Source organism: Salarias fasciatus, chromosome 19, assembly GCF_902148845.1.
Source record: "Salarias fasciatus chromosome 19, fSalaFa1.1, whole genome shotgun sequence".
Lineage (NCBI taxonomy): Eukaryota > Metazoa > Chordata > Actinopteri > Blenniiformes > Blenniidae > Salarias > Salarias fasciatus.
In genome coordinates this window covers 17,052,307-17,174,202 of record NC_043763.1, presented here as the reverse complement: position 1 = coordinate 17,174,202, position 121,896 = coordinate 17,052,307, and the positions used below count along the sequence as shown (strand labels likewise).

Below are 121,896 nucleotides of genomic sequence, written 5' to 3'. Positions count from 1 at the left end.
AATTTCTGGTGGACCTGAAGTGTCTTCTGAAGCCTTCAGGCTGAGGAGAGCTCAGCTGTGGTGAGAAAGGGATTGGCTGTAAATAAATCCAGAGTTTTGATGGAGAAAATAACAACTGTTACAATTGTAGGTTATTTATCAGCTTATTTTAAAGGTTCAATGTGAAGTAATTTTTAAATCTCATTGAAGGTCACAATTAGGATGATCTTTGAATTTCCAGTTAACTCTCCGGGATTGTTTTCTTCTTTGATTTTAACCTCACTTTTTGTTTTTTTTTTGTTTTGTTTTTACTTCTAATTTTTACACTAATGGTGAAGATGAACTCTGTTTGGTAAAAGTGAAGTTGTTGAACTTTTGGCTGTTTTCATTTTGTCTGGAAATTGTCCTGTTTGAAATGACAAATTAAAAATGTCGGCTTGTGACTTGGAAATCCCCAAAAATTACTTCTTTTTTTTTTAACTACAGGTCAATATAATCACAACCTGTGGATGTTTTGTTATTATAATTATTCAGTTTCTATTATTTCTTTTTCGTCAGTGGCCTGGAGAAGCATAGAATTTGGGTTCTTATCTATTAATATGCCATCACCATCTATTTTAACAGGATTTTTTTTCTGCCAGGTCTGGTCCAACATCAACAAAAAATTAACTGAACATATTGACTTTTATGTCATTTTTAATAAAATGATTTGGAAAAATATCCTTACTGGAAGCATTTCAAATCATACTATTTAATCCATTCCTTTACTATAATTTATTTATTTATTTTTTTTTTACTATTTTATTTTCATACATGTGCTCATTATATATTTTTTGCTATATATTTCTTGTATTTATTTTCTGCCTCAGTGGTTCTTTGTTTTATAAATTCTCTATATAATGTATTTTTCTTTTTACTCGCATTTCTCAATCTCTTTGTGATTGATGTCTTCCTGCCCTGCTGTATTGTTTGGAGTGTTTTTCATATAGTAGTTTGAAAATATTCAAAAAAGTATAAGCCTTATCAACATACTTTTCTTTATAAAGTGCTTCCCAGTTATTTGACTCGATTTTCAGTTTCTCCAGAGACTCTTCTGTTCTGACTCGCCTGTAGTGAAGTTTAATTTCCACTTTAGTGTTTCTGTGTTTGTTATAGATGGCGAAAACTGGCAGGTGGTCACGGATATCATGTATTAGTAATCAACTTACTGTTACTGGCTACAACATTAGTAAATATATCATCGATTAACATTGCAGAGTGAGTAGTGATCCTGCTGGGTCTGGTGATTTTTGGAAACAGATTGAGACTGTGGAGCATGTTTTATGAATTCATCCGTCTTCTGGTGTTTCACTGTTTTTCTCACCTTTCTGTCCTGCCAGTTAATTTATTATATTAACATGAATTTTGAAATCCCTTCTTAACTTTTCAAAAAGAATATCTCCATTTTTTTTCTTTGCTAACATTTCCATAAAAATGTGTTGTTTTTTTGGGATTGACTGGTGATGTAAGTGTGAGTGTATAATGTACTGTCCAGGCCCCGTCATGTCTGTCCTTCACTGTGGAGGTGAAGTGGACAAAAAATCCTTTGCTGCACAGCAGGTGAGGTTCAGCTCAGAGAAGCAGGAACGCAGCGCTCCCCAAAGTCAGGGCTCAGTGTGCTGCTGCCTTTTAGTTCAGTTTATGTTTTTATGTACATTACAGATAGTTAGTGTGCACAGTTTAGTTTAGACATGCTAACAATCGTGTGTACTGACACACACTGGATCCCGTTTTCATGCTTGATGACAAACGTAAGCTACATCAACCACAGGGAAGTATTTGAAGAGCATGTACGTGTCCCAGAACGGGGGTCAGTCCCGTCCAGGCGGCGGCGGTGAGACGGGCTGGGAAGCGAACAGACGAGTAACTGTAACTCAAAGTGCTTGTGCGATCTCGTCCCTGCTCACCCCCCCCCCCCCCCCCCCCCCCGCCTCATTAATGCAGCCGCCGAGAAAAAAAGACGTGACGAGAAAATACAAGGTAAAGTGAGAATAGACTTTTTATTTTACAAATACTGTTTGCTTTCTCCCCCCCCGCACAACATGTAAATGGATCAGATGAAACCGTTGTGTTGCACACCCACATAACTCAATACACCCTCACAAAAAAAGACGATCACGCGCGTCAGGAAAGTAAAAACTGGGCTCGTGATGCACTTGAAATCCACATCTGAGAGGTGGAATTGTTACAAATGCTGCACAAGCTGTTTGCCTCGAGTTATAAACAAGAAGCTATTTTTGAAGAGGAAATTTAATGAATACTTTGGGAAGACATTTTTTTTTTCTCTCTCTTCACTTCATTTGTGGCAGATATTTCACGCAACCTTGCGCTCGGAGACCACTGCTGCTTTTCAATCACGTGGGGGAAGACGGATCAATGAGACAAGGCCACTGGAGACTCTGCAAAACCACTGTTGTGGACCGCATGCAACTAATTGGATGGTACATGAGTGTTTTACCAAACAGTGGGCCTGTTTTTCCACATGCGCAATAATCAACGTCTAGTTCTCGAGCAAAATCTAATCAGATGCAAACTCCAACGCTGAAAACTTCTGCATGATCATATGTTCCGTGGATTCGGTTAATTCAGGAATCAGTTGGAATGAGCTCCATCTCATGTTCCTCCACAAAAACACTGACGACTGTAGAACACTGGGAGGCTTCTGGAGTCGAGATCGAAGTTGGGAACATGCAGGAAATGGCAAATTTAGAAGATTCACTGGCAGGTTAAACAGGTCAGAATCAATGGGTTCTGGGAATTCAAGGTGAAAATGAGGCAGAATGCAGTCAGATTTATCAATGGGTTGGTTTTAACTGTACCAACAACAGCAAGAGTGGAAGAAAACCCTGCATATGAAGACCTTTTTGAAGCTCCTCTGCTGCCGTTAGGAACATTCCCTCATTGTCTTGGACAGCCATACTTAGCTGCCACGTCTGAAATCGTTTCACTTGGAGGAAAATCCCCACAGGTGTGGTGGAGAGGGTGAAGGAAGTTTGAAGTTTCTCACACTGGCAGCTTTAAAAACCATCTCAGAGCTGGTTGAAATGTAATAACAGTCTTTGCTTAGTCGAAAAAAAAGAATGCTTGACGCAAAATTCTCCAAATGTGAAAAATAATGGCGCGGAAATTGAGGCGTCCTCCATCAAGGGTGTTCCCAGATGAAGTTAATGTGTTTTTGAAGTGAAAATTTAATTTCTCATGAGATGTGACTAAACCTCATCTCTATCCCGACTACAAGCAGGGTCGTTAGCCTCTTGCTACTCGGAAACAGAAGGGCAGACTCCGTCCTTCACCTGCGTTACGAGACAGACGGACAGAAAAGAACAGAACCTCTGCTTGTGTGGCTGTCATACGGCGGAAGTTTAATTAAATCTATCGACCCCCGGCGCTGCTTCATGAAGGAAAATATCTGGTTCTGACGCGGCATCCGTCAAGTCTTCCCACATCTCCTGTGAAATCAATCGCTCGTTTCAAAGTGCTCTTAATTAGTCTCCGCATGCACGCGCCCGTATGCTCATGCACACTTTTGGTTACACGGTATAATGATAGCTTTTAAATTATCTGATAAAAATCTCAGCGGATGTGATCAAACTTCCGACTCCGAGTTTAGAAAATTGGTTTCCAGGTGTGCACGTCCGTTCAGTCCGCTCGTTCTTATTCTAGTCGATCACATCGATGTCTCAACAGTGCAATCAGTTTGGAAGTAGTGCAGAGTTTAATGTCTTATTAAGACCGCTCATTTTAGCAAAAAAAAAAAAAAAAAAAGAAAACTCTTAAGATGTTAGCTCAATAAAGTGCTTTTTGTCACCTATTTATGTCAAAAATTGATGGTTAACCCCCCCCTCGGTCCATTTCTCTGTCTTCTTCAGCTGTTTTCGTTCACCAGGCGCGAGCCGTTGATGCCCCGGTAGGTGACCCGGCTGGGCCGCACCAGCACGCCGTGGCCGGGCCGGCAGCTGAAGTAGCGGCGCCCGCCCACCGAGCCGTCGTTCTTGCCCTTGGGGCTCCGGAGCTCCAGGCCCAGCCAGAGGCCCGGGGCGAACTCCGCCGTGCCCAGGTAGCGGATGGAGGCCATCTCGTTGGCGCTGCTCAGCAGGACCTGCATGCCGACGTGGAGGCGGACCTGGCCCTCGAGGCCGGGCGACGGGCTGGAGTCTCCCGTCCGGCTCCCGCTGAGCGCGCTCCAGCGGCGGCGGTGAGGATTAGAGCGACTCCTTTGTTTGTGGAGGCGCAGGGGAAGACAGAGAGCGGGAGAGATTTATGAGCGAAGATATGCAGAGTGAAGGGAAAACATCAAACGGGAGAAGGAGATTGATGAGAGCTTTGAAGGATTGATCTTCCACTTCCTTATCTCCGCTCTCATTATAGGCACAACCATGCATTGGCCATTGAAATAAATAAAGAAAAGAAAAAAAAAAAAGGAACCTTTTGCTGAGTAATACTGTGACCTCTTATCAGTATTGATTCTGTCACTGCTGCAGGGGATTAGAATGAAAGTGGGAAGCCTGGGGTGGGAGACGTGTGAGGAGGAATAAAGAGACCGGCACCTGGCAGCAGGGCTCCTCCTGCTCGTCTCCTTCGGGGCGGCTATGGCCGACGAGGTGCTGAAGCTGCGGCGAATCGTCCCTGCACGCCAATCACAGGAGTCAAGTGCGGCCGCGCAGACACTCGCACAGAACGGGAACTTTACAAGGCACTTGCAGCAGTAATAAATGCAAAGACACATTTTCAAAGAAATCTCAGTCAAAGCTCGCAATAAAAGCAGGATTTCTCACCGCTGAACGAGTGGCTGAGGCGCGCCGAGGTGAGCTCGGAAAGGCAATCAACAGATCCGTGGATCCTGCGAAGAAACAGAACGAACGGTAACAGTGCAGAACCTCGACGGACGGCGACGCCGAGTTCATTCCAGTCCACAATATTACGACGTCCACTGTGAAATTTCATTGCAGCTCCCCTGATTCTCTCGCTGCTTCTCCAAAATACTGCACCCAGACTTCAGAAACCTTTTTTTTTTTTTGATGCAACGCTCCAAAAATACCTTATTTATTTCATAGCGGCTCTTTCAGCAGTTCGTCCTGTGTTCACGTCTGGCCCTTCCTGCCTTTAAAGACCACTTTCCTCCCATTGATTATCATCAACCACCAAGGCCTCTGGGTGCCAGCACCGAGTGTCTGTCCGCCTCATTATCCGTACAGCCACTGCTGTTATGTTAAAAGTAGATGATAATAAGAAGATATTAGCTGACATCTCAATTAAACTGAGCCTCATCCGATACTTTAACACACTGATCCCCCATCAAAGAACCTTTATTTGGTCGAGAGTGTCAGGTTTATATCCTCTTATCACATATTGGCTCCTCATCTGCACAGAGGGCCGCTTAAACTGAAGATTGTTGTGTATGAATGTGAAAAAAGGCTCCGAAAGCTTCAGTTCCCTCTGGAAGTCTGGACCGTGCAGTCGTAGTTTGACACCAGCATCTGATAAAACACACCTGCCGTGTCAGACTGAACAGGTGCGTCCAGACTCACTGCGACCCAAACAGCCAGTCGGATCATAAACACGGCGGAGGTTTTAAAAACACGTTTAATTCACTGCTCTTCATTTGCATCTTTATTGCGGCGGAATTGCCCAGAAGAGGCGGCGTCATGCTCCAAAACTTATTAGCAGTGTTTCTCCTGCATTTCTGAAATGGGTCGAGTCGACCGGCGGACCCACCGGGGGGATTAAATACCGGCACGTATTGTTGATGACCTCCTATCTGAGAACTCTTTGAATAACAAATTCTGCTCGACTGCGCGCGCCCGGCACCTGTCCTGCATACCGGCCAATCTACAAAACCGACTAATGCACTGGAACGCGAGAAGCCATTAAGAGGCAAACTTCCAATATTGATAAAAGAGGCACAAAAGAGTCGCTTTGTTTTTCTAAGGGATGAGACGAGAACAGTCGAGGCATTAAAAAAAAAAAGAAAAAAAAAAGAAAACACACAGTGGCATGCGTGCGTGTGGAGGGGGCTGAAGGGAGGCTGCGTTTGTTTTTCTAATGGGTTGTGATAGCTGCCGACAGGAAAAGAAAGGAGAAGAGGAAGCCAGCTCCTGGATAGAGAGAATATGATATTCTTCATTAGACAGCAGGAAAGCATGAGTTCACTGTGCGCCCTGAGGTTAATTAGCAAACAAAAAAAAAAAAGAAAGGAGAAAAGGGATGGCAAAGAAATATGGAAGGCGCATGCATAAAAAGCAGCTTTTATCTTATGAATGGCCTAAAAAGTCATCAAAAAAAACAAAAAACAGGAATAAACAGGGGGAAAGGGAATAGCAATTGAGATGTGGGAAGAGAGGAGGAAAACAGCAGCCTGAAAATTGAATAAATATACTGAGAGGACGCCACAGTGGAGGAGGGACGTCTTCACTTCAGGTGAACCTTACTCTGTGTTCTGATGTCAGAATATCCAGCATGATTTACTCCAGGCATAAAAACAAGCTCAACAGTTTCACCCACTTGAAAGAAAATAGTGTGAACGATGGTTTGAACCCTGTCAAGCGGCGAACAGGAATCTTCTTTATGCATGTGCATGTCACACATGCACGCCGTTTCCATATTCCCGGGATTAAATGATCTCCATAAATAACCGTCTTGGCTCTTGATGCGGCTGTTGAGTCGACACTTCGAGCGGGCCGGGTCGATCGGAAACAATCAAGTCTTCGTCCACGTACTACTGTGTTGTGGGTCCAGCGTTTGCTTCACTTAACCCAACAGGAGGTGGAGTGATGTTTGTGTACGTCTGCCTTCCCACTGAGATCCGCCGTGAGGCAGTTTCAGATTACATCTCGTTGCTGAAGCTCCACCACTGAAGTTACAAACAACTAACATCATTTAATGTGCTAAACAATACATTTTAAAGTGAGAAGATGCACATCTTGAAGTATCAAGAGAAGCATTCATCAAAAATCACTGACTGGAGATTATGGTGACTGGTTTTTTTTTTTTTTTGCAGGTTTCCGTCCCCGTATCTCAGCCCTCGTGGAACAAGCCGTTCCCAACGCTCCGACAACTTCAAAAATATCAAATTGGAGATTATATTTTAAAATAATGCCGTTCGCAGCTCCGGCGGAATTCAATAGACTATAGATATTCCTAGCGGCGCTGAAGCTGCTCCATTTACCAGAACAGAGCAGAACCGCCTTCCCTTTGAGTCGTCACCCATCTATATTTCACATGGAGCCGATACAGCTGACAGCGGCTAATGGTGGGCCAAATCTCTGCAACACCGTGAATAATAGGGAAGGAAAGTCGGCACAGGGCCAACTCTTGATTTTTTTTTTTAATCGGCTGTTTTACATTTTGAAAGCGGGCGTTTATTATTGCCCACTGCAGCAGTGAGTGTTTATGAATCTATACAATATGAAAACTTAATGAAACTGCCGAAACTGAAACGAATACAAACGTCTCATTTGCTTCAAGAGCACATCAATGTTTAAAACATTTTTTTTTTTTTTTTTTTTCAGATTTCACCAGATGCAGCGATACAGCGATCGAGCAGTATTGACAGCAGGAGACATGGGATCACTCTGAACCATCAGTCATTTCAATCTCCCCTGAGGCAAATTACTATTTGCACGCATACATCACTATTATTATTATAAACATCGTGGCAGCATTCGGAATCACCCTGAAAGGCTTTCTGCTGAAAAGCTCGCTGCGTTTCGGCTGTGCTTGCCATTAGGTTCACGGTAATTATGTGTCTATTTAGGGAAGACTTGCCTGAATGCGCGGCCCGAGCAGGCCGCATGCATCACGGAGCTCTGTGAGCCTCATTAGACACCTCCAGAGAACAAGTGTACTTCAGCTCCACAAGTCCCACCTGTCTATAAATGGACCAGTGTCCAGCTCATGTCTCTAATGGATGCAAATGCAACAAAAACACTGTTTCAATAACAGTCTCTGACAAGAGGCATCCAGGATTTGGTGGATTATCAATCAAAGTTTTCAGAGCTTGGCTTGAAACTGTGGGTGACACAGAAATAATTAAAAAAAAAAAATAGTTTGAAAAGAAGTTTGATTTGCAAGGAAAAAAAAAAAATAAAAAAAATGAGGAAAACAAATATATGAAACCATTTGAATTCAACCAGAGACATGGAGTTCTTTATTTTGGGTCCCTTCTGTAAGTTACTCCAAGTTCTAGGAGGGGAAAAAACATGTCACATTTCTCTTCCATCACAGTCCACACACCAGGGACTGCTGGCAGGCTTGTGATCTAAGATTAAACAAAAGCAATCAGAGCGTTTTGTTGCCGATCTTTTAACACATTTTAACACAAGAGATGAACAAACCACTGCAAAAGAGCTTTTTTTTTTTTTTTTTTTTTCCTTTAACAGCTTGACAAGCCGTCGCAAAACTAATGACTTCAGAGTTGAGATGAAACGTGTCAAACTGCTCGGCTTGATGGCGGCAATGTGCTTCAGAGCCACAGAGGACGGGCGCTCGGTGCACGCTGCGTGTGTGTGTGTGTATTATGGTGGCCCTCGTATAAACCAGACGGCTGGATTCATGATCTGTGGCTCATCTGATATTCCTGCGGCGTGAGTGAGGACAGTGGAACACAACGCTCCAACGGCAAATAACCGCAGCCTCTCAGGTACTGTCTGATTAGCATATTTCACGCCCCGCTGTGTAAACATGACCCCCCGCTCGTGTTTATCATCCAAAATCCATATTTAAAAAGCAGGGACGATTGCTGTCTGGCTCATTACAAGGTGCCGCGATGAATTGAGGAGTCACGCTGGGTCAGGGGGCCGCGGGCTGAACGTTTGACAACTCGGATTGCAGTTAATCACTAGAACAGAGGCGCGCCGCTCGCCGCACACGGGGCAAAATCAAATATGTCCGCGCTCACCCAAATGGCACTGTCAAAGGAACTCATTAGTGCCATCGGACGTATTGATGAAGGCCATGAAATGCAACCTCGGGCTCTTCAAAGCCCATCGTCACATTCATATTGTCAAATCTGCTCTGAAGTGCGCCGGATTTATTGAAAAGACAAGACCTTTGACAAATCTGTTTCCGCCGCCGCAGATGACCACTGGCAAAAGCGAAAAGTCACCATCAATCATGGGGGGGGAAGAGAACTCTAGCTACCCCAAAGGACCGACACTCACCTTTGAACACGAGACGGAGGAGCAAAGACCCCGTGCTTCGGAGGGCAGGAGAAGTACCTCACGCCCCCCACCGAGCCGTCGTTTTTACCGCTTGGCTTGTCCAGTTCGATTCCCAACCAGAGGCCTGCACACACACAAACACACAGCACAACGCAAACACACAGTCAAGGTTTATGAAATTAACCTCTTTCTAATCCATCTTTATTGCAAGCTCATAGTCAAAACAGTAAGATACAGACGCATGGTCATTAAAATAAAACAGATGTTTGGTACTCGGGGTTGATTCCCCTTTTCAGCCTGTCTCACATGATTTATAATATTTTATGACCAGCAGTTTTAGGTTTTCAGCCCAAACAATGAAGCTTTCATTTCTTTTATTGGCACCTGAACTGTGTCGATAACATAGAAAAGGAGCATTGGATGGATTCTCCCTTCATAAAGCAGCTCGTCCAGAGCTTCCAACAGGTTAGGATCAGACTCTCAGTGCACCTCACACATGTCAGAAGCATTAAAATATCACAAATGTTCTCTGAAAACGTCACTGGCAAAGGTGGGCCCCACAATTTAATGAATACTTTATGTCAAATACTGGTTTTTTCTGGAGTTAGCACCTGAGTATGAGTCACAAATGCCAAAAAATGAATCATGCAGATGTAAAAATATACATATATGAATCACTCTGGTGTAAAAAAGATGATTTCTTGTGTTATTGCATGAGAATAGATTTTATTCACAGCTAACTTTTCAATTGACTGAATAGTTTACTCAATTTTCCAAAATGCATCACGTGCCCTAACACACATCACAAAGGACTTGAGCTCCTTAAGATCCTCACAACATTATGAACATTTAGATATAAAGTTGATCAAAGGTTCCAAATCTCCTCACGTACATTAATAGGTTGTAAAATCAATGCTGTTGCTAGATGAAAAGACTAGAAGATGACAAACATGGATAAGTCTCATCTCAGCTTTGTAATTAATACTATTCAGGAGGAAACTAAGTTCAACAAATTCACCCGCAACACCGAATTAATATTTGGCATGTGCGCTATTCCAACTCTGGTGTTGACAAACAGTTCGGTAGCAAATAAACAAAACCTACAAGTAAAAAAAAAAAAATTGAATGTTTGTGCAATTTAATCCTGGCAACTTTAAATATCAGATGTGTTGGCAAGACAATTATGTTTGCTGGATAAACAAGCCGAGCAACAGCGGCCTTGCTGTTGACAAAACACACGCTGCTGGAAGGGGTGTTTCATTTCTGAAAGAGGGCTCTCCGTGTGAAAATGACATTAAAAACTACTGATCTGACTGCGCCAATACTGACCCAGAGATTCCTTCTACTTCCACTTCAAGATGACCACAAACTCCAAACGGTGCAGGGCCGGAAATAAGTTAGCTGAGAGGTTTTTGGGGGCCAAAAAAAGGAGCAGCTTTGATTCTGGCATGAAGGGTTAGTCCTCTAGTGCACTGATTTAAGAGAATCAAAGGAAGCTGAGGCTTGAGATCCCTTCAAACGGGATCCTCAGCGGTGTGAGATACAGTCGTATTTATTCAAACATGGCGGACGGCTGGCCGGAGCTGCTCCCTCATTACTAACGGCTGCACTGAGCTGTTTTCAGAAAACGTTTCTCAGTACGGCAGTCAATGGAGAGAAAGTTGTTTCTTACTTTAATGCAGATTATTTTTTCCTTTAGAGTTTATTCAGGATTTCGAATATTCAGCCTTGAATATGAACAATGGGTCTTTTTATAAGATGTTAATGCGACAGAAGTCCATTTTAACTTTTTGTTGTTGAACTAACTCAGTACTTTTCTTTTCTTCTTTTAAAGAGTGAATTAAAAAAAAAAAAGAGGTAAAATTGCTGCAGCTGGTTTGGACAGAAACCGTGAGGTCTGCACTTCGCATTAGCAACTCCATTTGTTCACGTCCGCATCAAGAACCGGCGTGATTTATTACAGGACAAAGAATCATTCTGTCATCTTTTTTTCCCCTTCACTTAACGCCAAATCTGAAGTGCCATAAGTACTCACAGAACTAAATCTTTCCTTTTCCGTCCACTTGAAAAACTCTGATACCCTCAAAGTCAGTGAATAATTTTGGTCAGTCCGTTCCCCGAATGGAGGCAGAATCAGTGGCAGGAGCGCTGTGACGGGTCAAAACAGACTGACTGAAACAGTCGGAAGAGTTTGGATTGATTTTAATAACTGACCTGGAGCAAAGCTGGTCTTTCCATAGAACTGGACCACACCGGTCCTCTGACCCACGACCAGTACCCGCTCCCCCAGGCGAACCTCGGAGCCCTCACACAGGGAGCTGCTGCCCGAGGGGGTTCGGCTTCGAGGACCTGACACAGAGGGAGGGAGAGAGAGAGAGAGTGAGAGAGAGAGAGAGAGTGAGAGTGAGAGTGAGAGTGAGAGTGAGAGTGAGAGTGAGAGTGAGAGTGAGAGTGAGAGAGAGAGAGAGAGAGAGAGAGAGAGAGAGAGACTAACAAACCATCTTCTGTCACAACGTGACACAAAGTGAATGATGGAAGCGAGCAGACCTGCAGTGGAGAGTGTCGTGGTCCCAGGGGACGAGCGGAGGGCCGGGGAGGGCGTCGTCCTGGGACTGGGGGACGCCCGCTCCCTCCTCTGCCTGGGGGGCAGCCGCTGCCTCGGGAAGGGGCGGGGCCGGGCGGCCGGTCCGTGCCGAGAATCCAGAGAGGAGGAGGAAGACGAGAGGGAGCGGGAGACTCCTGCAAGTGCAGAACACACCCGGGAGTGAACGGCGGCGGTCAGTGAAGGTACGAAAACAGCTGTGCAAGGCATTAGTGGGAAATGTCATCACTTACACTGCAGCCAAAAGAGTCACACAGCACAAAAAGGTGTGAGTCCCCACTTAATAATGAATCCATCATTCATCTGTTTGAGCCAAAGCCTGGTTTATGATACATGTTCCACTCGTGCAGCATCCGGATACCGACAAGTAATGGGAGTTTCAGGAAGACTTTTTGCTGCATCTACCAAACATTTAGTCAAAGATTAAGTGGTTGTATTTTTTTAGACTTCATAATGACCTCATGTTTTAAAGCTGAATGTCCCAAAGCAGCCCTTTTGAGGACAGCTTCAAATACATAGCACCAACTGTGAAAGCAATATTGCTTTGTATTGGCTATAAATGTTGGTGTATGGACTGTCTGATGAGTTTTTTTCTTCCAATTTCAGGCAAAAATGTTTTTAATTTAAATTATAGATTTAGCCAAACAGTCCCTCAAAAATCTTGTGAATTTTCATATGCCTGATATGGTGAAGCAATGTTCATTTAATTCACTTTGTACAGAATGATTTTAACGATGGATTCAAATATTAAGTTGCGCAGATTGACCACGTCAGAAACTTTGATTCGATCAATCTCTACAATTCTTAACAAGAACTATTCTATAAAAAACACACACACACACACACACATTCCCTGGCTCCACTCAACAGCGTTACCTGTCTTTATGTCGGCTTCTTCACCTTGACTGTGACCAGGTGGGCCGTTTTGCATATCGGGTGTGTTTGTAACAGTGAGAGATAACCCTTTTCACCCACACACAGACAGAAGACACGGTCACTTCATCAGATTAGAAAATTGATTCATAAGAGTCGCTCTGACAACCAGAAACTCTACTAGGACTGTAAATTGTGACAGGTTAAATTAGCAGAATGATGGGAAGCTGTCTGTCATGGCGAGGGTTTTGATTGGTGGCGCGACGCGGCTGTTTATGGCAGCCTGGGCACGCCGATTATGGGGAAAAAAAGCTCTTGGACTGAAGATGTCAGAGGAAATATTATGAAAGAGGGGAGGAACAGTTTGCATATAAAACAGGCATCTGAAGTTGGAACGTCTGTAAGTGTCAATCCAGAGTGTAGAAGTACAGCGTATAGAGCCCATCAAGGCAGGGAGTGATGGGAAAAGAAACCCTCTAAGGTGCACTGAAAAGGCGAAAACAAAAGCCCATGAGAGCAAACAAATGCAAATAAAGGACGACGTGACATTGTAAAGCAGACTTACTGACAGTGATGGTTTCCCTTTCTCTGACACACAAAATGTAGACTGAAATATGCGAAGACACTGGATGACAGTGAACAAAGTCCCTCCAAAAACATCTCAGGAAAAAAAATGCATAAAGCGTTCTTTAACTGGTGCGTAATGAAACTATTTTCACATTTTAAGATTTTTATATTGCTTGTTGATTTGAATCAAATCTAAAATTAAGCAGACAAAAGCTTTTTAGAGTCTGCTTTTTTTATTAGGCGATAAAATCACTGCGCGTGCATTTAAACTGAAAATAATAGTCATCTCTGAGGAGGACGAGCGTTTATAGTCTGATCAGCCGTGCCGATGAGACCACTGGCAAGTCAATAAATAAGTCAATAAAACAGAATATGGATTCCTGCTGCACCTGTTCGTGTCGGTATGTGTGTGTTTGTTTGATAAATAACCAAAAATGCTTCATTATATGTGGCACACAAAGTGCTCAAGCTGCTGACATGGCTTCGAAATCGATCAAATCTCAATCCAATCAAGCATAAGTGGGATGACAAAAAAAATTAAATAAATAAATGAAGGTCTGATTCATCTGATTCATGGAGGCCTCGCTGTTTGGGCACCAGGAAGGGGAACGGGGACGGAATGAGGGAGGCAGTCATAATGTTGCGGCTGTTGGGCGTCACTCTGACAGATTGACCGTCTCTGCTCTGCACTTCATTAATAGGCCGCATTAATTTAAGGTTCATATTGCTGGGATCGGCGTCGGTATCTATCGATCGCCGTTTCACTTCACATTTACGGGGAGCTGCCGGGAAACGCTCCCCTTCAGAGACGCCGCTGTCCTTTCCTCGGCGCTGCGAGCAGGAGACGCCGCTCCAAGCCACAATCCCCAACATTTCTTGTCACATGACCTTTCGCTTGAAGGGGCCTCCTGGCTCCCAACAACCCCTCGCGTCCCGACGCTCATTTTAAGTGACAGTGTGTGGCAGGCTTTATTTATTAAGCGAGTGAGCACACACCCGTCGTTCTGGCAACGCTAAAAGAGAGGCTGGCATTCCGCTGAGTTTCCTAATAAGTGAGAAGGGACGGTTTCGCCGTGATCCATCGATAAAGATGAAGGCTCCGCCTGTAACGCTGCCCAAACGTGAACGGTCAGGGAGTTTGGCCTGTGTGAGTCTCTCAAAAAAAAATCCCATAAAGTCTTTGCTTTTAAATCAATCTAGTTCCTAGGTTGTGTGAAGGTGCGGTCGCACATGCCCCCACAAGCCTTGTACACCACACACAAACACTCACGCACCTTGTGATGAATGGCTGCCAGGATGCTCAGCCTGTCTATGCCCTAGTTATTAAACCCTGCTTAATTGGACTATCAATCACTGGATTCTACAGGCTTCTCTGAGGTCTGCTATTCCGCTCACGCCCAAATCAATGGCCATTCTAAACCCCCACTGCATATTACTACCACGCTGCTGTAAACACTGGAGGAAGGAGGATTGGCAGAAACACGGCAAGACGATGTTCGGAGGTGACCGGAGTCAGGAAATGAGGGTACGGGTGTCCAAGGACTCCGAGAGCGAGGTCCTGTCAGCAGTCTAATTTATGCATTGTCCTTTGGCACCGGTTCAGAGTCCCGCTTTTCAAAGTATTCTGCAGAGATTAATATAAAATCCCAGATGCCATAAATCCTGCCGCGCGGTGACAAGGCTCAAGCAGGACGGGGACGTTGAAAAAGCCTCATTTTGAGCAGAAAATAGAGGCTGGAGTCACGACTTTCGCTGATGACCTGATGTGAACAGTGACTCAGGTCCTCCGCGCTGGGAGAACGGCCCACCGTGCGTCACGCAATAACAATTGTCAGTAGAATCGGCCATTATTTCCAGAATTAGCGCGCTGCCGCCAAAGTTTCCCCTACAACAGAAACTTCAAATTAAAAGCAAACAACTTTCCATGTGATACAGCATGAGGGTATAAATTAATTGGGTGTTTAGGAATATTCAACATGCTTTTTTAAATTGCTAATGATGCGGGTGGTGGCACACGATCGATGTTAAATTATTCACCCCCTCTCACCGGAAACAAAAAAAAAAAAGAAAAGAAAAGAAACACAAGCAATATTGTGACTGTAATAAGTTTCAACAGGAATTCATTAACATTTACAGAGACTTGCAATTCTTCAGTGAGCTGCTGACAGATGTTCTGCTGACAAAAGTGAGCTCAAAGGACTGCATTGAACTATCCTACTGTTTTATACCAAATACCAGGATGACAAGTAACAGGCCTCATTATTCCATCTTGAAATGTAATAAATAGCGTGATCAATACCAATGAGAACCCACAAAATATATATGAGACCTTGAGATTAAAATGACCTAAACTGTGAGATATATGATAAAAGCAGTGGGACACTCTCCATGTGACTGTGAGTGGGAATGCGTTAGTTTAGGGTGAATAATAATAAGAGGATCCTGGTTCAGCAAACAGGAGTTTAGTGGATCAGTAACTGAGTCACTTTCACTGACAGTAATGAATAATGAGTTCAGGCATCGGTATGAGCAGGACGGAGAGACAGCAGTCCTCCAACAGCTCTCAAATAAAAGAAAAACAGTAATTAGAAAACTACTGAAAATTCAGTGACTGTAATCAGTTACTGAGAGAAAGCAGTCTTGTCACAGTTACTTTATATTTCTATGGAAACCAATGATCGCGACACTGTGAGGAAACTAAAGAATAATTCCACATTTTGTCTTGCAGTTTTTGTTTTCACATCACATAAAAAGTCATACTTGAAGGTCAAATAACCGAGTCTCTGTTCAGGTGTTAAAGAGTTCTGTAAAACAGCTCCATTTTTTTTTTTTTTTTAATATGCTTTGTTTCCTGTGCCGAGGTTTCTGGACTTAACTGATAATAGTAAAAAATTTATCCAAACAAAAAGAAGAAATAAATAAAAGAAAATCCCTTTTAGTGCACAAAACTATCCAGTCCTAAGGATGCGACAGTAGCAGCTGGAAGATAGAACTGCTGCTGAATCCATCACGAGCAAAGAAATGAAGCTTACAAACAAAATTCCAATAAATTAACCAAAGTGCACTCGTCTGGTTTTAGACCGGGGCCGATGACCTTCCCTCATCAAGACGACTCCAATGACGGATGAAGTCAAGGCCACAAATAACACTGTGTGATATGAAAGAAACCGGATCTTTTAGAGAATCCTCTCCTATTTTATTGCTTTTAGGAGAGATGTTTGGCCGTAGGGACTGCCTTTCTTCAAAAAGTACAGATAAGTAGTCTACGGTGGGTTGTATTGAGCAATGCTGCGGCACTTGAGAATATTAGTATCTCTCCCTTAAAAAAAAAATTAAACATACTTCTGGGAAAAGAATATGCTTCTGTACACGATGATGACATTAGTTATATAACAAGAGAGAGAGAGAGAGAGACGAAGGCGAAGTTCGCCAGACTATCACACATTATGTGCTGTGATCTAGTTAGTGGAGAACTGGAGGGCAATTATCATCAACCCTTTCTGTCATTTCTCTCTCTGTATTGATACGAGCCCTTTCAGATTCCCCCGAAACCCATTTGAGTTCGGGAGCGGTTCTTAGAAAGACAACACAAGGAATATTTTTGAGACTGTGGCTATGGTTTATATGAGGTCTACGCTCCAGCGATGTACCCGTGGTCGTCTCCGGGGGATTGTACACGAGATTACCCGAGACATGAGCAAACACCTGCCCCTGTGACATCTTTTTCATCTGCGCTCACAAAAGGTTGGTGCACTTCTCTGCCTTCGGGGCGCCACTGGCGATTCTGCTTCCCTGTCTTTGTAGTTTATGTTCTGAACCATCACTTTAGGTATTTCATTTAAGAACAATGTGGCAGAGGACCTTAGGCTGCTCTTTCGCCCTGACCTGCTGTGTTTGGTGAGCCTGCCGGGTCCCGAGCACAGCTTCACTGTCACGAGGTGTGTGTGTGTACGTTTGTGTGTGTGTGTGTTTTTGTTTACCGGTGTTGATCTTCGAGGTGATGCGGGACAGGTCGATGCGGCGAGGGGGGCGGATGGGGGTGGACGTCTTCACTGTGCTGCTTCTGTGTCTTTCTGAAGGCTTGCTTATTTTGGACAACGGAGCAAAAATTCCTGGAAAAAAAGGATTTAAGGAAACAAGTCAGCCGGACGGTTTTTGGCGCGTTTGACATCAGCAGAGATCAATCTAAACACCACAACTGTTTATTTTTTTCTATTTTTGTTTTAACCGATGGGGGCCCCTGTTAATAACTTAAGCCATTAGATTGAGTTGGGACTGCAGATTAATGTCGCGGTTTGCACTTATTGCAAAAAGGTTCCTGTACTGAGCTTAGGAGGCTTTCTGAGTGTAGGTCGTCTCAGGATACACTGATTTCACATGCCACAGTTCCCAAAAATATACATTCGAGATCAATTATCGACTCTAATTTGATCAGCCGGCTTGAATAAGTGGATATAGAAGATGAGTGGATCCATTAGATCCATCGGTCGGGCGGTGATACGCACCGTGTTTGATCCGGCAGGTGAAGTACTGAACCCCTGCTACCGAGCCGTCGTTCTTTCCTTCGGGTTTGTCCAGTTCCACTCCGGCCCAGAGGCCACCGGAGAACTCGGTGCTGCCGCAGAATCTCAGAGTTCCAACCTGCGCGCGCACACACACACACACACACACACACACACACACACACACACACACACGGGCTAAATGAAGAGAAAGCAGGAGAAAAGCCCCGTCATGTGCAGCAAAAGGAGCCGCCCCAGTCGCTTCGTCTTCTTGCGGTGCGTCGTGTCAAGGGCAGAACCCCTATCAGAAACTCAACAGCATTTTAATACATCCGCTCCCACCAAGGCAGCAGAAGCCACAAATAATTAAAAGGGAAAATAGAGATCAAAGCACGAGACTGAGCCAGAAAGTGGAGGGGAGATAATAAGAGTTTTGATTAGCCAATCTCCACAACTTGGCACGCTGCGATTCTGTTCTCAGTGTGGCAAAAAACTCTATTAAAGACTCATTCTTTCAGAGCGCACGTCTGACTGGGCTAGAATTAGAAATTTTGTGTTGTCTGCATGCCTGTGTTTGCAGCAAGGATTTTGATAAAGGAAGCACACATACACACACACACCATAGACCACAACCACATCCAGCACCGAGCGTTACTTTGTTGTGGCAGGATTTCAGAAGGCTTGAACTGCTGGACAAGACGAGCGACTGCCTGGTGGGTTTTCTCCCATTCCATTGAGCAGATTTGCAAAACACGCACTCATCTTTTGGCTCTGTATTAATATGCCCATGGCTTGCACAATAAATGAATAACGGGGTAAAAAGACTGACTGTCGGATCATAGAGACGACTTAAACTATAGGGTGAGCAGGCCATAAAGAATAATGCATGGAAATTTACTCCGATCATGCATGTTTATATAATTAAAGCACGTCTTGGGTCATCCGTGTGTGTGTGTTCGCACGTCTCCCCGATCATCCGAAGTGTTTTTCTGACCACAATGACAGGAAACACGAAGGAAACGCTCCCTCCCACCTGAGCCGGAGGAGCTGGAATCAATCTGTCCTGCTTGAGTTCCTGGTCGAAATATGTTATTTGCATTCTCTGTAGATGTCCGCCCTTATGTTTGACCTGCGGTGGCACGGCCCGCATGAGCCACATCAGATCCACTGATTGCATTGAAAGTATCTTTATGCTTTTTTTTTTTTTTTTTGTGCAGGACTGTCTGCCAGCATCAGAAGTATGGTTATTATGAAAAAAAAGAAGAAAAAGAAAAAAAACAACTCCTACAGATCAAAAATGTTTGAATCCTTGTTTCAACATTTTATAGATTTCCAGAAGTTTCAAAGCCATCAGCGTTCAAAGAAACTTGCCGAATTTTGAGTGGAAAAGAAACTCAAAGAGAGAAGTGTGATTTTATTTACATAATTCACACTATCTCGGTTTGTATTTTGAATTGCAAATTCAGAAATAATACGGCGGCATCGTGAAAAAAAACACACTGAAGTTGTTTCGGAGCTGCATTTCCAGTTATAGATTAAAATAGTTCTTGCAGATCTATGATCTCCCTCATCTTTAGGCAGGACTTCGCAAACCTGACGGTCATGGCAGAAAAGACTCTCGACAACAAATGTGAACATATATTTCAGTTTGCAATGCAAGGTAAAGTTTTGAATATGGAAAATTCAATTTCATGCTACTCTCCATTTCTTTATACGCCGCGAAGAGGCATCCATTCTATATTCCACAATAAACTTGACTCGGCGGGCTCAGTCGGTACACTGAAAGCAAAACTAATGACCAGCTCCACCGCGATGCACTCAATGCAGCAACATCATTTCTGTTAGCAGCACGGCGACTGTCTTCCGATTGCAAGCTGCACTTGGTAAACCTGCAACCTTGAAGCCACTGTTTACCTGGACAGCGAGATGAAATATTCCAGCCAGTGAAACTCCGCACCATTAGCTGCTTAGCACTATTTAAAAAAAATCATTCACTTGCAGCTATCGCTATCACTGTTATCTCCAACAGCCTTAAATTCAATAAAACTGGACAACTTTTAAATTCTAAAAGTAGCAAAGGCGCTCCCTCGTCTAATAACACGATTACAGCGCTTTCTTCGCTCGTCACAGAGGTCAGGGGAATCCAAACTGTGCACTTCCAGCAACCCCAGTGTAAATTTCAGCACATTAGCGCTTCAATGAGGCAATAAAGAGCATGTAGGTTTATTTCCCCCCTTTTAGTGGGTTTATGGAGGGGGCACATTAAAGGTCAAGGGAAAAAAAGGTATTATATGGCGTCAAGACCGTGGAGAACCTTAGAGCTGCATTTGGAACATTGTGTTCTGAAAATAAAACGGACTGATCCATAAGGACTAAGATACACAGATTAGAGTGTTTTTATATTAAAGGGACTTAAGGCAACTTTACAAAATTTACCTCAGTGCTGCCGCGATAGGCGCTGTGGGGAACTGCAGCCACCAGCCAAGGCGGCACGGGAGCGTGCACCGGCTTCGGTCATTTTTTTTTTTTTTTTTTTTTGGACTCACGAGATAACGCTGATAAAGTCCTTTTTTTCTTCGTGGTGACACTTTTTTGTGGGCTTTGAGTGGATGCAGGCCGTTTGATGGTTGCTGAAGAATCCATTTGTATCCCTGCAGCAGGGTTTCCTGCAGGAAAAGTTTGGATGGGGGGAGCGTGTGTTTTTGTTGGGTTTTTTTTTTTGGGTGGTTCGGGGCGTGTGGTGCCGCAGGGAATGCTACTGATGAGCCGTCGGCTCAGGGGTGGGCGGGGGGGTGCTAACGCAGCTGCCGGTGTTTGACCGTCGGTGAGTTGTTTTTTTTCCCCCTCCTCTCCGTTATCCGGGCGCTGCACAATTTCGTGCGGGCGGGGCGCCCGGACCGAAAAGGTCTGGCGGAAACCCTGCCTGCAGTGTTTGAGTCCGTCTCCACGGCGGCCATGTTCTTCCTGTTCCACAACTGTCAGGAATGCGCACATAGCGTCAATTTACGTCACATCCCTACGATTGCGCGGGAAATTCAGACCCCGAACTGCCACAAATTCTGTACAGCCTGTATAAGGCAACAGACAGATACGCGGATTGGCCTGTTATTTTAGGTTTCTAATGCTTCACGGCTAATTAGCATTGAATAAACTAGAAATGCATGGGAGTTTTTCACAAATCTTGCCTTAAGTCCCTTTAAAGCAGAACTATGCAACTTTTTTACCTCAATAAATGTTTTTCCAGAATCCCTGTCGGGGTAAACAAAGACTTGGCACAGTGATTCGCCGGTCCCTCCACTCCCCCGGGGGTCTGTGCCCTGAAAACAGCGCTTGCAATTTCAGAGGAGGGACCCGACGACATCTCGCGAGAACGAACCTGCTTTACGGCACTCATACGGGAGTACAAGGATAAAAGCACGTAAAACCCTTGCTAGCGTTAGCAACGCCAGTAGGGGGAGCGCTAAAGCAAATCTTGCACAGTTCTTTAACTGAGCAATTATTGATTTTTGATCTATAGACTCAAAGCTTATGTTATCGAACAAAAAGCTAAGTAAAAACAGCTGCTGGTTCACATGAACCAGATGAAAATGCATGAAATTTAAATCAAAGTGTGAAATACTAACTTTTTTAATTACAGATTGAGATATTAGTGGATTGCACTGGGGGTGAAGCTAAAACTTTTTAACAAAACAGCGCTTTGCCATTTAAAAAGCTAGAAGCTATCATCCTTGTGTGATTGTTCACAGCGTCCTTCAACTCCTCAGTGAAGCATTAATGTTCAACAAACAACAAATGTGTGCAATACTGTCACTACTTGACCTGGATTTTGTGAAAACTAAAGAGCAATGAAAGGGAAATAGTCAAACCACATTCAACACGTAATCTTAGCAGGCTAAAATTTTATTTCATGGATTTGAAACTTATCTGCAGTTTCCTTTTCCTTTTGTTGGGAGAAATGTGGCTACTGCCTCCTTTTTTCATCACTCTGGCCGTTCTTGTGCAGCTGTGTCATGCTGCACTCTTTCGGCACGGCGCTTCCATGAATTACTGCTGTTGAATTACCTGTGACTGCCATAAAAAGTGACTTTGGCAGAGCGGCTGGATGCTTCTTTCTCCCGCTTTGTTCGCCCCGGCTGAATACACGTGTGGCTTTAGCGCACGCTTTAGAAGAGAGCGCTCAGGTTTCTTGTGGAAGTTTTGAAAGTTTGCTGTGAGCTGCTCCTGCTTCAGAGCGGCGCCGCGCCATGAAACGAGATAGGAAAGTCAATTCTGCAAAACCTTTGGGCCTCGACTGTTCTCAAAGTGTGTTTCATGTCAAGAGGATTTCGCACAGCACCAAAGTGAAGGCAGGGACTTAATGTTGAGTATCTAAAGTAAGTTTTATTTGAAAAACATCTGCTCTTACACCGGTGTCTTTGCAAGAGTTAATAAAATTCGAGTCTACCTGTTTTTAATTTTCACATTTGTGACAGACTGACTTAACGCTGACGAGGCAAAACTTCATTTCACGTATTAGATTTAAAAAAAAATGTGATTGGCATAACAGACCATCGCTACTACAAAGAACCAACACAGTGTAGTGAAGGAGGCCGACGATAATCCCTGATGAAAAAAAAGAGTGAGTTTGAGAATGCGCTCTCTAATATTCAGCAATATAATAACCAGTGTTAGTTAAACGTGCTCTGATCAGATGCTGGTGATTTGCCAGAGTGAGGAGACGGACATAACCCTGGATGCTGGAAGGATGCCAAAAGAGAGTTGCTAAGCAACTGGCAATGACTTTTTTTTTTTTTTTTTGTATTTTCTTGGTGGAGGGCTAAAATAATTGTGAAGGAAAAAAAAAAAGCTTATATCTTTGTTTAGGGTAAGCCACTGCATGGCTCTGATATACGATGCGAATGCAGGCATGGAGCCGACGGTGTAAAAACACATACGTATGGCAGATTATTGTACTGGCAGACAAAAATACATTCAGTCCACACATAATGTGAATGTCCTGAGAAATCAGGAGGCAGGGATTCTGCCTCAACCTGTGTGGAACTCAGCAGGTTATTACTTTCAATGCACAGTTTGTTTGGAGCTTCATACTGACACTGCTTCGGGACCGACCTTCTGGAATATTACAATTTCTTATTAATAGTATCTATAGTACTAAACGGCTCCATACTTGTGATGAAATGCATTTGTGGCATGAGCAGTAGAGTATGTAGAATATAGCAAGAAAAAAAATGTTTTCTGCTGTTGGCATGTTCGGTAAATATCTATATTTAAAGAAAGACGACTGGCGGTATAATCATTAAACAAGTACAATTTTCAGTCGGTTGTGAAAGAACCACTAAAAGCCACAACACCTTGTCGTCATGCTCCTCACACACTGCTGTGGGAAGGCATCAACATCTGGATCAACATCTGTCCAACATGGTTCTGTCGGTCTCTTAGATAGGAGTAGCCAGAACAATCTGACCCAAATGATAGATGCGGTTGAGTTGAGCTCAAAACAAGAGCGAGACCATTTTATTATGACACACACACACACACACACACACACACACACACACACACACACACACACACACACACACACACACACACACACACACACACAACTTTCCAGATCATCCCCCAACACCTGTTCCTTTCAAATATTTAAAGGGGAAATAAACTGTATAAGATTTATTGCCAAAAACAAAGAAACGATGTTGTAAACACAAATTTCTTAACTTCTTGTGCTTCTTGTTTTTGAACATGAGCAGAGCGCATTATCCATGTTCATGACTTCCTGCGCCTCGTCCTGCGATGTGTCTGAGCTGACATGCACACGCCGCTAATGTGAACATTTAAATAACAATATAATCGCTTTCTGCCTTCCGCTGGAGCGCTTCCAGCCTGCTTCCGGCGGCTCCATCAAACACCGATGACTGTTTTAGTGCGATGGGGAGCTGATGAGAGATCTTGTTAATGTCACAGCACGAGTGACTCATACTGAGCGGCGTGGCTCCTGCACGGGGGCTGTGGACATAAAGGCCCCCGCAATTTATTTTTATAGGTTTGGGTGGAGCTTTCTTACAAGTGTGTTGTCCACTGTTAATGTCAGCGTGATGTAATGATGATCGCTGGGGATTTTCTGAGCTGTAAATTTGTATGACCTGAAAAATTAAGTGCGATTCTTCTTCTGCTTTTGCTCGTTTTTCCTTTTACATTAAAGAACAGGCCTGGAGAGTGAATCTCTGGTGTCTGTCGAAATAGTTCAAAAAGACAAAAAAAGTGTTTGTTTTTGACTAAACGAGTGAAAACCGAAGGCCTCTGTGATGTACATCCGAACCACAGTGAGCTGGGCTAATGGGACCGCGGGATTACAGGGATGTTCTCTGTTGTACACTTTGACAATGAAGATCTGCTGCAAGGACGCGGAGGCTTTGTTCGCTCAGACATTCTGCGGCGGCACAGTTCTCCACACCGTCTCGCTGCTAGTTATTAGCGAATTACACAGAGCTGGTCAAAACCACACAGCGTGGTTTCCAGGAGCCGTGGGCTTTTTTTCTGGAATCATCAAATCAAACAGCAGGCAGGTGTCTGACTATAAAGGATGCAATATAAATATCACTGTTTATGTCAAGAGTTTGCAATTTTCAAATACTTTAAATAAAAAACAGAATAGACAAATATATTTTTCAGTGAATGAATGAAAATATGAATACATAAGAATGATACAAATTAGCATTTAGTCAGTTCTTGCATCAAGGAATGCAGCTTCACTGTATAATTACCGGTCAATCGTCAGAAGTTTACAATTTAGTTGGCCGAGATCTCCCTCAACCATTTTCTATGTTAAGCTGCTATAAGTTTAGACTACTGGGAAACTTCATGAAACAAACTGAGCTTCAAGCTTCTCTCCTTTATGTGTCATTATGCACGGAGCTAAAAGTTCTTGACATGTGATTCCTGTTCACATCTACCTGCTTAGTTCATTAGAAGTTCTCTGTCGACTCTTAATTCACTGTTATTTAAAAAAGGTTTCTTGCTGTACAAAAGTAATTATCCACACCTCCCTCTGCCTATCTGAGTGTAAATATTATCACCATGGTGATGTTTGGTATCATTTGTTTCATATGTATAGAATTTAAACAGAACCTGACTAATTTTGTCATCCGGCATCATTTTGAACAGTCTGTAAACATCAGTGAGATGAAAACCTCAAAAGTCTAACTTTCTGTCTGGTTTCCACAGTAACGGTCTGCCGCCGCCGCACCGTTTGGCTTGTGACTGAAGCAGAGCTTATGAAGCATTCTGAAAGCAGCACGAACCAAGACCAGATCAAAGTCACGGAAATTATGAAGCAATAAAAGAAAACTATCATTTCAAATATATAATTACGTGTGACGCAGCCAAACCTGTTTACAGGGCACATCAGCTAATTCTTTCATTAGTGAGTTGATGCGCTTTGTGTGTAGTTTAGCTGAACAGAGGCGGCTCTGACCCAAGTTTTGATCCGTAAGAGTGACCATAGAGCCATGCTGCTCGATGACAAAGGCGAATGAAGCACCATAAAGTTAAAATATAGGGGAAAAAACGGATTTTAAGTCACTAACAGAGGAATAGTTCCCGTTCTGTGACGTACCTTCTGTCCAGCGATCACCACCCTGTCACCCAGCCGGATCCCCATGGAGGCCAGCTGGATCCTGGCCTTGTCGGAGAGCGCCGGCGGGAGCGACTGAGCGAGCAGCGTGAGCGGCAGAGGCGAGCTGGGTCTGGGCAGGGCCTGCCTCAGCAAGGCGTGCAGCTCCTTGGCCGCCGCCGCCGCGTCCGCCATCTCCAGGGGCATGTCGAGGGGGTCGGGCACCACGTCCGCTGGGCACTGTCCTTTCTCGTTCTGTAGAAGATTTCAGAGGGAAGTGTTAAAGCACGCATGCTAAAAGAATACAATACCCTTTTAAATTCAATTCAGAATAATCAATGAGAGATAACGCAACAGCAATGTGTGTGATGTTTGTAAATAAGAAAGAGAAGACTCTTGTGTAAACTGTGTATTTTTCTAAGCCTTTCATTGATTAAACTCGTGCGTAACGGCATCTAAACCAAAGCTTTTATCTGTATAAGCAGGAGAGACTCAGAAGAGAAAATGTTAGCGAGACAAGAGTTAAAGTGCAGGTCATATCTTTTATCTCACTAAACAAAGTGATAGCGTCCTGGTGCAGAAAGGTTCTCCGCTTAGAGACAAGGTACTCAACAATGTGTTCTCAATCAATTAGGGTTGAAAAAAAATGCGAGCCAGACACTCTTATGGATTTTTAAAGTTATGTCCAATAAAACTGCTCCACTTACTGAAACACTCCTCCGATAATAAAAACTGCCCAGAGCACAAATTCAACTTCTTGATGGCCTTCCTCCTGTAAACAACTAAGGAACAAGACTGAGCCGTTTAGGTCTTCTGTGTAAAGCACGAGTCGGCTTTTTCCTCAAGGGAAAGATTAATTGCGAGAGCTAAGGTTTGTCGTTCTGACTTCATAGTACTTCGTGCATCTGGAGTATCTTTGCATGAGGACAAATTGTACACTTAAAGAAAATGAAGGTAAGAAAAGGAGTCCGCCTGATGTTAATGTTGCAGTAAATGAGAGCCTGACAGTGCTTGACTGATCAATGTACATTTAAATCAAAAGAGCTGGAACTCCATCTGGTTTCACATTTGCATTTGCTGTGCGAGAAAGAGGTCTGGTAAGTGAATACTTAAACATAAATGCGTGAGTCAAAGCTCCTTTATCTGTCACAAATTAATCAGAGTTCCCTTTAATATCTACTTCAAAACAATGATGTGACGGCAATGAAAGGTAATTTCATTCCAATACATTTGTCAGTACGATCGCGACTGTGTAATTCACCCAACTATATGCTCAAACTAGTTGTAGTCAAAGCAGGAAAAGTGGATCCGAGTATGGGCGAATGTACCACTGCGATGCGCGTCAAGATCAGTGAAATAAAGTAAATTGTGGATGAGAGTTCTGGGTTAAACGGGGGACTTTAATTTGACTTCTGCTTTCATGACAGAGTCCTCCTTGATGTGTCACAAAGAAGCCCTTTTCGGCAGACGCACAGCATGGCCATTTAGTGGAGCGGCTCAAAGGAGCCTCAGTTAGTGGCAGCTTAGGAGGAGCCAGCTTAAGTCGGTGGAGGTGGGACCGAGGTGGCTGTGGAGGCGTGACGGACGAGGGGAGCTCATCCGCAGCCGCTGCGCCGGAGTAATTGGGGAAACATTCGCCAGCCCCCTCCGGCAACAACGCCGGGCCTTTGATTAATATCAAAAAGGAGCCGGCCTCTCAGTGCCGGGGCGTGCTGGGCGCATGTCGTAGCGCCGTGTTCCTGTGCGCACCGCTCAATCAGCCTTAATGTACATGTGAGCCGAGACACAGAACCGGTCCGAGCGGCGATGACTTTGGGAGAAATTCTGTAAATATTTTATGTAAATACTCTTCTTGGCTATAGCTTTGGTGTCAATATGAATCCAACAAATCTGATTCCCAAACGGTTTGGATAACAGTCTATAAATCTTACTTCTTAGGTGTTTTCCAGATTCTTTCCCAAATTACAACATTCATTCACAAGAAATCATCACTATTTCATCAAAATATACTTGGCCTCTTTAAACTGGAAAAAGTTGGACCGGGGCCACGTTCCTCTTCTGGCAACAACATTCTGCAATTATCTAGTGAATGAAGCAACCAGTTGTTGGAGCTTTACGAGAAAAACGTCTTTCTCGTCTGAAGCACTATTCTAACTCTAATTTGTCGAAGGTTGGGTTTCACAGTGATCCAGTGTTTTTCTCTGCGGGCTGCAGGCCAGCCATTTCAGCACCTGAACTCAATGTCTTATCGAAAATATGCAAGCTTTCCCCTCAAAAAGACATCATCCGGACAGGAGCAGACGCAAACCTCTGTCCACTTCCCAGCACCGATAATGATCTGTTACAGCTTCCCACACCAGAGGCGGCGTTTGAACAGCGTGACCACGCCATATGGTCACTTCTCCTCGTTAGTCTGCAGGAAGCCATGTCTACAGTTTACCATTGTGTTCCTAAACTCAATATTTCTCTGGGTCCAAGCAGGTGTTTCCAGTGCAGAGCTGTGACGGTTCTTCATGCAGTGCTACCCAAGAGACCAAAGATCAATGTAATTTAGTTTTATTCCTTATGCACAGACGTTTCTTCAGAATCTATGAATGGTTTGATGATATCTCACACTGTAGTTGCAGAGTGTTTAAAGCCTCTGCAATGATATTCAGAGCAAAAACTTTCCAATGTTCCACAATCCAGACTTTTTCCACTGATGAGTAAAACTTTGTAATGCCAGTTGAAAAATGTTTATCAAAGTGTATTTTTTTTGTATTTTTACAGATTTTTGGAGCGTTTGTACCAACTTTTTAGTTACAACAATCTCTTCAAAAAAGAAAAAAAGTGCACAAAAGTCTTACTTTTAACGCCTAATAGGTTGTTTGTGCTCAGTTGCAAATTAATTGCTTACGAGAACAGTTGACAAATGTGTTCTGGTTTCATTTCAACACAACAATCTGCAACATAAATCCACCTAAATTTCTCAATAAGGTAACTAATTTGAATCCAGCAATTTTTTGAAAACGAGTTCCACATTCCCATGAGGCTGTGAGCGTAGAGGAGGGTTCATGTCATGATGCAGCTGCTGGAGCACCCTTTAAAAACTCACTTTTGTCGTCCGCAGTGAAAAGCTGGTATCAAATTGCTGTTTTTTTCAGTTTGTCAGCCTCTTTATCTGTCGGCTGCTTGATCGGTCACAGGCTGCTGTCTGCTTGGTTTGGTTATTATACAACCATGTCCTGTCGTGCATGTGCAACGAAACACAAAACAGGTTTTCTTTATGGTAAATGGATCTGAGATTGATGGGGGCTTTTCTGCTGCTTCAGCAGTCCCCAAAGTGTTTTGCATTGATATTCGCATTCACCCATGCACTCTCACACACACATCAGTGGTGACAGCTACCATGCAATAAGTCCAATACTGAACTGAAACACATGGATGAGAAGACATGTGATGTTATACAGTATAAAGCAATCAGGAAGGAACCTCTTCAAACAGTCTTTATATTATAACTTTGTGTAAATTCTCAAGGATTAACATTACTGGGAGACTGGAGTCAAATATCTGGGGAATGTATTTATCTAAACGCCAAAGGGACCTGCCACAGTGTCACATTTTACATTGAAACAAAATTAAGTTAGCGATCCACCGAAAGAAACTCGCCGCCAATAGAAAGCACGAGGAGTTTCCATAGCCGTTATTCCATAAGATACGCGGTAAGAGAAGCATGAAATGCCAGCTATTTGTTTTTTTTTTTTTTTAAAGAAAGGAAGGAAAAACTTTGCGCTGCTCGGACTCAAGGTTTGTTGTGATGAATCTGTGCAGGGTCGGAGAAGAGAAACATCAAATTAAACCACTTCAAAGTTTGACCTTTACAAAAAAAAAAAAAAAAAAAAAAAAAAGGAAAGTGAATTTCTTGGCTCCGCCAGCCGCCGCCACCATTTTTCAAACATGAATGACACAGTTTGGGTTTTTTAAGAACGCTCAAGCGCATGAGAAGTCAATGGCTCCGATCTTCACAGCAGAGCTGGAGAAGGTGATTGATCATGGAGCAAAAACTGAACTACAGTAAGATTACTTTCCACGTATTCTGTTTCAGTTTCTGAGTATTAACGCACTGAGCTGGCAGGAGGCTTCACACAGCACCTAAAATCAGACATTACCGGTGCTTTTGATAATAATCATAATGGTAAGAGTTCTACAAGTTCCTGAACAATAACAACTGAATACAGGTGGAGCAGAAAACTTACACTTTGTCTCATGGCTGAATCACTCAAACTGAGTTGAGATAATGTCAGTCAAGTGGAGGAAGGTGCTCTACAATCTTGGATGCTAGCTCAAGAAATCTATGAGACAATTCCAGATGAAGACACAGCAACAAAAGACCTGGATTAACTAATACACACAGACAGCAGCATGAGCGGATCTATACTTTAAGCTGCAAATGCACCACAGGTACTGTGGATACAGACTAAAGCTGATGTTACACACAGCTTGACATCTTTTGTGTTGAGTTAAGTCAACATTAATGAGGCACAGCCCCTCTGTGTACACAGATTAGTAGATTTGTGCCCTGGAAGAACCGTTAAGTCTCAAATCTGTGAGCAGCTCGTCAACATAAGCAACGAAACTTTGAAAAATTTAAATATACATCAGAAATATATAATCAGTTCATGTTTAAGGGAACATTTTGCGGTGTAACAGTAACATTACATTAAAAAAAAAATTCAGAACTGCTGAAAAGACAGGGTTACTTGAGGAAAGACGAAGAAATGGCAATATGAGAGCTGATAAAAACCCACAGAACGTATAGCTGGGGCTTAGGGGCAGCAGCAAGGACTTGAAGTAATAAAGCACACAAAATATAATCTGCTCTTTGTGGCATTTTTAGCTTTTGCTCTGTTAGATAAGAAGCAAACATCTCTGACCTGGAAATCCTCCAAACACAAGGGTTTAAAAAGAATTAAAAAAAAAAAGCCAGGCTGCATAATACCAACCAGTATCCACACTCTCTCCAAACTTTGCATTCAGTTGAGAGGATATTATTGGATTACAGTGCTCTGGTGACCTCCAGTGGGAAAATGAGTGCATACAGAGAACCGACACAGCAGCTGTTTACAAGCAGCTTTGATGAGGGTATTTAAATGAAAAAGAATAGATTATGTTTCAGGATTGATGCCACATTATGATGCGCTGGGACTGTGATGCGTATCGGTTCAGAGGAGGAGGGTCGGGGATGTTGGGTAAACGCCCTCCACCAAGGTCTGAACGACTGCAGCTGAACGGCGGGAGGCAGATCAGACGGAGCACTCGGAGATGTGATGAGAAATATCTGGGAAAATCTGTATTCTAAGCAGCTGCCTCTTCCCTCCGTGTCTCCTGACGGCTGTGTCAGAAAATGATGAACGGGAAATGTGGACCAGGAGAAACACAGACGAGCAGAAATAGAAGAAAATCCAGGGCCTCAGTGATAACCTGGCGTGATCGGATGTGTCTCAGACTGACGAGTAATTCCATCTCGACGTCCACAAAAGAGCCTGAGTGGCATCACATGAGGACATTTCTGCAGCCAGAACACCAGGGAGAAGAGTTGGGGGGGGGGGGGGGGGGGGGGTGTTTTCTGTTTCCAAGGGAGTTCTGAATGATGGCATCTGTGATCAAATGCAAGACGGGCTCACAAACAGCATCATCAACACACCAAGGATCTAATGAAATCCAATACAGCAGCTGTGAGATAAACTACTGTGGATATAAGTAAATAAGTGCGTGTGAGGATGGGAGCAAAGCTTTATGACAATCTGCTCATTTTGTTGTAAATGATGATTCATGCTTCAGTCGGCTTTTATGACGACTCGTGTTAATGAATGCTCAACAGTGGAGATTGTATCATTTGTCCTGGGTTGAAAAACAACCTTCATTTGCCTTTACCAGGATATTAACTTGTATTGATTTACAGGAGGCTCGGAGATTTGTCTTTCTTAACCAATACAGATGCAGTCGAGAGGAAGTTAATCACAGACTGTTGTGAGACATTTAGGGTTGTTAGTTTACTCACCACGGTGTTATTAAAAGTCAAAGTAAAGCGTAGCACCCTTAAACACAACAATTTACATTCAGATTATCACACACACTGGAACTGCAAGTTAATTAGTAGGATCTATTTCTGATGATGAGTCAGAAGCTGCCGTTGGGTCTATTTTTCAAAATTCATTTCAGTATGAGTCCGGTCTGCGTGGAGTTTACATGTTCTCTCTGTGTAAACTGTGATGACTTGTTTTTTCCAGGGGTTCAATTTTAGCAACATAAAGTAGACACCGCTTACTTTACGGATCCTGAGTTATTACAATACGCACGTCAAGGTTGTTTGAAGTTTAAAAATAATGATCACAACAACAGGTGGCCGCATTAAGTCGAGATAACTTTGTGTGTGTGTGTGTGGAGGGTAGAGCTTCCCGTCTAAGCGAGCCAGGAGCGGCTTACGGGAGCGCGGTGGCTGACGATGATTTGCTGACTGCGGTTATCTCGCAGACAGCTCCGAGACAGCAATTACAAGAACGGTGAGGGTGAGAAAGCAACCCCGGGTTTGTGTTTGTTTTCGCCGCGCCACGTCTGACTGTGGAAAATCAGCGGTGAGTGGATTCTGCTCGAGTGTCGCCGACAGGCCGTCCACCCCGACGTCTGCTCGTGATGCCAGTGGAACAGCGGCCAGCGGTTAGTGAAGAAAGGTTCTATGATGGCGGGAGAGAAAAGCCGCTGAAGCGTGCCGTGTTTCAGAAATATTGGATTTTGCATAAAAGACACCTATTTGTGTGTTGATCCTGTCCTGAAAAAAAAAAAAGAAAAGTCAGAGTGCAATTTGCAGTTTGTTAGGCCCTCAAGAACTTCACCGCTCCAAGAGAAGTGTGCTGCTGGAGTTGCACATGAGTGGATATAAAGACCCTTGGAGTTGCGGTGTGGCAGGAAAAAAAAAAAAAGAAAAAAAAAATCAGAGAAAGAGGAATCAATACCTCAATCGATGATTCAGTGAAATTAAGTGGCCCTGTAAGCCGTGACAGTGAGTCAGCGTGCGCAGCAGCAAAGCCTCTTATCATAAATATGCCTGTGTCTGCCATGGAAAAGCTTCATGATTCAGCGCCCGTCACGTCTGCTCTCCAAGCCATCATGAAACTCTGCGCTGAGCTGATGCATCTGGCACCGAGAGTCTCGGAGAATATGCATGGGGAGCTTTTTTTTTCTTCTTCTTTTTAAATATGTAAAACACTGTTGGCTCTGCAAGTTCTTTTATCGTCATTTTTCTTTGTCCTTCATTAAAAAAAAAAAAATACTCTGGTAAGCGGTATTTCAATTCTGTTCTAATGTTCCCAGAAGTTTGATATATTCTACAGACTAAGGATCAAGTCTCATCATTATTTCAATCAAATTGAGGAAATCCAAGCGCATAAGTTGCCCTCGTCCATCCATCTTAAAGAATTGAATGTTAATTTGAAAGATCAAACACAGCATCAGTTTCACAACATACTGAACTGTACATTAAAAGTTTCCCATCGATTAGACTTTACACTTCAAGAAGACAAAGGAAAAAGCAGGTAGTAAGAAACAAAGAATAAACACACAAAACAAAAGCCGGAGAAGCGCAGTCATTCATTTAAATGACAGTTTGAAAGCCCGGAGAGAGGAAGAGAGCTGTTTCCTACATTTGCATATTTTCTGTATTTTTGCAGAGACTGGTTTCTACCTCGACCAGCAGGAAGCTGTGTGAGGGGGAAGAGACATCTTTGAGGATGTTGGTGAGGGTTCTTGAGGTGGATTTCGTCCTTATCGACCAGGAGGAGGACACAACAACATGGTGCAGATGTGTTAGTTCCCACAGCTGACAGGTTACCACTGAGGGTCTCTGAGCCCAATGCTCCCAATATGAACCGTTCAGGTTAACTTCAAAAATGATAAAAAGAAATCTGCCAAATGGGATTCATAAAATCTGCTTTCTTTCTTCTTTCACACCCACAAAAATTAAGAGAAAGACGCTAAAATAGCAGAAAAACGCACATATGAACATGCAATCTCCATAAAAAGTCCCCAAATCCAGCACACCAGCACAAACCACGACAGCAGTTTTGCAAGATATCATCTGAGAGGGGTTTTTTTTTAGCGCACACTACAGATGATGATACTCACCCTGAATGCAGGATTGGCTCCCAGCTCCAGGAGACATCTGACCGCTGAGGTGCACAGGTTGGACGCGGCGATGTGCAGAGCTGTGCCGAAGTCAAAGTCACTGCAGGTGGCATCGATGTCTACAAAGAAAGAAAACATTTTCTCCAGTTAGTACAGGACAGCCATCTGAACTAATCAATAAATTACACCCTGATGTTGTTAAATATCACTTTAATCTGTTTTTGTGTAGATGGAGCTTTAGTCTTTTTTACCGTTAATTATTCTTTGATATGAATGATTAAAGCAAAAGAGGGCAGGAAATATGTCAGTGTGTTTCGAACAAGCAGAAAATATATGAAAGTGTCTGATAGTCTGGTCCGTTGGCTGCAGCTGCATGCTAAAAATAACAAAACAATAAAGCCTTCAGTTTAGAAAACACCTTATAACTGTATGCTGCGCAGCAATTTGTTCAGACGGATGTGTAATTAAATCAAAGCACCATCGACGCAGTGCTACACACTTCATACTGCGGTGCACACAGTGTGTGTCCCCCTCACGGGGCAGAATCTGATCTGCTGAGTGTTGCTGTTTACTAATCTAATGCCAGGCTCGTGCAAAATGAGAGGTAATCCAAAGAAATGGAATCAACTTCTGCCGCCACTGTTTCAAGTCGGTGTCGACGCCGAGCCTCTGGAGGCCTCTGTGAATCCACTGCGCTGGGTTTTAGCGTCTGTTTCCGACCCACCTCCGGGCTGCGAGGCCTGCAGCACCACGCGGATGAGCTGCGGCACGTCGAAGTAGGCGGCGTAGTGCAGGGCTCTCATGTTGGTCCAGCGCGAGCGGAGGTTGGGATCGGCGCCGGCGGCCAGGAGCTGGCGGGCGAAGCCGGCCGCCGTCTCCGCGTCGCCTGAGGAGCGGAGGACAGAGACGGGTTGGCCGGCGTCCACGCCAAAAGTGGCCGATAAAACCGCGGCGAGTCGCACGGAATTACTTCCAGTGGTCAGGCCGGCGGCATAAAGCGAGATTATAGATTATGACCCACCGATGCCCGGGGCGCCGGCCTTGCAGCAGTAGTGCAGGAGGCTCATGTCTGTCAGGCCGTCTCGGTCGTTCACTCCGCCGCCTCTCTTCAGGATCTGTGCAAAGAGACGACACGCTCAGCGTTGCCCGCCGAGGGCTCCGGCGCCAGCGCGTGGAAATATTACATAATGGGCCATAAAGGGAACCTCGGGAGCAATGATGTGACGAATGACAAGCGAGCGGGGCCTCTCATAACTCCACTCGTCTTTAAATTTGGACAAGAATTGTTGTGCAAACTGACACCGGAAAAGAGGCGTTTATTTCTCAAGGGCAGCAACTACTAAGTGAGAGAAACTAATCGCCCGCTTTTACCCTTGAGACGCCTGCTTTCGCTGCACTGCAGATACTTGGTGGAAGTCTGGGGAGAGATGCTTTGAGGCCAGGATTGAAACAAAAGTTTGATTTGATTTTACAACATTATGCTGTCAATAATAATACAGTCTTGCTAACATTGTGGAAACAAAACAGGTTATTCAAGTGAGTGAGAGCGTCACCTCTGTGCCGATGAGGCTGATGTTCTTCTGCACCTGAGGAACCCACTGCCTGAGCACCGCAAACAGCTCCGGTATGGTGGTACAGGGGTCCAGAAGGACCTCCCTGCATTGTGGCTCGCTGGGATCAAAGAAGGAGAACTCTACAGGACAGGGAGGGGGACAAGAAGCACGCACTATTACCTCCACTGGTGAGTGGAAAAGAGAATCTCAGGGTTTTACTGACAAAAGAATAAATTAAAAAAAAAAAAAAATAAGCAAGGGTGAATCTCTGCAGCACTGAGGTGCGTTAACTTTCCACAGCAGACTCCTCGATCGATCGAGCGCAATTACTAATCTGGGGAAATGCCCCTCGCTGTGCTTACAGAGGCGAAATGAAATCAGATGAGACAGAGGATGGCCCGCCGTGAACCAAATGAAGCATTAGGGCCTGACTGAGGCTGAAAACAAACAGCAGCCACTGCGACAGAGCGCGAGCTGCACTTGTTGTGCCAACGATCAGCCGACTCCACTTAAGAGTCGGTCGCGCCGCTTTATCACTCCATGAACTCCACTCATAATACTCTGGGATCAACAAAGCTATATAAAGTCGTAGGAGCAATATTTGCACTTCTTCATTGGCCGAGCAGAGAGGACGCATGTTATCCTCCTCTCGTGCACGTCCTGACAGCAGCCTGGTATTTAGTGTGTATACCTTCTCATATTTATGACTCCCGGACAGGTTATGAAACCCACAAAAGGCAGAAACGAGAAAAAGTGGATAAATCTGCGGACTCACCGCAGTCGCTGGGCATGGGTGCAGAGGCCACCTGGTGGATGACCGGCCGCTGGTGAGAAGGGAGTCTGGCGCAGCAGCCCAGGACGGCGTCCCCTTCCACTGGCTCTGAAACATCCTCCTTTGTCATGTCCCCCTCAGGACCTGCAGCTGGAAATACATGAGAGGGTCTATAATTAGAACACAAGTAGGTCTTGAGGAGCTGCAGTCTGAGTGCTGAAGCTTATGAGCAGCACGAGACAGAAGGAACTTCACTGCACAGGGAATCGTACTCGGCTGTCGGGCAGTTTAAAAACACCAAACAACACGGGAGCAACAGACGATTATGACGATTGTTTTTTAATGAAAGCCAAATCTAAGAGACAGGCTGGGGGTTATCCTCTGACAAAACTTGAGTTCACTTCATTCTGGGGGCAAAATAACTCCAAACTTGAGCAATGCCTTCAGTTCTATGGGTTTAATATTCTAATCCTGAATGGATGCCACAGGAGGCTCAGAAAGACGAGCAACTCTTTGAACAAGGGAGATATTTGGAGACTTTCCCATCTGTTTAAGTTTGTTCAATCAGCAACGATTAATAAAAGAATATGGAGGAAAAAAAGACGTCTGCCAAACACTGGGAAAGGTGTTATTTAATGTGATGTTTTGCTCTTATCAACACATATTTAATGTCCTTTTTTGTAAATAACATCATGGATTGCACAACATCTGTAGAGAATAATTTTAAATTAATATTTCAATTCAACTAAATTGCAAAATATGTCTGATTTTGATCAGTTTCACACCACTTGAAAAGAAAGCTGTCCGTATCAATGGTATGTTAAGACTCAAAGTATGAAAATTACCTTGATCAAACCTTTTAGTTAGTGCTCTGTATTAAAGGGTTCAACTACAAATCACACATACAGAAACACACGCAGGCCTACAGCCTGGGAAAGTGAAGCCGAGACTAAAACTCACTGTCATCTTCTGCTTCCTCCTCTTTCCTGGTCATCTCCATGCCGGCCTCCCGGCCAGGCTACGCTAAAATCAAGAGAAGCAGACTGGGTCCAGCAGAACATCTCACCCAAATCCTCTCCCAAAATAACTCCTGGGTTGGTTGACTCCTCCTCACACTGCAATAGCACACCCACGTTCAGCCATTACACCTGGCTGCTCGCCCCCTGACTCCCAGGTCCAGCTGCTATTTCCAGCCTTGCTGTTCTCACTCAGTCTCGGGCTGAATTAATGACCCCGCTAAGAGTCGGTTCCACCACTTCGGGGTGACAGTCAGGACTACTGTGGTGCAAAAGGGCAGCAAAGTCGCCACTGTGAAGGCAAGATTTCCCTTCATAGAGAGAAACAAGGCTGCGCTGGTTTTCCTCCAGCAGCGGCAGGGTCGTGGAATCCATCAAAAAGCTGACCCGTCCACCACTAAAAGCCGGACTGGCCAACAGAGCAATGGAGGGAGGTGGTCTCGTCTGGGGAATGATAGCTTGCTTTATATCCAACAACCGGAACCATCCCTTCATGGAAACAGAAACTTTCAGGAGGATAAAAAGCTCTGCTCTGAATCAAAAGTGTTTTCTAAAATGTCTTCTCATTTACCAACATATCAATCCATCAGAGCATCTGTGGGATGTGGTCCAGAAACCTCTCAAAGAAAAAGGTATACATTTTACATTTTTCCAAGTGCTTCGACAAGTGTCTTTTAGAGGTTGATATATTTAGAGGTTGATACACCCCCATCCTCAGTAGCTCAGGATTTATGGTACAGGATCCTTGAAAATGTTAAGAAAAAAGACAGCATTCAACCTTTTCCATAATAGGATACTTTGTGTGATGTGATGGCAGACTGAGGCAAAAGTCCAAAATCTCACTCTGAATGTGAAAAGAATGTCACTAAAAAGAAAAAAAATAAAATAAATGAATTTTAAGTCCCTTAACATAAAGTGAAAATGGGTACAATTGACAAAACCACACAAGGAGCGAGATGAGAACGATGTGTGGTGGCTGTGAGGCCGCTGGCAGGCTGCGTAGAGATTAGTGTGACTTGGGACAATGGCCTACTTGTGCAATAAGCCTACCATTGTTTATCTGAACCATGACGCCACCCTGCTCCCATCCTCTCCCAGCTCATGAAAACACCGTCCTGTCACATTTTCCGAACTGATCGCTCCAACCATTTTCACATTCGCTGCTTTATGAAAACTTACAGGGTCACAGTGTGAAGGAATTTATGAAATGCTAAAAACAACAAAACACAACGTCATAATGTGTGACTGTGAGCACTGAAATTGAAATTGAAGTTAGTACAATAGATAAAATAGGTTTAGTTAATTTAAAATACTCAAAAAGGGAAAACAACATATGTAGTGTCCTCCAGGCTCATGTGATGCATCACTGTGGTGAAGTGCACCAGGGGAAGTCAAGAGGCCACATATAACCAAATTTCACCCTGATAATAATCAGTAAACGAACTTTCTCTTCAGCATCACACATCAGGTCAAATCTCACTGTTATGTTCTGTCCACTAGACTACAATCCACAGTAGATATATATATATATATATATATATATATATACACACACACACACACACACACAACACACACTTTTATGAAAAAATTCAGTTTTATGGATTTTTTTCTATTCCATGGGGGGGTCTATCCATGAGCATGGCCTCAGATATAAAGTCAAATAGATAATTTCAAGGATAAAATTACATTTTTAAATCAACGCAACAAAACACTACAGTGTTTCTGTGAAATGGCTGTGTGAATCAGAATCAGACCACTTATCTGATCGACACGTCACATACTACCACAGAAAAATGAAGAAAAAGAAAGTCAGGAATAGAAAAATCTATTGCTAAAATCAGAGAAAAATCATCAGTTAAATACAAAACTAACCAAACCACAAAGTTACTGAGACAGATGAGCAAACTGAGTGAGGTACAATAAAAAGAATATGTGCACATAATACTACACAAGTCGCAAATGTGCTAAATGTTTGTAGTTTTAGCCTCATCGCTGAGTGGAAATCCATTTTCAAATTTACCGACTCTTCTATAGATTATTCTCAACCTGGGGCACTTCACTTACAGTTGAAAATGAAAATAACTTATGTGTTGTTGAGTAGTGTCAGCCACAATAATAATAAAAAAAAGAACTGGAGCAATGAAATTATACAAGTATGGAGAAATGTGTGGCAAAGAGCACCAATATATGATATAGTACAATCAACCTACACATCTGCGGTGGTTTAACTACAATGACAGAGGTCCAGGAAACCTTAACATGAGGTGGGATCCATTAACTTGAGTGGATCCCATCATTGTAGAGGTTTATCAGGTTTCATCCTGGATGGTTAAAAGTGTCTGACGAATGTGCTCAAAACGCGAAGGTGTGAGAGAACAGATCAATATATTTACCATACAAGACAGGACCTGATCTGAACTGAATGGGTGAGTATGATACACAGCTGTGCAAGACAAACTACTACCATTAAACGATGAGTATTCAGCCTGTGGCAGAAGGTTCGACTCCCCATCATATATAATTCAAGTTTAGCTTTAATTCAAGCTCGTGCTTATATTGTTGCATTCACTTCTGTCACATCCATACATTTGTAGCCACGAAGGCGTATATCTTCAACTTCATTGCCTTCACTTCTTCTGTCATAGAAGCTAAACATTCTCCTTCACCTAGCTTACGAGCTAGTCGACTAGCATATGTTGAAGATACAGCTCGGGCTGAAGGCGGATAAAGTGCACCTTTAGTAACTAACACCGCTTTTAAATGTTGGTCAGTGAGCAGTCAGGGAACTGTCAGTAGCCGCTGCTTGCACTTCGTGTACCGGTGAGGTGGAGAAAGTTACCGAGGGACCTGCTGTCACTCGCATTAGCCCCTCGCAGGTAAACTGGTGTTTCGGATTAACTGGTTTCCCGGGTAACTGGTGGCCGACGTCCTTTAGCTAGTAGTACTGTAGCTAGTAAATCCAGATTCGGAAAGGACGCGACACTGAGAAACTTCGCTGTAAATGGGGTTAAAGGCCGGGATAGCTACGAATTTATGATGGGGCTTTAGACATCTGCTGTTACCAGCAGCAACGACAGACGCTAGAGGAAATCGAACACTAGTTAACAAGGAAGCCAGTTAAACTGAAACACCAGGGGTCGCCTCCGTGCAGAACCAGTGGGGCCAGTGGAGCTGAGAACACACCCGATGACCAGGAAGAAGAGTTAAATGTCCCGCCAGGTTCTTAAATGTGTATGAAATAATCCTATGCCTTACCTTTACAGGACTGCCTGCTTCCAGTCGCTCATGAGGAAGATGACAAGCCACGCGCGGATTTAGTTTCCGGCAAGTCGGAGAGGATGCTGGAAAGCCAACCAACTTCCGGTATGAGCGCTCAGGCTTCAAAACAAAAGTAGTTAACTTTCAGTCGGGTTCTTCTCAATAAAAGTGCTGAGCTGAGCACTCCTAACTAAAATTAGCCGCATATTTATCAAAGATGTACATCATTACAAGTTACACAACAAAACAAATTAGTTGTGTTTCATTTAAAGTGAATATCCTGAATGAGTAATAACCAGTTAAAAAAAAGAAACAATGATAGCCTGGAAAGAAACACAGAGGGAGACAAGGTTTTTAGAACATTCAACAATGGGCCATTTTCACAGCTCCACTACTTCCTGAAATTAACTGTGCACATTCATTTCCTGTCTTGCATTATTGGCCAAAATGATTAATCCAGGTGTGTCTTGTTGCAGCAGTCTAAACCAGACACACCTGGATTAATCAGTTTGGCCAATAATGCAAGACAGGAAATGAATGTGCACAGCTATTTTCAGGAAGTAGTGAAGCTGTGAAAATACCCCATTAAAGCACACAGTTAAGTCACTATGAGGCACAAATAAATCCATGGTTTTCAGACATTTCACTGTATTTTGCAAGAGGAAGATTTTTAAATGCAAACAATGTTGAGATTGAGGGTTTTGTATTAGAGAGTGTGTGTGTGTGTGTGTGTGTGTGTGTGTGTGTGTGTGTGTGTGTGTGACTTCTCTGAGACATTGCTACGTTGCATTACTGTAAACAGACATCATCTTAAAGACATTTCCATGTAAGCACAAAAACTTTATGAAATGAAAATGCAAAAACAATGTATTTTCACTCTAAACAAACAGGACTTAAATCCAACAGTAACATCTGCAGTTGGGGGAATGACTTTTGTAACACACAAATGACACAAAGTTTCAAAAAACAGAAAGTGCACTGTCATGCTGGAAGGCAAAATGAGGTGGAACTGAGGTAGAATTGTCCAAGAGGTCAATTTTAGGTGCAGCACCTCTTGTACCACTTACAATCTCGCTGTTCAGCAAATAGTAATTTCCCAGGGGCAGAGGTTGGAGATGCAGGAGACTTTTCTAGGCAGGCCAAACATTGAAGTCTTCACAGACTCACACACAGAACTTTCACATTACTTGAAAGTCTTTAATCTCTCTGAACTTTTCTGCTTGACACCAACCATTCCCACTGATTCAGATGTAGATCTGATTGAATTTCGCTGAACAAAAAATAGGTGACCTTTGGAATTTGGATAAATGTGATCTGATCCGCATGCATAAACCCCACGTTTGAGGCGTATCAGGGCCTCATTTTTCTTCAAAATAAGGTCAGTATACAGATTGATCCCATCGCAAACCTCACAGAGGATCCGCACAGGCTGGTACACCAAGTACCTACCTTTACTTCAATTCCAGACTCCCTACTGAATCTAGACACAATCCAAGTTAAAACACACAAATAATGCAGCTTTTCAGATCTGTAGTCAAGGTATACGGAAGAAATTCACTGACAGGCTTCGTCATTTACTGGTTTCTTATTTTAGGATTTGATTACTTTACTTTTTGCCTCACTTTCAGCTGAAACATTGACACATGCTTCTTCTGCCAACATTTACATTTATGGGCATGATTTAGGACAGTGGGAAGGGTCTGGTTCAATTCATCAAAAATTAAAGAAGAACCATTGGAACATCATATTTCTGGGGGGGTTAAAATCTAAAAAAAAATCCTCCATTTTTGCTAAATCGCACCGCCTCCTACTGAGGGTCTGACTGGTCTGACTGTTACTTAGAGCCGCTGCGCCTCTTTGGCCCGTCTGAGCTCCATGTTAATCCTGTCCTTCTTTGCAGCACTATTGTTCTGTTTGTTCTCAGCTGCTCAGCTCGGTTTTTACTGAAACTTGGTTCTCATGGAAACGTACAAAACAAAGCGGCAGCAGCAGTGAGTTCCGTCTCGTTTTTAACTACCACTTTCAACTTTCTTTTGTCGTATCAATATACATGTTGATGTTTACGTAATTTGTTATTTGCATTTCTTTTGTAGCTGGTTATTAATAATGCCTTTCCTTCGTGAACAGTTTATTGCGGTTTGAATTTTGCTTTATCCACTGAACACATTTTCTGTCATATTAATCTTCCATCTTGTGAAATTATCTTTTTTCTTTTTTTCTCTGGAAAGATTTTTTGATTGATTTATGGATACATCCATTCATTTAATAATTTGGAATGCAATTCTGACTGCAATTTAAAATCACTGCATTGAAGACTGAGCAGAGCAATTTCACATATGCAGTGAAGGAACACCACAGCCAGAAAAAGTCCTTTGAAGGACTGATAATAAAAAATAATGACAAGTAATAAAAACATAGAAAAGTAATTTAACACAATGGGAAAATATTAAGGCCTTCAAAGAAATTTTGAAATCAGCTGCTTTCGTCAAGATCCCTCATCTTCCTACCAGTTCTTCAAAGACTCAATGCCTCGTTTTCTTAATTATTACTGGGTTGTAATATAAAAAAAAGGTTATAATGTGTACTAAGAGTGGTGCAGTTGGGGAAGCTTCATCCTTGGTTAAATTAGAATCCTCTAAATCCTCCATTCACTGATCACAGACCTGCCTCTTAATTCTGGCCGTTCTGAAAACCCCTCAGTCGCCCATACCATAAAGATATGGGTTCAATTTCAGAAACGTTTTGGATTGCAAGGCGCTTCACTGCAGGCTCCTATTCTGGTAAACCACTGCTTAACCCCCTCTATGTCAGACTTGGCGCTTCAGGCCTGGCACAGTAATGGGATTAGGCTTGGTGTGTGTGTGTGTGTGTGTGTGTGTGTGTGTGTGTGTGTGTGTGTGTGTGTGTGTGTGTGTGTGTGTGTGTAAAACCTGCCGTGCGCTTTATTTATCACCACAAACATCTGCATCTCTTTTTTTAATCTGCCACAATGGACCTGAATGAAGGCCAGTGCATGTCCTCGGCGGGTTACCGGTTACAGGAGCGAACAAACATGAGTAAGCTGAGGACTGGGCCAACGGCAGAGCGAACGCAGCACGACTGTGTACAAACAGCGGACAGGAGCGACCCGGTGAAGCAGGAACGAGTGTGGAGAGAGGTGGTGTACCGCGAGAGGAGAGGCGCGATGGAATGGTGAGATTCACTGATCTGTCAGCGAAGGTCAAACTAAAACGTGTGTGTAAAAAGTGTGTTTATTAACAGAGTCTATGGTCCACAGGGAGAGGAACTGGGGCTTTCTGAGATGCTGCGATCAAATGGTGAGAAATAATAGCAGCAGCGTGCATTAAAAGTTCAGATCAGTGTTGCCAGATCTCATGACAGAAACAAGCAGCTGTGATCTTTTGCCACAGGAGGCTGACTTTATCACCTCTGTGCTCGCAGGGACAGCCACAGTCTAAACAGCCTCCTCCCACCCACGTGTCTCCCTTCTCTGACCGCATCCCCAACACAGCCAACCAGGTGTACGGCAGCAGGCTGTCCACTCCGCTGGCAGCCCAGCTGATCAGGCTGGACCGGCTGCTCATGGGCCAGGGAAGCCACCGCCGGTGCAACCCAGATCCCGAGATGCTGCCCTGCTAGGGTTGTCGTGAAAAAAGACGGGTTATTTCAACTCTGGACTGCAAGGAGCAACGACTGTTCTGTTATTGTGTCTTTTAGTGAGTGTAGCCAGAGGTGAAGGTGTTGTGTGTGAGTGTGTGTGAGAGCTCCACTGTCAAAGGATAATCAAATACTGCTGTAGGAACACAGAAAAGAAGCACAAGAAAAGGCAAGTTTATTTAGGCAATTCAAAGTGTTTCACAAAGGCATTGGAAGGGCTGGAAAGAAAGTGAAGTTAGGAGACAGAGACTCATTAGTTCATCAAACCGTACCGAGCCATGAAACTAAATAGCATTCGTCTGATTGTGATAAAGACACGCCTGAATGCACTTTATGAGGAAAGCAATGCTTTTCTGTCACAGTGATTTCAAATGAATTGTACTGTCAGATAAATATTTATATTCCCGTTCTCACCTTTTTTTTCGATTTCTCTCTCTCACAAAAGAGAAATGAGCAAGGATATTCCCAAACACCTGCCCACATGTTACCGGTGTAGATTATCTACTGCCCCCCGGCTACACACGTTTTGGACATGCCCACTTCTTCAGCCATTTTGGGAAAAGATATCCAGGTCCCTTAGTGATATTTACAGTAGAAACATTAGCCCTCAACCTATCATTGCTCTTTTTGTAGCAATGCTCAGAGACACAGCAGTGGCTGGCTGGTTTGCACAATGTGGACGCCTTTATAAATTTTCCAGCTCGCCGCCTTGTCCTTTCTAACTGGAGGCCTGTGCCACAGTCTCATACAACAGAGTGAAGGAGTAACAGAGCGGGTGGATTCATAGTGCTGCAAGAAGAGATGATTATTCACACATTTATCCCCTGCCGGGTGGAGTATTATTGGTTTCAATTCTATACTCTTTTTTTTTTTTTGTTATTGTTATATATTTACTTGTATTCTGTTGTATTTACTTTCCAAAATTACATACGTGTTTTCATTCTAGCATAATTATTACTTATATTGTTTGACTTGCCTTTGCTCCTTTACACTGTGTTAAAATGATTGTCGTTACTGTTGTGCTTTCACACACTGACACTGCAGTGAATACCAGCGGCATTACAGGATATTTCTGAAGTGTCTGTCTTCGCTGTTGCAGTCTATTGTGGCACCTGTGGTCATCATTGTCACTCATGACAAGGCTCCATCCCTCCCAATCCCAGTTCAGATAAAGCAGAGATTGAAGTTCAGTGGATGGGTGGTTTTTCTTTCTACTCGATCCAAAATGTCTGGGTTTTATCTTCAGAGTGTTTGCAGCTTGACGCTCCACTTCATTGTGATTGATAATGTCATATAAAGTGTGATCTGTTGCCACAGGAGGCTGACTTTATCAACTTTGTGCTTGCAGGGACAACCGAAGCCTAAAGAGCCTCTTCCCACCCATGTGTCCCCCTCCTCTCACCACATCCCCAACACTGCCCACCAGCTCTATGGCTGTCCCAAGATTCTTTTGCACTTGAAATATTTTAGTTTACACTTGAACTACATTTCTTTTGTAACTGAAGAAATATGTTTCATTGTATGTGTAAAACATGCTGTATTTGTGTGCGTTTAATATTTGCAAAACAAAATGCATTCGTTTTCAAATGATGCTGATGTGTATTTGCAAACCACACAGAGTTGTTTGTTAATCTCTGGGCGTACATAAAACAGGTTTTGTGTGATTGTGAGGCGTTGGCATGATTTTAACACTCAATCAACATCAACACAACGTTAAGGTCCAAATAACAACAGCAAAAACCACAACACAAATGTAAAAAATGTAAAAAAAAAAAACACACATTACATCAACTATTGGAATGTTGGAAACAGTCCGGATGCCTTGAGGCAAATCATTTTCACATAGTTTGGCCCTGCTCAGTATTAGGTCTGTCACATTTTGTGAAAAAATATATCTGACAGACACTCCATTTCCATTTACCTTGGATTTATCTCAGTTGAAGTGATCCTCTCAGTCTCTGCTGCTTCCTTTAGGGGGTCTGTACTATTTTACCTGTCTGGGCCCCTGAACTGTCCTGAGTCTGACACATTCAACACCCCTATCAGAACGAGCCAATCACATTTCAGGAGATGTATGCGGAAGGGAGAAAAATCTCAAAAATCTGTGGGATTAACCGCAAAATAAAGGAACTCAGAGAAGTGAACATTCAAAATAAAACCACCTTCTTTGACTATTCGACGTTATCACACAAAAACCACCTACAGATCACTCTAAAAATGCAATTCATACAATTATAGAGGGCTGTAAGAAAATTCCAACACAGTGCAAACATGGTAGACTGCTTTATAAATTATGTTTTGCTTTTATTTTGAGCGCTTTCAAACAGAAGTATGCTGGAACACAGGGCACCTTGACAGACCTGCAGCATCTGGCAGCGAGCGTTTATTTAAAAAAGAAAAAAAAAAGTATATTCAAGAAGTTTGTGTACTTTACCTTTTCTCGCTGCACACAATGCAGACCGACAGCCTGCTGCACGTGGCCAACTTCAGCACTTTGTTCCTCTGCATGGTGCTCAAGTTCCCGCAGATCTTCCTGCTGATGAGAGCCAAGTCCTCCTCTGGAGTCAGCCTCAACAGTCTGCTCCTGGAGCTGGTCGGGTAGGCACTTCTGTTTATTATTATTTTTTTAATCAAAGTACATGTCTCAAGTGAGGCATTCAATGTATGCACGGTGGATAATTAAACTGAGGCTGGTGCGGCGTTCACGTGACGCTCCGTCTTTCGCCGCGAGCAGAGCCCGCGCCAGACTGCGTTGAAAATTCATCAAATTTATTCGTATCGAGCTCTAATTGGGATAAATTGGGAAAATTCGGACATACGATGCGACCATAATGTTGAATACTGAATTCGGCTCGAATCCATGGAGTCGATCTTGTGTTATTTCGATACAAACGTTATGTATATGTCCTGCTCTGAGATAAATAGGACATGGAGAGATTGACTGAGACGCCAGGAAAACCAGAAACGATCCCATTCATAGGGCCGAGTACCGCACAGCAGGGTGTAATTTTTGGCTAAACCACTGAGAATAGACATCAGTGCAGGACAGCCATTCCTTCAAAAAGCACTGGACTGTGATTTAAAGCTCATGGATCCGGGTTTACTGTTGAAAACACAGCTGATAAAATCAGTGTGTGTGCGCCTGTGATATTCCTCTGCTGCCTCTCCTCCTCTGAGCCTGGCAGCTGCTGAGCTGGCAGTAATGACCGGTAAACCCCCATCACCGTGCAGCCTGTAGGACACAGTAGTGCCATAGGAATAGCTGTTTTTACCCACTTCTCAACCTAAGCAAATTATGAAACAAGAGAAATAAGTTTTTCATCCAGCAGCTTCTACAGATCTCAGTTTTCCTGCATAAAGTGTCGATTGAAATCTGTCCATCCATCTCAAAATGGTCTCATTCAGCCAAAAAATCTGACCCAAATTTCACCTGGACTTTATAAGACATCTGCACAACATTCAAGTGAAACATGCAAAGTATCACTTTTAGTGAAACTTGTCACATATTTCAATCTGCTACTGTTGGTAATTTAAAAAAATTCACTAATTTAGTCTTGAAAATACACCGGGTCGTCACAATTTCTTCTACACTGTTCTTGTGGACTAATAGGAATTAAATGATAAAACCCTCTTCAAGGGACTGATCAGATCACTTTGAGCCAAACACAGTTGAAAAAAAACCTTTTACAGACTGGGTTAATGGTTTGCTGCAGGACATCAATAAATCTCAGTGTACCACCATGATTTCACCTGGATGAGACAATTCAGGACTGAAATCCCATTTAACTGCAAAAACGTCAAACTCTGTATGATTCCAGCTGCACGTTAAACTGTGGATACACCAAAATTTCTCTACATGATTCTATCCAGTCGTCGCCTTATTTGTCTTGTGTCAAAGTCTCATCAGTAGATCCACTGTCTTCTACCATACGGTTAAATATCCTCACCACATGTTTTGCATGCAGGTTTGTTGTTTTTGTGACGTACCAGATGTACTATGATTACCCACCTCCAACATACCTGGAGTACCCCATCCTCATCGCTCAGGGTAAGTTACAGCTTACAGTAAAATACAATATGTTTGAGTGTACTTTAACTAAAGCAATGCACCATGGACTTTGTTGATGTTTTGGTCATTGCCTTCAGCATTTCCCTGTTTTTGCTATCGCTTGAGCAACCTATCAGTTAAACAAATAAACAACCACAACACCACCAGAAAGGTGCAGCCATGTTCTCTACCTGTGACCTCCACACTAGAGGGTGTTTGAGCGTTTAACCGAACTCGTCTTCTGGTAATTATTCATCACTATTCCTTGTCACGAAACTCACACCCAGCCCTACCCTGCCCTTGCTTCCCAGATGTCATCGTTCTGCTGCTGATCCTCCACTACAGCGGTAACCTGCGGCAGAGCCTCGTCTACGCCTTGCTGTATCCTTTCGCCGCTGAAACCAGTGCAACTGAAATGCCGTAGGGCCTCAGTGACTCGCCAGCCCCCCGGGGTTACTGTCTTTAACGCGTCCCGCGCGAAGCTTTGTCGGAGGCTGGCGGCTGCTCACGGTGGACAAGCGGATCATTGACCTGGCCATGGTAAGACGTCAGTTGTAACATCAGTCATTACTCACAGAAAGCGGTGGCGAGCGAAGGGCGGCGTGCCGTCAGTCACGAGCGATGAGGTGGAGATCTGAGAGGCTCCCTCATTTCACCCGCTGCGTCTCAGACAAGTCATCCAGACCTTGGAAATGCCAAATGGTTAATGAGATGAACATGTCTCAAGGCGACCTGAATAAGAGGTGTGAGCAGAAACCCTGCAGCTGTCATTCTGCCCGAAGTTCAAGAAGTTTAAAGCCGCAGAAAGCTCTGGAAACTTTTACTAATTCAGTGTTGGACTTGTCATGTTAATATTGGCTGTCTGATCTGTCTGTTCTCAGAGCCTGTGCACCTTCATTAGTGCAGCCAGTAAGTTCGCCCAGCTGCAGTGTCTGTGGAAGTCCAGGGACGCCGGACAGGTCAGCGCCCTCTCCTGGGGTATGGCCACCTACACATGTTTCGGTGAGTAGAAGTAAGACTTCCTTTACCTTTTTCTTCAGGTTCAAGAGAAATCAGAATGGTTTCCTAAATAGCTCATCTACAGTGAAAGCTTAGTCAAATAGCAACCTTGTCTTGTGTTACATGACAGGTGCCAATGGTCTAATCTCCATTTCCTAAATAAAAATCACTACGAATCAATTAGATCTAAACACTTGCGTTTAGCATTACTTCCCAAATTTAATCGGCTTAACCAGTTCATCAAACCAAATGAATTCTCCTCCCCAAAGCACAATTTCTCTGATGTCTCACCTCATGAATATGGATGACACTATTTACCCAGCTCCCAATTTATTAAATTAGCAATGCGTGGCTTCATTAATTAAATATCAGATGCTCCACTGGATAATGAGGGCGTCATTAACTCGGCTTCCTCTTTGTTTCAGCGCGGATTTACACCACGGCGGTGACGACTGGAGACATGCAGGGTAAGTCAGTGTGAATTACAAATGACTGTGGGATGTGGAGCTTTCCAGGCTGAAATTTTTAATCAACAACTTCCGACACTTCTGAGGGGAAAAGATTTGTTTTTGAGCAAAACTTTCACCGCCGTCTAACACGAAAACTTCCTGGGCTGATTGTGCTTCGCTGTGAGGAGCGCCGACGTGCGCTGAGGGGACAGGGTGAGGGTTTATAAGGGGGAAAAAAAAAAAGTCTTAGCTCCATTTTTAATCAAAGCATGGGCGCACAAAAAAAACCCTCTGGACGTTCTTATACTTCAGCAGCTACAGTATGAAAGATTTAGGAAATGCCCCCTTTGTGCTCGGGGTTTCGGAGGTGAGTCTTTGACATCCTCAGTCCAGCTCGCAGGTTTTTAAAGATTGATGTTCAGGGTTTGCCCAGAGCCTCAGCTTTCACTTTCAGTCTCCACTGTGAACCTGTCAGACTCTTCTCACTGCACCATCTTGTGGCGGTTGGTGGTATTACACCCCTGGATTGAGGATTGGCTTTTTAGGGACACTGGCATCTTGGAGATAACGTTCTGTCATTTTTTAGCATTTCTTTTATTTTTATTGTTTCAGACTGGATATTTAAGGCACTGTGATGGTGCTAAAACCAGATAGATTCTCAAGTTAAGTTTAAAGTAGCTCCTCCATAAAACAATTCTTTGTTACTTGTAACACCGAGAGCAATACATTTATGTGCTTCCTTTGTACATAACAGGCATTTCCTGTAACTAGAAGCAACCACGAACGCCGTTTGGTGGCAACGCTGACTCGTCCCATTCAGTCTGTAAACAATCCGACTAAAAACTGCCAGAGGCCACAGGGAAAAAAAAATGTTTACGGTTTCATTTCCATGTTGCAGCTTGCCACTTCTGATTTTCTTGTTGGCGTGAGGTCAGGCAAAACACTTCAGTTTGCTTCCTGAATCTCAGACTCCTCTTCCTGAATGCAAACAGTATTTCTCATCAACATTAGGAAAAACTGAACTGCGCTGCTGCAGGAGAGAATAAATGTAGAAGCCTAATCAGTTCCTTCAACACCATTTAAGATTTTTTCCTTTTACATATTCCGTACCTTATGAAGAGATTCAGGCTTACTAAACGGACATCGGGCACCTTTTAAATGACAGATTGTTTAATAATCCGTGCTGCACCTCCAGCCCCATTCTTCATAGGTGAAGGTTTCCTTCAGCTTCATTGTTCCTGTCTGAAACTGGTTTTAATGTCTCCCGTGTGTCACAGTTCTGGTGCGGTTCGTCGTCATAACTCTGCTGAATCTGTGGGTGCTGCTCACCGTGCTTTACTACCAGAGACGCGGCGGCGGCAGCAGCGCAAAGAAAGACGACTGAAGCCCCTTCAGTTCCCGGAGCTGGCGGAGCCGTCACCGCTCTGACAGGACGTCACTGTTGAGTTTTTACTGTGGACACAAGCCAAAGTGTAAAAACACGAGTGAAGAGTGACAGTTGTTCTATCAGTGGGTGCTGATGGTTTAGATTTCATTTTACCTCATTTCTCTTCATAACATTCCAGAAACCCAGTGCTTCCTCAAACTGTATATGTGAAAGAAAAGGCCAAGCCAAGAATATCTCAGACCTTCCTGCTCAGGACAACAAAAACTGTGTTTTCAATTCCCTTTGTATATGTGAACTTCTACTCAAAGCTGTTTTAATAAACCAACAATAAACCAACCAGTGTGCTGCACGGCTCTCATTTTCCTCATCGGAAATATAGATGCAGGTTAGGTGGAAGTTATACCGACTTTTCATTCATCAACAGTTTATTATTGCAGGCGGCTTTGTAGTCTGATAACGAACTGAGGCTTTAAGGCAGAGAGAGGAAAAAAAAAAAAAAAGTGAAACCCCAAAGGCACATCCACGTCTTTATTGTTGAAGTGGTTACTGTTATAGAGCTGTTTGATGGCAAACATGCAATCTGGATGTAGAGCCCTTAAATACAAAGTGGACAAGGCTGTATAAATAATATACTGTGCACCGTATGGCATGTAAAATATATACTGTGTATATTTATATGTATAAAACATGCTTCTTGGTTAAAGGAGAGCACTCGGTAAACACATTTGCACTCACACACACACACACGCACACATACACACACACACATACAGTCTGCTCTCCACCTGCTATATAAGCCACATACACCCAACAACGTGTCCAAACTCAGAGTTTGGTTCCTTTTAATACAAAAATATCAGGACAAAAACACTTTTTAGAAAAATCAATGGGATAGTGCTGCTCAGTATGTTGACCGGTGGGATGGGGATGTGATTGCATACCTTCATTTTACTGGTTAACCTTCCTCACTCACTCTCACTGTCACTACATTTGCTAGTAGGTTCGAGGCCTGTGATGACAAGCAAACGCATGCAGGGGATCACTCAGAGTAGTTTGGTGAAGGGAAAAAAACAAAACAAAACAGGGCTTAAGTCAAGTATATGTGGATACAATACCTGCGTGTCGACTCTAGATTTTTAAAAAACACAAACAAAAGAAGCCCAGAAGTACATTCATAACAACAAAAGGAGCTGACGTCACGTCAGAAAACCATTCATGGTGCACCCCCCACCCCCTGAATTCAGTAAACATTAAACCCTCAGAAATGACAGTGCAGGTGATGAGACTGAGGGGCCAATATGTTAGCAAAACCACTTGTGCTAGTGTGTGTGTGAGAGTGTGTGTTCAGTTGTATGTGCGCCTAAAAGGACCTGCAGATGCCTCTTTACAGCCACTTCACAAAGCTATCATGAGTGGATTTTCCTCTACAATTGTTGGGGTTTTTTTTGCCCTCAGTTCAGACTAACAGGCTTACTTTTTTTTCCCCCACTGAAATATCTAAGTAGCTTTATGACTAAACAGATGGCGCAAAACCGAATGGCACGCGGCCTGACGAGAGTGCGCCTGCCAGTCTACCCTGCGATGTGAGCGTTTACACCTCCCTGCAGGGACGTACAAATCTCGCATGTAAATTCTGAGCTTGCGCAAATCCTTTGTACACACAAAAGGAGATCCAAACACACACACACACACACAAGTGATTCCGCCGCTATGCTAACCCGTACAATCGATCCACTTGAAGCCACTCGGAGCAGGAGAACCGTTAACTGTAGTCTCACGATGACTGTTGAAACAAGGCAAGCCCGTCCGAGTCACATTTCTGAACGAGGCACTCGAGAAGCTGTCTGCCGACGCCCACCCCTCCCCGCCACGACCACTCTCCGAGAAGCCGACACTCGTGTGTTTGAGTACCTTATTCCAGATTTGTGAGGACAGACACCTTAAAGTCAGACTTGTGGGAAGCAAGAAGCTACAATCTTTATGTTAAAGAGTTTGAAAGTACAGACAAACCATCTGGACTCGACAACCGGGGCTGTGTTCAGCCAACAGAATACAGAACTATCGTCTGAGTGTAGTGTTCCCCAATGAAACCCTTCATATTGTCCACAATCAATAAACACAAAAAAGTCTTTCTTCTGTTTTTTTTTTTTTTTTTTGGCCACAAGAATCCCCAAAGGTGGTGAGGAGGATTCTCCCTCCTGGGTCCTTCAATCAGTGTGTCCTGGCGCGAATCGTTGAGGTAAGTGTATATCTCCCCCACTCGCTTCATAAGTGCTCTCCTGTGTTCTTGCGGGAGCTCGGTGAACGACTCCAGAGCCTCGGAGACGGGGAATTGCATGAGCCAAGGGCCCCCTGAAGAGGAGCCTTCGGGGTGCCGTGTCTGCGGTGTGTCCGGGGTCGGGAGGTGATCCAAACAACTCCGACGGGAAGAAGAAGAAGGGGGACAGACGGGACTCGGTGACTCCGGCGGGCGAAAAGCGGGACAAGAGCGATGCGGGTTGTGGGGAAGACGTGAGGAGTCCGGCGTGCTGTTCTACTGACAGAGTTCTGTCCACAGTCTGAGGAGGAGACGCACCGCGCTCACCAGCAGGGTTAGCTGGAGGAGGAGAGAGAAACACACTTTAATCATTTAGCATTGCTAGAGTCAAAGTTTGCGATTGAAATTCGGTGAAGCCATTCTCTGGGCAAGACGACGCGTCAATCATGTTGAAGGATGAAACTGTGCACTCTATAAACTCTGAATTCTGACATTAAATAGTAAAACCGTTTCGGTCCAGTTGCTGTGTGCAAGGCAGCTGGGTTCCTCCGTCACATTTCTTTAGAATGGTGAGATGAAAAAGTAGATTCATTCATCACAGAGTGAGAGCTGAGGTGCGCTCACTGCGGCGATCTCTCCACTGCTGATATGCCTGTTTATCACGGTGGCACTATTACCAGCCGTAAATGTCGACCAAACACTCATGTGAGTGAATCTTGCTCTCACTAACTTTTCAATCGTTCAACTTTGGCTAGATGATTCATAAAGTCTGAGGTTTCACTGCTTTATGCAGTTATTACACAACAGATAGCCATCACTCAAAAAAAAAAAAGGAACGGACACAAATTACTAGAGATACTTATTTAAATGTAGATTAAATCCCAAACACTGTCTAAAAGTCTCTCCAGAAAGTCACAGGTTTTTCTGTAAATAACACAAAATTGCAGGTGCTTGTAACAATAACATCGCCACACCACTGATCAGAGGAGTCGATCACGCATGCAAAGAGGTTTGAAGAGTCACATTGTGTCAGATGGTATTAGAGATCAAAGACAAATAGCCTCTGAAGAACACAGATAGCATTTGTGCTCGGAGAATTGTAGCAGAACATGAGAGTTCTTTTCTTTCCCCCACAGTCTGGTGCTGAGCTGTGTCTGAAATACTCGCTTTGGTTGTCGATGCATTGCTGCCACCCACTGACACTCTTTAACGTGAAGCTTTCACTGCCTTGCTGAGAACCAACTGACACAATCAAATGTTTGAAAATGAAATCAGTGATTCAACTCATATTTGATTGATCATTCATCCCCGTCTGTGATCTTCCTTTCCCAACACCCAGTGATCCTAACTGAAGAGAGCAGATCAATCCCACAGAGACCAAACACCACCAGCAGCAGCAGCAGCAGCAGCAGCCCGGAGTGCACGACACCCGAGGTTGAGCCAACGTACGCGCACGGTGAGAAACGCGGCCGTCATTTGTTCCTCTGGGCGCCGGATTCTTCTCGCCTCAGTTTGAAGCCGTTTGACCTGCGAGGGCGGTGAAGTTTTAAAAGAAACAGCACTGCACAGCACACAGCGTTACCATCAGAAATGTACAGAGGAATAGTCCTCATCGATATCATCCGGAGCCCAGAGCCAGTCCTGGAGGCCCAAGTCCTCCAATCTGAAAAGGGGGGGGAGACGAGCCTCGTTGGACGTGCAGCGCACTGTGTCTCCAGAGGAAAAGCCACTTCCTGTCTGATACAGGCCTGTTCCCAAGTTGGGGACACTCCAGAGATGTGACACACAAGCACGCTTTAAAAAATAAACCTCCCTCAGAATTCTCACCGTCCATTTAATTGCGTTACACATACTTTTTTAAAAAATCACTTTTGTCGAGTTAATCAGTCTAGAGTTTGATTAATAATGCAACTGTTAAATGTGGCCATTTAGAATCCAAAAGATTTAGAAAAATCAAAGGATTTCAGGCAACGTCCTACAAACCCTGGATGCTTTACAGAGAAGTGATGGAAATAAGTCCAGCAGTGCAGACAGCACAAATATTTGTCTCAGTATGTTCGGTAAATCAAACTAAAGCCATTCAGCCGGAAGGCATTTCACTTAGCATTCATTATGTAACGTCCTTAGTTCGTCCTCTCATGTCATCCCACTTTTCGTCTGTGTTTACAAAGCTTGCTGGATCCTTCTGTGCCTAAATTGGCGGACTTCAAAAAATATTCCCCACTGACCTTCATGGATGTTTTTCATATTTTACACTGATAACGTCAATGGGACCGAGAACAAGGCTGCCCGGTTTAAAGCTGCAATCTTCAGCAGTTCCTGAGATACGGAGGCTTTAAAGAGACAAGCGAGTGAAGATTCAAAACTGTGTAACTTTTATAAGTCATCAGTTTTACTCTGATCACGTAAAACGCTGAAAGTCTTGAGGACGTATTCAGATGTCTTCAACTTTTGAAACTCATGGCCCATACCGGCATATTTGTCAATAACATAAAACTAGAGCCCTAGATTTTCAAACCGCAACATATCAGATGTTTAAAATGTTGAGAAAATTCGCATCTACGTTAGTATTTTAGCCTCATTACGTGATATGAATAAAATTAACCCCAGAAAATCGCAATTTTATGTAACGATAAGTTCAACATTAAAACGACAACCTCATCAAAGGTCCAGCCATCAACTATGGCCTCTGGCGCCCGCAAAAGGGGGAGTCACTGACCCCGGGTTTTACCTGCTCTTGCTGGTGGGAAGCTGTCGGCTCGGCCTCCTCATGGACTGGCTGGGCTGCACCTTCATGGAGGCGCGCGGCGAGGACCGTGCAAACTGCTCGGCCGGCGGGGGCTTCTTGGGGATCTTCTTGACCAGCCGACTCACCCACTTCTGCTGCTCCTCCTGGGACAGAGCCAGCAGCAGCAGGTTCTTGGCCGTGGAGATGTCGTAGTTCACTGGGGGGGGGGCGGAATCGAAATCGTCAAATCGAGCGAGGAGCGAACTCGGCAGAAGCGGGCGGCGGTCGCCTCTCACCTTTGCAGGGGACGATGATGTCCTCCTTCTTGTCCATGTGGTCCTTGTGACACTTGATGTGGCAGCGCCTGCACTCCAGCGCGGGCGGCGGCTTGAACATGTTCCACAGCGGCTTGGTGCAGGCCTCGCAGTTGGTGGGGAAGTGGTACAGCGTGGGGATGAACTCGTGGCCTTTGTGGCAGATGTAGCTGGACTTCTCCCCGATGGCCAGCGGCTCCACCGGGAACTCGGGCTCCTTCTTGCTCTCGCCCTCGTTGGCGTAAAGAATCTGAGGGGGCCGGCGGAAGAGGAGGGTTGAGACTGGGGCGCGTTTCACACAACCGTACCGAAAACAAGCGGGAGATGAGGGAGACCTGGAATATCCTGGGGATTTCTTTGGCGTCTGCGCGGTACACATCTGTCTGAGTCACAGGCCTCACGTGGAAGAGCTTACTGTGCCACAGAAAAAAAGCAGAATAAAGTGAAGTGACACACACAACAGAGGAGAAATGAAATGAGCCGAGCTTCAGAGACACTTTCAGGCGTCACACTCACTCTATGTCCAGCACCATGTATGGGATGGACTGCTCTTTGTCCTGCTCGCTCTTGTAGAAGAGGATCTTTTTGCTGCTCACTACGACGTACTGCAACAAGAGGACAGGGACGGCGAGGAGACGTCAGGAGAGGAGGGCTTCCCTCCACCGGAGCGGCTTCGGCGGTTCCTTCTTACCTTCTTTTCCCATCCGAACTTCTTGGTGTTGTTTCTGACGGGGAGAGAGAGCCAGCCCTCCAGCCGCGTTTCTGAGGGACGGAATTATAATTATAAAACTTTCGGTTGAAATATTGATCTTTTACAAGTCCTTTATGCAGCCTCTCAAGTCTACGAGGTCTGAAACAAGTCGTTTTAGTTTTAGCCCCTAAAAACAACGTTCCCTCGACTTTGCAGCTTCCAGAAAGCGTCTCTTTTAACAGCAGTGTGCCTGATAACATTCGGCATTAAGTAGCTGTAATCAGACAACAGCTGAACAGCTTTCCAATAAAAAAAGCTACTTACACACGAGGCAAACCTCTTTATTGAAAGACAACGTGCGAGATTAAACGTTTTCCGTTCCAAATGGCGTTTGAGCCTACCTGTGTAGGCGTCGTCGGCGTCGAACTCCGGCCCGCTGCTGACGCTGGCCGAGTCCATCGACTGAACACTGAGCGACTGCAGGAGATTCCTCAGCTGCTCGATGTCGCTGTCCTTACTGTCCAGAGCCATCTGCAGCTCGATGCGCATCTGGCTCTCATCCGCCAGTTGCTACATGTTCAGAATAAGATAATCAGATATACTAGGTCGAGTGAAACACATCACTTCCCTCCGGTTTCAGTTTTGCCGACGGTGATGTCTCACTTACTGCCTGCATCTCATTGATCTCCTTCTGATACTTGATGATGGTGCTGTTGAGCTTCTCCTTCTCGGACCTCAGCTCCAGCTGCAGCTTCCTGTTCTCCTTCTCCTTCCGCCGCATGTCCGTGTCGTTGCCACGGCGGCTGCCTCCAACGCGCATTTCCTTCCTGTTCAGGATCTCGGCCAGCTTATTGACGGCCTGTCGGTGGACACAAGGGAAACACTTCAGGGCTTTTCTGTTAAAGCATTTAAGACTCAGGGAGGGCTATGGTATAAAGATGAGTTAATGATAATATTTGTCTATTTGTGAGATATTAAAGGTACAATTTGCACATATTTAAGAGTCGGACCTGAGTTTTCAGTGTCCTCTCTGACTGGAGCTGCTTCTCGAACGCCTGCTTCATCTGGCTGATCTGTTGCTCCCAGTCCTTGGACTTGTCGGTTTCTGAAAACAACCAGCCAACAATCACACACCGTCCCGACGATCCTCTGCTTGTGCTGAAACAGTAAGTCTTAACATCAGCCGTTTGAATTACCATCGACCGCATCCTTCAGCTTGTTGTTGAGCTCTTCCTTCTCGTTGGCCAGGTTGGCAACGTCACTGGTGAGGGTCCTGTTTGCTTCCTCCAGCTTCACGGGGAAAGAAATAACGTCAAAAATCTGGATCTGATCAACGATTTTGTCACATCTGACAGCAGCGCCGCGCCGCGCTGTCACCGCCGCTCACCGAACTGATGGTGATGTCTTTCTCGGCCAGCTCCTGACGATGGCGGGCCATCATCTCCTTCAGCTCCAGCTCCTTCATTATCTTCTCCTTCTCCAGGTCTGAGTACTGCTCCTCGGCGATGGAGCGTGCCAGCTGCTCCGAGTCGGCCTTCGTCAGCGTGATCTCCAGCTGAGCTGCCAGAGAGTCCCTGAGGTAGTCCGGCGAAACAGCTCATCAGAGACTGAACTCGGATTCAACTCCACAGAACAAATGTTTGATTGGATTATGTGGCAGACGAGCCACTGTGCGAAGTCCCTGCTTCACACAGACGGCTCTATCTAATGGAAGTGACTGCCTGCGAATTACAAGTCCCTGTTTAAACTACCAAGAGAAAAATATTAATTCTATACAGCTCTTCTAATTATGCTACAACTACAATAACAACAAAAACAGCAACGATAATTAGTATGAATGTTAATCTTAGCACTATTTCTGTGTTTCTGTAAAGTTTCAGTCTATTTCATGTTTGGTAGTGCTTGGTTAGAAATGTTTCTAGAATGAAACGGCAGAGCCACCTCTCCTCCTGCAGTTCCTGCAGAGACTGCTGCACTTCTTTGTAGAGTTTGTTCCTCTCCTCACATTCCTCCTTCAGTTCACGGACCTGAGTCTTATAGAGAGTCTGCAAAATAGGAACCAGGTCAAAGACACACACGCACACGCACACGCACACACACACACACACACACACACACACACACACACACACACGTAACTCCATGTCTCTACACGCCTCATTAACTGGGACATTTCCTCTGGGAAATGGAAGAGGGGAAAGTTTCCTAAATAGGAGAGTGCAGACATATTCGTGTACCGCTGCCATCATCGTGTAATGTTTAGATTATCACAAAAATAATGGAAGCAAACAGAACAGTGCTATTCTGCACTGTTCAATATGCAGGGACTGCTGTTTTCAAACGCTGCAGCCGAACCGTTCGCCAAGTGAGATGCAGGCAACACATTCGTAATCAGGGAGCAGAGCAGCGACTCACAGAGAAATACTGCTCCGCCTCTAACTGGTCCTGTAATTCCTTCATCTGTCCGTCGGTGTCCTGTCTTTCTCTGTCGATGAAAACAGAAGGCACTTACGATATGAGGCACAGAGCGTGAACGGAGGTCAACAGCGAGGATCTGAACTCACTTCCGTAGCTCCTGGTTCTGTTTCTCTAAGCTGCGCTTGATGTCCAGCAGGTGGTTGGTTTCCTGCTTGAGCTGCTTCTCCGAGGTCTTCAGGATATTGAGCTGCTGGTTCTGGGCCTTCAGGTCGTTCTGAGTCAGGCTGCGCTTCTGCGTCTCCTGCTCGATCTTCAGCGTCAGGTTCTTCACCTGAAACACGGAGGAAGGCCTCAGGCACCCATGTGTGTCAGAGTTATCACTCTAAAAATGAATTTTATCTATAATAAATGTTATAATAACTACCGTTTTTACAAAGAACTCCTCAGCGTTGGCCATTCGTTTCCATTCGTCCACCTCCGTCGTAAACACTCACCTCCTCGGTGAGGCGATCCTTGTGTCTGCGCAGCTCATCCAGCTTCTGCAGGGCCTGCTTGTAGTCGCAGTCCATCATGCTGCTGTGCTTCTCCAGCTCCAGTATCCTGTTCTCCAGCCGCAGTTTGGCTGCTCGCTCCTCTGCCAGCTTCTGCTCCATCTCTGTCGGTGGGGAAACAAAACAAAACAAAACAAAAAAAACCAAAAAAAAAAAAAAACAGAAGAGCACATCTTTCAAGTCTGCATATTGTTTTATATTTCCTAAGGTTCATGTTTACGACGAAGTCCATCTGTCTGGCACAGAGCGAGGAAGAGGCGGTCGGTGGCCTCACCCTTCATGGACTCCGACTTGGCGCCCTCGATGGTGACTTTGATCTTGCTCTTGTCTGCCAGCAGCGCCCTGGTGGCCTTATGAGAGGCCTCCTCCTGCTCCAGCTCCTGCTGCAGCACCTTCAGCTTGTAGGTCAAATCAATCTCTTTGTTGCTCTTCTCCTGCAAACACACACACACACACACAAAAAAAAACAAGAATAACGGTGTTGTGATGCCGGCAACAACATCGAATGGAAAAAAAAAACCAAAAGCCTCCATCATTATCTCATGAGTAACACAGTGTCGAAAACACGGCCCTGGTTTTTATCACTTCCATCAGATCCTCACATCATGAGGCGTGTGGAAGCAGGCGTGATTTAAATACTGAACAGCTTCAGTGCTATTTCTACTCATATGCAGCGAACAAAAAGCTTGAGGCTGAAAACAGTACAGATCCCCTCGTGAAGAGAAAAGGAGACACAATAATGCAAAGTTATTGGGAAACTAAACAGCTGAAAAAGTATGAAAGGCTGTGTTTTTTTATATTAGTTTTAACTGCGTCTCATGCACAATAAATATCTGAGCAGTTTGAGATCAGATTATTCAGCTAATCATGCAAACAGAGTTACACGGTATGTTTAATTAAATGAGCACATCTAGATGTCTCCAAAATACCTCAATGTTTTTGTTCCAGTTTAACCACAAACCTAATTTATTTCATCCTTTAAAATGTGTGCATGTTTAATGCATGCTGAGTCCTCGTTACTTTCTCTGATTACTTCAGATGAAACAAGAAATTTGTGTGATTGTATTGGACGGTGTGAAACCTGGGCCGGTCAAATTACCACCGGTGAAATCCATAAAACGGCATAAAGAAGAAGCAGCGAAACATCACATTTCATTAGAATGGGGTGAGAAATAGATCCTCAAGCAGACTAAACTGCATCTTAAAAACTCTACAAAGAGAGTAAAAAACAACAACAAAGGCAAATCCTGACACTGAAATAAGGGAAGACATAAAGCTGATAACTGGAAATGCTGTCATCCCTCACTGCCTGCGGGACTTGCAGAGTTCAAATGGAATCATTTAAATTGATTTTTCACCACGTCTGAGCAGAAACCCGAATAGATCAGCACCAAAATGTGCTGTTGAAGAGGTCATGGTGGATCAAACTCATATTTCCTGGTCTTGTCTATTCAGGCTGAAGGAAAAGAAGCTGGTAGGCATCATTTCAAAAGTTTGGGGTTTTTCCAGACTGTAAAAACGACTCTTTATGCTGTCAAAGGTCAGGCCGTGGCTTCAGAAAAATAGGTGGCTGCAGCACAATCGCATCCTTGGTACAATCAGTAAATAAAGCATCTGAAAACTGGATCCATTTGGGGGAAACTGAAAGTACACTGTGAGCTCAGATGTTTTTGTTTACCTTCTCCAGGTCAGTGTGTTTCTCCTGAAGCTGCCTCTTCTCCATGTCGGCTTTGGACAGAGCCTGTCGCTGCTGACGCACATCCTCCTCCAGGCCAGAGATACGACCTGCGGGTCAAACAAACGCTTACAATGCATTCCTGCACACAATCCCCCAGCAGGCACTTCGCTCCTCTTGTCCATCTCTTCATTGCATCTGTGACACAGTGAAATGTGTGCAGCTGAAATACACACTCCCGGGTTAGCTGGAGCATAGGTGAAGTTGCTTGCTTTATTTCCTGCAGTCTCGGCTAAAAATACACCAAGTCTGACCTTATACGATACGGAGCAGAAGCTTTACGATTTTCCTCCTGGGGATTTCACTTTTGTCACCGACAAGGACAACAAACAAGCGTGTAAACAGATTTCGGTCCCCACAAGAGTAATAACTAACACGCACACAGACACTCTTCCAATTAGCGGATGTAAGCACCTAATAGAGAAATATTTACTCACTTCAAATGAGCTGTATACTCTGTGGATCGTGACGGACAGCAGCTCCACGTACAACCAGTTACACGACTGTTTGTTGTTTGTTTATCGCGTGAACACAACACTTGGGTCAAAGCATCCATAGATCTACGACTCCAGATACCGGCTCACTTAATGCAATCAGATAAGACGGTTTGTATGACAGGTTAAGTGGCTCCGGCATCAATGTAATCTGATTACTCTTGAATCATTGGCTTCGATGTAAATACACCGACTTGTGCAGTTATACAAATGTACTGTATATGATGCTGACGGGAGCGGCCACAGTCTGCTACTGTTACACACCGAAGTTAAGAGCCTTGGGAGGAAATCTAGTTTATATCTGTGACTTCTCATCCGAAAATTCAAATAAACCCTCTCCTCACGTACACACACACACACACACACATGCATTCTGACTGAGACCATGCTCCACTGAAAACCACTTATTAAAGCCCAAAGAGCCTTGTGGGTGCCCTCAGTATATTTTGGGAGACACGTCCAGGTGCCCTCAGTAAATCTGCTGTGTAAGCTGCGGGGCCGGCGATCGCATAATGACTCCATGTGGCAGAGGAACGGAACTTCCACCAGGAGCGTGTAATGGAATTTCCACCTCATAAAAACACAGGTAGCTACATCAGCGATTCCTGAAAATAGCATTTCAAACCTTTAATTTGGACTCGTACGGAAAACCTTCAGCTCATCCGCCATGAAACTATTCACAGGATTTTTTTTTTTTTGTCTTATTGCAATACGAGACGCTTCATTTTATGGCTGCCTGCGGTGATCGTGAGGGCGACAACCCAAATCAATAAAATCAAAAAAACAAGTCCCGTTTAACTTCAGCATCATCTGTTTTCTAGAAGATTGTTTGACTAAACTGCAATGAGACGAAGCGAAGCATGAAGCGGACTTTCTACATGTGTAACGGGAAATGTCTCCTCTGGGCGGATTCTACCCACCCAGCAGGTCGGTGATGGTCTCCGAGCCCTGGCTGTGCTCCCTGCGCTCGGCCTCCAGCGCCGCCTGCAGGCTGATGCACTCCTTCTCCAGGCTCAGCTTGCTGCGCTCCAGCAGGCAGCACTTGTCCTGCAGCTCGCGCACGTTGGCCTCCAGCTGCTGCAGCTGCTTGCTGCTGTCCGTCTGCGCTTTGCGGAGCCTGGTGGCCGCCTCCGACTCGGCTCGCAGCAACGTGTTGGCCTCTTCCAGCTGACAGAACAACAATTAGTCTTTTGTGCTATTACAACAGTAAGATAAGACCTTCTTTTTGTGTCCAAGAGTAACGTTAGACATTCAACAGCACCACAGCTGAGAAAAAAAAAAAAAAAAACCAAGGCAGCAGAAATTAAATAAATAACTTTCAAAATTTATGGTTTCATTATAATAGCCTTTCCACAAAAACTTTTCTCATACTTACTCATACCTCCTACGAAAATCTATTTTCTGTCATGAAGCTGAGATCACATGATCTTTGCTCCTGCTTCTTGGAGAAGTTTTGCAGGAGTCAATAAACGATCATTGTGATTTAAGGCAAGAGTAAATATGAGAGTGAATTACCATTGTCTTTTAAAGAATTTCTCATTTGTGGCACATTTAACCCTTTTCATGCACACTCGCGTGGTTTTTGTACAGTCTCAGTTTGAGAGACTTTACTTGTGAGGTTGTTAGATTTAGATTTCACCCTGTCAACAAAAAACATTCACATAGAAAGGCCTCTATTCATACGGCCTGGAGCGATGCAGTGAAAAACTGATGCTCAACAAGTAAACAAAGTAATAATTAAGAAAACATTCAAGAACGGACCTGTTTCTGCAGGTGAATGTTCTTCTCATTGGAAATGTGTGAGTTTTGGTTTCTTCTCTTCATGTCATCCAGCTGGTCTCGAAGACTGTTCACTGCACAACAGAGAAGAACACAGATTTCAACTAGCAACCTTCTCCAAATGAATCCACGTGGTCAAGGCAAGTGATGTGTAAAATCACAGAGTGACAGTGTTGAAGCGTTTTCCCCTTGTGGGCACGTTCAGACTTCGACCAGGCGATGGCACTATTTATCACATTATCTCCATCAGCCGCTCGCTTCCACATTTTTTAAATACCACAAAGTGAAGAAGTTGCCAAGCAGAAGGTGAATATCAGACAGTTTGTCACAAAAATATGAAATCTTAGAAGCACGCATGAGAAAAGTTGAACAACAGAGAATGAATCAGATTTTGAAAAATACTGGTCTGAGTTGAAGAAAAACTTTTCATTTACTTATTGAGTCACATTAACATCAGATTTGCAATAAATGAATCTGAAATCCTAAGAGCTGCGTGTCACCTTCATTCTCCAGACAGCGCTTCCGGTCGGCCTCGCTCTCAGCCTTGCGGTGGCTCTCCAGGCTCTTGTGCTGCAGCAGGGCCTTCTCTCTCTCCAGCTGCCTCAGACTCAACTCCAGGCTCTTCCTGCTGCTCACCTGCAATGAATCACACAGCACTTAATTCAATTTATCTTATACCACGTATTTATATAAGCTATCAATGTTTTTACCATTCAAAACAAAAAAGTTTGGGACCGAACACAGATCCAGTCCCTGTTGATACTTCAAAATGATGAAAATGTTACATAATTTCAGCTTCAGACCCACAGGTTGTGTGACCCTAGCGTTCAGTGATAATAATGATTATTCTGATTATTATTCTGACTCATAGAGAAAAAATGTAAAGTACCGAGACAGGCAAAGGGACCAGTGTATCAGCAAATGCCAAAAGGGGTTCATTCACCACTTCAGAGGTTTCCATACTTCACTTGTTTGTTTTTAAATGCGCCATTAGCAACAGGGATGAAACAAATGTATTAATGTTTATATTTTGTCCAACTATTCAATGCACCTGTGGATGCAATCAGCACTGAGTGCCCATGTGTAAATTACTCAGTAATATTTGTAAAGATAGCTTGTACTCTGCTGTGCTTGGTGAAAGTGATCATATTTTGTCAGGCTTCACTGGGACTGAGTCTTTTAGAAAGCATTAAAAGCCGATCAAGGCCCATGGCTACCCTACAGCAATGGTTTTAATCCCAGTGGTCTGCCTCTATGAAATGATGTGCAAAAGTGGCGCTTATGTCTGAAAAACAAAGCTTTCTTCACAGTCACTTCCTGTTTGCCATCCTCCCACAATGCTCCTGAGCTCAGATATACTGTCCTTATTGTTGCTGCTTAAGTTTTAAGATGCTGCTTCTTCACAAAAATGCATGAATCCAATGACAATAATTAAAGGAGGGGATATTAAAATGTGTGGATAGGCAGCATGCATGTGATCCCGTGGATTTGCAGGTGTGTGTGTGTGTGTATGTGTGTGTCACTGGAGTATTTCCCACCTCCTCCTCCAACTCTTTGGAAGTTTTTTCCAGGCGGGCGACGGTGGTTCTGCCGAAGAACAAGGTCAAACATTTAGAAAATTAAGGACGACAGCGGCTCTACAAATCCTACAGTGATCAATAATATGCCCAGTCATCTCCATCACATCATCTACCTGTGTTTGTGCTCCAGGTCATCTTTAACTTGTTTGCTATTATTAATTTGCACCTCGAGATCGCGGAGTTTCTTCTGCAGCACCACCGACTGTGAAAACAAAACAGCAGCTGTCAGATGTGGCGACGGCCTCAGCGACTCCCGTCACCGGCACCTCGGCCGCCCCTGCAGCACAGGCGTTAACGGCGGCGTGCACTTTGGAGTTTGCACAGTTCATGAGGGCTGCTGTTTAAACAATAGCGAGGTTACCACACCTGGTGCAGTTAGGCAAATAACCACAGAGCCAGTCAGTTTGTACCAACCAGTGAATCTGATATCGTCTTTCACATTATTTTTTACTTTTTTTTTTTTTTGCCAGAGCAGCTCGTTTAGCATCTGTCTCATTTGGTTATTCTGCAGAAACGAGAGGCAATTCGAAAGAAGCCGTGCCATGCTTTATCTGCCGTCATGCCTGAAATGTGCTGCCTCTGGAGCGGATGATCATATAAGGAATTATGTGACAAAGTCTTGACAAAAGTTCACGGCATCTCCAAACCTGAGCTTTCTCATTGCAGGAGTTGCTTTAACAAGGCGAGATTTTATGGTTTTTTTGGAAATATCTGGATGGGTTATACACAAACAACTCACACTACATAGCTACACATGGGACAAGATTATATATATATATATATATACATACATACATATATATATATACATATATATATATATATATATATATATATATATATATATATATATATATATATATAAAACATAATGTGCCTTCTTTAAGTGAGGTAAAGTCATCCTGAAAAGAAAAAAGCAGGTTTCTATTATTTCCTGGAGACTCGCCACAGATTGTGATGAGTGGCAGATTTTTAGGACTGAAGTCTGAGACTTCTCCAGATTAGCAATCAGCTCAGCCACTTACAAAAAAAAAAAGCTGCTTAAGTCTTTCTGTGCAGCTAAGAACACTGAAATTCAAACAAAGTACAAATAAATCATGGGATCAGCGAACGAAATCCCCCCTGAGTCATTTCCATCATAATCCTTAAAGTCTTACAGAGCGAAGCCGGACTGATCACAATGTCAACAGTCCCGTTCTGTGTGGTCGCGTAAAACGATACGGGTCTTATTTATTTCCTGAGAAACTCGGACTCAACTGTGCGAGAGCTGGAGGTGCACCTGGCAGCCACCGTGCGCGGATCGGAACACACTCACCTCTCCTTTTGAGTTCTCGTGAGGCACTGCCGAGTTGTTGGAAGCGTTCAGCAGCCTTAAAAAGGACACGAGCAAATATCAACACAAGGCCAAAAACATATTTAAGATCCATCTCTTATTCATGAGGAAGACTTACTGGTCTTCTTTGAAGTAGGTGAAGCCAACAAACGGCAACTGATTTCCAACAAAGGCCTTGGGCGTGGGGAAGGTTTCCACGTCGCCTTTGTCATCCTCGATCTCGTCAAAGTTGCTGGTGTCGATGTCGCTGCTCAGCTCTGGGACCACGGGGGCAACGGCTGTGGAGCGAGAGCACAGGAGACGCAAAGAGGAAAGTGTCACCTGTCAGAAAAAAGCATGCTTTGTGCAAAAACATAAAAAATTCCTTAAATAGCTTTCAATGATTTCTCTAACTCCAAGAGATTTCTAAATGCAGAATATTGATATTTAGCTACAAACACAACTGCACACTAACAGATTATACAAATGTAAGGGCTGACATTTGACTGAAACCTGTAGATACCGGTGTATTTTATGTCATGCTGCAACATTATTTCCGACATCTGATATGCTCTTTGCTTCATCGTTATTGAAACAAGGGTTTATGACATGTGAAAAGTACCGCGCCATGAATAGATTTACATTTTCCACGTCATCCTAACTTTTCATTTTCATTTCGTTTTGCATTTCTCTGTCAAGAGTTTTCATGTTCTTCCTGTTCATTCGTGGTCGGATTGACCTGCGGAGGCTGGCACACACTTTGTGAATCAAGGGAAGAAGTAGACGCATAAAACTAACCGTCTCTGATGGTGTCAAAAGTCCACAGGTCATTTTTGAAGAATGGATGTCGCTTGATTTCCTCCACACCATTTCTGCCCAACCGCACCTCCCTTAAAACCAGAACAAAGAAACAATGAATCACAAACGGTGGAGGAAGGCTGACTGGTTCGTAGGCCAAGCTGGAAAGTGGAAAGACCAACAAATGCGTTAATATTTCTCAGTTGACAACCACAAAAATTCTAAAAGCTGAACAATCTTCCCTATTTCAGGTCTGCTGCTTTTCAGTTTTTGCAGACTAGCTCCTCATTTCAAAGAAAAAAAAGCAGTGAAATGAAGACTGAGGCACAGGTGGTCAGCTCAGAGGCCTCAGTACATTTGATGAACACAAGACGTCAAACGACCTCCTGAATCCCTCCCTTCGCCTCTACCTGTCAGTGAGGAAGGCACAGATGATGTTCTTGGCATCTTTGGAGATCTCCACATCATCAGGAAAGTTGAGGGAGTTCTTGTGGTCCATGATCTTGCTGTAGGTTCCCACCAGCGAGTCGGCGTAGAACGGCGTGTCACCTAAAATCCAGTTAGCAACAAAACGATTAGGCTGCTCCGTCTCTCGCGTCGAGACAATTTTATGGCCTTTGGAGCACAACAGAGCCAAGAATTACTGGCCCATAAATGGCAAAACAAATGTACCGAAGGCCATCTGAAAACTTGCTCCGACTTTCTGCAATGTTAACTGACCGACAAGCATCTCGAAAATGAAGACCCCTACGGACCACCAGTCGCATTCTCTCCCATAAAATCCGTCTCCTCCCTGGGACTTCAGCACCTCGGGAGAGATGTAGTCCGGAGTCCCCACAGCTGTGTCGCAGTGCACCATGCCGGTCTGCAGGACAAATCCAGAAGGCATTACTGGAGCCTCATTTAACCTGACAGTGAAGACCAGTCTATGCAATCATCCAATAGAGTTTTTTTCCCCAACAGTGCATGATCCTCTTACAATTGACCCCAAAATTTACTCCAAAAAGGTCATTAATTATCGATTTCAACAGATTTTAACTTTTTAACAGGCTATGGAACTAAATCAAATCAATAACTTTCAAAAGTAAATTGACATACCTATTAAAAGGAAAGAGCATTTAATTTCTCGCTGTCACCACAGCTAAACTACTCAATCAAGTCTCTTTTTTCCCCCGGGCCTGGTATTTATGATGAGCTGCTGATTCGCCACGCTCAGCTTCACTGTGTTATTTGGCATTTGTCAGAAACAGACTGTTATGTTTGGGGCCAACGGACTGTGACGGGGAACAGTGTATATACAAGCTGCTGATCACAGCAACATCTCAGTTAAGCGGCTTTTTGTAATACGAACAAAATGAGTTTCACGCTGTGAACCTTGTTTTTATGTAGGAAAAGCCTCGGCGTAACGCAGACGCATGTTTTGCTTTGAAGTCATTTAACCAAGACAGCAAGGCGGGTTTTTTTCTCCCCTTCCCTCACCGAGTCCATCTTCATGCAGGTGCCGAAGTCGGCCAGCTTCAGGTGTCCGTGTCGGTCCAGCAGCATGTTGTCCGGCTTCACGTCGCGGTGGATGAAGCCCATGGAGTGGATGGCGTCCAGGGCCATCACCACCTCCGCCGTGTAGAACTTGGCCCACTTCTCCGGCACGTCGTAGGTGCTGGTGAGGTTGACAAGGTCGCCTCCCGGCATGTACTCCATCACCATGTAGAGGTAGTGTTCATCTTGGAAGGCGCAGCACAACTGAACACACAAACACACAATTTTTAGGGACGATAAACTTTGGATCATTGTGTTGATCAGTTTGCTCTTTAAACAACCGGAAAATAAACACGCCACACCATGTTTACAAGCGACAGACATTCAGTTTATTCTCATGAGGGACAGAGAAACAACATATGACTGTTAAACGTCGATTATTTAAACCGACGTTGATTCCTTTTCCGTCTGTGAGTCACGGTCGCAGATCTTTTTATAAAACAGGAATAAATGTTTTCAGTGTTGCCGGCACATCCAGAAGTGATGGTAGCAACTGTCAAAACACACTGCATTGCATCAAAATGCATTAATGAGAACGACCATTTTTTTACGTAAGAAGAACACGTTGAAAGTGATTCAATTCAATCAGTAATGAATAAAATCATTAAGCTGGGACCATGAGGTAAATAACAACACTTATCTGAGGTGGGCTCTGGCATCCCACTGACACTAAGCTGTGTGAGAAGTAACTTAAATATGTTACCTGCACAACCCAGGGGCTGTTGGCGAAGGCCATGATGTCCCTCTCTTCCCAGAAGAATGCAGAGTCTGAGCGCTTGATCATCTCAAACTTGCTCAGCAGCTTCATGGCGTAGACCTTCTGCGAGGCTTTGTGTCGGACCTGAGCGACAGAGGTGAGCGGCAGGTTGACAAGACTGGAGATTTGGCATCGACTGTTCAATGGACGGACACTCACCAGCTGAACTTCCCCAAACGCCCCGCGGCCGATGACTTTCACCCGGTCAAAGTCCTCAGACTTCATTTGGAGGTCTCGAACCTGCCCGATGACTTTTTCATCTGCAAGTATGTTAAAAAGAGTGTGAATACCAACGTCATCAAGTTCGGTCCTCAGAAACACGACACACATCTGCTTACATCTGATTAGGAAGGTCTCTATGTTCTTGTTCTTGCGTAGCGCCGGATAATCCAGGTCCAAAACCAGCGCGTTGATTGAGTCCTGGCAGCAAGAAGAACATTTCTTGGTCAAATTTCATCCACAGATACAAGCAAAGAGCCAACATCCGGAGCAGGCACTCCAACTCAACAGGTTTTAAACTGTATACAATCAGCCGGAACATTATGACCACTGACAGGCAATGTGAAGAAAAGAAGAAAAGAGCTGCTCTGGCATGCCAATGCAAAGAGACGGATATTACTTTTCTGTTTATTACTTTTACTGTCCATCATAATGAATGTCTTCAATGTCATTCAGCAACGCTATCAATAACAGTTTCTATTTTAATCGATGACTAATCCTTGTACTTGTAAAGTTTTTATACACTGTATGAGCCTGGTATTTATTTCATCCCCACTTCACTTGGAGAGGCTGGGAGGAAGGAAGAGTTTGAGGTGGATTAGAGGTACAGAAGGCGGAAAAGTTGACCCTGTTTCGTCTGAATGATGTCACCATCAAAAACTCAGTGACTCAAACTTTTACGTCAGCGGTGGCTGGATGAAGCAAGCTGCCGCGAAGGAAGTTTTCACTCATCTTTTACGCAACACTGCAAGCCGGGAATAACTGATCGTGAAAAGTCAGGACACTTTTCGGCAGCATTGATTCATAATAAATGAGAAGATTATGAAACTCGTGCGAATGTTCACAAACCTAAAGTGCCAGCACAGAAACAGTGTTAGAAATTTTACATTGGTTGTTATTACAAGAGTATATCAATGGGCTGTGAATCATGAAGCGCCAGACATGACCCAGCGACACAGGAAGTGTGTCATCTGCAGGTGACCTCACTCAGCACAGCCAATATGACTGAAACGTACACAACAAGCTATTCCTCAAACATTTTCCCCTAAAATAAAGCAGCATTCAGGAGCAAACGCTGGCTGAGAGTTCATTTACTGTCACCGAGAGCAGAAGCAGTCCCACATCGTCACATCCAGACTGAATGAAAACCAGCCGCCTCCCCCTCTGCAATTTATTCGACGTCCATCAGCGTGTCTGACTGCGCACACAAATAGCAGCAACGAGCAAACTAAACAGATGGAGCTGAAGGCTTTGTTCCTCGAGAGGTGCAATGACTCATTTTCCATCGGCAGCTGCCTACATGTTTCTGTCCGTGATATTCATCCGCTGACGAACGATGAGCGCGCCGATTCTGTGACCTTCTGAGAACATGAGGCGGTCTGAGAGAGATGGAGTCACCTCCGCACAGTGTGAAGGAGCTGCTCAACAACTGCATTCACCACGCTCCGCTTCCAAGTGGCGCCGCAGACAAAACTTCTCTCCCGTGGGTTTTTAAAGAAGCACGTAGAGGGAGAAAAAGACAATGCTGTCATGTCGGGGTTAGATATTATTGACACAGAGCTTAAATTTAGGTATTTTTTTACAAACAAAAATATATGTGGAGGGCTATAAAACAGCTAAAACTAGAGGAAAAGTTTGCTTTAAAAAAGGCTTCATGAGGTAAAACAATGAAATTAACTTGAGCCTTGTACTTGAGCGGCATATGCTGCCTTGTCAAACAGGTGAAGTTATGCAACAGAGAGGGATGGAGGCTGGCAGATGGTCTGCGGAGCTGCAGCACCTTGACCTCGCTGAACACAGGACTGTTTGTGGCGCTCACATATTTCATGTTGGTCACAGTCTGACCCAGGGCAATGCAGGGAAACCATTAAATAAGCAAAAGACAGACTGATGCTAACCCCTAATCGTTACAGTGTGCAACAATGAGGAAGTCATCTATCAGCTGCTGTCAGCTGTGCATTCCTGAACGGTCAGCGAGAAGCAGTTTGAGGCGCTGGACCGAGCTGGGGAACCCCAATCTCAGCAGACAGCGTTTGAAAACACTCTTGCTTGTCGCTTTTCTCTCTACGCTCTCCAGATATCACAGCAAGACGAGGCACAATCTGTTTCACGTCTCACGCACTTCCTTTGCAAATGTTTCTCTTGCCTTTGCCCTTTCGGTGCTGCTCTCCCTCAGCCTTATCTAGCCCACTCTTGCCATCGCTCTCCCCGCTCGGCTGAAGTCGCTCCTCGGCGAGCTGCGCTCCCAGTTTCATCATCTCAGCCTCACTTCCCCATTAAAGGACCGACACTCGAACAAAACTACTATTTAAGGAAGAAAAAAAAAAAAGCACGTATGCCACAAGGGTGGAGGAGAGGGGTTTGCCATCGTTGTGTGTGTGTGTGTGTGTGTGTGTGTGTGTGTACACACACACACACAAGGCTCTCCCAACCAGCATGGCAATACAGGAAATGATCCACCCCACCCCGGTGCAGGCAGATAATTTCTCTATGTCAAGAAACCAGTCCCTGTGTGCAAGTCATTTCCTCTGAAGCAGCTTTGTCTGCGCCTACCAATGCCCTGCATTGGGCTGCAGCTCCCAAAATAAAACTGGTAAGCTGGGCAGTGTGCAGGTACATGCATGCATGCACACAGGGGACACTTAGTGTATAGTTTTAATAGCTGCACGGCGTTGACATCTTCAATCACTTCGCAAACTGCTGACAACTGAAATTAAAGTGGCAGGTAGGTGGACACATAAGCGCGACCAAATCACCCCGAGCTTTTCGCTTAGAAACCTGCATCTCCGCTGCCAGTGCCAAGCTTTAGTTAGTTTAACTTTAGATCTTCAGTCGGAGAAGGTAACACAGCTCACCGTGAAGATGACCCCGCAAGATACGTGCCCGCCTAACTTTGCTCAAAGTAAAAAGCTTCTCGAAGCACTTAATTGTTCCATTTTCTGGGAGCTTTCCGGCCTTAAAATATTTCTTCAGTCAACAGAGAACGTAGTCGCCAGGAACATCCCGAGTAGAGACTGTCTGTAAAGAGCCTTTCTGTAATGTGAGACCCATGACTCGTCTTTTTAACAAATATGATGTGAAAAACTTTTTACAATGCGATATTCCAGATGACCAAAGAAAGGCATCGTGATCTGCAGGAAGACTCATACCTGAAGGAGAAATCCTGGTGCAATGTTGCATACTGAGAATCAAACTTCACAAATGATAAAAGCATGATTGCAAATGTTCCTTCGGGATTAAGGGATTAAGTAGCACGTGCACATTTAGGCTTTTCTGAAACTGATCAGTTTATTCCTCTTATCGTTGAAACAGAATGTTTGATAGTAACAGACTGTCCCGATTTCAGTAGCCTGGAGATGCAGGGGGGAAAAAAATCAAACTGGTCTATTTTAGAAACTATTCCAACCACGTGCATTCATGAACCAAATACTGGAAAGCAAAAAAGCAACATGGAAATAACATCAGTCTTCTTGAAGCACTCCTGAAGGCTTCTTCTAACTTTCTTTAGTAAAATGCATCTCAGGATTTGCTTGGCTGTAAGAGACAAGCAAATAGCTTACATTGTGTTCTTTGTTTGAGCTACCTAAAACATAATGCTGCTTAGTGAAAGGAAACTGAAATAAAAAAAGCAGATCTCACAGTAACACTTGCACAAAAATATGCAAGTATGTTTTATGCTGCTACTTATTGTTATCTGACTTTAATAGAACTTCCTTCATGTTTATGGAAAGAGTAGCATCATTCTCTTCAATCTGGTTATAAAAAGTGTGTATACTGAGAGAAAACACTGATGAGAGGGAAATCTAGAAAATACAAGCTGCTTTTTCAACAACTTTTATAAAGGAATATATTGAAAAAAATAGAGGTAGGTCTGCACAATATATGGACAATGAAATGATAGTAACATTGAAAAAATACTTCAATAAACTAGGAACTTTGTTTAAACTTCAAAGTTCCAGAAATGTTTTTCAAATCAGCCTGATGAAGTTCGCGCATTGTTCAGACGAACAGCAGCTGTTGTTGCCTGTCAGCTTCATAGAATCTTGCAAGAGTTTCCTCATTCAACCCCACCGGCTTGGTGGCTGGTGTTTCCATGCTTGACCCTCTGACCTCTCTGAGCCAAAGTCCAGCTGAACGTCTTACTCAGCACAATGAATTGAAAGGAGCCTCTTCTTTTGATTTATTTTCCAAATTACTAAGAATTAAGCCACGGCTGTTTCCAGCCACACTGTCTTCAACAAAGCAGGCAAATGAGAGTGACAGATCGTCATTCTTCAGCACACTGAAGCTGAGCGGAGGGAGGATTTTTCTGAGGTATATGTTAACAATTCCTGTGGTGGGAAATCTGGCGATATTTGGATTCAATGTGTATCCAAGTCAATAGGATTTGTGGTCTTGTGTGGCCAAAAACCTCAGTACGAGCAGGTAACTACAGCAGTCTAGACCACAACAACAACCACAACAGCCAAAGCAGCATGACAGGCAATGGGAGCTCTCCACCAAAGAGTCAGAGGCAGAGGGAATTCGGCTCCACACATTTCCAACTTTGGACATGAAAAAGTTGACAGAAGCTGGTCCTTGACAGTTGCCACGGGAAATGCAAAGTAAACACTGTTGCAAGGCTTGGACTCGCTGCAGGCATGAAACTAACCCCCCCCCCCCCCCCCCCTCTTTCAGCAAACTGGACCCTGTGGTGACATATTATCCCCCTGTTTGTCATTTCTACAACTCTGATTGAAACAAGATGAATCAAGTGCGGGGGAAGGAAAAAAAAATAAATAGATGTTGCCCCGGTGATGGTAGCAGGCGCCACGGGCTCTCTGTGTATCTCTGCAACGAGCGAACGATCTCATGCTGCTGGAGACAAAATATTTAATTTACAATATAGTTAATTTGTCAAGCAGAAAAGCATCAGGGAGGGGGCTGTTTAAGAAATCAGCAACCTGTGGTCTGAGACAGGAGGATTTAAAAATAGCTGGCTGGCAGTCCACTTTCGGATGCTTTCCTTCACCACACTGCAGCAATTTTAAGACATCAGGACTTGCAGAGACCCCGCAGGTCATTCATAATAAGCCGTTTAGTGCTTTGGAGTTCCAAAAGAGAAATGAGTGCGCACGGCTTCTCCAATTTGCTTCCATTAGCATGACTGTAAAAAATGCCAACAAGGCTCTGGAGGATGTTTCTCAGCTACTCAGGCAAAGCGGCTATTTATGAATATTAAATAACTGACGGGCGTCTGGGGAAGTGTAAAAGCCGGACCAACAGTTTGCACTGTAACAAATGTGCAGGATTTAATCTGGATCTGTTCCAAACAAAAACAGATTTTTTTCCCCCAAACCCTTACCGACTGTCAGAAAAGCTTTGATCAAACACCTCATGTAATTCATCGGTTTGTTTGGGTAAGCGTTCAATACAGTAACTAAACTGATCATATGATGGTTACTGTCTGGAGGTTTTACATAGTCTGGTGATCCACCGGCCTCACGTGTGAAATCAGTGAATTTCTTTTGAAAGAAATGATCAGTATTCTTCACTTCATTACTTGTTGGCTATAATGGCTGATCGGTGTATATGGGATGTTTTTCCATCACCAGGCTTACAGTTGGGCCATCCGGTACGCTAATCAGTATGAGTCGTTGTGTATCTGCTGGATAGCACTTGAGCGTTTTATCTCCGCTATACTGTAAGCCAGCCAGTGGGTTATTGCGAGTTGCTTAGCAACGCCATAAAAATACAAAGGGATGCTGAAGAGCAGCAGCACGCAGGACTTCTTTAAGTACTGACTTTCTGTGCACAATCTATGCTCCACCACTTTATTTACCAGACCCACTGCTGACATTACATTACGGCCCTCCGTTCGCCTGCTTCCACTCTTTATCACTCTATAAAAAAGCCACGTGGATCCTGCATTAACCTGAAGAGAACTAAACCCAGCTATTCAAAAAAGTTTCACAGCGTTCTCCCTGCTCCCTTTCCTCTTGAAAATCCCGTCTTCCTCTCGTCGTACCCTCCTCATCACTCGGCATGTGGAACAGAAAACAAGCAGCACTGCTCTGGGCTTTAAAAGGATTGAGCAGAAAGTTAATGTTTTGATTGAATTCCAGCCGTTTTAAAAATAGTTGCAGGGATAAAACAGTGGAGGGCCGGGCTGAGTGGAGGTGGGTGGGAAGGGGCGGGGGGGCGGGGGTGCCAGGGCCGGGGGCCCCATGCACTCTCCGAGAAGGACACGGCAGGCTGGAATCCTTCGCTCGCAAAATAGCTGGGCTAATGCCTCCACGGGGAATACAGAGAGCATGTCTTACTCTGGAGTTTGACAGATTTCTGTCCCATGCTCCGGTGCCCTGCACATTTTTTGGCACCCACGCTGTCTTATAAAGGAGACTGAGGAATGTGCCAGGAAAAATAGCAGAGGGGGAACTGCGTGTACGCAGGGTCCTGCTGCACGTTAACCTCCAACGCAGGAGAACATCTACATGCACGGTGCGTCAAATGAACCCATGACAGACTCCTCAGTCACAATCACAACTGTGTAAAGAGGACAACAAAAATGACAAAGTTCTAATAATGCCGACAATGTTTTTTTTCTCACCTGTTTCAAATTGTGTTATGTTAAAGACTCTAATCTCTCATTGAAACTAGTTGAATCACAGGTAAATCACTCATTTTAGAGAAAACACTGTTTTGTTGGAATTGTACACTATTAGCACCTCCTGGTTATGATTTTTCAGAGAATGTTTAACTTTGAGGTCTGAAGACAAGTCAGCGAGCAGCATAAAGTTCCAGTAAGGATTTCCTGCGACAGCACATTTGCTTGATTGCACCTACAGACGAATAGGAAACACAAGAATCATTCAGATCTGTCAAGATGGCCTCAGGATTTGCTTTTGTGTCCTGTATTTTTATTGTAAAGAATCTAGATGAGATCAACTTGCACCCAAAAATAGTTCACTAGAAAACAGCGGCAAGAAAAGGATGTATTCTCCTTGATTACAGTTGACGGTTTCACATCTGATCTAATCTCAACCACACGCACACGCACACACACACACACACGCACACGCACTCCCGTTTGGGTTCATTAAAGGAAATGAAAGCTGTATGAACTCACTGACAATCCAATGCTCTTTGGTAATGGGCTGCATTGTTCGCTTGTTGCCGCCGGCTGCACACAATACGGCTTGTGTGTTGCTAAGATAAACTGAGTAATGCCTTGTTAAAATAAATGCAAAATGCGTGTCCAGGAATACACAAGCTCGCTTGTGTATGCGCGCGTGCATGCGCGCGTGCACGCTCCACCAGCAGGTTGTGATGGAACGATAAGGCCGAGGCCAGATGGATGAGTTTGTGCATTGTGCGTGGGAGCCTCCTGCTCTCGTCTCTGCTCACTCACACCCCTCATTTGCAGCTAAAAATACAAAACAAACTCAGGTATCTGTGTAACGCGCCAAACGGGGAAGATTCTGCAACAGATGATGACGAAACTTGACTGAGTTTACCTTCCATTATCCACTCTGATTCTAATCCTGCAGCTGCGGTCAGTTTTCCCATCAGATGCATGGTATTCACACACTGTACACAGAACCTTGCACTTTGCATTTTTAAGTTAGAATCTCAAACCACAATCTTTATGTCTAGACAAGAAGATCCGGTAGATTAGGACAAATCTCAGGGTGCATACGTTTCCTTTCACATGAGAGCTGTACACCACTGCAGACACTCCCGAGACGTCCTGTTCCAGCAGCGCTGCACGTCGCCATGTTGCATCAACAAGGCTGGATGACTGTACAGCGGCTCATTTCAAAGATTTGTTAAATTACCAGAAGGGCAGATCAGCTGTATCCTGCCTGTAGTAGCAGTTTTTCCGCACATATGGCATACCAATTCCATTCCCGTCATTACGTTCTTCCTCATTTTTGGAATTCCTTCTTACATCCCCTGCAAAATGAACCCAGGCTCATGTCCTGTTCTACTTATCCAATGTATTATTTAATGCAGTGGTTCCCAGCCTGGGGTCTGGAAACCCCTGGGGGGACACCAGAGGTCAGAGTGGAGGTCTGAAGCTTTCCCTGCACTGACGCTGTCCGCACACTGTTGGTGCTCACAGCGACAAGGTCACGGGTTCAAGTCTGAGTCGAACCTTTATTGCAAGTTCTTCCTATGGGTCATCCCGCAATTCAAAATCATGTGTTTGAGAATTAATGGCCACTCCTGTGGGTGTGAAGCTTGCAAGTGTTACTGACTGTGCTACTGTATCTTGCACTTCTTGAACACAGAGGGCTTGTTTGCAGAGCAAAGAAAATTTCAATTGAAAATCCAAAACTTTTGTTGCATTCTGGGTGTTTGCTTACATAACGGCAGTACTCTGGGTTTTATATTTGAAAGTTAGCCATAATAGTAATCCAACTTCATGTTGTGTCCACACAAATGTCAATGGAGCTGCCATTATTAATATTTATAACATATTTATAGTATTGTAACAATATCCATGTCTCTGGGCTCTGTTATTAATTAGGACATTGTTTAAACAACCTCCTGTTAAATTTATGGGCAAATATTTGATTCACTGGTATTTATTAATTTCAAATTAACATGAAGTAATTGTGATTCATTATCTTATTAGTCTGCAGATCATTCCAAATGACCAATGATTAATCAAAATTGACATTTTAGTTTTGCCAAGAATGATTATGCAACTGCTTTAACGTTCAACTTCATCTGACAGCTGATTAATTTCACTTTGTTTTCACACTCAAATACAGAACATTTCTCTATGCATCTGAGGTCAGTTCGCCAACCTGCCGATCACACAGACGCGGCAGCACCTGTTTAGAAAAAAAAAAAAAAAAAAAACGGAGCTGGCAAACAGATGTGACAAATAAAGATGATGCGATTGCATTGTTTGGCCTGGTGGATGGAAAGCTTCAGCTTGAAAAACCATGGGATGACAGCCTGGATAAGAGCAAGGCAGTGTGCAAAACAAACGACAAATTTACCCATCACCAAAACAATTCCAGCCTATGGTATCACTACCACATCAAATTTAACTGCAAGCACAGAATATATATTCCGTGTGTGATATTATATTGTCTTCCTGTCTCAGTGTGAATAGATTTAAAATAATATTGTCTTGAGTAGCTGACAACATGGTAGTGTTGCATGTTTGATTTGAGGGAAAAAAAAATGCAGATTCTGCTGTCATGCAACCTATCAGCAGATTATTGCCAGTACGCATCTCTAGAGGGGATGACACGTGTTAATTGGTTAGCCGTGGCACTAAAAAGGCATATATCTTTGGTTTAAGAGTGACAGAGTACTTGCTTTCCCAGTCCCAGTCTGTGTGCTAAGCTAAGCTGACAGGCTGCTGGCAGAGGCTAAATATACAAGCATGAGAGTAGCATCAATCCCCTCTGGAAGAAGGAAAATAAATACATTTCTCAGAGTCAATCTACTGCTTTAATAAGTTGAATTTTAAAATTCAGATTTTTTTTTTTCCACAGAAAAAGTAAGGAAAATATATATTTATATTTCTGTAGATATAGTTAAACAACTCTGATGAGCCATCTGTGGCTTTAATAAACAGGAAAAAAAAAAGCCCCGACCCACTGTCTTAGTAGTGACCTCGAAGGAAGACAGGAACTCCATAACTGAAGCAGAGGTTGACATTTTCATACTGCTGAGGGATCGCACGCCTGGAAGACGCCAGGTCTTCTTCACTGGACTGGAGCGAAGAAACCAAAAAAAGACCATGGAGAGGCCCGAGCGTCTCACCAGAGGAGGAGGTGTGGAGCAGGGAGACCGGCTTGTTTTGAAGAAAAAAAAAAAAAAAAAAGGGAAAAAAAAAAAAATTGGCCGGGGCCACCGTCCCCAGTGCCTTATAAGGCAGTGTTTTTATCCAGCTAGCACACTGAAGCCGGCACTGCTGCTGCTGCTGCTCGCCTGAGAACGACTCAAACTGCACTCCCGAGATGAAGCTCAGCCTTGACTATTGGGGTAAAACGGAGCGTGACACTGAGGGGCGATCCCACCACCTCCATACAAACCCACACCTTTAACAAGGAACTGTCAGCTGCATGGTGAGGCATGTAAATAACTCACTCTGTGAGTGGGGGGCCATACTAAAGAAAGTCAGTATAGAGCGCTTCACAGAGATGATCTGGAAGACATCACACCAGCTCCGAGCCTTCCGCATTCGTTATCGTCCACCCTTAAGTGCAGTGGATAAAGCGATCTGCAGGTCTGCAGGATCACACTGGGCAGACTGCAGTTGAAATACCTGCAGTTTGTTTAACAAGCCTGAGAGGAGGGGCCGAGAGAGAAGCGGGCCCACCGGAGAGGAGATAAGGCCAAAAAAATGAAAGGGGAAAGTGCAGTCATTCAGAGGGACTTTGAGCCACATATATAGCTGCCAACTATTTACTCAGTGAGGTCATTTCCTTCAGACCGACAGAAAGTCAACTTAACTGACTTGCAATCAAGTATTCGGTTCATTTCTTTACTTTTCTCAGTTTTTTTTTTCTTCTTTTCTTTGTTTTGTTAATCTTGAGAATGCCCTTTCTTTTTGCTCTGCCCTCCACACAGTCCACTCGCCGAGCTCGGAGCTGCCAGCTCAGGTTCGACGCCTCAGTCAGCACTGTGCTCCGCTGCCAAGTAATGATCACTACAGTTTGCACAAGAGGAGGGAGGCTGCTGAGCCTTGAGCTTACACTTGATCGAACGCTGATAGAGCAATACAGACATTTACAGTTTACATAACCGCGACTGCAATAAAGCCTAATTTATGTGAGGTCTCCTGCCTAAATTAGGACATCGCTGCAGATGGGAACATTTCTGCAAGCTAATTTAAATGTCAGGGTGCAGCGCAGCAAGGTCAGCTCTCCTTGACAAATCTCTGCAAATCATCCCGACAGTTTGCCAGACTAAACTAAACCTCAAGCAATTTTTACTAAATACTTTGGGTGAGTTTGACTTTCTGGGATGAAAGATAAGTGATCGTGATTATATTCTAAGTTGCAACTTTAAATCTGACTTCAATGCCGCACCAACAATGCATATAGATGATGAGCAGGTCTATGTTGCAATTTGCAAAAGGCTCATTAATGCTCAATGAACGCATGAAAAGAGATCCATCGACTTGAGAGTTTTTAATCATAATTCAGGTACTTTCTTGGTTGCTATGATTAACTAGACTGTTTTCTTTTGTAATGTGACAAACCTGGATCTGCATAAATTTGTGTGGACTTGTCTATTTGGTTTCAGTAGCTCCAGTTCAGAGGGCAACAATCCATCTGACCTTTATGCTTCAGTTAAAGACCGCTCTAAAGTTGAAGCTCTTCATTTATGTGTAAAACCAAGTACGTGTGTTCTGAATGGCCTGCTGGTGAAGCAGAATTCACCATGTTTCACACTTTGTTGCTGCCCTGTGCTTCTGATTGTCAACCACTTCAACACTGACACCAAGAAACGTGTCAGAAAGAGGTATATTTAGGAAGGAATAAATCTGACTTTCTGATTATTCATGCCATATTCAATACCGCTGCCAAGTGATTGCACCCGGCTGGTACAGTGTGCAGTTTGGAAAACAGAATGAGAACCATGGAAAGAGATTTGTGATTCATTATTTACCAAATATGAGCCTGTGAGCAATTATCTAGGCACGTTGAGTATGCGTGGCTTTTATTCCACCTGCAAAAAAGGACAAAACTGAAGCGTGTGTGCGTGTGTGTGTGTGTGTGTGTCAATCCTGACCTGAGCAGCAAAACTTCTTGATACCCACGACATCAGTGGAGCTACTAAAAATGGAAAACTGCAGGCTGTTCTCTCTTCTGCATGCTTCCCACTCCTTTTGTCTCCCAACACTCAACACCTCGCTCTTTCTCCCTCCCTCCCTCGCAAGCATTCAGCTAAACATTTAAGAAAATGCGGGGATTCGACTGCGTTTTGAGTGTGCACATGGTGAACAGGGGAAAGGGTGGTAAAGGGGGGGGGGGCCTGTAAGCTGGATGGGGCCCGTTAAAAGGGGTGAGGTGATGCTTTTTAAGATAGACCTGACAGTGTGTTTGCCCTCTGTCAGATCTAGTTAGGCGGATCTACAAATTCAAACGCCACCTCCAAAAACAGATGTTGCCATTCAGCTGCAGACATGTTGGCTCAGAGGAACACTCAGGAGCTCAACAAGCAGAGGACGCCAGTTTTTATATATACGCAGTCCACATATAGGGTTAACCTAAAGTGGCAGAAGATCTTTTTTCCTCCTAAGCCTAAAGTGATGATATACACTGCTGAAATGGAAGGATTTTTCCACAGCCTTATGCAACTTCAGGCCATCAGCCCGTCTGTGCTTCTTCACCACACACAGTGTGGCATCTCGAAGGCCCTGTGAAGCTAAGCCCTTTCTATACGATTACATAATTATGGTTTTTAAAAAATGCTTCAGAGGAGAGGGATGTGTTACAGGTATGAATTTAATGTGTTACACACCTTCGTCAGTGTTATCTGAAGCCGGTGCTGCAGACGGCGAAGAAGATGCAAATATTAAACTGCTTGTGCATTTCCATACACTCGTGTTAGACTGCATTAGTGTTTTGTTTCACTCCAAAACCGATTCTCTTTTGTAGACTCGTAAAGACCTGAAAACTTTGAATGTGTTCATCTAATTGGAAAAACTGTATCGACAGTGTCAAAGCTATAAAACCAACTGGCGCCAAAACATAAATCAGCAACCACAGCAACCTGAAAAAGTTGCTAACAAAAATAGTAAGTTTTAACAACTTTCAATGACAAGCCTTTTTTCAAAATAAAACAGTACCAAATGCTCCATTTTGAGGCCTTACATTAAATGATGGAAGAAATAGATTTTACACTTCAGATTTGAGAATTTTCTTTTTAATCACATTGACATTTGTCAATCTATTGTCATCTATTTGTCATGTAACTATAAAAGAAGAACTGAGTATTACTTATAATGCTGACTTTTCCAAAGTTTACACTGGGCCACTGCTGGGATGATTTTCTTCGTCATGCTCTGAACACATCGTAAAGAAGCAAACTGCCACTAAACTGGCAAGTTCATCCTCCTTCAGTCAAAGTTCTTTAGAATTTAAGTCATGAAAACTAGTCAGTTCTGTGAATGAATCCCACAAAGGTAACCCTTAAATTCTCCACAATTGGCCCAGAAACTAAAAAAAAACAAAATAAAGTCCTCCTTGTTATGTGATAATGTGCTCATATGAACATCTTATTCTATTACCTGCTAATTGGATAAGGTCTGTTCAATGTTTTGAAAAGCCTGGATTAGCCACATGGTGTAAAGATTTGTTTCCCCAACAAAAAACACACACACACAACACACACTGTGAATCCTGGACCTTATAATGACAATCATAACCCTCCATGTAAATAAACATTACATCCTGAATTAGGTCAAAGTCCAGACACTCTCATAACCAGAATATTAACATTAGACTCCCTGCTGGTAGATAAATTGGTGAGTTTGTGAGTTTATGTAGTGAAAGACCAAAACAAAGTGAGAATACAAACAGTAAGGTGTTTGAATGGCCTCACGGGTTATTCAGCAAATGGTATGATCATGCCATAGCTACCACACTGTCTCCTCTTTGCATCAACTCATGGAAAAAAGCAATTCTCAAAGAAATGCCCCACAGTCGGTGGACTTTCCCCCCTAGTAAGAAGTAAACAGAGCAGAACAGATTGTGTGCAGGATCTGTGATGGTTTTGGTGGGAATCGGGTTTTTGGTCCCAGGCGGGAGTTACTGGCCGGAAATATTCGTCTCCATAAATGCACCGAGTGGGACATTCTCCACCAGTTAATCCTAATCTGCAGACACGCTCCAAAGACCCCCGAACTGCACTGTCTGCACTCCGTCTTAACTATTAATCAGGGCTGTCTGCGGGAGATCCACGAGGTTCCCCTCGTTCCGTGTGCTCTCTTATTAAAAAAAGTGATTTTCTATCGCCTTGTTTTATCAGGGAAAACAAGGCAGCAGCTACCAAAACAGAAAGAGTGACGATCGCAGAGAAAAGACACGGATACCAGCCAGCAGCACACCGTTACCTAACGCAGTGGAGGCACAACACGGCGTTATTAATAATCTACGAGGTGTCTCCCACTTGACTTACCAGCAAACTTTCCAGGTTTATAGCAGATCTGGGGTCTCTGATCATGTCCTCCAGCTTCTTCAGCCGGGTTTCCATCCTCCTCTCGGCGCCCTGCGACATGCTTGCAGCGTCCAAGTGCTCCAAAACTTAAAAAAAAAAAAAAATGAACTACTCTTTATGTTATTGAACTTTTCTGTATTCCCTCAACTGTTTTGGAGTTTACATGTGAGCCTTCTTTTGTTCCAGGCTAATGGCCGTAGGCCCGGCGGAGCAGCCTTGAGGCTCTCAGCCCACCCAGATCGCGTCCAGCAGGAACAGTGTGCACAACGGGGAGAAAAATGCTCCCAAAGCTTACAAAAAAAAAAAAAAAAATATAAAAATTAAAAACTTAAACTCCCGGCGTTTCCATGAAAAAAAACGTCAACCTGAAGAGTGAACGAGGCTTCCGTGGAAGTAGCTAACGGACGATCACCTCCATTTAAGTGAAAGATGCATTTTTTTTCCTGCTCCTGCTGCTGCTCGGCTCTGAAGTTTGAATTTGGAGATAGCAGCAACAGGCAGCAGCGGCGGGGCGTTTTCTTCACTCCCCTCTCCTCCCCTTCTTTCCCTCTGGGTTACAGCCTCCGCGGGGTCGCCCTATCTTTGTTCTTTTCTTTTTTTTTTTTTACCTCCTTCAAACTTTTAAACAACGAAATCCGCTTGGCTTCACCCCATTCACCGACGTCTGAATCCCGTTAGAAGTGCGGTTTTATCCTCGCCGCTGCCACAAGTCATCCGAAAGAGCGAACAGCCCCGAGCTTCCGCGCTGAATCTTTAATAAACTCTCTTCCCGGGTTTCTTCTCGCATTTTCGCATCCGTCCTCCTTATATCCGTCGCTTTAGGTGGCAGCTACTCACAGATAGCGAGTTTTCCGAGCTGAGAAAAGTCGCCCCGCTGCTGAATTCCTCACATCTACACACATACGGAGGCTGGAGTCTCTCCTCCCCCTGACATCAACACCCACAGGACTACGTTTCCCACAATGCACCTGGCTCGTCCCTCGCCACCGTTTCTCTCCAGGTTGAATAAATATCTCTAAGCTTTTATCGCAAAGCGGCCTATCAGGGCCACCTTTAGGTATTTTAAGGAATTATTTTAAGAAAAAAATTCGAAATAAATATCTGAAGGCTGACAGAGCTCAAGCAAGTTTCAATTTCAAGTTTGTGTTGGTAGACGGTCTCACCTCACAGACGTGGGTTCGAATCCCACCGCATATGTCTCTCTGGCTGAAGTTTGCATGTTCTCTCTGTGCATTCGTGGGGTTTCTCATTCCAACCCTCGCTTTGTTGATGTATTTCATTGTGACTTTTTCGTGTCTTTCCCTCAGTGAAAGTCTAATTTCCCAGGTGCACTCCAGACACCCTCTCAAAACTTTACAGATAAAAGATAAAACAATATATTGGCACCACCGAAATGAGCTAATAAACATTTTTAATAATATGCTCGTGAGGAAATATGCAATTTGACCAAATGTTTCATTTGCATACTCTTAAGATAAAAGTAATCCACAGGGATTTAGGAAATTTCATCAAGTGGGACCCATGTTATGATTGTGTATGAGGTTTTAATGTACCAGATATGACTTGCAGTTGTTTTATCCTTTTGTTGTATCTTGGTGCATGTGTACGCGTGCCTGTTCTTTCTTTCTTTCTTTCTTTCTTTCTTTCTTTCTTTCTTTCTTTCTTTCTTTCTTTATTCTTGCTTTCATCTTGTTCAATTATTTCATTTGGATTTTTTCCCGTATATGTGATTTTGGTTGTCTTGATTTTTGTGTTGTCCAATTGATGTCTGGCTATGGTTGTTCTAATTTTGGGAAGATGAATTAATGTATTATTGATAGACATTGGGCGATATTGTACTATTGTCTCTTCTACCTCGCTTGCTATAGCAGACCATATATTTTCACTTGGTGAAGTAACATCATGTTAGGTTCTTGCAGCTCTCTGAAATGTTCCACTTCCCTTGTGAAATGTGCCCAGTTTGACAGAGTTCAGGTGTTTGGTTTTGTTTTTCTAAATTTGAAAGGATAACTGGGACAAAGTTTAGTTGTACTAAAAGGTAGATCCTACTCAAAACATCCAGAGCAAATAGGAAGAAACAGAGATGAGGGGAGAAAGCCAGATCAGAATATTCTAACTGGTGATGCATTGTTGACTAAGTGGGAAATGGGAAAAATACCACATCCCTGTGGAACAAACAGTGAGATTCATAATGGGAAAATGCAATATTTCACAAGAGCTCCAAGAAAGGACTCTGACGTCACTGAAAAAAGCTGCTGCTTCAATGAAAGACAAGGAATTTACTCACTCTTTTCCAACTGGCCCAGCTGGTAACATTTTGAGGCTTTGTGTTGTCAAAACTGAGACAAATGTCAAAAGTAGGATTGTGTACACAGAAAAAGACAAAATAAAGTCAAAACTTCGGGATCATTTATACAGTTATAAGTAAATGCGAGGTGGCAAAGGTCCTGTTATTTAGTGTTCTCAGAAAGAGTGGAAACAACTGGTAACTTTCCAAACTCCATGGACTACTGACCAACTTATTTTTCTCAACATATTAGCATTATGTTAGCATTATTCAAACTCAAATCTGTTCTTAGAGCCTTCATTCACTATATTCAAACAATATGCTTGAAATATTCTGACTCATTGAAACTAATCTGTGGATTATACAGATCTGTGAATTCAAAATGTACACTTCAAATTACTTTTTTGATAAACAAAGTCACTGATTTGGACACCTGTTAGTCTTTTAGGATAGCTGAACACTACTGGAACTAACTTGACTTTAAATGAATACAGATCCTGTATATTGTATATGTTATGGAACTGTAATATCATTTTTTTCATGTCTTTTCATCAGCCTTTCACAAATGTTTATAGTATTGTGAAATGATAAAGATTCTATTATAGTTATTCACCTTGTAGTCATTTATTTGTTATTCATCACATAGCTGGTGTGTGTGTGCATACGTTTTACTGTAACGCCAACAGGAAGTGACGCATTTTCAGAATGTCTTTATATGGAGCAGTTATTTTGCATGAGGAGTAGCAGCCTCAGCAGAGGAATGAATAAACACTCAAGCGCCACCTACAGAAGCAGGAATTTTCAGAGGAAAAAGTCCTCAAAATGAAAGATATATGGTTTGTTTGGCAGGTGGTTTCTGGGAAGTGCAGTCCAAAATAGCTCAGAGATGAGCTGCTGGAGACGCAGCCACAGGAAAATCCAGCTGCGCAGTCAATCATGTCCCATTCCTCAGCTTATTAGAGCCAAATCTATTTGTTTTCAAGATGGTCTGTCTGATCATTCTTTTCTTTTTACAATCAGTGTGATTAAGTTTCAAGCTCACAAACATCGTTCATGTCAGTGATAAAAGCATCAGATTGTATGACAGATACTTGTTATGTGGAGTTGTGCCACAGTTACAATCAGACTCCAATTGGTGGACGTAGTACAGAATGTTGTGAATAACTCTTCAACTGGGACAAAGGAAAGATCCTACTTACAAGTGGGAAAATACATTTGAGTATGATAAAACTTTGAAGTTCAATCGATCCATCCATCTTCAATGTCTTGGACCAGCTCATGGTCACTCGGCATGGACAAAAGCGGACGACACCATGGACAGAGCTACAGTCCATCATGAGGACATAAAGGAGAGTGGGAAGATTAAAAAATAAATTGCTTTTTTTTTAACAGTGATGCTTTGTGCAAGAAATAAACTGAACTTATTTATCCTATTTTGTGAAGTTTACTGCATTGTCAGTGTTGGATTATATGGGTGATGATGACAATATTGTTATTTATCTACATTTATCTACATTTTTTTTTTTTGTTGGTCTGTCTTGTTAGCTGTTTCTTGCTTTCAGAGTTTCCAGCTTCTCGTATTCATAAAGACACATGTGTTCCTGCCTCATCCTGTCTCCTAGTTTCAGCTGTGCATTTTTCCACCACACTGTCCATAGTACACGATGTTCCACGCGTCATATTTTTTAGGCTGTGGAAAATAAACAATGACACTGACTGACTCAGTGTTCTGAAGTGAAAGCTTTACTTGCGCTTTGTTAGATATTCCTATTTCACGAGACTTCCGGCAGAGGTGCGTCACACTTTCAGATTTGTCACACTTTGCTTGCCTTTTTTGGTGAAGATCATGTGAAGAAACTACATCTGTAGATTGAATTTGAAGAAACTGACATGGGGCTTCTTTTGACAAGTCTATAAAGTCAGATTGTGTTTTTTGTATATAGATTGCCTAATTTTGAATTTAAAGGGCCTTCTTTGTGGAGTTTGCACATTCTTTCTGTGTGTACGCTACTAAAAACACGATTAATTCAATTCTGAATTGTGAATATGAGAGTGTTTGATGTCTTTCTCTGTGTTTTTCCTGTGATATATTGAAGACCTTTGCAGAGTGTATGTTGCTTTTGTCCATAATCAGCTTAGATCCACTCCAGTACTCATCCACCTAAGTGGGATAAAGCTGGAGAGAAGTCAGATGGATGAAGTTAATATTTGCAAGTATTTCAAACAAATAGCAACAAACATTACAGAAATGATGATTTTGTTCACTTTGTTCATATGAAGAGGAAACGACCGAGTTTTACAATCAAAAACAGCTGAATGTGCATAATGTGAGTGAGTGCATTCTTCCATTTCTTTAACTTCATCTTCTGTATGATTTAACCATAGTTTATATATTGTTGTATTTTTGTTTTTCCTGTCCAGAACATGACAAGTCGTTTAGTTCCTCTCCTGATTCCCAGCACTTTGCCCCCTTTGAAAACAAAACTAAGCCTCTACTGAAGAGAGGATCAATTCTTTGAAGAACCACAGGATGGTGCTGGAGACCATGAGATGCACACTACCCCTCTGGGCGCTCTGAATTCAAAGTGAAGAGCTGCTAGTCTAGTATGATACTAGGCCATGACTTTACCTTTTAAGGGCTGCTTTTTGTTTTTCCTTTAATTCCATGCTGAACACAAGATATGCTTCTTCTGCCAGCGTTTGTTCATAGACTGATCTGTTAATATCTAACAGCCTCATTGGTGATTTCAACAGCAGCAAGTGTTTAGTATATCATTAATTCTTGGCACCTTCTTCTTTTTCTTTCTGTTATAAGAATTCCATTAATATTCAAACAGCCAAAGCCTCAATAGTTATGAAAGATTAAATATCCTAAGAAGCATTTATGCTCATTATCGCTCCAATATTGACGAAAGAAATCCTGTTTGTATGAATACAAACATGGCTGTACTTGACTGGTGTTTCTTATGCAGCTTTAATTTGCTTGAAAATTCATTTAATTAAAAAAAATCAAGTATAGCTCATTCATATTTCCTATCGGTCAGACCAAGTCTTGCACATTTTTTTTTTTTTGTAAAATCTTCTGAAATGAACCTTTGAACCTGAATGAACCTTTATTGTTTTATTATTTCAAACTCTTGGAGGCATCTTACATGTAAATCATGAAATAAAGCAGTGAAGCAAGTCTACTTAATAAATGGTTAAACAGTTTGTGCTTTTCTGTTCCATTAACAGCAATGTTTAAAATGTATTATGAAAGAAATTGGCTGTGCTGGAAAAGCTTTGTCCTCGTCGATCTAATAAACTATAAATGTGTTATTGGGGCCCAATATGTGGCTGAGTTCACAATAACTTTAAAGCCACAGTATACACATCAGTGAGAACGGCAGCAGATTGAAATGAATGTAAGTCATCTCTCAACCTTACTCATAAATTATGCATGATTCTTTTTTTTTTAAAATTGTTGCGATATCAAAGAAAACAGAGGAACAGAGAGGTCAGTTATCAGCTTGGCAGGAAACTCCTTATATGGGCAACAGCTCCAGACTCATCAGCAGTCAGTGAAACGATAAACTTTCTGACTGAAAGCAGTCCATCAGCATTTGGTTAATTTCGCTTGACTGGGTTTTCTCACAGCATTTTATCATATGTGTTTTCAAAATTAATCAAATTGCTTTAAGGAACATGCTGATCTTTTCAAATTTAGTTCATTTATGTTGTTTTGAAGCTTCTGCAACCAGCATACAAGTTCACAATGAAACAGATTTATGCTTTAATTTGATGCTAAAATAACGCGTTAAAGAAACAGGTGCAAATAAAGAAAGCAGGTGAAGGCTGGAAAACAGATTTGAGCCACGTGAAACAGAATTGTGTGTGCCTCTTATTTATTTGTCTTCATGGGCAATTCACTGAATAAAACAAATACCATTACAACACAAAAGAAATTATTCTTCCAAAGCAATTTTGGCCACATGTTATGTACATGTTACATCTTCATAATAAAAAGACCTCCTTGTATCACTGTTCTCTCCATTTTTAATAATTAAAAAAAGCATTTCACTGTTTCACCAGGCATTTACATCGGAATAGAATGCTCAGGTCCAACCACCTTCACTGTTTTATTCTTCTTATTATATGCAAATGCAAAACGTGTCAACAATAAATAATACTATAAAATGTACACAAAAAGATTGACAGTCCACCACGAGTTAAAACGCTGAACAGGTTGGATGTTTAGGAACAAGGACACGGGAGGAGGAGGAGGAGAGGGTTTTGTCTTCTTAGCAAAAATGTGACGGTCCATACAAGTTACAGAAAAGCTGATCATCTATACATTGACACTAGCAAGATAACAAAGTTGTCGTTTCCGGTATATTTCATTTTGTACAAAGAAGGGAGAGTCTTCCTCACGCGCGGGCGTCATTGTCTTAACTGGAGAGATTATACAAGCAAGAGTTAAGGCAACTTCTCTGTTGTTGTTTTCTTTTTTTTTTTTCAAAAGGTGACACGACATCGCGTCACGTTTCGTTTTTTCCGTCTGTGGGCCGCTCACGTCGGCCCGGTTCGGAGTAAGTTGTCATTGCATAATCCAGGCCGTTGACCGCGCCTGTAGTCCATCATCAAAAACAAAAACAGGAAGGAAAAACAGATAGGAATGCTGGAGATCTGTCAACACTCAGGGCGCCGTCACAAAGACTGTCTGGGATTTCTCACATGAGAGCCGATCTTTCAAGAACCAGAGCCTGTCTGAGTCGCGGACGGCTTCGCGACTGCAACGCCAACACAGTGTGCTGCAGATTAGAAACAGACATAATTGGCCACATTGTTGTCATCTACCTTTGAGTGTGTGTGTGTGTGTGTGTGTGTGTGTGTGTGTTGAGCAGGGTGAAAGGAGGCGTAGCAATGAAATGTAGTTATTTCTTAATCAAAATCAAGCCCTCTCAACCTTTTGAACAGAGGATGACCTACTTAGAGAGAAAGAGACAGAAATCAGCTGCGAGCTGGAGGAAAATTGTAAATGTGGCCTGGTGGTGGCACCGAGAGAAAGGTCAGGAAAAGGTCTCCAAGACAATTAACATATGTTCTCCGGGGAGTACATTTAAGAGAGTATTGTGACATTTTCCAGAAAATGCTTCATTATTTTTGTCAGGGAAGTGTGTTCGCGTGTGTGTCTGAACAGTATGAAGCTGTGTGGCAGGCTGAACAAATGTAGCTCGGCAGCGAAAAGCAGGCAACGCAAGAAACAGAGCACTTCAGCTGGTGTGGAGAAAAGAAACCGGGGGCAAGGAAATGCTTAAAGGGACACCGAAGCTGGGCCTTGGCACGCGGCAATCTAAGTCTAAATGCCCGACTAACAGGCGGCAGATAGAGTTGCAGCCTCCTCAATCCGAGCGGGCGCTGTGTAATCTCAGCCGGGCTCTCTGATCGCGTACAAACACGCACATCAAGTTAGATTCCCTCTGTTTGTGTCGTGTGAGAGGATGTAGAAGTCGGACCTCATTTGGACGAGAACCGAATCGAGCGCCGTCCCGCAGTGACAGCGCAAAATTAGACGAAAGCCGCGGGAGAAACGGCGATCTCTAATGCGAGGCTCACTTTGCATTGTCTGTTATTCACCAGAATTGCATTTCACTCTGCTTTTGGTGGCATGTTTGAGTTCTTTATGGAATAAATGAACCAAAAAGGCCTTTTACAGTAATATCGCTTTTGACATCCACTTAAGTTTTCTTGGGTCTTCACAGTGTATTCATCTTTTTTTTTTTTTCTTTTTTAAAAAGTGCTTTTTGTTGTGGCAACCACAAATTATCTGCTCAAATTTTCAGTTTTAAACCCCATTTCCAGAGAAAACTAGGTGACATGTTTTGTTTAAACACACAGAGGCCTTCAGCATGTGATAATACCTTGTCTCGCGCTGCTGCGATGAACCTCCTCCGTCGGCGTGTAAAATAAAATGCCGCCTTTGTGCGACAGTGTCCCGGCTCGCGGGCTTAAGCCACGGTGTAACCGGATCACATCGAACCGGACAGGTGACATTCAGACTCGTTGTTTACCTGAACCGGCCAAAAGGCCGAACCACAAAGTCATAGCTACAGATAAATGTTGGCCTTACAAAGCTACAACTGTCCTCTCATACTAAAATACACAATTATACATACATAAAATGGTATGTTTTTAATAACATTTCATCAAGGTGTGTCCACTGTTTTCTGTTCCTGACAAAGACAAAGCCAAGAACTGTGTAACATAGCAGCCTTTGGTGTTTCCTGATATATATAATGGTGGCTAAGTAACAATGCGCCAATGCTTTCAGTGAGTTTTGAGAACATAATTTACCTCGAAATGGAGGCAAATCCATGTACTTTACGTCGAAGCAAAAGGTTTGAAAATATTTAAATCGTTCAAAACAATGTATGAGAGGACGATCACAGCTTATTAACGCCAACAGGTCTATAGTTTCAGGGTAGTGTTAAAAAACAAATAAGAATTTTCAGAAAATATAAATAACCTGACAAGATTAGTAGGACAAAAAGCAGCAATATGTTTTCAGCTATTGCCACTTCAGCTTTTCTTTCTCCACGTCCCGACAGAATAATTTATGAGAGAGTTGGCCTCCCCGTGCCCCCTCCAAATTCTCAAACCCACCCATGACAGGAACATCACTGGTAATCTATTATAGAACAGATTAAGAACTAGCCTGCGGGCGTGGGTACCTGCTCCTGGTTGGCACACACTCCACATAGCTGAGCCATCCCAGTTTTCTTTTTTGGAGGTGCAGTAAAGCCTCAAAGTGTTCTCAAACAGCAGGGGCTTGAATGACTTTTACGAGCGAGGCTCGCAGTTTAAGCGCACGTCGTGCCCGAAGGCTCAGAAAATGTCAATAACAGCAATGATTATCATGACGACCGCTTCGCTTTTTTGCGTAACAATACATCTGATTTCAGAAAAAAGTTTGAAAGCAAACAAACAGATGCTGGAAGGAAGTGGCAGAGGCTGCGAGAATCCACCCACACACCATCACTTGCTGGTGAAAGTTAACATTTTCTCCAGTTGGCAGATTCAACAGAAATGATTCTTAACAAAATTGAGGGAGGTTTTATGTCCAAGGACAGTTTCACAGCCTCTCATTGAAAGATCTTTTCATGTTGTCCTTTAGTCACGTCGCATTGTTTCCTTTGAGCTCCCCATCAGAGTGAGCCAGAACTGATTTATCCTTGTATGGAAACAACTGAATAGGTTGATTTCAATTGATTGGTTACATTTTTTTTACTCAGTATTGTGTAATAAAACCTTTGCCATGAGCTTATTTCTTTCACATCTGATGAACGTTTTGTTTTTGCAAACAGATCACGGCTTGTGATATAATGGTGTTTACTGGGGAACAAGCACTGAGCTCTTGAATCTTTGCTGGATTGAAAAGCGAAAGGTGAATGTCTCATTTTTGTTTCCTGCAATAACTATCATGGCCAGTAGAGGTCGTAAACACGAGTTAGTTATGAATCATATTTGTAACGCCTTTTAAAAAAATCTAAATTGTTTGAATTGAATACTGTGAATTCAGGAGATAATCCTGGTTTGGATTAAATGAACTACCCCAATAGCAATGTTACACACATGAAAATAATGGTTCATTTTAACTCCTTACTGATCTGGAATCTTAGATTATTAAATGACCGTCCTGTGTGATCCATCCATCCTCCCTATCCTCCTCCCACTATCGCCTCTAATAGAGCAGGTGCTTTGCTGTGACCTCCTGAGGGCAAATTAATTTGTCAAGAGCAATCTGCCTGAACCAAGGCCGCTCCCTGATTTTGTTGTCTCCCTTTGCACTGCTAAAAGATGCAATGAAATCATGTTAGAGAGGGGTGAAAAAAAAGCACAGTGGTTTATGGAAGATTTTATGGACAAATGAACTCATGATCAATCCACCTGGATGCTTCCAGTTTTTGAAAAAAAAAAAACAAAAACATGACTTTGTTCCTCTCTGCTGTGTTTTGCCAGCTAATGGTGGATAGAGTGGTGAAAACTGAAATGGTTCTCAGTTGTGTAACCATGTTATAAAAAGGTAATATCTTTTAAGTGTTGAAAACTAAAGAAAAGTTCCTCCTCTCTGAAAACGCTCGATTACATTAGAGGTTGTATTGACGTTCAGATTTTTGTCTTTGCACCCTATGGAATAGATGAACCTGGACATTTCTCACATGAGTTTGACCTTCCCAGAAAACATCCCAAGGTTGGCAAGTTGATTTTTCTCACTGGCTGCAGATCAGCAAAGGCCAACGGGAAGGTTTTCTGTCAGCTTTACCGACTAAATGTTAGTGATCGAGTGTTGAAAGTAATCTTGTACCTGTGTTGTCGCACCCGGTTGGACTGAAGCTTTTCTCTAAGGGGTTCCTTTGCTAATTTCATGGCAATGGCTTTGAAATATCAGAAAAGTGACAGCGTTCCACTGTACGAGGAAAACAACTTGTTTGATAGGGGAAGATGGATTGACTCCATGGGGGCAGTGTGGGCTGAGTCTCTAAATGAGGAGAGAAGCAGCGGGGTGAAAGTCCTCCTGTCGCAAGAATATATCATTTCTACTTCAAAGTATGGCTGGATGTGATATCAGTCTTCTGAAGTCCATCGGTGTCTGTTACACAGACGACAAAGGAGTCCCGTTTGCTCTATTATGATACATGTCGTCGGGTTCTCTTGGACTCTTATCCGTGGTCGAAGGCGATTTGTGGTGCTGGTAGACTGGACGGCGGGCGAGGACTGCGTGCGTCTGTGTGAGCAGTGTAGCTGGGAGTGGTGGGATTCGGAGGTGGGGGGGTGGACAAGTGAGTGTCGTTGATGGCACTGCGGTCCTCAGAGCATCCATCTGTGAAACAGAGTGGGAGGAGAATTAGACTGAGTCAAGGCTGCTTTGGGTAAATTTGATGCACGAACACAAGCAAAGCTTTAAGGTAAATGCAAGCATAAGGATCCTGTTGGGTTTAGACCGAGGGAGATTTTTGATGTTTGAATCACTGAGGATCACGTTTTAGCAGTGTTTCTTAATTTGCAGTTTATTCACTCTGGTACATGCAATCAGCATCAGCTTGAGGGCACTTTTGGGCAAATAAAGAATGAAATATTCAACATCTGCTTCTCTGGTGGCATAAATTTTGCATCATGTTTTAGATATTTCATAATGAATGCCTAGTGATAACGCAGGCAAGTAGCAAGAGGTGAGCCATAGCACTCACCATTTTGCAATCTCCTACATCAATAATCGTAAATAGTGTATCGTTAAATATCTGCAGATTAAAGCACAGCACTTATGTTCATTGCAGCTGCAGGTTTGCATTTAGCAGCGCCACCCGAGCAGGGGGCTTGATTTCCATCTTTTGTCCTTACCAATTAATCTTATTCAGAGCACTCGCCTCCTGTTACCACAACCTGAATTGGACTTCAATTGCTCTTGAATACAATTTCATTTAATTAATAACTTGACGAGAGCATCATTAAATTTAGCATTAATGTGCTGAATAAATCCTCCGGCGTGAAAGACTTCCCATTTCCATCTCAGAGCTCACAAAGGTAATCTGCCACTCACAGCAAAGCAACAAGTACTCCTCTGATGAAATAGAAGCAACACGCAAACTTGTGTGGAAATATGAGTCTTTGAAATTAATATGTTGGTTAAACATGCGGTCCAGTAAGATAAGAATTCAAAAATCTGAATCGCAAAGGAAACTTTATGAAGTCTTGTCTCTTTGTTCGATCCAGAAGTTCAAATTTAACGCTTGCTTGAATGAATGACAGCCGAAGGCTCTCATCAGTTACCGAGTCCAACACCTAATAAAGCCAGAATACGGAATTTATGCAAAGCAGATCTGCTTCAAACTTGATTCATTTTCTCCGAGGAAAAGTATTGTTTCTTCAAAGACTTCTTTCAAATATGTGTCTTATGCAGACACATTCAGACACCTGCACCTCTGTCAAAACAGAGTTACTAATACCTGGGAAAATGTGACCTTTTTGAGCAATTCTTAATTTCACACTTATTTGACAGACTCCGCACAGTTTGCATAGAAACTTTATCGTCCTTGAATCAAGTCTCACATTGAGAAATTATTATAATAAATACTAAATAACCTTTTCAGATTTTAAGATTAAATGACTGAAAAGAAAAAGAAAACAGCTCATTAAAGAAAATGTTTAAAAGGGAGAGACTGAATTTGTCAAAGGCTCCATCTGGGGAATGAGAGACATTTAAAAAGAAAAAAAAAAATCAAACCCAAGTGATAATGTGATGGACACCCTACTGTGAATTACAAAATGTCACTGAATAAATCTCATCTGAAGCCAAGAGCATAACCATAAGTTGTTCACAGGAAGAACACTGGGGGTTAACCCACCTCATTTGTTTTGATTGCGAATTCGCAGACACCTCCTCTTCAGTGGCGGCTCCAGCTCAGGACTCCCGGCTGCTGACAGCGGTGCACTAATGGAGCAGGACAGAATGGCCGCCTTGTCGGCGGCGGGCTTTGGCACGGGCTGGATGACGACGCAGCCACCAGTTGACAGCAGTGGCAAGGCATAGGCATGCTCCCCTTCCTCCAAGTTGGAGTCAGGATCTGGCTTCCCCTCCACCCTGTTCACCAGCTCATCTTGTGCTGAGACCCGCTTACCCGGCTCCCATTCACCCACCGAGCAATTGTTCTCTTTCAGTGCCTCGTGCTCCAGCTCACCATTGGCTGGTGGCTCCCCAGTCTCTCCTTCTACCTTAACCAAATCTCCTCCTCGATCAGGGCAAGACTCGTAGGCTGGATTGAGAAGTGGATGCCATCCTGTACCATTAACTATTACATTACAAGGGGCAGCAGGATTTGTTTGGAACTGAGGGAGGAGCAGAGGTTGGGTCCGTACTGTACTTGGCAAGGATGGTGCTGTCAAGTTAGAGACGCAAGGATTGAGCTGGTTTACTGGGGGATCGAGTTTACTAGAAAGGCTGATGTTGCTGGAGGGTAGGGCTGATGATTCCAGTGTGCTAGTTTGTGTGCCCCCTTCCAGCTCTTTAGTACTGAGGAGACCCTGTGAGTTCACAAGCTCTTCTTCACAATCTCGATTTCCTTTCCCTTCTCTCCCCACGGATGGTGGTGATCGGGATTCAACGTCTGTCTCTACTTTGACCTGAACTCCAGGCAACATCCTTTGAATGACCTGTGATTGGCAGGACCTTTGGCCCACAGTGAGATCAATAACTCCATCAATCAGTGCAGGCCCTCTGGCTAAACAAAGGTTGCCTGAATTGTCCTCCGCCTTTACAGTCAAATCAACTAAAGCCGTCCTGCTTCTTTCTGAGCGCAGAGGAGAAACACGCTCTCCATTACCGGGCTCTAACTTCTGTTCCCCTCTGTCACCTCCAGAAGATCCTGGAGAGTGAGGACCAGAGGCTGAACCTTCAGAAGGGTCTGGGGCATTGCGGACAGAGCCACTGCTTTCAGGTTGGTCCCTGGAAGATTTGGGATTGAAGGGGATTGGGATTGGAATAGGAATAGGAACTGGCAGGGGTACAATGACAGGGTACGGGACCAAAAGAGTTGGTGGGGGCACCAATGGTGCCAAGGATGGCATGCCAAAGTTCATCATTGGGGGCAAAGGGATGGGTCCATTGGGCATCATGTTAACTGGGGGGAAAGGGGGAAGGCCTGGCATATGAAGTCCAGGATGTGGGGGCATCATGCCAGGGTTTGGATTGGATGATGGGTGGACATGTGGAGACAACAGAGGCCTGTGCATGGGGCTTGAAGCAGGACCAAGGGTCCTAGGGGGAGGTGGTGGGCCAATACCAGGGATGATGGGATTTGACAGCGGGCTGTTTGGCCCTGCTGGATGCGCCGAGGGGCGAAGAAATGGTGGACGAATCTGCTGCATCATTTGATGCTCCATGAACAGAGGCAGGGGCATGGGTCCACGTGGCGTCATCACCATGGGAGGGCTACCAGGGGGAACGCCAACCGACGGGTGTAAAGTTGGAACCGGCGGCGGGGGAAGCGTAGGGCTTTCGTGGGGCCTGGGTGTTGGGATTTTGGCTGAAGATGAGGACGATGGGGAGCAGACAGCAGCCGTGTCTGAGGGCGAGGTGGCAGAGGAAGTGGAAAGTGGCAAAGTACATGTGCCGGAAGGTCCTCCTGGAGAAGGAGCTTTACGTCGAAGGTCCGTTAGAGGTGTTCCCCAGGATTCCGGAGTGAGCAGCTGCACCCCTCCACTGCACTCTGGCTTGCCCTCCCCACTAGCCCCGTGTCCTGGGTTGCACAATGCTCCAGGTAGGGCAGCCTGGGTCTCCTTGTAGAAAATGTCCATCTTGTATTGGTTTAAGCATTTGGCACTGCAGAACTGCAGCCTCCGCTCACCAGCACCGAAGTCCAAATACTCCTTAGTGTGGCGAATATGTTTGCACCAGTCACACACCTGCGAAGTAAAACAAAAAAAGAAATATACCGTGTCAGTGTCTGTCAACCTGTATACAAAAGACTTCTAATTTGGTTTAGATGAGATACAGCTCAATTTTGGTTTAAGTACTCAGGAAGAGACGTAGCTCAGCTTCCACACCATCTGGAGATAAGCCCATTTAAAAAAAATCTTCTTTTTTGGGAAGCCAGCTCTTTTTGTAACTGCTTTTACAGATATGTCAAGAGTAAACACTTAACTTTGAAGTCTGTACGAACATACTTGTCTGCATTCAGTTCATCTAATGCATGCGTCTGAGCTTGCATCTGCATCGCTGTGTTTGTTCCACTCTAACTCTTAGAGGAATGATTGTGCACATACTGACATTCAACTGCTAAGTGCTATTGAAACAACTTTGCCTTTAACGCTCTGTCCAACAAGGAATACAAATTTACGCCTCCTGCTGGCAGTCACGATGCACATTACTGTAGTGTAATTTAACAACAATCACCGAAGAGAGCCCAACGCCTCGACACGTTTCCTCAAGAGTCCTTCAACATTTGATTTTGAATTATGTTCCAAGATAGTCAATAAGTATCACAGCAAAGACAAATCTGATGCTGAAAAGTAGACTGTATTATAGAAATAAGTTGAGGATTTGATGTCCTTCAACTGGCTTAAATTGAAAGATTTATTTTCATTGATTTATTTTCATTAACAGCATTATTTTCCCAAAGTAAACTTCAAGAGGATTACTTGAAGTTTTGTAAGCATCTAAGAAATGTGTCCTGCACCGTCTCATACAAAGTGTGGAGATTTACATTTGTGGAATGGGTGGATGTGGTAAGTCACTGCAGAGTCCAGTCTGTCTTCAGTTTGAATGCCAGATATCTGTCACCTTGTAATGTTATGTTGAATTCCTATGAACCAGACATTGCATGTGCTGCTTCCTTTTATTTTGTAGGATGGTAGAGTGATATTGCAGGACTTTTTGATTTATGGCTTGTCTGCTAACACAATCATGTTTAAGATGATGTCAAAAAGTGTGTCTCTATAAATTCTGGGGAATACTTTAACTTATTGTTGAATGCTTAAAAAACTAAATCCTACATATTGTTTGAATGTTTTGCCAGATGCTAAGTCATGTAACGACTTGAGACTTTAAACTTTGAGACATTTGCATTTGATAAAAACAGTTATTCTGAAATTGCACTGCTTTTTTGAATCTTTATCACAAGCAAGAGGTTTTGGTGTCAATCTGAGAGCATAAGATTGTTTAGATACATTGAAATCAGCTACTTTGGGACATGGTAAGTGTTGCTGTGTGTACACAAAGCAATATGTGGGATCATTTATGGATGCATGCTGTGATACAAAATAATAAAAGAAAAACTGAACATAAAACAAGTCTTATATTAGCCCCTCTACACAGGCTTGACACACAGTCATGGTTTCTACTGAAAATGTGACTGATCTGGGAGTGTTTTGTGATTCAGGCAACAAGGATCAGGCTTGATTTTTCTTTAAAAAAAAAAAAAAGCACGTTTACTCCGCCAGCTACACTGTCGAGGTTGTGACGGGAGTGAATTACAGAGCAAAGATGGCAGAATGAGCTTCCCTGCACAACATGTGATAAAATAAGCAGTTAAGCATCAGTGCAGCTGTTTTTTGAGCAGATATGTTTTGAGATGATTTACAATTTCCAGCTTGAAAAAATTATGATCTGATTAATTTTTGCTTTTTTTTTTTTTTTTTCCCAGATTATTTTCCAGTGATAAAATTCCTTGTGATGCTAATCTAAATCAGCAATTATTCTCCAACTATCACTGGAGCTATTAGATTTACAAGATCCTTATCTTTCACAGGCCCAGTGGGACTCTGAGCTCACAGTTTCATTCACACAGTTGGGTGTTGTTTATCTCTTTATATATCACACTGTTAAATCTCTTCTGTGTGCTAGAAGAAAAAAAACCCACAGCCTGGTCCAAACACGCGCAGGCTCTATGGGAAAGCTGTCCTTCTGGGTCGCCGCAGTGGGAAAGATCCCAAAACGCCCCGCCGCACTGTTTCATCAACGTTACACACCTTTTTTCAGTGCGAAACGTGCACATTTTTTTCTGGAGGGGGGGAAGAAAATGGATGTGACCCTGGTAGAGCAGATAGCAGTGGGCGAGCCCTGAACACGGCGTTACTCGTCAGGCCACACACAGCTCACTCTGTCAGCTCCGGGAGGAGTGGCAGGTCCTCGCTGGAGATAATTAAGGCATTAATCAGTTGTCAGACCCTTCAACGACATCCATCCATCATGCGGACCCTTAAGCCCCCCTGCTGAATGCTAATGAGTTGAGGGATGCAACTGGAAGGTGGATAAACTTCATTCTCTACGCTACACAGCAACATCGGTTTATCTGGCAGGGACATGTCTGGCAGCAGCTGAAAGACAGCGGACTCGCATCGGGCCGTTTGGGCAGATGCATCGTAACACCAGCCAGGATTCCACAGCGTGCTGTCCCACCGCAGCAACATGTGTAAAACATCAGCATCATTGCATGGAAGACATGTTTTACATCCACTTGTGTCCCAAAGGGTGGAAAAAAAAAAAAGGTGTATTGATTCAAACAGAAAGGTTGAGCTGAGTCTCTCAAACAGGATAGCTTAATGACTGAGTGACACAGACTGAAGTTTAGAACAAGCAGCCAGAGGATTTAAGGCCAACGGCACCGGGCTACACAGCGGCCACCGTGCTAAAACACGGAGCGGCAGGAGCTCCGATGTCAGACCCTCCGATTCCGAACGGTTTAACTGGCCATTTAGTCCAAGCTAATTCAATGAGGCATGACTGAGTAAAAGTCAAAAAGGTGCTCTCATCAAGTTGAGTTTGATAATGGTAGGCCCTGGATATTTTAAATAATAAATGTGCTGAAATTTTCCTCGACTCGGAAAGACAGATGGAGAGCACTTAACGACTTTCTGCACCGTGAGTGAAATTTCACTGCGCATTACGCTAATGGAGTTGTGCTTTCTCTTTTCCTTGCTCCCTCTCCCTCTCCCTCTCCTGCACACAGATGTTTGCAGTTGGATGTAATTATGGTCATTTATTTCCATCGTGGCCAACGAACCAGCGATGGCGGCAGTGTTTTAACCATTTACGTCGCAACAATTACTGCATTCCTAAAGATGCGTGGCGGCCACATCCGAACGGGTCAGCGGGATTCAAGAGTTCCCCCCCGAAGATCGAACGACAACTAGCATCACTGCCTAATTAGGTGTGAACTCAATAGTTAGGTAAGGTGATCGGGGATCTTTTCCGGGAGGCAGGTTGCAGGAGCAAAAAAGGAGAAGACGGTTGTGAACCAACAGGTTTTATAGGAGGAGGAGGAGGAGAAGGAGAAAGAGGCTGCAGATGTTTAATGGCAGTACAGCGGATGTAGAGGATTCATATAATGAAGAGAGAGAAGAGGAGGAGGCTGCGGAGGGTTAAGAGGCTGAAGGGCTTCAGACAGTTACACAGATTGTAATGTTTTATAAGAGGCAGCGGTGCCTCGAGTGGTTTTCTATGTAAAATGAAGAGGCTTTAGAAAAAGAGGAGGGTTAAGCAGGAAAAGTGCATCAAGGGAGAGGCTCGGATCCCCCCCTCCTAACCCCAACTTCCATATCCCTCTGCTTGTTGAGGACGATACGTGATTCTTTTGACACTTCTCAGATTGCTGTCGTAATCGCACCAGTGCAAAACACAAGGTTTAAACCCTGTAAAAACGAACCAGGTGCTCGAAGCAAGGTGCTGTATCCAATGTTTTCTTTTCATGGTTAATTCATCCGACACTTAAAACAATCTGCAGCGAAGAATCTACCCCGATGACTCGGGTCCATAAAAAAAACTAAAACAGCCAGAGAGCCGAACAGAAACTCTGCACCCGTCTCATTATGGACTCGATCCACAAACTAGATTACGTAGCAACAGACTGTCATCTTAAAGCAACTGGTCCTCCGGAGAAGGAAAACAAAGTAGAGCTTACACTGAAGTTTACACAAGAAAATTAAACTTTGGGGATGGTTAGCAGACCATCTGCAACATGTGGACTTATTACAGTGATTAGCCAAGCTATCCGTTTACAGTGGCCTCATTCATTATTTTGATTGTTATAATTACCTGGCTAGAAAAAGAGGCAGACATATCCGGTTCATATCCTCTCCCGGTGTTTTACTCTGGCTGCAGTAAGTACCTGACTTCTTCATTAAAAACCTGAATCGAACATGAAAAGTTAAGACTGTAGATAAAAGCCAAAGAGGATGAGAACTGCGCTCCCTGAGAGGCTGCTCTTATCACAGCCGGCCGTCCCATCAGTCATTATGGATGTGACACACAAAGGCCATTCTCACTTGTCCAGGTGAAGCTCAATTGCACTATATTTCACAGCGCACGCTCACGCTCACACGGAGAGTAAAATAACTCCAGCTGCAAAGACTGATGGGACGGGAGAGTGGCTGAATGTCACCGCGGCGGGCTGAGCTTCCTCGGACCGAACGTCTCTGTTGGCCTCGACGCCGCTGAAAGCAGCAGAGCGACCACGTCTCATAAATAAATACGGGGATGAAGCCTGTAGCGAGCGAGCATATTCCAGCTCTAATTCTAAGCCATACGTGCAAAAAGGGAGAAATTAGCTGGTTCAAATGTAACAAATCCCACCTGCTTGTGCCTCTTATTAAAAAAACATAATAAAAAACACATCGTATTCTCTCATAAAAGAGAGAAAATCAATCTGATGTTATTTTTTTCAGCAGGGTAATCAACACTGTTTATCATCATTTTTAAAATCTGCAACTAATGAACTATGAAAATCTTCTGGTTTTTAAAGAGCATTTTATCCAATAACTTCACTGTGCAGTCAAAGTATGAGAAGACAACCTTGAGCATATTTTAAACTTATTTGCATGTAATGCAATGTAAAAACTCTTGTTGTAGGATTAAAGAAGATTTTGTGTCGACAGTCCCTCCCTAGTTACCTGTGAACTTCACTGTGAGGTAAAGGACTGGGAAATCTCTTCAAGCTCTACAAATACTGGTGAATGAGCAAAAATACACAAATCACACAACACATTCCAATAAATGGACAATCATTCAATTATACATACTTTGAATGTGAATGAATTTGGATAAAATGCAAGAGAACCAAAACACCGTGAATATGATGTATAATGGAAATGAGAAAAGCAAAAATGATTGGCTGTGGAAGAAAACTTAAAAATGTGTGCAATGTTAAATTTTGAATAGAAATCCCACTTGTGTATTAGCTTCTCTTTTTTTTTTTTTGGGGGGGGGGGGCTGAGTTTCTGAATTAATCTGTTGTTTAATGCCAAATTTCACAGTAAAGCCCAAATCTGAAAAAGCCCAGTCACATATCAGCATTGGAAAAAAAATAAATAAATAAATAAATAAATAAATAACACACTTGGAACAACAGAACAGCATTAAAACATCCTGGTGCAGTTAGCCAACAAGCTTAAACTCTATCTGGTGTTGAATGGGTTATGGTCCTTACAAGCACATCGCTGTTTGTCTTGAAGACAAGCCTGGGCGTGTCCTGAGTAAAGCTGTGCTGGGGTAATTTCCCACCGAGGCCATCGTCGTCTCTCGCCTGGGGGGGGAGAAATAATGGCTTCTTTTTACGGATGGACAAAAATAAACAGGTGAACAGAGGCAACAAGGACAACTCAGAAATGGAAAACAACACTGAGGAAAATGAACAGAAACTGGTGGCTGTAAAAAAACAACAAAAAAAACAAAAAAAATGGGTGAACAGTCATTGGTTTGCGGACAAACCAATCAACAGGAGTGCAGCATGCATGTGAAGTCGCAGGAGTCTGGTGTTTCCTACAGCAGCTGTGTGTATATTGAAGGTCTCATTCATCTATGGAAAAAAAAAATAACAATTTACCATATTTGAAATGAACAAGAAAGCAACATCAACCTAAATGTGGAGCTCAGATGTCGGTATGAGAGCTCTTGGAGTTTTACCATGGGAGAGTGTAATGTAAAAAGCAGGAGCCATACCAAAGCAAGACAGCTGTGTCACTATTATTAAACAATAAATAGAAAACCATTTTCAGAAGGTCGAGGGTTCACTAATGGGTTCGAATGGAAGGTTGCTGAAGACTTGATCCATTTAGTTTTCTAGCTTTACAAATGCTTCATTTTTCTTTTTTTCTTTTTTTTTGTACAAATTTTGTACCAGACGAACTGAGGTTGAAGAAAGGATTTTAAGTATTTCACCTCTGCAAATCTTTTGGGATTTTTTTTTTTTTTTTTTTTTTTGAGTAGTCATAGCAACACTACACAACATCTGGAGCATATTTCATGAAGACCTGCTGCCGTCTGCTCAGTCTATTCATAAAAGGACATTGTGTCGAGCTGGGATTTGAAAATTTGTGTTACAGTGAGAATGACACTACTGATACACTTTATTTAATGAACTTATTGAGATGCTTAAAAACCCAAAGCAATATGTGTAATGAAAATAACAAAGATATGTGGATATGAGGAAGCACAAACACTAATATATATTAGCTCTATATCATCAAATTGGTTGAAAATTGCAAAGCTGAACAAAACCACAGTTTTCTTCATTTACAGCATGAAAATGCTTTTAAATAGAAAATATTCCCCTGTAAATGTTTCCAGCCTGGGATTACATCTTTTTAAATGTAAAGATTTGAATAACACAACTCAAATGCACAAAGTGTGCATGATTTAAGCAGAAATCTGTTGACTGTTCTAAGTAAAGTTAGTTTGTGAGAAATGTTAAAATTAGAAAAGTCGAAAAATATGAGTATAGAAAATACAGGTAGAAAGGACAAAAACTGAAAATTACAAAACTGCGCTCTGCTTAATTCATAGTCATGTTCAAACATCAAATATCCAACAACACTGACAGAAATCGAGCTGCTTTTAAAATCAGAACTGAGATTTTTCCTGTTTTTAGAAGGATGTCTGGTCATCTATTCTCAAACATTCTGTCAAAAGAGGAAGGTAAAGGACAATATGTGAATAAACGCACTGCCGGCTCACACGGAAAGGCTTTGTTCTTAATGCCTGAATTATTTCGATTGCTCTGGACACAGTGAAATAACCATCATAAAGCAGATAATTGTTTAAAAAATGTTTTAAAGGCATGAATTCGACAATCAGCTGAGTTTTCTTTAGATGTAAGAAGCAACACAAAGACAGTAACATCAGCCCTGAGAAGCTGATTACTTACGAGTAAAAAAAAAAAAAAATGACCAGACAACACAAAATAGCACATGGCTGCAAAGATGAATAGATGAATGGATAGAAGCATGGATGGATGGATGGATGAATGGATGGATCATACACAGGTAGAGCTAAATTATTGGTTGGATGAATGATCAATAGATGATGAATGAAGGATTGACGCAGAGATGATAAATGTGTGGATTTTGAATGAATGAATGAATGAATGAATGAATGAATGAATGGACAGATGGATTAATTATTAGCTAGATCGTGAATTAGTGGATGGACTGATGAATGGATAGTTGGTTGTTCCTGAGGTGGTGAAGGTGTAATGAGGAGGAAATGCGCTGTTTTTCCGTCACATCACTATTTGAAGAGAAACAGTCGTGAAATGTTTTGAATTTCCGAGCGGATGATTTGTCAGGATTTCTCCACGCCGCCATCTGATTAATTTGCACATACAGTAGCTGCAGTGGATTTCCTCTCCTCTCACAATGCACACCTCCTTGAAGCGCCCCCAGCAGCTGGTACAGGAGCCCCCTCTCCTGCTCTCATTCATTATGCGCAGTGTGCAAACTGAAGCAGTCGGTGCTGTTATGCCAGGTGTGGGCAATTTTGGTACAAAGAAGTTATCGGAGGAGCCTTTTTCTTTTTTTCTTTCTACTCCGTCTGGCACAATCCCAAAGTGCTCCATTGTGGCTCATCAAATGAAATGTACTTTTATAGAGTGTAGACCTCAGTTTGATATCATTAGTTAATATTTCACGGCTGCGGGACAGCGAGACACTGTTATCAGAGAAGGAGATTGAACCTCAATTATGTGCATTCATCACCAAACCAACGGGTCCTACAGCGGTCTGAGTGCCTCCCTTTCAGATTATGTTCCCTATAACCTTTTGATGGGAATAATCTGGCCTCCAGCTCTGTTCGTTTGATTAGAAAAAGAAAAGAGGGGAAAGCTGGCGTGTATGTCGCAGTTTTCACGTCCAGGGATCGATCGAGTTTTGCCTTTGAACCCGTCTGCGTCGTAGGGTTTCCCGTTCAAAAGGTGACGTAGATCCAAACATTTAACAACGCAGCAGACCCGAGGAGGAAAACAAAAGCGGGCGGCGAAGTCGGGGTGACGGTTATTTAGAGGCTGTCAGGGCAGCAAATGAACGGTGGGCGAGGGCTGACCCGAGTAACGCGCAGCGAGGACCCGGCGTGCGGGACAAAGACAGGTGAGGAGAGGAATAAATCTCGGCAGGCATTTGAGGACGGGCGCACGCACACGTACACACACACACACACAGACACACACACACACAAAGATGCAGCGTTGCGCTATTATTCTGTCTCCAGTTTGTGCTCTGACCCTCTGGCCCTGCGCCAGTTCATTTGCATATTGTACTAATGAGGTGTTGGCACTGTGAACGAGGCGTGAGGCGCACACTGGGAGCCTCAGACACATACAGGAGAGACGACCGAGATGGACTGATAGACAGACGGATAGACAGATAAACAGATAGACAAATACACAGATTTATAGATAGATAGATATTAAACGCGCTTCTTTGTGCCTCCATATTGTGTTCCTGCCGTCACACCGGTCACACTGCAGCTGCCACCCTGCCCAGGTTCCCTCACGAGAAGCACAGAGCAGGACGGCGTCCGCTCAGGCTCCCCCTCCGGCGACGCCGCAGTCCTGAGGGAGACGTCACGCCAGCTGCCACCGCGCTACTTTCCATCTGGGCTCACACACACGTCCAGGTGTGTGTGTGTCTGTGTGTGCATGTGACTGCATGCGCATGTGTGTGTGTGTTTTTTCCTGTCTATCACCTGCCAAAAAAAATCCCCCCCCCCCCCCCAAAAGAGAAAGATGCTCAGAAGAAGCCGAGTCCAAATCCAAAGACAAACACAGCCGGGCGCAACACACCGCAGCTCCTCCCCCGAAAACCTGCAGATGAAGGTGTGGCGGCGCTGGAGTGAGAACGCCGGCGAATGAGGCACACAACTGAAAAATGAGAGGTTTGTCTTTGTCTTTTAAAGTTAGGAAGAGAGCGGTTCAGATGTATTGGTCCTGGCGGAGCATCTGACTGACCAACAAATCACTGCGTCACACAACCTGATTCAGACTCAGTGTGTGTCACGCGGAAAAAAAAAAATTACTCTTATTTTTCTTAGTTTTTGGTCCACAGAATAAAAACTGAACTCACATCTGTCTCCAGATGTGGTAATTTTTACTGGACCCACAAAAGTGTATCAGTGCAATATTACACACACAGCGCAAAACATTTTATATTATTAGTACTATTCATTTACTTTAGAAACTGATTTAATATGACTTTATTCTGCAATCGCTCGTCATGCTGGATCACAGCAATATATTAGATTATAACGTTGTTTTTTAATATTACAACATGAATATATGCAGCCATCATATCTTTCACATTATGATTAAATGATCTAAAATATGAAAATATGAAAAAAATACAAAACATTGTGTGAAGTTGTTAGGCTATAACTAGAAATTTTATCATACTAACATAAGAGTTATAAATAAGTTTGACATTTAAATACGGTAATATAATCAAACTTTTTACAGATACATAGTCAAACGTTGCACATAACATCATAAATTCTCACATGTTATCATATCCAAACTTTATCACAGCAACTTTTCTTGATGCATTATTTTATTCTGAGACTTTGTCAAATCAAAATGTGCATAAAATGCTGTATTGTATGATTTTCTTCCAACATTAAAAGGACTGCATTGATTTTTTTTGTGGTAATTTCTGTTTTCAATTAGATTTTAATACTTTTTTGTTCATGTTAATCCAATTTTTTTTTGTTTTTTTACCATGTTAATATTCTATCATGTCATCAGGTTTTGACACATTTGACCTACAAAATATATAATTTTTACTTCCTATCACGTTACAATATAGACTCGCTTTATAAAATTTATCTTTTTCAATTTATTTTCATAACACAATAAAATAAAATATACTGTGAAGCTTTTCATTTTATCACTGTGGTTAAGTAACTTAACCACGGTGAATGCAACGGTGAATGCAATGCAAAGTAATATATTACCTTCAACGGTTGCAAAACATTGGCCAATGCAAGTAATATATTACTTTCCCAATATGGTAATATTACATTTTAACATGCCGTTTTGTTTCATTATCTAGAATATCTGTTTTAAGAGCAATTTACTTCTGAATTATAGAACTTAAAGGAATGATTCACTGTACGTTCCTCAGTGCGGACATTACCGCTGTCATATACATTCGCAGAGAGAACGATGCGAGCCAGTTTACTTCCGCTAAATCTCTTTTTAACGAGTGGAGGAAATGTCCCTCCCAGTACAGAACGACGACTCTTTGGCACGCCGGCTGGATTGTGGACTGCTGAATTGCTCTCGGAGCATTGTAAGGTTACAGAATAGCACTTGCTACTCCACTTTTTGTGTGAGTCGTGTCTGTCGCACCAACACGCCGCAAGTTTGACTTCCTTCGCCGGCACGCCGACGCCGACGCCTAGTTAGTCGGAGTAGCTTTTTGTCTTCGCTGGAGCTGGATGGCTGGCAGCTATGAGATAATCACCTTCCTCCCGGTGCCCCGGAGCCGTGTCAGGCAGGCCTCAAGGCTTTCCGAACCACCAGTGAGCCCCAGCCGCAATAAGCAGACACTTTCACGCTCCTCGTCGTGCACGCCGAATTTCCACAAGCGGCCGCGCACGAGTTCTCCACATGCGGGGAGCCTGAGTCCTCTTGTGCACGAAGCCTTTCGAGGCAGCTGATGGAGATGCAAAGTCAAAATTGCAGAGTTTTCTGGAGCGGGAAGGCAACCACAGGGAGCGTGTGTGTGAGTGAGTGTGTGTGTGTGTGTGTGTGTGTGTGTGTGTGTGTGTGAGTGAGATGGAGGTGATGTGACATTTCTGGGCTGACATGAAGCGGCACTCTGCCCCCTCGCGCCTGGAGGGAGCTCCCGGGGAAAGACACTGATGGAGGTCTGGGGTCTCCGGGGGGGAATTTCATGGTGCGAACAAAAAGCTTGGCACTGCGGCAGAAACAGCCCACACAACACGAGCTGGAGTCTCCTCTCTACCTGCTCCCTGCTCCAGTCAACGCGTTGTTTCGTACGCGCCCTGCATTCGAATAGGAGTTTTTATTTAAAATTCAAGGGAAAATTAAGGAAAATCTGCATGAAGGTACAAAGAATTTCTAACCTTTATTCTGTTTTGTATTAAAACTATCACTACATGTACAGAAACTGATAGATCTTCAGGATCTATGTGGAAGTTTTTGAAGTTCAAGAGGTCACAGTTCACAAAACATGACGTGCTACAATGTAACACGATGTAAAACATTACAATAAAATGTAAAAAGCAAAACAATACATGATGAAACCATGAACCCACTGCATTTTAGACTTAACACACGGAACAGCAATATTCCTATTGGTTGTGTATTTATTTGGGTCAATTATGAAGATCTGAATAAGCACAGTAGTTTGACTGGTGACCCTAAACTGGCCCTAGATGTGAATGTAAGTGTGTTTCAACATATTCAAAAACTTTCTTGTGCAGGACTTAAAATTGACTGTCTGAAAGCAAAAACAGACTGCAAGTTGCAGCTTTTTTTTTTTCTCTCTTCGCGATTCACAATCGCGGTGTAATTCATCACTGCTAATTGCCTCACTTAATGCTGGCACTCCGTCCAATGAGCACGCCCGTTAACCGTCGTGCGCGTGGGAGTCAGATAAGCAACGCGTGACAGTGGAGCAGCCACCGGCTGGAAGCTCACACTCCATCACTAATTTCACATTCTCACTCCAACCTGCCCGAGATCAGAGCAGGGAAAAGTGGGGAAAAAAACAACAACTAACAAGTCAGACAACTTTCGGCTGAAACCGGCCGTTGCGGGCACGTGGTGCGGGAAGCGGCGCGCAACGCGCTCGCGGGGGGCCGCCGAGCCGCAGTGCATTACAAAACAAGAAAAAAGGAGCCAAGCTGTGTCTCTGAATCAATAGAGGACCAGTCAGAGAGAGAATGAAAGTGAGCAGGCAGGAGCGAAATGACAGACGGAATAATTGAGCGGTGCGAGCGGCGAGGAAGCGGCACCTTCCATACAAACTAATCCAGCGGCTTAAGGCGTGCTGTAAACAGGCGCATAAGTGATTAGCCTGAGTTAAACTATCAATCATCTCTCGCCGCACACAAACAAGCGCCGCATAACGTGGAGTTATGCAGGGGTGTGAGAAAGCGGCAGCCAGAGTCACCCAAGGAGGGGATCAGGTTTCATGCATGAAGCAGCTGAAGATATTTCATGCAACATAATGCCAGGGCTGTTTGCCCACCCCCTGCACAACTCCACCCCCCCCTCCTCCTCCCCCACGTCTCTTCTCCTCTATCCAAAGCGTATGCAGACATGGGATCCTTTTTTTTTCTTTCTTTCTTTTTTGCAATCATGACAATTTCTTTTTTTTTTTTTTTTCCTCCCCTGCTGGGAAAAGAGAAAGGAGAAATCCTGCAGGCTGTGCTGTTGTGGCCAACCTTGTGGGTGCATGAGAAAAGAAACATGTGGGTATCGCTTACACAAACGGCCTGCGTGAATGTGCAAAAGCCAGACAAAATACAGAAACTGAGCCGGGGTGCCGGAGTGGGTCTGCTCCTGTGTTTGTGGCGCTCAGACGTGCGCAACCCTGCTGTCGGATGAGCCAAACACTCGACATGTGAGACGACCGATTCAAACAAGCTTCGCTGTTTCCACCAGTCACAGGTTAACTGGTTAATGACATTTATTTAGTGCGGCGATTACTGAAATGTGTTCATTAAAATTAGTTGTAAATCTGGAGAACTGATCTACTCTGCTGTTAGCTTTTAAAGGCTACAATAAACTATTTGAGACCAGGAGTCGCTGAAATTGTCTGAATTTTCTGCAGTTATTTGCAAGTCTGATTTTTTTTTTAATAAAGTTTGGACATTCTTGGTCACCAGCAGCAATTTTTTTTTCCTTTCTCTTCTTTTTTTTCAGGAATTTTTCTTATCACAAAACACCGGGCAACAGACTGTAGTTCGAACACCTCAGGCTCAGAGCGACTGACAGCGAAAAGCTAAATCACAAGGTCGAGACCCACTACGCCCACAAGAGTCTCTGAGTCGCGCCCTTGAACGAGACACTTCGCCACACTGGCTCCAAATGGACGCAAACGGTGAGTATTCACCAGCGCCCCCTCTCGTCGCTGAGCTTCCTGTCTATAGTGAGGAAACGGCGGTCTAGCAAAGGACTTTCCCGAACAAATCAGGCTAACACGAACTATATAAATTTGTTAAAAAAAAAAAAAAAACGGTTCTATGTCACCTCCAAATCCAAGGTGCTGCATGCATGTAGGAAACAATGTTCCACTCTAAAACTCAGCTGCGTCTCTTCAGACAATCAACCACCGCCTACGCTATTTCCCAAATCGGTCCAAAATAATTTTTCCACACACAAATCGTGTTCTGAATTATCAACAGAGGACCACTGGATGGCTTCTCGCATGCTTTGTTAGGCGAAAATGAAGTGGAACCCTTAATTAAAAATTATTACATTGCACAATTGAGTCCATGAAGAGGTTTGGAAGAAGCAGCAGCCTGATTAGAATAATGAATAATACAGTAACTAAATGGTAAAAAAGAAAAAAAAAAAAAAAAAACGGGCATTGTTGGAAGTCTGGGTGTTATAAGAAAGGTTAGAATGGAGCACCTGTGAAACAATAGGTTGACTGTTACTGTGTCAGAACTCCTAATGTAAAAGATTTGCTGGAAGACTAATATTATCCTGTCTGTCAGTCGGAATTCGAAAGTTTGAACTTTTTCCCACAACTACTACTTGCATGAAGAGCTGTCAGCGCACTCCGAAGACATGCTTTGAAATATCTGTCAAAAGTTTGGAGCAGGTTAATGGGGAAAGAGTCTTGCTGCTCCTTTGTGTGTGGTTTTTTTTTTTTTTTTTTTTTTTTTTTTTTAAACATTGCACATCTCAATGTGCTTCAGAGGAACGCCACTCAGAAGGTCAGAACATAACGCGGCGCTAATTAGGTTTTAACCAGATGTCACATCTGGACTGGACGTCAAAACGCACTCGACGGGAAGTCCGGACTGCTCCCGTGGCTCATTGTAAAGACTCCACTGCTTTTCATACATGAGTTGACTTTACGTGCCTAATTTAATTCAAGGCCCACATATTCATAGCGGGGAGCTTCCTTCACATCGACTCCTCATTTGATGTCATGTTTACAGCCTCCGCCATTGATCTGCGATTGATACGGGGCTGCCTCGTCGACTCCGCCGCGTGTCAAATGGCGCAGACCTGCCAGTGCTTTCTTTCTGACCTCCTCGGGAGCTCCCAGATCAAAAAAAAAAAAAAACAGAGCGCGGTTCAAAAAAGCCGGTGGTTTTGATGTGATCCTAGAGCTCGGCGGGTCTCTCTCATCTGTCACCCGGCCTCCTGTGAGACTCCCTGACATCACCGGGACCAGCCACATCATTTGTCACCCTTTCAACATCCAACTCGCTATATCCTCTCCCGCAACGACAAACTTCAGCTAAACGAGTGTTGGCGCGGTAGAGGCTTGCTTCTGTTTTGTTTTTTTTGTTTTTTTGTGATAAAAAAAAAAAAAGTGTCAGAAATGGGGGAAAAAAAAGGAAAAAGAACTAAAAAGTGCACTCCTGTCTGGCTCCTGCTTCAGTGCAGTGCTGGGGAAGTGATTATGCTTGGATGGATAACTTCAGGACACACAAGCAGGAGAGGAAAACACGTCATACTCACGGCGTAATTCCTTATATATCCCAGCTTTGGTACAAGACAGAAAAGAGGTTGTTTTAACTACAGTCACTGAGAGCAAATGAGAACACAGTAACAAGTCTGTCGTGCTGACTCAGATGTTATTTTTTTTTTTTTTTTTTTTAAGATGAATCACCTGAATGTTCTTCCTGCAACAAGATTTATTGCTAATGGCTTCTGGATGAATGTATCTGAGGCAGAAAAGTGTGGAACAAGGGCTTTTTAAGCTGCTTATTTTTTTTTTTCAACATTTCACTTTAAAGCACCCTTTTTATGACTCGAGTGAAGATTTAGTCTAATAATTCCTGGAGCTACGACCCTTTCACAGTACAAAGACTATCAAAAAGTCATGAAACTTCACTCAGCTGTTCTTCAAGCTAAATATTGTGCTTTTTTTTTTTTTCTAATCAAAAGTTTGTGAAGCAGCTGCCTTATTGCAGGCTCACGCCTCAAAACAGCAATGATTCAACCTGTTAAGTGTCACTAATGCAACAGAAGCGACTGGACATTTACATTCAGATCCGCTGGCCTGATAACGTGAGCTGGAAAAAGATACAAAACATTTCAAGAATATATTGTTACCAATGTAAGAACACAACGATATGAGCTGCAATGTGGAGATAGAGACGGAAAGATAGATACTGCAAGCATTGGCATAGATTTTCTGTTTGTTTGGTTTTTTTTTTTTTGAGGGGCAAAAAGTGTCAGAAAGAAAAATAAGTTGTTCTTGAAATGTATAAAAAGTGCACTCCTATCTGGCTCCTGCTTCAGTGCAGTGCTTGGGAAGTGATTATGCTTGGATGGATAACTTCAGGACACACAAGCAGGAGAGGAAAACACGTCATACTCACGGCGTAATTCCTTATATATCCCAGCTTTGGTACAAGACAGAAAAGAGGTTGTTTTAACTACAGTCACTGAGAGCAAATGAGAACACAGTAACAAGTCTTCCATGCTGAGTCCGACGGCTTTAACGTGTTCGTCTGAATATTCCTCGTGGACCAATTTAAGATTTACAAATGGATGATCGATGGATAGAGTGTTCAGGTCAGAAAGAGCAACTTGTTAAGTTGACATTGCTGCAAATTACTTAATGATTCCTGAGGCTACAACATAAAGGACATCCCTGCAATATAAGGCCAAAAACTTGATGATTGATGTTTAAATTCAGTTTGAAGATGAGAATAGTGTTTTAAAAGCTGGTCTGGCAGCAGCCTGACTACTGACATATGTGACAAAGGATAACATTTTAACATTTTTAACATTTTAATGTTAAAAAAAATTAGTATGAAAAACTACAATATGTTTTCCCTTTATTTTAAGTAGAGTAGGTTAGCAGAGACCTGCTGTAGAAATTTGATTTTTTTACATTGTCAATAAATTTAATCTGAAATGGTTCTTAGCAAAGCAAATAGCTGACTCAACTCACTTGCAGTGCCTTTACTTTACTTGATTTTTATCATTTAATAAAGATTTTACTCCTTAGTACACATGAGACAGATTTAGTGACTGACAATGTTAATGTTGTCTGTGGGTTTTATATATTTTAACCATAATGCACTTCGTTCTCTGTGTACTGTCTGAAAAGGGCTTCATAAATAAAGGTTGACTGATTGGTCATTTAAGCTCCCAAGCAGCCCATAAAGGGATAAAAACTGAATGTCGGAAGTGGAAGTACTGATTTTGGAATGTGTAAATCTTCCTACTGGTCTCACAGAAGACGAGGACATGTGGCTGCTGGCTGTCTCGTGGCGCTTTTGTACCTGCAAGAGCCTTTCAAACACATCCAGCTGACGCTCGGGAAGCCACCTTACCTTGTTCCTCTTGAAGTAGGCCCTGCGGCAGGCGGCGAAGCACTTCTCGCTGCAGAAGCTCTTCAGCTCGCTGCCCATGCTCAGAGAGTAGCGTTTGACGCCGACCTTCTGGCACCAGGCGCACATGATCTGCACGTTGGACGCGTCTTCGTCTGGAGGAGAGAGGAAACGGCAGTGACGGCGGGGATCTGTGTAAAAACCAGCTTCACGCTGACTCCCAAGTTTAAAAGTCCGCAGCAGAGAAGGAGCAGCAACAACAGGACGCATTAAACGCACGAAGCCAAGAGGCATTAATTCCACTGATTAGGCCCAGCTGCTGGTGCGGAGGAAATCTTTTCGAAATTCAAACCACAAAACCGCTGTGGGATTTATTATGAAGCCGTGCCACAGGGTAAACGCTGCAGAGCGGGAGGAGGCCGGGCCGGGAGGGAAAAAAACAAAACCTCCACGTGCCGAGAGAAGAGTCTGACAGACGAGGTTCAGCATCTCCTCCCGAAGGCTGAGGAGAAGTTCTGTTAGCTGGTGGTTTGCCTCTCAAGGGGGAAACAACTTCATCCCGAAAAGTACACAAAGGATAATTGAAAGCACGCTTTCATTTTCCTGCTTTTTTTTTTTTTTTTTTCCTTCTAGAATTAATTAGGATGAAGACAACTTGAGGGCAGAGAGAATAAAGGAGACAGTGGAAATATAATGCTGCAGCCTGCAGCGACAGTCACATATTCAGACTGGAAGAAGTGGAAATAATGAATTACAAATATTCACACTAGTATAAGTATGTGCTTAAGTAGCTTTTTTGTCAGGGATATAATTGTTGTGAATATATTTCAAATAGTTTATAAGAGTTTCTAATAAAAGTAATGGAATCATCAGATATTTGTAAATGTTATAAGAAATAACCAAATGTCACTTTCTTCTTTTTCTTTTTGGCAGAAATAAATCTATAATAAGAATAAATCACACAACAGAAATGTGTCTGAAACTAAACTGACATTTAGGAGTGTTCAGTGTTTATGTTTTAAAGGGTATATTTGTACGTTAACGGCTGTTTTGCTGCAGAGTTTTGATATCGAAGTGGAATTCAAGCAGCAGGTCAGCATTTTTTTTTTTCCACTTGATACACCAACTGTGTAGGAAGAGAGTAAGAAGTTTTCCTTGGAACAAAACTGAGAGCAACATTCAAAGAGAAGAAAAAAGAAGCATTTTCGAGGACATTAAAAAGTATAACTACATCTTGTCTGTGTCACAGGATGTAATTCAAACACATTTCTGAGTAAATCTGCCCTTGACCTCCACACTGTGGTCTTTCAATTCCCTCTGTTCTCCCCTTTTCACAATAACAAATCTAACCCCTTGTTTAACCTCTCATGCAAATGCAGACGGCGGCGTTGCTTCTGCGGTCAGCAAATTATTTTAACGGACCCTTGGTGGCGGCGAAATGCCTCTTTGGTGGCGAGCTGCAGCAGCTGATGATGAGCCGCGGGGCTTTTAATGCCACCGGCCGCCGAAATGAGAGAGATCCTCCGAGATCCCCCCCCCCCCAGTATCTTCCAATTATCACATTATGACTGCACGGGGGTGTGAGGGCGAAAAAACGCAGGCCCATTAGTCTTTCACCTCCGCTCACCTCCTTATCGCACGCCGGCCAGGCTTTTCGCCTCGTGCTGGGCTTAATGGATCTGCGGGGCCGTCAGATTTTAAGTAAAGACTAACTCACAATTAAGGGAATAACTCCCCGGGGCCCCTAAAGACAGCACAGCAGACCCAACATGCATATTTTATGACTTTTTCTCTCCCTCTTTCTCTCTTGTCTCATTCCTGTAGTCTCTCTTGCCTTTTTTAGTATCTACCTGGATCAATGCCCGCTGCAGCGATAAGAGAGGAAGAAAAAAAAAAAAAGTGAAAGCTTGATTCTAAGCAGGCTGGGTGGGTGGATCAGGGCTGGGAAAAAAAAAAAACTGCACGCAACCACGAGTGCCACAAAGTAAATCCAGGGCCAACGCGAACGTATCGGCGCCGAGAGACAAAGAGGTGGAGTTGTTTTGTTTTCTCTCTCTTCCTGGCACCTCCTAACAAGCTCATCTCAAAACACTCACATCTGCATGAAGGAGGCTGTGTGGGTGGGTGGGGGGGCTTAAGAAAAACATGCAAGTAATTATGCAGCCTCGGTGCTAAATGCCACCATATTTCAGCGTACCTGCATCTCAAAAGGTTCTTTGTCGAGTTTGTTTTTTTTTTTTTTTTTTTTTTGCGGGTGCACATGAATAATTCAGCGTATGTGTGGCGGCGGCGGCGGCGGCGGCGGTGGGACGAGTCGAAGGAGGTGTTGGCTGGGTGGGTTGGTTGGAGCCGGGCTTTAAGTGGGACCGCACCATCTGTTTCCCCCCGCCTCGGCCGGGCCAGCGGGGACTCCTCTTGGGCGATGCCAAGGCGGCTCGCTCCCCTCTGCCGGGGCGGACCGGCCTCCTGTCCACCGGCAGACGCAAAGGGATAATGAAGCCCTCTGTCTGGCCGAGGAGCGCCGACGGTCTCCTCCGAGACTTGATGGGGGGATATTGACACTCGGGCAGGTGGAGGAAAACAAGGTGTCCAGCAGGTAGCTCGCTCATTAGCCACCCAGCTCTCCCTGATTCACAGGCTGTTTAGGCACCAATGCAGGGCTGGAAACTCCTACCGCTACATAAACATTTGTTTCATTTTTTTTTTTAGGTTTTTCATGTTTTTGCACAGCAGCTGCAGAAGGAATCTTGCTGTCTGCAGGTACACAGATTTTTTGGTGAACACATCTGCGGTCAGTGGTTGGTTTCTCAAAGAGCTTCACCGATTTGTGGGATCACAAAACCAGGACAAAAGTTTTACAATTGTTTTGCATCAGTGTTGATCACACATTTTTGAATTAAATTTAAAAAATGTCTGTGTTCGAAGCAACAAAAACAAACACTTCAGTTAATAATACCTTTTTGTGCTTAAAAAGTAGCACGTATTCAAGCTGTTGCTGTGAATTGTGCAGTGAGCTATCAACTCTTAAGAAAAAAGAAGCAGATCGTGACATACTTGCACTGTGCTGTGGTGGTCTTTCTGCAGGAAGAACTCTGAGCTCCTGGTCTTATTTTTGCCGGGAGAGGCAGACTTGGAATTCAGCGGCAGTTTAAACTCAACACCATTTGCAGCAGGCTTCCTTTCCAGTGGAATTTTTAAAATTTCATATCATATTGTTTTCTTTGGACCTCTTTCTAACCTCGGACTTCATGTCAGATCTTGGCCTGATGACGCCATCCCGCTTTTATCAGCAACGATTACAGCGGAGGTAAATTGGATTTCAGCGAAATTCACTTAATTTGAAATTCAAGCCGTTTGTTTGACAATGTCAGATGTTTCCAGGAGGATTAAATACTTCATGGTCAAGTCCTCCAAATTTTGCAATGGTTATACTAGTCTAAGAGAAAGTCATGCTTCAGTCTTTCAAAACAAAACAAATAGCAGAGTTGTGTACCTGCAGGGGGTTTGATCAGTGGCGGGGGGATCATGGGAACTATGATGGGCATGTTGCCATGCTCCTTGCTGCCGGGTGTGGAGGTGGACGGCGTGGTGGAGGGCTCTGCGACTCCATTCCTGGAGGCTGGCAAGGAGTGGGAGCTGTTGGCTCGATCCGGGGAGCCTTCGCTGTTCTCTGCTGAAGCTGGGTTTTTTGGCAATGAATTTTCTAAAAGGGGAAGGGGGGGGGCAAAAGAAAAGAAAAAAAAAAGCATTTACTGACCAGCTGATGAGCAACACTCACTGCATATTTTTTTTAACAATGCATGGTCAGTAATACTGGAGAGTGTTGGAATAAAATTAGCTTTTAAACATAACCATATCTGCCAACTAAATGAAGTTACAGCTGCTCAATAAATGACCTTGTGAGTGTATTTTTGACAATTTGCTGAATTTGTGGGTGGTCCTTCACAGTCACACCACCACGATCACCTGCGGCCCCTTTCGCTGCCAAAACAGCCCTGATCGGACCTCTGAAGGGCCGCTGCAGTATCTGGCGTCAAATCTTAGCAGCACATCCTTCAAATCTGGAATTTAACTAAATGGGAAGTCCAATAGATCAGACTTGTTTGAATAGCTGCTGAACAGATGCCCGATTCGTCAGAAATCTGGGGGATTCTGAGTCAACCTTAACACCTTCGACTCACTGTTGTGTTGAACAGGAGTCAGCAGCCCGATCCACAACAAACTATGATTCGCTGTTTGTTTCTATAAGAACTAGCACTGACTTCACTTTACACATGCAGTCACCACTTATTAATCCCTTTGATGATTTTTGAATGACGCCGACCATTGCAGACTGAAAACACCTCAGAAAAGCAGCATTTTTGGAAAACAGCTGTTGTGTCAATTCTGTCAAGCAAGACACCAAAGACGTCTAAATTAATGTTATTTCCTCCGTATCTCTTTTAAAAGGGCGTCTACAGCCCCGAATGTCAGCAAAATACAAAAAAAATGTCTCAAGATATTTGAAAATTGACCAGTTTGGTACCAATTTTGCTGTTCTGTTGCTGTTCAGCTTAATTTGAAGAGCCGGTGCGATGCAGACTTCTGCACAAATGCCAGAATTTAAATCCCCTTCCAATTGAGACTGGAGCTTGAAGATGACTGATTAAGTCAAACAGACCAAACTGACATGTGAGCACCGTCGTCTCTCTTTCAACAAACTGACTGAATGAATCATCCATCAGACTGACCCACACAGCGCTGACGGCTCAGCAAACTATTTATCTGCACACTGATCAAATACGCTAACTGGAAGGGGAATCTCAATAATTGTGAGTAAACGTCAATAACTATCAGTGGACTGTAGCCACAGAAGTGATGAATTCGCATCTTAGGTAAATGTTTGCGTCCATTTGCAAGCATATTGTTATAACCATGTTATAACTATTGAATTAATGTGATCTAACATTGCTACATTACAACACACAGCTACGATCATACAGTTAATTAAGCAACTAACCGCTTCTTTTTCATAGTCAGTAACTTTTTGCAGAAGTAAACACGAACTGTGATCAAGATCTAATCTACAGGAACATATAAAACACAGCTCACAACATGTCTTCGTTATATTTCCTCCTCAGTTCACCTTCACTGTTGTTTCATTATCTTTTCACGCAGCATCTGATGGATAATGAAACCGGGCAGCCAGGCGTGAGGCCGACAAAACGGCGCACGCGCGTCGGGGTCGTGTACCTTTGAGGACAGAGATGTGCTGCGGCGTCTCCCCGATCTCCAGGTTGTCGGAGTCTCTGAGCTCCACCTTGTCGTATCCGTACCAGCCCAGCAGCTCGTTCATGGTGTTTTCTGCGAAGCTCTGGAACACAAGGTAAAGCTATGGGTGAGTCCGAAGAAAAAACACGGGAAAACACAGAGTTACAGAAGCAGATAAAAGTCAAAAAGTAGCAAAAAGGTGAGCAAAAAAAAATTAGCATGCAGTATTGGTGTTACTTTGGCCGACACTAACATTTGGACAAAATGAATATAAATGAGGTTTTGAGGTCACTTGTTACAAAAGCTAATGCGGCAATCTGGTATTTTGTTGCATTTGTGCCTCCCGTAGGACCTTAAGTAGCTCTTTAAATTTGTCCACAAAACCACATTTCTTCAGTTAATTAGGCAGAGATATCGTGATCCCTCTCAAAAATTAAAGCCGTGTCCAGAGGACTGCGGCGTGGGTTTAATCCCCCCCACCCCACCCCCGCCTCAGGTCGTCTTCATAAGTACAGGTCAACCTAATTGGGGCGAATTCCTGTTCAAACGCCGCAGCGTGTGCAGCCGGCTGAACTAATGGCCCCTATCACGGCACAATAAAAGAGGAGGACCTTATCGGGGGGTAATGAAATGAACGGGAACACTATCGCGCCGCACTATCCGGCACGGCTAATGTGTCGGAGTACGGTAAAGGCGACAGTGCAGTGCAGTAAAGACACAGCGGAGATATTAAAAATGATCCGTTTTCATGCTGTCACTGTGTTTTTTTGAATGCAGCTGAAAACATTTCTTTTTTCGAAGCAGTGCAGCCATATTCGTCCATGTATTATTTGCACTTCATTTCACAGTCAGCCTCGAGGCCCCCACAAAAAAAAAAAAGCCATATTAGGTTTATAATTTTACCATTTATAAATCATCTTATCCCACATCTGCTACACGAGTGAAATGATCCATAATCCCACAGACTGCAGTCTTTAATCAAATGGGTATTTCCTCCGTCTGCATTATCTCCAGTGTATTAACATAAAACTTGGCCAGACGGAAATGGTGTTTCTGGAAACTTCCTCGGTTTCCTCTGGGATGTA

At 43.5% G+C, this 121,896-nt stretch overlaps 4 protein-coding genes across 9 annotated transcripts in view; 1 reads left to right on the top strand and 3 right to left on the bottom strand.

The window, feature by feature from the left end:
• Positions 1-2,009: 2,009 nt before the first annotated feature.
• On the bottom strand, positions 2,010-40,192 carry LOC115406860 (CAP-Gly domain-containing linker protein 4). Of its 2 annotated transcripts, XM_030117113.1 has the most exons (16): positions 40,095-40,192; positions 35,824-35,970; positions 35,049-35,188; positions 34,517-34,610; positions 34,220-34,381; positions 33,496-33,614; positions 25,339-25,590; positions 17,724-17,859; positions 17,199-17,330; positions 12,655-12,741; positions 11,724-11,915; positions 11,391-11,525; positions 9,177-9,300; positions 4,794-4,858; positions 4,566-4,644; positions 2,010-4,232 (listed from the first exon to the last, which is right to left on the bottom strand). In XM_030117113.1, exons 2-16 carry the CDS (start codon positions 35,948-35,950, stop codon positions 3,884-3,886), a joined length of 2,193 nt encoding a protein of 730 aa, XP_029972973.1. In that variant the 5' UTR covers positions 35,951-35,970; positions 40,095-40,192; the 3' UTR covers positions 2,010-3,883. The 2 variants fall into 2 exon arrangements, with proteins under 2 accessions (XP_029972973.1, XP_029972974.1); XM_030117114.1 differs by lacking the exon at positions 12,655-12,741.
• A 5,912-nt stretch (positions 40,193-46,104) lies between these two features.
• Positions 46,105-50,961, top strand: slc66a3 (solute carrier family 66 member 3). The gene is made up of 7 exons (XM_030116966.1): positions 46,105-46,352; positions 47,720-47,802; positions 48,114-48,183; positions 48,285-48,342; positions 48,684-48,804; positions 49,227-49,268; positions 50,528-50,961. The coding sequence occupies exons 1-7, from the start codon at positions 46,207-46,209 to the stop codon at positions 50,632-50,634; spliced, it is 627 nt and encodes a 208-aa protein (XP_029972826.1). The 5' UTR covers positions 46,105-46,206; the 3' UTR covers positions 50,635-50,961.
• A 1,756-nt stretch (positions 50,962-52,717) lies between these two features.
• rock2a (rho-associated, coiled-coil containing protein kinase 2a) lies at positions 52,718-84,879 on the bottom strand. Of its 2 annotated transcripts, XM_030116613.1 has the most exons (33): positions 83,943-84,879; positions 69,926-70,007; positions 69,747-69,847; positions 69,534-69,671; positions 68,774-69,034; positions 68,015-68,159; positions 67,705-67,843; positions 67,295-67,386; positions 66,636-66,795; positions 66,500-66,554; positions 65,298-65,386; positions 65,143-65,191; positions 64,105-64,240; positions 63,587-63,678; positions 62,746-62,992; positions 61,275-61,381; positions 59,871-60,030; positions 59,540-59,700; positions 59,192-59,376; positions 59,043-59,112; positions 58,569-58,672; positions 58,015-58,201; positions 57,824-57,917; positions 57,638-57,732; positions 57,295-57,486; positions 57,029-57,197; positions 56,628-56,698; positions 56,453-56,541; positions 56,272-56,350; positions 55,919-56,186; positions 55,626-55,839; positions 54,344-54,421; positions 52,718-53,233 (listed from the first exon to the last, which is right to left on the bottom strand). In XM_030116613.1, exons 1-32 carry the CDS (start codon positions 84,039-84,041, stop codon positions 54,367-54,369), a joined length of 4,185 nt encoding a protein of 1,394 aa, XP_029972473.1. In that variant the 5' UTR covers positions 84,042-84,879; the 3' UTR covers positions 52,718-53,233; positions 54,344-54,366. The 2 variants fall into 2 exon arrangements, with proteins under 2 accessions (XP_029972473.1, XP_029972474.1); XM_030116614.1 differs by lacking the exon at positions 54,344-54,421.
• Positions 84,880-94,392: 9,513 nt separating this feature from the next.
• Positions 94,393-121,896, bottom strand: part of sobpa (sine oculis binding protein homolog (Drosophila) a) — a 41,548-nt gene continuing 14,044 nt past the window's right edge. Inside the window, exons 2-9 of one of the 4 annotated variants that reach the window (XM_030116960.1) lie at positions 120,794-120,914; positions 119,055-119,264; positions 115,565-115,716; positions 114,602-114,625; positions 113,736-113,759; positions 104,226-104,321; positions 96,651-98,706; positions 94,393-95,128 (exon numbers count right to left, since the gene is read on the bottom strand). In XM_030116960.1, coding sequence (XP_029972820.1) covers positions 96,652-98,706; positions 104,226-104,321; positions 113,736-113,759; positions 114,602-114,625; positions 115,565-115,716; positions 119,055-119,264; positions 120,794-120,914 — 2,682 coding nt within the window. In that variant the 3' untranslated portion in view covers positions 94,393-95,128; position 96,651. The remainder of the gene's footprint in view (positions 95,129-96,650; positions 98,707-104,225; positions 104,322-113,735; positions 113,760-114,601; positions 114,626-115,564; positions 115,717-119,054; positions 119,265-120,793; positions 120,915-121,896) is intronic. The other 3 variants (XM_030116962.1, XM_030116963.1, XM_030116964.1) reach the window with 3 other exon arrangements.

Coding starts and splice junctions, on each gene's coding strand:
- LOC115406860 (XM_030117113.1), bottom strand. CDS start 35,950: ATGACAAAGGAGGATGTTTCAGAGCCAGTGGAAGGGGACGCCGTCCTG. Junction 17,860..25,338: donor TGGTGATCGCTGGACAGAAG/GTACGTCACAGA, acceptor GTGCGCGCGCAG/GTTGGAACTCTGAGATTCTG. Junction 4,645..4,793: donor CCTCAGCCACTCGTTCAGCG/GTGAGAAATCCT, acceptor ATTGGCGTGCAG/GGACGATTCGCCGCAGCTTC.
- slc66a3 (XM_030116966.1), top strand. CDS start 46,207: ATGCAGACCGACAGCCTGCTGCACGTGGCCAACTTCAGCACTTTGTTC. Junction 46,353..47,719: donor CTGCTCCTGGAGCTGGTCGG/GTAGGCACTTCT, acceptor TTTTGCATGCAG/GTTTGTTGTTTTTGTGACGT. Junction 48,805..49,226: donor GGCCACCTACACATGTTTCG/GTGAGTAGAAGT, acceptor TCTTTGTTTCAG/CGCGGATTTACACCACGGCG.
- rock2a (XM_030116613.1), bottom strand. CDS start 84,041: ATGTCGCAGGGCGCCGAGAGGAGGATGGAAACCCGGCTGAAGAAGCTG. Junction 67,844..68,014: donor CATTTTCGAGATGCTTGTCG/GTCAGTTAACAT, acceptor ACTGGATTTTAG/GTGACACGCCGTTCTACGCC. Junction 59,377..59,539: donor AGGATCGCCTCACCGAGGAG/GTGAGTGTTTAC, acceptor TCCGTGTTTCAG/GTGAAGAACCTGACGCTGAA.